Source organism: Oenanthe melanoleuca, chromosome Z (assembly GCF_029582105.1).
Source record: "Oenanthe melanoleuca isolate GR-GAL-2019-014 chromosome Z, OMel1.0, whole genome shotgun sequence".
Classification (NCBI taxonomy): Eukaryota; Metazoa; Chordata; class Aves; order Passeriformes; family Muscicapidae; genus Oenanthe; species Oenanthe melanoleuca.
The window spans coordinates 60,256,392-60,400,570 of NC_079362.1; the positions used below are offsets into that span (position 1 = coordinate 60,256,392).

General features: G+C 38.4%; 2 protein-coding genes and 1 long non-coding RNA gene across 3 annotated transcripts; 1 reads left to right on the forward strand and 2 right to left on the reverse strand.

Annotated features, from left to right (window-relative positions):
• Positions 1–11,396: 11,396 nt before the first annotated feature.
• On the reverse strand, positions 11,397–58,335 carry NDUFS4 (NADH:ubiquinone oxidoreductase subunit S4). The gene is made up of 5 exons (XM_056513833.1): positions 57,649–58,335; positions 37,982–38,060; positions 19,384–19,556; positions 15,931–16,004; positions 11,397–11,605 (listed from the first exon to the last, which is right to left on the reverse strand). The coding sequence occupies exons 1-5, from the start codon at positions 58,107–58,109 to the stop codon at positions 11,502–11,504; spliced, it is 891 nt and encodes a 296-aa protein (XP_056369808.1). The 5' UTR covers positions 58,110–58,335; the 3' UTR covers positions 11,397–11,501.
• LOC130265060 (uncharacterized) lies at positions 57,706–68,367 on the forward strand. Its single transcript, XR_008842546.1, has 3 exons — positions 57,706–57,809; positions 59,271–59,339; positions 64,345–68,367. It is a non-coding gene; the product is annotated as an uncharacterized LOC130265060 (long non-coding RNA).
• Positions 68,368–84,220: 15,853 nt separating this feature from the next.
• FST (follistatin) lies at positions 84,221–91,223 on the reverse strand. Its single transcript, XM_056514370.1, has 6 exons — positions 90,765–91,223; positions 88,506–88,697; positions 87,896–88,114; positions 87,332–87,556; positions 86,061–86,291; positions 84,221–85,340 (listed from the first exon to the last, which is right to left on the reverse strand). Exons 1-6 carry the CDS (start codon positions 90,844–90,846, stop codon positions 85,258–85,260), a joined length of 1,032 nt encoding a protein of 343 aa, XP_056370345.1. The 5' UTR covers positions 90,847–91,223; the 3' UTR covers positions 84,221–85,257.
• Positions 91,224–144,179: the final 52,956 nt, after the last annotated feature.

Here is a 144,179-nt window from a genome sequence, read left to right on the forward strand (position 1 = left end):
TAAGATGTCATTCATCACCTCCTATACTCCACCTTGACACTTGGAGAGTATAGGCCACTTCTTTTATTGCTTCCAGATGTATAAAGTCAACCTTTAGTTCTACAATTAGATTTATGATGAGCGAGATATTTTTTGGAGGTCACTTCTAGTAACCCAGCTCATTCTATGTGTTCATCAGCACCTTGATGATGCTGCCACACACAGAGCAACGGGAAACCCTATTTTCCCTTGAACATAAGAAATTCCAGAGCTAAAAATGCTTTGCAATATATATGAATTTTCTGATATTAAAACACACTGACTAACCAGAACATTTATTCAAGGAAGGATCAGTCTTGGAAAACCACTCTAAACCACCCTGCTGGAGCTAATATGATGTCCATTCACTGAACAGAATTGTGAGTATCCAAGAAAGGAAGAATAATTTATGTATCCTTAGTTATTATTGAGTAAGTAGCATCTTGGAATTACAGCTCAGCTGTGGATAAAATGGGATGGAATGTAGATAAATACCAATACCATACTGGCTAACAGTATGCAGACATCAAACCAGTCAGGACACCCTTAGGGAAACATTTGAACATAAGCTTATTTGATTAAACAGCACTTCAATCTTTAGCTGGATGGTAAGCAACACTTCCTATCACTGGATCAGCATCTGCAAGGTACCAAGTGAAGTACATAAACACTTGCTCAAAGAAGATTCCACTGTTGCTCCTCTGATGATCACTGTTTTATAACACCAATTTGTGCAGTGACTCTTCACCTGTTGCACACATTCCATAAATGCAGTGAGAATACTTCGTCTTGAGTTGTTAGATGGTCTTCAACTGAGTCCTAGATATCTCCTTCATTTATAAATCTGTTAAAAGCTTTGAAATAGCAGAGTACTGCCTACATGTACACAACCAAACAAGCAGCTAATTTGGGAAAACTGAAATGAGAGAGAAAAAGTATAATATATTTCACTTCTGGACATAACATCATTGGCAGGAGGTAATTACTTAGTGTCTGAAGATTAAAGTAGTGCTTTATCAAAATAAGCATACAACCCAGACGTGTCCCGCAGGGAGCAGTGTTTCATAAATACATAAACAGGTGGCATAGTGCATACTCCAAAGATGGGAATATTTCCAAAAGAAGTTGCAGAAGCTTTTATGAAGTAAATCTTTATCTGACTGGGGAGAAGGTTCTCATTTAGCTATCTGTTAACATAGAGTATTTGAGTTAGCAATCCATATGGGTTCATTTTGGGAGAAAATCTGCCGTACTGCTTGCAAAATGGTTTGTTCTTTCTCTCTTTTAACAAAGCCAGTCACCTCAATCAAGGTTGGAAATGTTTTAGTAAGATCCAACTAACTGTAAAGTTCTAACCACAGAATGGTTTGGGTTGGAAGGGACTTTCAAGATCACCTAGCTCCAACCCTGCCAGTACACCTTTCACTAGACCAGGTTGCTTAAAGTCCCATCCAGTTTGCTATTTAACACCTCCAGGAATGGGGCATCCACACCCTCTCTGGGCAACCCTCACAGTAAAGAATTTCTTCCTAATACTCAATGTAAGCCTACTCTTTGTCTGTTTGAAGTAATTTCCCTTTGTCCTATCATTACACACCCATGTGAGAAGTCCCTCACCAGCTTTCCTGCAGGCCCCCTTTAGGTACTGAAAGGCTGTTTTAAGGTCTCACCAAAGTATTATCTTCTCCGGGCTGTGCAGCCCTGATGCTCTCAGCTTGTCTTCAGAGGAGAGATTTTCTTAACAGCAATGAAGTTACTAACATGGAAAGCTACAACCACTTTAAGGAGAAATTTTGCTTTGAAATTAAGGCAAGGTGGACTTCTATTGGCTTTTAAGAAGCAGAACCAAAATGCTCATAAAGAATCCTATATTCACACAAAGACATAAGAAACAGAGTTAAAAAACAGTTCTTGTGCATTTCACCTATAATGCTAAGAATGAAGGGCTCAATAACTACAGAGTATACCCACAGTAATGCCTTTGAATCTATAAGAAGCTGGACTAATTGCTGCTAAATTAAGTACAAAGAAACCTTGAAACTACTCAGACTACCCAGGTCTCAGGGAAACAGCAGGAGAGCTTATTTGGATGAACACAAGATTGCAAATCTTTTTATCAGCATCACTGCAGGTGAAGGTTGTGAGAACAGCCTTATATATACTGCAAGAGGATTGTTCCACCTGATATGCTAGAATGTTTTAGTCTCTGAACCAGGGTGCCAGGCCAGAAATGCTTGCACATAACAAAGTTTGGCTTCAAGAGAAACGAATGCACCCCATGTCACATGACGAAGTATTCTCAGATTCAGATTATTATTGCCCAGGGACTCCTTTAAAATTGAAGCAAGTTTTAATGATTCCTATTGATTTCCTATTCTGAAAGTTAAAGTTTGCAAATTCCCTTCAGTAAGATGGCATTAGAAATTTGATTTATTTTTCTTTCTAAGCCAAGATTTAGGCAGAGAATTGTGAGGCAGCATATTCAGTCTGTGATCTGGCAAAGAAAATACTCTAAATTAATTAGAAGTGGGTGGGGAAATATTATCCCTGAGGACCTTGCCTGGAAATAAAACCTGGAGCTTTTGAAGTTCCTTGTAAAGAAGAACAGAAAAATAGTAAGATAGAAATAAACCACAGCAATTAACAGTCACAGAAGCTTCCTAAGAGACATAAGATCCAGAATTGAAGTTCTGGCTTCAAATCAGACCTAGTCATTCCTACACAAGATGAATATCCTATCAATCTATTGAGTATCTATTGTCTGCTTCAGTCACTTTTCTAGAACAGTCCTATTTCCTATAAATAACTGGATATTAGTTGCATTAGTAAAAAAAAGAATTCCTTAGCCTAACAGTTAGGGAATTCACCTGGGCTGCAGCAGCAGCATCTGCCACACCCTTAACTGCACTTTCCCAGAAGTTGTACTTTCCTACTACTGGCTATTCTCATGCAAGTTCAGTGGTTTTGATGTGAAATCATTCCCAGGCTGCAAAATATTTCAAAACTAATGTTACTTCAGCCAGAATTTTTCCACAAATCACAATGATTTCAACAACTCAACATTTCCCAATATTACCTAATTTTTTACAGAATATTTCCAAGCTGCCAAGACTCAGAGAACTTTTTACATTGTTGACAACTCAAACAGCAGGGCTGCAATAGGTAAGAAAAAAAAATCAAAATGAAGCCTAAAAATAAAACTTTTTTTATTTAGCTGGCTACTAGTTTAGTGATATGCTACAGAAAAGAAGAATTAAGCACCTAGACACAACTAGCAATTCTAACCACAGATGAGACAGCTGGCTACACTCTGCCATTATGCCCTCAGGAGACATGAAGGTCATTTAAGTGCACCAATGTGGGATGCTAAGCCTACCGGCCAAAAAAGAAATTCCAAACTCCAGAAAACACAGCAGCAGAATAGAGCACACACAACCACATCACTCAAAGACTGACTGTGAATCTTTAGGGCAATGCCTATGGAGAAGAATAAAAGGCCCAAGAGGCGCCAGTAAGAACTGGATTTTTCTTTCTGTGACACCATTTGTTTTCTGTTACGGGTATTTGCATCTTAGGTTAACATTCCTCTGAGATAAGGCCTCCTACTTGATAACAGTCACCCCAGCCCAGGCCACGGATCTGTGTCCCTGGCACCACATTACTGTTTCTGTATGAAACCCAAAATACTTCCAAGAACCACATCACTTTGAGTAGTTTTTTGTAGAGAGAACTGGTCAGAAAAAAGGTCTAGTGAGAGAAAAATAAATTGCGATCCTGGAAAGAGACCCTGAGCACGTATGAAAGACCATATGGTAATGATCAAAGCTGAGGAAAAACAAAAAGCTGCTTTCCACCTGCAAAACAGAATTGTCTGAAGATAGTGAAATGGGAATGCTTTGAAGATAAGCCATCATATAGTGTGGGAAAAGGAGGCAAGAAGTGAAACCTGGTATTGAGACAATTTCCTAAGGTGCATTCTGTGATTGGTGGGTGGTGGAGCCAGGTGTTGATTATTTTCTACCTTGTTCTAACATGTAAAAATCAGCAAAAGAAGTTGTAATTGTATTTGTTTCCCACTTTTCCTCATAGCCTGCCTTCCAGTGTATAGAAAGCAGGCATGGGTGGATCTAAAAATTATCTTGGCTCTTTTTTTACAAATAATTTCAGGTTGTAAAGTAAATCATCTACCTTTCCTGAAATGAAATTCCTGTATTATCTTCCTTTTGGTCTTCTGGCCCTCTTCAGGAAAATAAAAGGTTTAATTTAAAATATTTGGCATGTAGTTTCTCTCTCCTGTGCTTCTTAATCAGCCTGATATCTGAAGATGTGAAGTGAGGATGCTATTTTTGAGGGCACATTAAGAGAACTGAGTACATCAAACTTTTTCCATGCCTCTGTTGCACTGACTGGTAGCATCTATGCCTCGTTCAGAAGGCATATGGAATTTCGAGACATAGGTAGGACTCTGACACCAAACAAAACTACTCGTCTGAAGTAAAAAAAAAAGCAAAAATTTTCTTAGCCATTCTTAGTAACAGCAGAGGATGCTTCAGCCATCATTTTTAAAGCAGGCAGGATAAAAAAACTGAAGTAACTAGAGACAATAAAAAAATATAAAAATATGTATGTAATTCAACCCTAAGCTGTGCAAAGCAAGGAGTTTCAGATATAGAGATATAAATCCAACAGTTTCATCATCACTCAGATGATATTTAATTCAACAGACATTAATTATCTCTCAGACATGAAGAGTGGTATTGATGACTGAACTTCAGGTGTTTACACCTGAGATGACAGTCACTAAACTGGTCTCTGTTTACAGTCATGTGAGCAGTTGTAAGAACAAAAGGTGCTTATGGTGCATCCGTCTAGCCCAGGTCCTGTTTCTGAAGGGGAGCAAATGTAGACAGCCGTCTAGCTTTGCAGGGATGCCTGCTGAGTCGTGTTCCTTTTCTTATTCTGACAGCCTTCAGCCATTTGTGCTCTAGGGAATTCTATGCTGAAGGTGGCTGTTGTGTGTTTAAAAACCCTTAAGGGCTTTTTTCCCCCCAAATAACTTGTTTAGTCTCTCTTTTGAGACATGCACTTTTAACATACATTCACATCACACCCACAGCAATAGACAAGAAGGCATTTCTAAAGCTCTGTGCATCTCACCTCTTCAGATTTCTGCACTAGCTAAATTAATCTAAATTCACCAGCTACTAAAGGAATCCAGCTTAAGTGCAAATATCCACATACTGTGAATAGATGGGCAATTTTCACTTCACCTCATTTTAAAACAGATACTGTAACATACTGGATTTGAAATTTTATTCCAAGTTACAGTGATGGGCTGCAGAAAAGTTGTTTCCAATTTACTGCTATTTTAATTATATTAATTATATTTAAATTAATTATATTATATTAAATTATATTAAAATTTTTATTATATTAAAAATCGCAAATGTTGCTTTTTAATAGCCTAGTTATTTTGATTATTTTTTTTAAAAAATCCTTTTACTTAGGTAGTTATTACACCTGTGCAAGTGCAGCCTGTGGAATTTAGTCACTGTGCATTCTCAGTGATGTGGTTCAGTATTCTGGGTTGAGGCAAACATCTTTTGCTCCAAAGTTTTATTTTATGCATAACTGCAAATAGCAGTTGCAGACTAAAGAAAATAAGAAACTGGAAATTACTCCCCCCACCCACCCCTCCCTATTTAGTAGTTTATTTTGTAATGTCTCTCTGAAGCTCCTTCAATTGTGATAAATGAGATTTTATGTCTGTTCTAGAAATTGGGTATTTTACATGTCTTAAGGCTATACTTTGGGGTGTTGATTGGTAAAGGAACTTCGCTATCATATTCCAATAATAAACAGGAAAGACAGAAAATGCACTATCGAAAAGCTAAAACCTGAATCTTTCATTGCAACAGAGTAATGAAAAAAACACTCTGAAATGTAAAGGGAACTGTAACTCTAGCATTTTTCCAGTCATACTCAAAAATATTTTCTCAAGCACTGTGCAGACATCCTAAATGAAGCAATAAAAGTGGTCAGGTGGGGGAAAGGGTAAGAAAGCAAAAAATAAATTTCATTTATAAGCAGACTGTAATTTTGACAAAGCTATTTGGCAGCAACACTGGATCATGTAAACAGAAATAGTGAAGAATCCAAGAACTGATCAAAAAAGGTGCTGGAATAAGCACAGAATTTATTAGAGACTGTTTGTAATAAGCAGTGTGTTCTGGTTTTAAATTTACAGTACTTCTCAATCTGATGTTTGACTTCCCTTAGCTGGTTAAGGAAGAAGGCAGCAATGACAAGCTTGCATTCAATTACAGAAATCTCAGTAGACTGACTACAACTTTGCATACATATTCCTGTAACAGACAACCAAGGCATGCCAGAAGACAACTGCTTTACTTGATAGACATGATAAGAATTTTCTCATTTTCTCTACCTAATAACTGAGAAATTAAAATATCTTCCAGTATTTATAGGCACAGTACCAGAATAAACAGTCTTCTTCACTTCTTCTTAGTGATATATTTTTAAGAATAATTGTAGTTATTTATCTAGACTAGCCATTTTTTCACCAGAATGTTTCAGGAAGAAATTGGTACATGTACGTTCACTTAAGTCCTAGAGAATACTCCTAAAACAGTGGAATTTGGTCACATGTAGGTATCTGAGTATAATAACCTGTTTTAAGACACCTGATGATCACTGAAGATCATGATGGTCAACAGTGAATGTCCTTCAGCTTCAAAGTGGAAACTGTGGTTACTTCTTCACTATAAAGGATGTATTTAATTATCACAAAAAACTGACAAAACACGATAACATTTCTTGGAATGCCATACTGGCAAATAGTACAAAGAACCAGATCAGGATAGACACCTGAACAAACCCAGCTTTGCCAGTGGCTGGTAAAAAACAGGGATACTCCAAGGATACCTTTCCTAGCTGTCAGCAGCTTTTAGCTCAGGGACTTTACTCAACAGGATACTATTTTATATTTAATGCAGATTTTTATCACATGCATTTCTTTTACTGAATTTAGTGTAAAGCTAGTTTTGGAAGTCAAAAAATTGCCAATGAATTTCAGTACCTGCTATGTGAAAATGTACTTACTCTCATGAGTTTGTTGATGTGCCTGCTCAAAAGCCAATGAATTATAGTCTTCGCAAGACTAGCTGTGATTTTAGAGGCCACCCATACTAATCCTCAATTGTCTCTCCTCCATGCTAGAGATTTGCTCCTCAAAAAAACAAAGATACTTACATCTTCAGGTGCGCTGTTGCCTTTCTCTGTAACTTTGTAAGAAACCTTTTTAAAGCCCTCTGTAAATTCAAGTTAACTACTCAAATCACCCTGTCCTCATAATCATGAACTCTGAAGAATGTGAAAATAAGTAATATCTAAAATAGCCAAACTGTCACATAATTTTTGTATCATATTTGTTCACAACATTAGTTACAGAGATCTTCAAGGTGTAGGGAGGAATGAAAGAAAACACAATAAATAAAAAACCCCAAAACCTGTCACCTGTTACTCAGATGACAGTTTTAAGAAAAAAAACACAAGTAACAGCTACACAGATTCAAATTTCAGTTACTTCAAGACTATGGTCTTATTCTAATCGACTTATTTGTACTTGCTCTAATCAACTTGTCCTAAAAGTGTTAAATTCACTTTTTCTGTGCAGGAGGAATTCATGACAGGAACATTTTTGCTTTCTCTCATGAACACGGACGTGACGAATCAGTATTCTACATCCACTGAAATCAACATTTTAATACCAATTCAAAATTATTTTGCACCCCTTTTTTAAAAGTTGCTGTAAGCACAATCTTGTGAAGTTGGTGATATACTCCAGCATTAATGAAGTACCAACCAAATGTAAATCTCTCTCAGAACACAGGAATGAGAAAAAGGAATTATCAAAGCAAGTTGCCTTACATGCCATAACTTACTATACAACTGTCTAAAATTATTTTCTTAGGTTATTTCAAGTTTCTCTATTGGCACATTTTTTCTTTTGGAATAACAAAATATTGACCTCCCCAGTAACTAGAGAGAGTCAGATAACTGCATTTAGCAAAAACAAACTACACAACTGTGACAATACAAAAGCTGGTAATTGTCCAAATTAGCTCCTCCTTTTCTATCACATGACAAAACTTTACATAAATGGGTAAATATTTTTTCCATTTCATTTGCATAAATGGGTAAATATATTTTCCATTTCATAGTATCCATAGTCTAATCTGTTTTAAATTATGCATCAAATGGCACAATTAAAGAATACTCTGCTAGAAATCTGAAAATGTGCTTTTAATTTCCTGACACTCTTTAAACTCCATTATAACATCATGATTTTAAGAATTGCAAGACCTTTATTATTAATATTTTAAAAAGTTAATTTGAATTATGAATGATGCCAATATTCCTGGCACCTGCAGGATGCACACTTTGTATCAGCTGTCAGGAAGGTGGAAACACAAATGTGTGATAAAATAAAGAAACTAGTTTATTAGAGAAGCTAAAATTTCACCAAAATATTCTTAGTTTTACCAACCTTTCAAAACTCATGTATGAACATTTTAACTGGACAATAGACACTAAAAGTCCCACAAAACTACATACTACATACCTTGTAGAGCTGACGGGAGTAAAAAGTAGTAGCATATAGGAGGAAAGATATTATGATGCTGCTTGTTTCTTCGAAGAAGGAACTTTCACCAAGACTTGACAGGAATAATCCAAAACTTATTAGGATATGCTGGCTGAGACAGCAATGACAGATAATAAGCCTTTTTCAGAAAACTGGTGGTCCTTTGGAACAATTTGCTAGAAATGGGAAAGGACTTTGTCTCTCGCAGCAGCATGCTGCTTCCAGTACTTCACACAACATAACAACTGAAGCCAAAGTGCAATTACTTCAGATCAGCCCATTCTTTGCACAGGGCTTCCCACAATAATGGTAGCTAAAAAACTGGAAAGAAAACACCTCAATTCTAACACAGGTCAGTGAAAGAATGTAAACGTAACATCTGTGGTACATTACTCTGCAACACTGCAACTGTGTAGTAATTCTTTAACATTCTTTTGCTATTGCCATGTAATGTGGCAAGACATATGAGATGCAAACAAATCCCACTGGGTAAAGAATATATTGTTTACTTGTGATCTTCACACTTTTTCTTTACCCAGTAATGATTTTGTTACTTTCAGAGGTCTCAAATACTCCTCCTAATAAAAGTTTAGATAAGTTGGATGCAGCACAGCTAAATCTACCACCAAAATGAATTTGTAATTCTAATTCTCCTTCTAAAGAACTGCTAATCTCATTCATCTCAAATGACCAATTATGCTGGTTTACTTGTTGTGCTTTTTGACATATTCAAGGTTCAGGAACAATTTTACTTAGCCCAACACATTGCTGAATAGATAGAAGTTAGAGTTCATCTATGAAACATTGACTTCTGAAGACACTTAACTAAAGATAGCCAGATCATCTTGCACATTTCAGTTCCAGCTGAAAAAACTTCCAGAGTTGTAATAATTTGGTAAATTAATGAAAAGGTAAAGAAGTTTAGTATCTAATAGAACTCCTGATCTCTAAAATATATTCTTGCTGCAACTGATCCTTTCCAAGCTCATGCCCTCAGTACTACTTCTAAGGTTTGAAGACTGGTGTGACTACAATCAATTCTATTCCCACTGTCACCATGGTCATTCTTAAACCATGCAATAGGATCAAAAATCCAAGTCCTAAGAAAATGATCAAAGGAAAAGAAGATTGGGGCTCAAACACAACTTAAAGACTTCAAGATGGCATGAATAATACACAATCATAAACAAAGAAACAAACAAAAAGCTTTCTTCTTTGGAAACAGAAGGGGATTTATCAAATTCTTCTTTTAAGTATTTCCATTATCTTTTTAAGGAGAAACAAAAAAACGAGAAACTGCGTTTTACGTGAAACTGGTTCTAGTTATAAGAAGTATAGATTAACAGACAGCAATTTCATGAATTTGGCATCCAAAGATAATGTTAAGACTAATCAGTCTTCCATGGACCATGTCAGTTCAAAAACCAAGCTGTGTCTCCTGCATTAGGATACCACGGATTTCTCATTTTAATAATCTGATGAAGCTTAAAGATCATTAAATTAAGAACTTGCCTCTCTTTACTTGGAAAAAAACCAGCAGAAAAAAGCTCCCACAAATGGCTTTTCTTTTTACTGTCTTCTTAGTAAGATAAGCATATTAAGCTGAACTGGAATACAAAGAGATGCAGTAGATTCTGGCTGTTAAGATTCCAGTTTGGTGCACTTTGGAGTTTTGTGGGACTTCAGGCTCCACTGCAAAATGCAGCATTCAAAATTCAAGAGAAGATTAATTGGAATAACAGTTTTTGTCTATGATAGGAAAATAGCAACATCATCCAACTGGTTGATTATGTTGGGTCAGAACCAACGCCTTACATGAATGCTAGCCAGCATATAGGGAGCTGGTTAAAACTGAAACAAGAATATATGCCATAGAGTAATAAAACCTGGGCAATACAAGATAATTTCATGCCTTCTTTCAGTTAAACTAACACAGCACTCACACCATTACTTAGGTCTATGTGGAGAGAGCCATTTCCACTGTAACTTTTGTGACAGCTGGGATGAAACTCTCAGTTGCATAGGAAAAAGGTGTATATCCCCCCATTTGTAATATGTTTTACTGATCATGTGTCAGTATCATAAATTGTTAAATTAAAGCAAATAAAGCAACAGCCAAATATACATAAACAAAAATTTCAAATATAACATTATGCATTTTTAAAACTAATAACACCTTTTAAAACAAATTGAGTTTAGTATATGTACTTGCTGTTAAGGCTGAGATGCTATCACCACATGTCCTGTTAAGCAACAGGAAACCTCAATACAGATAAACATGTAACCAGCAATAAAAGACCCAGAACTGTAATTATGTAATTAGTATATGCTGATACTGTGTGACGCACCCAAGTATTCTGACTTCATCTGTGAACGTTTAACTGGCTTAGTTTCACTTTAAAAGAACATATCATTTATACGGAACAGTCTTGAGTTACACCCATTCTTTGCTCTTCAACTGCCAATACTGTTTTGTACAGAAAGGAAAAAAAAAATCAGCTTTTACTAAAAGACTTTGTATATGCAAAGCTTACTGAACTTATTCAACTTCAGAAGTTTGAACAGCAGATATAAAATTGCCATTAAAGATCAATCATAACCCCTAAAGTTGCAGCTGATTTCAAACACTTCAAATCTCCTCTATTTTTAGGGAAGTTTGTAATAGATTCAATTGGAGACATGAAAACCATTTTAAATAGACATCACAAGATGCATCTGTAGTTTAAAGGTCAAATTTATTAGGAGATTAAGAGATGTATTATACATGAACTATAAATACAGCACAGCTGACTTTATTCACAGTCACACAGCCAATGCCAACCTATTTTGTAGACACTCTTGTTCTTTTGTTCCAAGAAAAATTTGCACCATAAGACTTGGATTTAGGTTTTGGCATCTTCTTCTCTTCAACATCATAACTCCAGCCTAGAGGTTATGGGGTAATGGCAGGGTGAGACAAGAAACAATGAGAATTATATTCCCAGCATACAATATACAGCAAACGCAATTAAAAGGTTTTAACTTTGTTTTTCAATGTAGGCACCCACTAATCTGTTTCCTTCTAGTTGGCAAAGGAAAATAACGAAATGCCATAAATGTGGCAAATGACCATTGCGTGAGATGGCAAGACCTGACCATAGTACAGACCTCCATGCAAAAAAATTGACAGTCATTAATGAAAAGCTCAACAGGGAAGACTGACTGTCCTGTAAGTTCATGGCTTCATAATTCCATAGCACAAAGAAGCACTAAGGCTCTGTGTATGCTGGCACAGGAAATGAAGAAGGTAAGAAAAAACATGGCGTAAAATAACATACATAGATTAATCTCAAAGGCCGGGAGACAATGGAGACCTTCGAAAGCTAATAAAAAAAGAAGGGCATGAGGACCAAAAAAAAAACAAAAAGCAAAGAAAAAACTTCAACATTAGAAAGGAGTTTAATATTTAACATTTTTATCAGAACATAAAAAATTAGGAGTAAAAAGAAAAGGGAATGAAGTGATAGAAGACAAGTAAATTATGTGATAGTTAAGCAAGAGAAATGTTTAAAAATGTCAGAAAAGAGGAGGTGGAGACATTAGTGTTTATGTAAATCAAAATGCAAATTGATTGCAGCCTCCAGGTGCCTGGAAAGTTGCCAGGACAGCACTCAGTATTCCGAAGTTTGGTCTCTTTAACTGCAATATTTCACTCAAAGTTGAGATACTTCAGTTGAAGCCAGAAGTGGTTAAATATGTAGTTTTAAGTGATACTCATAAGAAAGTACTTTTCTTCCTTAGTTTTAAGAAAGTTGCAAGCCCCAAAATGCTTAACTTATATCTGAATTTTTATACTTAAGGTGCTCACAGTAAACACTCCATACACCTACATCAAAATGTTCTGTAAGATACACAAGTTGTCATGTCACTGCCTCAGTTTCGCGCGTTCACAAACATCACACAAACGTTTTCTTCATGTTTATTAGTCTCGACTTGTGTTAATTTCCAAGTTAACTACTCTCTGTAAGAAACACTGAATAGAGATTTTAAAAACATATTCTTTCCATCTGTGAGAACACTGGCTTTTGCCTCCTCTTCTGATTAAAAATATAAGTTGAGTAAACAGCCAGAACTAGATCCAGAGACAGACTTCAGTATTGCAACATTCAGCATTGTAACACCTAACATTGAGACACTTGGCTGCTGGAATGGAATCTACAGCCCCAAGGTATTGCTTCATCTTTTTATATACTAGATGGAGAGGGGCCGAGCGCCTCTAGAAGAGATTTGCAACTGCCAGCACAATGACTTGCACCACCACAGATATCCAAAATGCTTAAGGTTAGTTACACCTAACTAATGATTGCAAGAGGCCACCATATGTGATTAGGTTCCACACTTTGGAACAGACTCTTTCTGACTGGCACTTTGAGGTGCTCACAACAGAGAGCAGAGGTCACTTTCATAAAAAAACCAGACGCTGAGTGAAGTTACTCTTGCCCAGAGCCCTGCCATACAAGCCAAGTAGAGAGAAAGCAGATTTCACCTTCTCTGGAAGAACACTCTCATCACCTGACTAAAGGCTGTTGTGGAATAGAAAAACTCTCCATCCTTGTTACTTAAGCTGCATGTTTTTAAACAACTGCTTCAGTGATGTCAGGACAAAAAAAAGTAGGTCAACAGTCAGAATTTTTAATTTCTTCCAGTTAAAAATATTTCCTCCTTGCCTAGAACTCAGACCATCCTCAGCTGTAATATTTGGACAGCAATGTCCTCTGTTACTGTAACCAGAGCTGCTACACTGACATTAGAAAACACATCAGATAGGGCAGGCAGAAAGACAGCTTATCTCCTTAAGTTCTTAAGGTGAGAAAGATCTCTTAAGTTTACCAGCTGTACCAAAATAACGTGCAATACCTAGAAGTTGCAGAAATTACACTCCAAGTTCTTAAGGAATTCGGTCATGGAAAATTTGTGTGGTTCACACAGGAGGAACAGAGAGAGGTAAGTTAGTGTTCCTAGACTTAGATACGGCTCAATACTATTTTGGTTAAGAAGCTAACTTCCTAATTTCTACAGTCTTTTAAAAGCAGAACTAAATAATGTAAAATTTGAATTTCTAGTTAGACATGATATTGAAGCTATCATTATGGAAAATATTATGCATATATTATATGCATAAATAGAAAGGAAATAACAATTTAGGTAAGCCAGTATCTACAGAAAAGCTTGGTGCAGTCTCAATATGGTAAAATTAAGAGTACAAGCTAAATGAAGATTCAACTACTAATACTAACACCAAGTCATAGCCTTAGTTTAGATGATTTCATAAACAATGGAGTAATTTCTAGACCAGTGAAGGCATCAACTTCCTACACTGAACAAATGCATTTTACTCGCATCTGTATTTTGAAAAGAAAAAATATAACATATATAAAGAGATTATACAAGCAGGTCATTACATTACTTTTTTCTCCTGTATACTGAATTGTTCAAGAATTAACATGAACAATACAGAAGCATAAATGCAACTGTACCAAAATCTCCCAAATTTAATTTGTTCATAAACAGTAAAATACACTAATAAAATTGCACAGATTATCCAATGTGATCCTATTAATTTCTTAGAAAACAGAACTTACTTTTCAACAAAATTAGCATTACTAAGCCAAAAAAATTTACATTCACTGAGGAACAGACAAATTAGATTCTAGCCTTTACTATTAAAAAGTGAAAATTAATTGCACACCAAAAATTAAATAAATTGCACATTAATTTCCAAGGTCTCCACTGTCTCCCAGCCTTTGAGATTGATCTTTTGTTATTTTATGCCATTTAATGTGCAGTACATCTAAACCACGTTTCTTAGATGTACAGGTTAGTGGAAATGCTTAATGGACCATGTTTGTGGTACACAATATCAACCATCTAAGAACTTTGCATAATTTGGTCTGATCAAGGAACTTTACTATTTAGCCTGAACTAAATGTAATTGAAAGCTGCAGACCACAGGGAAGACTTCTGAAGAAACTTACACTTCATGTGCATTATTCCTGGCTTTATCTCAATGTAATTAATCTTCTTCACATCCATAAGAACTAAGGACCAAGCTTAACTTTTAAAGGAAAACACATTTGATTTAAAAGGAAAAAAAAAAAAAAAAAAAAAAAGAAAAAGAAAAGAGGGCAGCAAAAAAATTCATGCTGACACTAAAAAGGACCACTAAATATTCAAAAGGCTGAGATTATAGATACTGTTTGTGGTACCATCAATCTGTTAGGAAATACAAGCCTAACTAAGTTTACAGATACATTATCTTTGATATAATATTGGCTTAAAATTATTAAGTGATGATACTGACTTTTCTACTGTCTGCTTCACAAGTAAGAATAATCATCAAGTGCATGTGTTTAGACTCAAATGCTGGGCAGTTAGACATAATATCCTAAGACTACAGATTCCTCATGGGGAGCAGTGAGGGGATGTGCTGATCTACCCTCTAGTGACCAGTGACAGGACACAAAGAATGGAATGAAACTGTGCCTGGGGAAGTCCAGACTCAACAACAGGAAAAGTCTATTCACTGAGAGAGCATGGTCATGGGAACAGGCTCCCCAGGGAAATGACCAGGACACCTAGCCTCTCAGACTTCAGTGAGTGGGTGATGCTTTTAGTCACATGGTTTGCTTTTAGATAGTCCCGCGAGGAGCAGTGAGTTGGACTTGATGATTCTCTTGGGTTCCTTTTACAATAAATCTATGCGTCAACATAGCCAAAAATGAAGTCCAACATGCTTGCTTGGCAGTCAATTTTAGATTTTCTGATTACTCAGACAGTTTTCCTCAGTAAGAACTGAGATGCTCATGTTAAGCATTCAGACAAAGATCACACTGCGATGCATCTGGAACACCAAGCCTGGGATACACCTGAACCATTAACTTTCCTCCAAGACCTGAGCAAGGTCTCATTCAGCTCTCATTGAAAACAGAGATACTTGCAAAAGCATTTTAATATTACTATCACATTTTAATAATATTAATGGCTGAAACATCTTTCTATAAAGTGGAAAGTCTAGATTCAATGCCTTCAGCACCCCTGGAAATATCCCCCATTCCCATTTTCCTCCTCCTCATGTAGAACACTAGCGGTCTACCAATCCTGCAGAACAGAGGGAAGGTATTTATCCTGCACTTATTCTGTCGTTAATATTTTGAGATCAAGATTGCCTACGGAAGGATGAATCCCTCATAGCCCACATATACAATACGTACCATTTTTTTCAGCAAAAGCAATGGCATCTTCTTTAGTAGAGAAAGTAAGAACCATGTTGGATAAAGGATCAGCTCTGTAAGTAATAAGATAATAATTTTTAGGCATTTTGAAAATAAAAAAAAATTATATCCGCATCTCAAATGTTGAATCAAAGGCTGTATTACACAGCTCACTGTGGTACGCCAACTCACAAACATTCAAAAGACTTTCTAAAATTATTTTCAGGGTCAACACTTTCTACAAAGTTGTTTTACTCTTTCCCCTCACAACTACTTGGAAAAATTAACTGGGTTGTTAGACAAACATGTCTAACCACTTCCTAAGGTTATAGTAAAATGCTATAAGTCTGTAAAATCCCTCTCTTTTTGTAAGATCGGGGGTTTAAGGTAATTCTGAACATTTCAAGAAGACAAAGAGACTGTAGAGCAGCTAGAGGAAGAATGATCTCAAACAGAAAAGAGCAGAATACTGAAGTGAAGGAATTAACCAGAAACTAAAAAGTACAAAAAAAATATTGAGAATTCTGCTTTGGCTGAGGTCACATGACCAGCACAATTTATTCCTACACAGCAAGATCACAGGCCACAGCTGAAAACGAAGCTCCAAAATGCAAACCGCTGGTTAACTAATTACATAGTGGTTAGTTTTAGATGACCAGCTATTCCTCAAATGCATGAATGAAATACCATAAAGGTTTTTGAAACAAATTTAATTTTCAGTTAAAATACAAAATTGCCTTATTTGTTGCTATAAAAGCTCAATTTAAGAACAATGATAAAGGATGGGGGAAAACGGGAGTTCTAACTGTTAAAGAAATAAGATACTGGTTGTAGCAACACAAAGATAGATAAAACCTCCCTGAGACAACACTGCCTATGAGCCTGGGAGACAACTGGAATGACAAGACCAAATTGCAAAAACTATTGAAGGAGCTGCCTCTCAACTGTTCTCTCTTTGAAGCTAGAAGGATAAATGAAGAGAAAAGACTGAAGATACACTGAACTCTCTACAATAAAGGGCAAAGCCTGTGCCTGGAGAAGGGGGAGGGGAAAAGGGGAAATCTTGCTTCCAGCAAAGACAACAGTGTAATTTTATCTCACGTACACATGGAAAAATGGAGTTCACTATATATCCAATATATTCCACAATAAAAAAAAAAAAAAAACCGAAACAAACAAAAACAACACAACAAACAAACAAACAACCAGGATAAAGACAGAAATTATACTTTTGCAAGCCACTGTGATAGGCTCTCTTAAAGATGTTTAAAGAGTTCTCTTATAACAACAGTTAAGTGAATTAGGAGCTAAGAGTTAGTTAGGACATGACCAGTGGAGAATCAAGTGGCCTCAGTGTACTGCAATATTGTGACAAGTTTTACTTATCGTTATTCTCTTCCATTATCAGGGTTAGAAAAATCTTTTCAACACTGCTAAAAACAAGCAAAGAAACTTTAGGTCTGAAGTGTAGTGAGGGACCAGTGCCTGTTCAGACCGGCAAATATGGCAAAAGCCTCCCACGACAGAGGCAGTTGGGAAATGAGAACTGTGCAGAAATTATTAATTCTGTTTTATGTGGAATTACCTTTCACTCAATCTAAATACATTTCTGATTTATTTCCATAAATGAGCTATCCATGTAAGAAAACTGGATTTCATGATGTTTAGCATGATGTCCTGATAGTGCCAGTAGTACCAGTGCTGAAGAATTTCCTATGCCTACTCCCAACTGTTCTATCAGTCACTGAAAACTAGGATTCCATGTTTTGCTCTTTTATGAGATCTCACATAGTGAAAACTTTGCACTTCCCACATTTCTTTGTTTACAGCTTCATATTAAAAGATGTACTCAAAACCATCTAATAACAAAATCTCCCAAATACAAATAAATGCCATGGGTTTACTTTACTTAGATCTGTAACTGGATAGTTTTCACTGAAAAGAAATCCCAACAAGTGTAAAAAACCCCCAACCCCAAATAAGACTGTAAAATGACAGAAATATAGGAAAGACCTACAGGTAAGTAAGTATAGTGAGTTCAGAGAAAAGAGGGCTTTAATATGTAGACTCTAAGGAGCTCTAACTCATGAATCTCATTACATTTTTCAAAAGTATATGCACAACTGACTAAGGAATTTTCTTTACAGAAATTAAATCTCAAGAGAAGAAACTCTTAGATATTTTTGGGCATTGAATGGTAACTACACCAACAGTTTTTACAAGAATATCTTAAAAATGAAGAGATACAATCTAATTTACAACACCTTTAACCTAGCAGTGCCAATTCTCAACAGAGTGCGCTTTTTTATCCTACCTGGAGCTTGCTTATCCATGAGATATTCCTTTTCCTACTCCAAAATAAAAATATATGTAGAGCCTTGTTAAAATTTTGAGCAATCAATGCAACAGGAAGACTTGATTTCAGAGTTACTTTGAACTAAATTTCAGACTTACTTTGAGTTAAATTTCTGGATACATTTACGTTACATATATAAAAAAATAATTTCTGTGATTTGATTTAGAATGTTAATACATCTCAAAAAATGCATCCTGAAATTATTTCATGTTTAAGATTTTAAAGTTGTTTTTTTTTTTTCATAGAATTTTGTATTCTTTGATGATAAATGCTAGTGTGATTGTAGCCAGATATTTTCAGTACACATTGTGCTCTTTCTGAAGGTTGAAAAAGAATCTCTAGCAGTTGATTTTGGTTTATGGTTAATAATTAACTATTCTGAATATGCCTCAAAGGAGACAGCTCCAAATCAAAATTACAATATTTTCAGATGAATTGCTGGCATAGTTCTCAGAGTTTACAGGAATTCTAACCACAATGTGAAATGTAGGTACTGTATTCATATATGAAAAAAAAAGATTTAAAAATTAGATGCATAAAAGTTGTAATTACATCTCCAAATTACAGTATATTTAGCTAAGAGCAGTACCTTTCTAGATTTCCTGTGTTTTTAAGAGGTTTTAATGTTAATATTGACAATATTTTAAAAAACAGAGTAATATTTTAAACAACTGGGCTTGTTGTGGTTTTTTGTTAGTTATGACTTGTCATTTTAGATCCATAGGATAAAAAAAAATTGAAGCATTGCTGTTTTTGTTTAAAAGATGCCACTGAGAGCTGAGAATGATTTACTACTTTATGTAACTAATGACATTCTGGCCCTGATGCTGCCACACAATAACATCAGCACAGTGTAATCATTGAAAAGTCTAGTTGTTAACATCTTTCTCAAACTCTCCCAGATGATGTCGTGAGCTTTAAGAATCTGCTTTTAAAGTTAACAGATCATAAATCATACAACAAACAAACCCAACCACTTACTGTAAAGACTGTTATAATACAATCAGATTTAAAGGTAGAACGGCTATTTCAAATTGAGATTACTAGTGAGAGCCAAATATAGAAGAAAAGTATTTTTAAATTCAGTAAGTACTCACGTAGATGCCCAGCCCATTAAAGGGTTCTCCCAGCGCTCCCTGTTATCAAATTCCATCTTCCATTTCTTCGTATTGTTAGCTCCTGACTGCATTGCATTACGTGCTGGAACAAAAATGTGAACTTTTCTGGTTTTGATGTGCTCATCTGGAACACCAGTTAAAGTAGTGATATCCTAAAAAAAAACCATAATGTGACTTGTTAAAAAAGGGTTTGTAAGAGACTTGTAAAATATATTGCTTATGCTTTTTACATAATTTCATGCTTTATTTTTAAAGCTACAAGAGCTAAAAAAAATTTAGAAAAATACATTATGATTTCAGCCAAACACAACTGAAGGCAATACATGTTAGGGCTGCTATAATTCTGCTTCCCCTGGCTAAGTTAGGTTTTGCTTGGATCCGTTACCTGAGCTTGCTTATTTCCCATCTACAAAACAGCTAGAGCCAGAGGAGGGACAGGACATTTCCCCCCATCCTTCTCTGTCCACAGCTGCTGAGTCACGACTGCTTCAATTTACACCAGCTAAAGCAAATGTGGAAAAGTGCAAACACTTTCTTCCTTCAGGAAAATATTAGAGTGGAGACCGAAACACTGACAAATTTCAAAATTTTACCTTAGCGTTAGGAGCCTGAACCTCACATGAACAGGACTATTTACCAAAATACTTGCCAGCAGTACGTGCTGCAGTGTAAGTGCTTGCCCTTGGGCTTAACTCTGTATATTGTTAAGAGACACCAACACCTATGCCGGCTCAAGAAGCTATCCTTAGCATTAAGGAAGAGGCAGAAGGTAGTATCTTTTGCACAGTATGCTACTGATTCTTTGAGACTGCAGAGAAGGTACTAGAATTCAGCTCTTGTCTGTCTAGCCATTAGTTATTAAATAAAGTTGACCCTTTCTTCATGTTTCAAGTTATTACTCAGCATTTGACAGTTCTGTGGATGTTCAAGATCAAGAGAGGAATATTTGATGCTTGGTAACATTCCCCAGTGTATTTGTGAAGGACAAAATTATTTAGGAGATTTCAACCTTCAAAGAAAAAAAATATTTGTAACGTATATAACCAATAGTATGATGCCCTCCTCTACTAGGGAGGAATAAGCCTTCCAAATAAACCTAAGAAAGATAAATCCTTCAAACCAGCCTAAAAACATCAACTGACTTTAACAAAGCATAAGATAGGGAAAAACCTCACAAGAATTGCTGTGAAAAATTACCCTCAGCAGCATCTGATATAATTAAAGTGAACATTCTTGCTAAAAACTAAACAGTAATTATGCAAAATTAACCTGTCAGTTCACCCTAGTAAAGACTGAAATCAAACATCAAATCCATCTCTAAGGAGGTTAAACTACTCCTGCTCCTTACATACTTAAAACACCAGTGGGAGCTCCTCAGTCTCCCTCCTTTGCCCTTCCCTCCCCTCCCCTCCTCTGCCTCCCTTCCCTCTCTCCTGGAACAAGTAGTAAACTGGTAGAAGACCAGAAAACTGCAGTAAAACTTTGGGCATATTGAACTCACCCTGACAGTATTGCCATGACTTGAACGAAAAGAGAAGTTTTGAACAGAACACTGTCGTTTCACATAACATGTACCTACTAACTTAATGGGATTTTGCTTTGTGACAAACTTGAAACTTCCTGATGCAGTCACTAGACCATCCTTTGAAATGCAGCAGTTCTCATTTTCAATTTTACTTTAGAAAATTTGGGAGATCAGCCCCTTAAAACTGTAAAAGGGAGGAAGTTTAAAGCATTTGACTTGCATTTGCAATGAGGACAGCAGGGACAACAAACAAAAATCCACACTAATTTTCCAACTTCTGACATTTCTATTCAAACTCCTACAACAAACTGCAGAAGTATCTTAAAAATTCCATTATAAATGCTTTCATTAGGACCAAGTCACGCTTATTTTTAACATGAATCTAGCCATGATATGAAAGAGAAGCAGGACCAGCTACTGGAATGTTGCAACATCTATGTAAAAATACCTTCCAACAGATTGGCATTTCTCACTGCTGAAGCTTAAACTGCAATTTAGGAGGGAATTTGCTTAAATTTTTCTGACTTGAATTGGCAAAGTGCTTTGTTTAACGAAAGAGTTTTTACTTGCAGTAAAGTTTGGTGGGGACAGAACATTTCAATTTGCTTATTTATACAAATAGGCTGAAATATTAGCCTTTATTTATTTAACAAACATGAGAAAAATACAGTAATATTCACAAAAAATTTATTTTTCTGCTTTTAAACAATGGTATATGCAAAAATGCTGGGGTTGTTATCATCAAATACTTTCAGATAGGTAAACTTCAAAATAACTCAAATTTATTTTCTTTTTACTATTATTACATTCAGCAACTCATAAGTTCATTATGAATTGTATGCTTCAGATTTAGAAGTTTTTGAATTCTTCCAGAATAATCCGGAACTGCTAAAATAAAGATACTATGTTAAATAACATTATGGACATACACTATTTTTACTTTTGAAGACTTAACATCAGAAAATCATAAAAATATTACACAGTGCATACAGAACACAATCTAAAAGGAGGATTAAAATCAGCAAATGCTGTATTTATGAGATAACCATAGTAAAGAAATGCCTAGACTTGTTTATCTGGATGAAAGTAAAACCAAAACCCCAGACAAACCCTTCAAGCTATGTTTTTTGGGTACTCAGCTGGCTCTAAATCAAGGTTATTTCACTAATAATATAGGATTAATCCCATAAAAATATTTTCAAACAGAAAATTAAAAATCAAAACCTGCCTGCTTTCCAAAACTGAAATATCTACATGGTGTTGCTAGCTCTCCAAACTTACATTCATTATAGCTAGAGTTTTCAAGCCTTCTGGGAATCAAGCAATTATTTATTGATATCTTCCCCATTTTAAAAGCTGGCAATTGAACAGACAGTTGTTAGGACAATGAGTTTCTGGTTGCTGAAGCTCAAGTTGTCCTGACATAAAATCACTGATTTTGCTTGCTGTAGACATGTAAGGTACTGTAGCATAGCCGAGCTGTTGCCAAAGATATGGAATAAAAAGGCTTGGCATCTATCACATACTTGACACCTAAAGAGCACAGAAGCTCTAAGATTCCTATTCCCTGTAGGCGCACTCTTAGTCTAGACAAACTGATTTCTCACACTTTTAAAATGCATTACAACACTCTATTGTGATCATTTCATCCACACAGCTCCAGCTAGTGACAGAAGAACCTGTCCTTTAAGCGACATTTCAATGGGCTAAAGCTCCCGCTCCAAGATGCCATTAAAACAATATAATACTTGAAAAGAACTATGCTGCATTGGGTTGAACTCTTTACTGGGTCTTCAGTGCTTTGTTCTGAGTTTAAGTTCTCATTGAAACTACCTGTGAACCAACTTTCCAAAACAAAGATATTTTTGACAGCTGGTTTCACAACTTTTTTTTAAAGTATTCCTTAATGAATTTTGCTGTATTAGCATATTAAAATACTAGTGAGGTGTTCAGCATTCAAAATGTTAAACACATTAGATGACAATATAAAAGACTTGAGATTTCAACTGTAAAATTAACAAAAAATTAATGACATTTTTAAAACAGGCACCTAAAATTTTGTTTTCTTAATATATATATATTATATGAATAGTAAACTCTGATTTTATATTTTTTTGTAAAATTTTAATACTAATTTTGAGGCATTTTGTCTCTCCTTGGAATAAGCTCAAAGGAACAAACCACTTTTTTTTAAACAGCAGAAATCACATAAAATTTCTAACAAACATAGTGGTTTTTCTTTATTACAACTTACATTATTTAAGAATATTCGTTCATGGTGGAAAGCCTGCTAAAGATGTTATTGGAAGGGTAGTAACAAATGAAATGTGCTATGCAGCAATAAGAAAAACTGATTCACAGAGGCAGTGTCAATGAAAGCACTATTCAGCATGAAGATGACTTTTAAAGGAAATGAGAATATCCCTTTTTTAAGTACTCCACTAATAGCAGAAATTCCAAAGGAGACAAGAAATGGAACTCTCTAATTAAAGGAGAGAGACAAAATGATTGAAAGTAGCTCTGAAAACAAATGGTTTTGAATAGATGGGTCAGGTGTGCATAAAGGTGTCATGTTTCTTCTATGGCATTTCCTTTGCCATGAAGACAGAAACTGTACATAGCCACTATTAACTACCTACAGTTTAGCATTCCCCCTTGCCCCGCTTTTTTTTTTTTTTTTTTTTTTTTTAAATAAAGGAAACAGGGAACAAGCAATGGGAAGTTGATGTCAAAACACAGAAAAACCTCCCAGCAAGCTTCCAGCAACCACCCAGGATTTAGAGTCTTGCTAGCCGCTCTCTTTTCAATACCAGAATTTCACACATTTCAATGACCATTATGACTTCAAAGAATCAAATTTTCATCATTGTCCGTCATCTGCCGGTCGATTTGTATAAAGGAGTTCTTCTGCATGCATTCCAGACAAAGGGCTCCTTACTTTCGTGGCTATATATCAAGTTTAAAAGTTCTATTTGTGACAGTTGTGTCTGTGGTAAATTAGAGTAACACTGAAGGAGTGCAGCTGCTCCACAGGAACCTCCTTTTTGGCATCATTTCACTTAAATAAAAACTGAATAATTAGCTTCTGCCTTTATGAAACCACAAAAATGCCACTGGCCTTAGCAATTACTTCCGGTTGCCCCACCTACTTAACCTCAATAGTTTTACACTTGTTGGAATGGAAAGAAAGTAGAAGTTTTTTGTACTTTATAGGAGTTTACAACAGCTTGCTCTCTTCCCCTCCCCAACATGTTTCACCAGACTAACTACGTAAAGTTTTGCTATAAATTCATGTCGCAATTCACTTTATTTAGAAGTTGTTATATCAAAGCACAGAACATCTTGCATAATACCCAAAAGTAGCTGCTGTGAAAAAGGTTTTTTACTTAATGCACTCAGCTGCTTAACTGTAAGTCAGGATCAGAACATTTATGTTTCCACATTTCAGTGCAATATTTTTGAAGGAAACACAAGAGAACAGAATCTGCTATGTAAACTACAAATGGAAAAATGGAGCAGAATGAACTAAACATGGTCAGACAACATTTATCTAATAGCTACAGACAAAATAAGGGGAAGAAGCATATTTGCCCTTAGGAAACTTTGTATCACACAGGATACAGTTTTCTTTCAGGCTTCACAATCATTTTGCATTATCACAGTAAATGGTGAACAACATGGTATTACTCATAACATATTCTCCCATGTAGCCATCCTGCAGAATGATTAATAAAGAAGCTGAAAAAAGCACCTAAAGAACTGTATTTTTAAAAGGAAAACCAAATATTGTAAACAGGATATAGAATTTGACAATAACTAAGATTTCATGAAAGCTTCCATTTAAAGAAAATCTTTTTTCACAAGCAGTTTTGAAAATGGAGAAAAGTAGGTCTAACAGAAGCAGAAACCATCAAATTATTGAAACCAAGCTAAGTCCACTATAATACTTTTTAGATTGCTGACTGCCATTATGCAAAGGAAGTGTCAGCATCCAAAACAAGCACTGGTAGCCTCAGCATTTTTATTCATCAGTTTGTTTTTCACAGCTGATGCAATACTACAGCAACCATGATGTCAGAGCATTCACTGCAGTTGCAAGAGCTGCTTGAGAACTTCCCTGTAGTCCTGCTCTAACGGCTCATTATACTTTCCCAATATTTTATATGCTTAATATTATTCTATACTTGCTTGTATGAGATACTAGAAATAAAATGGTGTAATACATTCCACACATCATTAACCCAGCATCTCCTTGAATCTGTGATTTGAGAAAAACACTAGGAAATAGCAAATAGGAATAACAACTGGAACATGACTTCACAGTAATAGGTAGAAAACATCCTTCCCACCAGTCCTTCTCTTGCGTCTTTAAAACACTTCACTAGAAGTCCGCAGTACATCTCCAAATCTTCTAGTTACATCTCCCTCAAAAGTCACAGAAAATTGGTATTTATAAAAGTGATTACTGGCAAGTTATGGGAAAAGCTGCTGAGTTGTGCTTTTGTTAGTTTAAACTACAACACCAAAAAGAAGAACAAAAATCTATGATTTTGCATGTCTCAGTACCCGGACAAGACTCAAAACAGAGAGGCATTTTTTCTTGACACACTTGCAAAAAATACCAACCATTTAGCCTGCATTCTGATGGACAAGTAAACAACATATTACAAACTTAAAAATGAAACAGTTGAAACACCTAAGTCCCACTTTCAGTACTGGCAGGTTTTTTCTTATTCAGTATCATTCTTCAGCCAAGAAATAATCACAAGTAACAAAAATGTATTAATACTGTACTTTTTTCCTATAGCAGTATGTCTTAGCTGTGTAGATGTCTGGGTAAATAAAAAGATGTTAAAAAGAAAGGAAATCAAAGCTGGGTTCACACTTTGGTTTCTCTATATATCTATATTAAGAAAATCATTATTAATTAGAGGAAAGCTGAAGCAGTCAGGGGCAAAGAGTATATTTTATAAAAATAGATTGATGTTGCAACTAGTACTCATAAGAGACTTCATAGTAGATGCAATATTCTCCAAATTGACAACATGACAAACAGCTTGATTATCTTGAACAAGATGGAAAAAGTCTGAATTACAGAAGATCTTCCAAACTATTTTTTCTTTTAACCCAACAATATTTAGGAAAAGCATACTTTCTAGCTTATCCAAGCATATGTAAGAAAATTGTGCTTGTACACAAAGACAAGTTGCCTTTTTGTGAGGCTTTTCAAAAATAGTTTTCTACAGTGTATGTATTTCGATCACTTTACTAGAAATTCACAATGCTCAGATTAAAAAACATGCAAGAAAATCAATTAGTGAAGAATAAGACTACAGCCACATTTTTAGGGGACAGACCTTCAAATCAAAGAAGAGGCAGTCTTACTTTACCTGCATTTAGAAAATGAGAGGGTAACCAGACAAGTGAAACAATCTGATTTATTTTAAAATAATCTATATTATGATAACACATCCCTAATTTACCACCATAAGCAAGTGCTCTTGCAGACACTATTTCTCAGTGGAAAACAAGAGAACAGGCAGGAAAGAGCTTGGAAAGAAAGCAGACAGAAGTACTAGCCAATAGACACTACCTAGGATAAAGAACTTTGTAGTTATTACCCCAGTTAGTTCAATTTTGTATATATTATTAAATAACTAGCATATGGAAGTTTACTTATAGTTCAGTGATGGCATGTTTTTTAAACATAGTTCATTCAGTTTGCAGTTCTGATTATTTAGAATACAGTCCTAGAATAAGTCACAGTAAAGAAGATTGTCTTGCAAAGCTAAACACAGTATTCAATATTATCTTGGTAAATTATTCATTACCAATGATTTATAGTCTGTACAATCCAGTTTTGATCATGGACACCAAGAGCCTTAACCAGAAGTTCAGGATGAGGCCTTCATATCTGAAGTGAAAGCCAAAATTCAGGCTACTTGTGCACTGGAAATAATTTCTGTATTTTTTTTGTGTTTCTGATGTCATTTTAATAAAGTAGTTTGTTCTAACATTCACTAAAAGTTATGTGTATTTACAAAGTAAACCAGAAGCATATTACTTAAATGAATTTTTAAGGTTACTATTTTTCAGGAAGAAGCAAATTTAAAATTAGGATCTACTTTATGCCCATCTGAAAACCTTACAAAGCTTTTTTTAAAGTACCAATTAAGAAAATTTCCAAATAAGGCCCCAGTAGAGTTCTCAAATTCAGATACCACTCATTTCATAATCTTCAGCTTTTGGAAATGGTCTCAATTGATGTTAAATATGTGGCTTTTTCTCAAAGCTCCCTTATCCGTTGAAGCTGCAGAAGACCCAAGGGAGCAGAACAGGGAAGGACCTGCAGGGAACCAGGAAACTATACAAACACAGGTAGTGGAATTGTTGCTCTGAGACAGAAATACCTTGGGCAATTTCTAATCTAACCTAGACAGCAAATACTCTAAGGTCTGACCTGTTGAGTACCCATTTGGATGTACAGCAACACCTTAGGAACTGAAAATTCTGGTAAGATGTTTTTATTATGAAATCATAAGAAAAATTGTCACTTAAGTGTATGAAACACTAACAGTGAGTTCTTTTTTAACTAAGTAACAATGTCCCAGGGCTGGAAACTAGACCAAAAATGCTAAAATTTAAATCCCATTATCATGCCTTTTCTAGTGTTCTTTTCCTTTCACCTCACAACTACCAATTAATTAATTCCCTACTGAATAGCAGCTATGGAGCAGCATTTAACTTTAAGGTTTAAAATTTAGCAAACTATTTAGGTTTCAGTTTATTCATCAAAGATGAGGGCAAAAAAAAGGCAAAAAGTACCGTTTTAAAGTTTAACTTGACAACTCTGTCACACTACTGTATGGTCTGCTACTAAGAACAGTATCAAGAAATTCAACCGATGCCTGCCTTCATTGTGATGTATGTTCTCTATTCTTCACATGTCCTTTTCAGAGAAAATTATTTCTGTAACAGATCTCTTCCCATACAGTTACAAGTGGGGTGAGACACAGGAGAGAAAAACAGAAGCAAATCCCCAATCAAGAAATGCAAATTTAGAGCAAAATCCCTGTTAGTGCATGCTTTTTAGAAGAAGAAAAGTAGCACTTAAGAAGCTACAAGGAAATCAGACCTGTTAAAAGCTGCCCCTTACCCTAAAGCAGGATGTAATGCTTCTATGTAATATGCATGCACTTTAGAAGTTGAAAGAAAGTGCTAAATAGTGTACATAATTTCCATACACAGCAGGTAGTGAAGCAAGAAAAGAACTGACACAGTTACCCTCATTAAAGAGATGCACAATAGAGAGCTGTTATGCAGTGTTAGCATATTGAAGTTCTGTGCATCAGGGATGTTTCGGCTATTAACAGCTTAAATGTTCACTGTATTTTGTTAATTAGTGCATATAGCTTTTAAACCTTAACTGTGTTTTAGAAGGTTCTTTTCTAACAGTAGCGCAGTCATTACTGTGGAGATGGAAAGGGTTGATGGGGCTTCAGCTGTTTCAATGTTATCAATAAAATATACCTTAGTACCACTGGACAAAATAGGTTTATTTTCATTTATCTATATAGCTAGTTAAAAATGACGGTTCCAAAAATCTCTCTCTAAAAAAGCTGAAATCATAACTAGAACATATTTGTATTACTTCACAACTGTTTTTAGCTTGTTATCTCAAGAATTACTGTAAATAGTGCTTTGGCCTTTATATGCTGGGCCTTTACTTACAGGACAGAAATCATGGTCATATACTTTCCAATAAAATAGGGAAAAATCCATCATCAAATAAATTCAACTTGACACACTACATGTTTCCTTTCAGTTTTCTATTACTGTAGAGAAAAAAATCAAAGGAGAGAATAATGAACAATTGTTTTTACTAAATTATGATTAAAAAGTAAGAATTTGTATTGGAACCAGACATTAGAAGAGAAGATATTCAACTTCTGACTCAACAGATGCAGAATGAGTTGACTCAAGAATGCTTTCAAATATAGTCAATGCAGCAAAAAAAATGTGGTCCTAAGAAAAAATACAAACCAGCAGAATAAAAAATAAAGTATTAATGCAAGCTAAAATATTTGTTTTAAAACAGCTTCTGCCTGATTAATATGATACTCAGTAAAAACTTCAAATACATGATTTACACAGATGTTGGCCTACGTAGGAAAACAATTACTTATTTTTATATGTGAATTTATGTGCACATCCAGAAAATGAACTGATAAGTAAAACCAACAACTTTTGCAAAAATTCTAATCCAAATTACTAACCAGTCGTAATTTTTCAGAAATCGCTGCAATATAATTAAAACATCTTTTAAAAAATACTGTCTTTAGTTTGTCCTACCAGCATTTTATAGAAACTCCTTATTGCTCCGCTCCTTCTCACTTGTTAACTAAGTTTTCCGGGTAGTGCATAATAGGATAAAAGTTATTTTCCCACCTGCAAAGATTTTCTTTTGCTTTAAAACTGAGTATGCCAAAAAAGATATATAAGAAACTAAGCAATTTCCCTACAGTGCGTACTTCACAACACAAGAGCTAAATGGCATACTAAAACTCTGGATCTGAGCATCAGATGTTCCCTCCATAGTCCATGTCTCCACAAAATACAGGTTAGCTTTGCCAGTGTGAAAGTACTTCAAAGATACTTCACAAACATGCCATCAAGAATTTGAAAGCATCTGATTCCATCATTGATGATCTGAGTAGAAAGCACTGAAGAAGCCCCAAGCTCTGTCTTGCAGCACGATGATTCCCATTAAATTACCAGGCTTTCCAGACAAGGAAAGCTTTTCCTTTTTGACTTGATAAAATGATTCAGCTAGAACTTCATGACTAGAAAGAGATTTCATGTCTGTACAAGGAACTTTCTTAGGATTTGTGGTTTTCTACCATTTCTTAGGCTAGAAGTTGTGGTCTAAGTCTACAACTTAGTACTACAGAAATGCAGAAAGACACACATGAATGCGAAAAACAAGTAATGTACAGGGAATTTATTCACTATTCCTGACAAGACAAGAAGAATTCATGCCATCTACAGGAATATAACATGGGACACTAAGTTGGGTGTTTTAGAAAAGGTTCAGATAATGGAACTTTTTTATGAGAACATGGAAATACCACCCTTTAAAAAGAAAAACCAATGAACAAAATAGCTCCAAAAAATGAAGTTACCTCTTACTCCTCTTGATTACTTGGTTGTTTCAATTACTTACTTTTATTCTTTCTAGCAGATTAGAAACATATTTTGCATATTCAGACTTCCAAAACCAAGTAAGTATTTGCATGTTGAATAACCCTTTGGAATCCAAACTAAAAACAGCACAATGACACCCTTTTAATTTGTTCTGAGCAGCCATCACAGTAAGGTCATCAAAAACTTTATTCTTTGACAGAAAATTAAATACTTTGTAATGAAATAAAAGAAAACCCTACATACTTTTCAAAAAGACATATTTTAACCAAGTGCTCTAGACTGAAGCCTCGAAATTTTTGTACAATAATGCCGTATGAAGGAAGTGCAGACAAAACAGACACTCAAAAGGGTTGTGTAGCCTAAACCGCACATTCCTCCTTCCAATAGCCAGCAGAGAGCACTACTATGTACCGAAAGAAAAGACCTTCAGACCAAAGAAATCAAATCTTTTATCCCAGCCTAAGCCCAAAATAAGCCTACACAGGGATGAGAGCGAAATTGCCCTCATGGATACAACAATCAATCATTTTATACAGGGTTCTGAGCTACCTGCAAAATGTACAGTTTTCTAAACTGAGCACCAGAAGTATTTACAACTGAACTTTAGTAACATAGCAATATTTACTGCTCTTGGAAGACAGATAAAGGTGATGGAAATTTCTTTACTTGGACTGTCAGAGTTATAAAAAGTTTCTTTATCACAGGGAGTAACTTGTTGCCTACAGACATTCTTACAGAAATCACTTTATCAGCCAACTGGGTTTTCCAACCAAGCTTCATCAAACTACAGCTGCTTACAAAAACAAGTTGTAGCAAGTACTACAGACTGAATTGAGCTACGATAGTCCACCTGAGGAGGGATTTAAAAACAGCAAAATATAGTAAATATGCAGTACTGAAAGTATGTACATAACTAGATAAACCGGTAACTGCACCTGAACTTGTAGTGTAACTAAGCCCAAATGCAACTACCAACAATAACTATAAAGAAGGATACATTAAATTATTTCAATTAGAAACAAAAAAAATAATGTGAAGAAACAAATATATACCCTGGCAGAAAAGAATGATGTACATGAAAAAAGAAAGATTATCACCATTTCCAGAGTCATTAAACCCTTCATATATTACATTTCATTTAATTTGCTTTTTTAAGTTAAACAAGGTGTTTTTCTCCCAAAAGTAGTATTTCTTAGTCTTCTCTGGGTGTGAGGGGTTAGGAAATGGGTGAGTGTGGGCAGGGTAAAACAGAGAATAGAAAAATAATTTTTTAAAAGATTATGTTTTGCAGCAAAAATGCAGTTTCACACAAACTACTGGTGACCGCAGAGTAAAGGCCCTAAGCATTTAACCCTATATAAGTCCAGTCTTTAATTAGTTTTATTAGATGTGCATGTGTTTTCACTTCCTAATGGTCTTCTCTTTTGAATATTTTATTTTTTCTGAAATAACTGATTTTGAAATAATTCTAGAATGCTGTTTTATACCTTGTTAACACCGTGCAAGTATGCTGATCACCTGCTTACTTGACACAACCAGGATGGAAGTACTTCTCCAAATCACGGGCTTCATTTGCAAAGCCCCATTGCACAAAACTAGAAACTGTTTCTCAGTATATTTGCAAAGTAAAGGATGGGAAAGAATCTTTATTAGCCTGATTTTACATAAGAGCTTCATTATTTTTTATTCATTTTTCACTATTCTGAAGAAAAATGTAAGCTGCTGATCTAATTTAGAGGAAAAAATAAATAGAAGGAAGACAAGCCACAAGAGGAAAATTTGAGGCTAGGGGGAGGGAATGAGTTACACTAAACTCCCAGCGAAATTACCATCATGGTCCTGTGTATGCTTATGACAAGTTCTTATCAGAGCTATACATATAAAGTACAGAAAAACTTGTAAATTAGACTCCTCATCTACAGAGGAACACAGTCCTGAATTGAATCCTTCATGGTAGCCACTTGAATAAATACTGCAGCTAGAGTGGATTAAATTAAAGATTATTGCAAATTCTTTTCATCCCATTAAGGTAATTTAGAAACAGCTTCACCTCACCCTTAAGGAATTAACCCACAACAGCATCTTGAAAACCAAAACATAGAACATGCACTATATCCTTTTATTTAGCACAGGGGTAATGCTTGGAGAATTCTTGGCTGAAATAGTCGTTTCAATAAAAGAAAATCTAGTAAGCCTGTCCTTAATAAATGCATACTTTGCCAAGTGTTCCTCTTCACTGATTTGCAAAAACAGCTTCTACACACAGTCTTCAATGCAATGTCATACTGTCTTACACATAATTTTATGACACATTTCTTCTTTGGTTTTCAGAGTAAAGCGCATTATATACTCTCAGTTCTTGGGAAAGCAAAGATTACACTTTCAAATGCATGTTAAAGCATGATTTGATATGTCCTTTGTTTCATAGCACTGCAGACCATCATACTGAGTTTTGAAGAAGTTTTTCATCATTCCAGACTATTTTTCACTTGTTTGTATATTTTACTTTGAGCTGTAGTATTATCACTGTTTATTATAGTAAAGTCTATGGTTCTTTAATCAAACAAAGATTATACAATTTCACTAATTTTTAATCCTAGCCAAAATTGGGATTTGGATAGTGAACAAACTATGACTCAATCCTGAAAACACCGTGTGATGTTTGCTAATAACACAGTCTTCTAGAAAAAATGGACCGTTGTTTCCACAACTTTTTTGTGGAAAAGGTTCATATTCCGAGAATCCTATTAATACATTGTTACTCCTGGATTATCTAGTAGTAAAGATTTAAAACAGACACTAAATGATACTTCTATGCAGCCAAAAGGAAGCTACTAAGATTCCTGACACAGATTTCACAATAGTAATTAGAATCACAGAAATCACTGCAAAGGCCCGTAAGATAATTGAATCCAATTGTTAACTCAGTACAGCCAAGCCCATCACTAAACTATGTCCTCAAGTACCACATATACACATCTTTTATACATCACCAGGAATGGTGACTCCCACATCCTGAGGCAGCCTGTTCCAATGCTTTACACCCTTTCCTGGGAAGAAATTTTTCCTAATATCCAACCCATTTCCTCTTCTCCTATGAACTGCTACTTGGGAGGAGAGATCAATCCCATCTGGCTATATCCTCTCTTCAAGTAAGGAACTTGTTCCTTTTTAGGGAACAATGACGTGTGCTCTGAGCTTCCTTTTCTCCAAGCTAAACACCCCCAGCCCCCTCAGCTGCTCCTCACAGCACTGGTGCTCCAGACCCTGCCCCAGCTCCACTGCCCTTCTCTGCACTCACTCCAGCCCCTCAGTGCCTTTCTTGCACTCAGGGCCCAGAGCTGGACACAGCACTCGAGGTGTGGCCTCAGCAGTGCCCAGGACAGGGGGACAATCCCTGCCCTGCTCCTGCTGCCCACACCATTGCTGATCCAGGCCAGGATGCCATTGGCCTTCTTGGCCCCCTGGGCACACCCTGGCTCATGTTCAGCTGCTGGCACCAGCACCCCCAGGTCCTTTTCCACTCACTCTTCCTCAGCCTGTGGCATTGCCTGGGGTTTTTGTGACCGAATAGCAGGACTTAATCTGTTGAACCTCACACCATTGGCCCACCGATCAGCCTGTCCAGATGCCCCTACAAAAGCCTCCTACCTTCCAGCAGATGTATACTCCTGTCCAAGTTGGTGGCTCCTACAAACTGACTGAGGGTGTGCTTGATCCCCTTGAACAGATCACCAGTATGGACATCATACAAGACTAGCTCTGATACTGAGCCCTGCGGAACACCACTTATGATCAGTACCAACTGGTTTTAACTTCATCCACCACTACTCTCTGGACTTGGCCTTTCAGTATTTAAACCTTGGCCACTAAGGCTTCCGTCAAGTGAAAAATACACCCAATCTAGGCCATGAGCAGATTTTTTTTTTTCAGGTGGAAGATGTGGAAAATGATTTCTTAAAATTCAGGTAGACAACATCATAGCCTGTCCTTCACCCACAGTGACTTACATCACTGGCCTAGGCTGCTGCAGTATATGACATTTTCAGCTCATCTTGAGTGCCCTCATAAATGCCATGAATGGCTCATCCTCAAATAAAGGTTCGGATTTTCTGTGCCTGTTTTGGTTTATGCAAGTTATCATCAGTGAGTTACAGAGTTTGTCTACAGTCTGATGGAAAATAGTCCTTTAATGAGGTTCAGTGCTAAGACTTATGAACTGTTCTTAGGAAAGGTTAACTAGCAGTATATATAAAACAACTTCAGGACATGTCACGAAATGTTAATAGCATCATTCTATTTAGCCTTTCATGCTTGTAATAGTCTGCCCCTAGATGTTCTCACCATGCTGAAAACTATTTTAGTACCATTTAAACTGCATTGTGTAGCACTGGCCTGGAATACTTAACTCACAGCAGCAACTCATCTTATTTCATCTTGGCCTGATACAGAATAAAAACATCTGTGAGGTAACTACCACTCCCCAAGCCTTATAACTGCTCTTGCAATATTTTTTGCATTGAGCTACAGAATATATATTGTTAGTTGAATATTTTGCTTTAGCAATGCAACGGATAATTTCAGACAGTAGTTCTAATTTTGAAACATTCTTGAAATATCATCATTTAACCAGTAAAAAAGTCCTTTTATTGGCAAATATTTGTGGGAGCCTTTCAGCTGCAAAGAGCAACCTCCACCAAAGTGCCTAACTCCAGGCTAATATCCACAACACAACCTTACCAGCACTGACTGGGAAGCCTGCTTAAAGCATGCATGCTGAACTGGATGACTTTTAGCTACACACAGTATTGATGCACCATACTCACAACAACTGAAACAAACCAAAGGAATCAGAACAGCTCAAATCTGTATTTCAGGCAAAGCCACTTCTAATGACAATCTAATGATATATGTTATGCCATACACACAAACAGTTAAATAATTTGGAACATTACCTGAGTGAGACTTGCAGCTGACAGCCTTTGCCCTCCATAGCCCAAATTTCCTAAAGCAAGCAGGACCTTGAGAGACTACTTTTCACACAGCTATTTGGAATATGACCTAATTGGCGGCCAGAGAACCAAAATGTGATGCAAGAACCGTATTTCTGTTGAGCTTTGTTCATTTTGTATGTTATTTTCTTCAGGTTTTACTGTTCATTAAAAGGTATTTTATTCAGTATTCACTGAAAACAGCTAATAACTGATACAGAAATATAATTTCTTGGATGTGTTCTACACAAGCTGAGTGTAGCTTCTTTTACATTGAAGAGACACACTTTTTTTCTACTGTGATGAACGTGGTTTGAACCACTAGTTTTCGTACTATTTCATTAGAACTCATTTTTCTGTTGCATTCAACAGAGCAGAGTCTAGGCTGCAGTAAGGAAGTGACTGACTACCGCCTAATTATTCAATGTCAGGATGCTCATACCTCTTCTATTTAATTTGTGTTTCCCAAAACAAGGAACAGTTTAGCACTCCTAGAATCAAATTACTCTGTTGAACAAGCTCTAGCATATGCACGTACACATAAGAACACAAGGTCTATAAGAGCACTGGAAATACAGATTAACTCCACTACAGTATGCAATTAAACGTTTTCAACAACCTTAGCATTACTCAGCTTTGTAAATATCAAGTCATAGAAGAGTTTAGTTTCAAAATAAGTTAAAAAATGAGAGTGACAAGCAAGGATGACCATATACCCTCTTCCACCTGTTCTTGCTCCTTCTGAAATGGAAGCAAAAGCACATATAAGGGGAGGTCCAGCTTTTTAAAAAAAAAATTAAAATATGACAAAGATGGCAAATCCATCAAAATAAGATTTAATGTTTTCTAACAATCTGTAATAGAAAAGAAGGTAAATGTTAAGCATCAATTTCCAGAGCACAGTTTAAACACAATTCACAAGAAATAATGACATGCTTTGTAACATTAATTAACAGAAAACACCTGTAATATGCTAAATTAGTCTCAATTGGTTGCAATTAATCATACTTAAAAATAGGAAATATATTGCAGCAACCTAAAATAAGGTAAGCTAGTACTCTAACATGAGATTTAACAGGTGTCTAGAGAATTTCTCCTAAGGTTGAAACAGTTGAAAACCACATCAAACCGTGAGACAATTTTCCTTGCTAATGGAATATAATTTTTGCCCATTAAAAGAACATTAATTTAGAACATTATGGAAACTATTCACAAAATTTAATGAAACCCACAAAGGAAGTTTCTAATTTTCTGTCATTTTGTTTTTGTTTTACAATAATCTAAAAAGGAAAAAAAAGACTTTTGTGTTTAGAATATGGACCTACATGCACAACACTGTAAGAAAACAATATTAGTCTGACATCAAACCTAACTCCACGAAATAAAGATATAATTTTGATTCATTATATGTATTCAAATAAATAAATGGCTGATAATACAAGATCTCAGAAAACCTCAGCAAATATGATATGAGAGCTTTCAACTTGGTGACTACATATAATGACTACACACTCCATGTAAAGTGTATTTACAATAACACTAAGCTGTATTTCCAACTAGTTTTACCTTAACTCAAATGAAAGTATAAACTCTAATAGCTAGACAGGGTAATGTACAACACTAACTTTGGATAATGCACATTTAAATTCAATATGGAAGATGGAACAGTGTTTTTTTTTGTGAGTCTGTCTTTGCATTGTAGTCTTTTCAGACATATGTACCCATCACCCAAGGCCACAACAGGGAAATGTGATATTTTTAAGCATTATAGAAAATGTATTCAAATATATATATGTATCTTTTAACATTAAAAAACAGTGCATTTGGAATTAATTTCAGAAAATGTAGGTCTACTGTTATTTCTTAAATTCAGAAAGAAGTTTATGAAGTCACTAGTTATTTTTTTCACTTGTAAGTAGATTATTACTGCTACATCTATATACAAAGCACAAGAGAAAAAAAGCCCCAAAAAGTTGATTAAGTGTGGGGTTTTTCCAACAGCCTGTTAAACTTCAGCTGTCTCAACTTGTACATATCATTACAAAAGTACAATTTATAAATATAAATTCTAAATATTTCTTAGGTAGTTAGTATAGCTTCAGGGATACAAAGAAGATACCTACAGTGTGAACTGTCTGATACATATGATAGGAACACTGTTTTCCTGGAGATTCAAAAGCAGTATGAAAACCAATGAAAGGCATGCTTCTACTGTGATGCATTCCCCCCAGAAGTCTTACAAAAATTATACTATTGAATAATGTAAACATAAGTGTCAGGTTGCATCTAGAGTAACAGACCACACATTATGGAAGAAGTTACAAGAAAAGATTGCCAAATTTCTGATCTGCTACTGATTAGCAGAAGAATGTTATGCATTTGTTTCCAGTTGTAATCTAACCTTCATACATATTCAAAAGCTAGAGTGTATGTGCATAGTAACAATAATCTTCCATGATATATCTTTACACAGTATCTTTAGTAATATGGATACCAATGAAGAAAACTTCAGGAAGCTGGCAAATTCCACATAATTTCACTACACAGAAAATACACATAAATTTCAAAAAGAGCAAACTTGTTATTAATTACAGTTCACACTGGTCTCTGACTAAAATATAACAATAATAAATAAGGTACTCATCATTTTTCATTGCTTAACACTTTGAATGCCATATTAGTTCACATACTTATGTTTTACTGATGTTCCACTTTTAAAAGTGTATAAAGGACTGTTGCTTTGTAGTTCACATTTATATGGCTTTTTCCTAGAAGAACGCAGAATACCATACTGAATGCCTATTGTGCAGAAATAACCCTGAAGGCTGTATCATAGTATTCAGTAGAAAACCCTTACCAATTTTTCATCAACTGTGATGAGTTGCGTGTCTCGAGTTTGGTCCTGTGCCAGCCGCCATGTGGAAGTGCTCAGTGACCTGCAGTGCAAGACTTGAAGTTAAAAAATGATTCATGCAATGAGAAAATAGAGGCAGACAAATCTTACATAAACAAGTTACTTTAACAATATCCGTCTTGTAAAAAAAATTGAAGAGGGAGAGATGAGGGCACAAAAATCCTTTTTCTCCCCAATTAGTTCTGTCTGCTGAGTTTTTGGCAGACTCCCACTTAGCAGTTCACAACAGGCTGCACTTTATGTCAGCCTACAGGCTCTCTGTCACAGAGAGACTGCCAGTGGCAAGGACTGTACTGCTCTATATGAATGTACAGTAGCTGGTTTGTCACGAACAGACAGAAAAATACAAGGCTGCTGCAAGCATTCTGGAATTCTGATCCTTAAACTGATGGCATCAGAGGAAAAAATCCTAAATCTATTTGTAATGGTAAAGCTCCAATTCTACACTTCAATAACAGGACATTAACAAATCCAAAAAACCCAAATCAAACCAAAAAATTGACAAAACAAACTCTTAAGCCGATACCACAAACAGTTTTCTTTTGTAAGTGGGCAAAACTCACAATTATTTTGCTTCATTTCTAAATAATTTTGGGTTAGCTTATTCATTTCCAAGAAATACAATTTATATTTTTGCATAATTGCTAAATCTGTAAGATACATATGGAAACAGAGAACCCAATCTGACATCACTGAATTAACAAATCAAATTTGCCCTTAGCTTACATTATGTCACAATGAAAGGATTAGGCCCCTTGAGAACAAATCATCTTTTGGCAAAACAATGCAACAACAGGTGAAACAAGCCAAGAAACCTAATTCTCTGACCTCATGATAGAATACCAGGTTGGAAGAAAAGAGAATCTCAAAGACCATCTGTTCCAATCTTTCTTGGCAAAAGCACGGTCTAGACAAGATGGCCCAGCACCCTGGACAAGATAGGCCAGCTGAATCTTTGAATTGCCCAACACTAAGGAACCCATCACTTTCCTGGAGAGATTGTTCCAATAGCTGACTGACTCTACCACATTCTGAAAAATTTTCCTTGTGTCTAACCAAGATCTCCAAAGGAGTAACTTGTACCATTAGTTCCTTCTGCATGCAACTCACTGTAAAAAAGGAGTGTCCACCTTATGTGTAACCACCTTTCAAAATACTGTAACATGGTGATAAGGTCTCCTCTAAGTCTTCTCAAGACTAACTCAACCCAATTCGTTCAGCATTTCCTTGCCTGGCAGGCTTCCCAGTGCTTTGATATGGACTGAGAAGTGCTGAGAACAGTGGTATCATAACTTCTTCATCTCTTCTGGTTATGCTTTTGTTGATGCAACCCAGCAATCTGTTGCCTCTCTTTGCTCAGAAGCAACTGTCCATACAGACTGAGACTGTTCTCCTCCAGGACCCCCAGGTCCCTTACCCCAGAGCTAGTTCCCAGTCAGGTAAATCCCAGACTAAACTGCAGTTTTGGATTATGATTTCCCAGGCTGAGCAACTGCAACTTGCTCTCGTTGAACTCGTAAGAATCTTGTTAGCCCACTCTTGCAGCCTGTCTAGGTATTCCTGCAGGGTGAATTTCCTTTCCAAAGTGTCCACTTTCCCACTCAGTTTGGTATCACCAGCAAACTTTTATCAGGGTTTATCAGGATCTCACCACACACAAATCAAACAGTGCTGGGCCCAAAGCTGATCCCTGGGGACCCTGTTGTGACAGGTTGCCAAGTGAGACACCACCACCCTCAGAGTGTTGCCTGACAGCCAGTTCCTCCCCCACTGCATGGACCACTTCACTAGACTGTAACACACCAGTTTTTCTGGGAGAAGGCTCTGACAGAGTGTACTAGAACCCTTGGAGAAATCCAGGTAGACAATAGTGTGCTCCATATTTAATTAAGGCCATTTTAAGGAAATAAGGAGCAAAAATGCAGGAATTCAGTTTTATCACAAGAACTCTCTGAAATTAAGCAACTGGAACAAAGTTCAGTTCCAAAACATTTAATATAAATCTATACTTTTAAGACAGATTACCTTTTACTAAATTATCTTCTCTCTGCCATTAACAACTTCAAAACATCTTAAAGTTCACAGAATCACCTAACTCTGTGGCATGGACAGACACATCTACTGCTATCTAAAGTGACAAAATCTGTCAGGAAAATTACTTTGTTTCAAAACCCACAAGTTTTCAAGTGCAAGGAAGCACAATAATTCCATAAAAATTCAAGGTAATGACTCTGTACCAGAGATTTCTGGCTCAACATGGCTGCTGTTTTTTAATTTGCACATGTAAAATAATACATCATAAAAACAGACTAGAGAGATACTGCGGTACTAGGAGAACAGGCTGCTACTTGGTCCTCATTCAATTACACACCAAGTTAAGAGCGTCCTGAACAGCAGCATTACACTTGTGCTCCAGACCTAAGTAGCTAAAGCCACAACATATCCAACCTTAAATAAGGAAGAAAACATTATAATAGGATAATTAGTTTCCTCCCCACTACAGTAGCCTTAGTATGAAAGTAATATTCTGCAGGTATTCCAGAACTTCATGTGATATAGTGTTCATAACATTACTTGATGTATGTCCAAAGAAGTGCGGTAGATTATACAATTTTGTTCTCTAAAGAAAACTCATTTAGACTATAAATCAAGAAGTTCTCTGAAGCTTGCTCTGTTGAGAGATCTGATAAATATGTAAAGATTCAAGTAGGCAAGGGTTGTAAAAAGGGTGATCAGGATGATACTTTTTCTTGTAACACAAATTCAATTATAAACAAAATTTAGCACAACTTAGTTTAAATAGGGTTGAGAGTGGGTTGTTTTTCTTTAAACTGAAGAAGCACTAATCAGCTTTGAACAGTACAAATGCCATGCGCCTGAAAATTATTTCCACTCAGCTTTATGTCATTTGACATTGTTTTTACTAAGGCCATGATCAAGAGCAGTGTAAAAATCCCACCAGATTAAAGGTGGGCAGGATCTCCTTCTGAGATGCCTCCACATTTTACACAGAGGGAGATGGGTTTTTTGCACGAGATGACTCTGTCAGCTAGGTAACTTCCAAGCCATCATACCTTATAAGCTCTCCATGATTACTTTAGCTATTCTTCACAAGCAGATGGACAGCGTACTAACCTAAGTCAACTTCTCATCTTCATAATTTTTAATTTCTTTTCACTACACAATTCTGAAATATACTTAACTGTTACTGGAATTTGCAACTTTGTACACTACTTGACTAACCTGTCTTCTGTCCTTCCCTGGACTGCAATGAGTTGGACAGAACATACTTTCCCTAAGAACTTCGTAACTGAAGAGTGTTTGAAAACTGGTTTTTGGACCAGACTAGGAAAGTGAATCTCACGTCAGCAGAGGAGAGACCTCCATGTGAAAATACATAAAACACCAGCTGTGCTTTAAAGATGCAGGCTGACAATATTTCCATTTGTTGCATCTCTCATAGGAAAGTAATCTGAAGTTTGGGAAAACCAGCAACTCTGAAATGTAATATGAACTAAATACTACTATTCGAAAGTTAATAGAAAGTATAGCTTGATTCCCAGAATGCCTGTTTAATTTTCAACAGGCTTCATCACAAGTTTGTAGCTAATGTCAGGCTCTAATCCAAGGACAGAACTACAAAAAGCACCTCTTTCACACAATCTTCTCTTCTCAAAACTCCCACAATGGCAAGTATAATTTCATCACTCAGGCTTCACCTTCAAAATAGTATAAACTTTATAATATCTATTCTACCTTCAAGTTAAATGAATTTGCAATCTAAATCACTAAAGTGAACACTTGATTTAAACCTTGTATTTCATCCTCAACCATACAGTAGTTCTCACAAAATTCTCCATTAATATTTGCCCACATCCACCCTGACTTTTAGGTAGCTTTTCTGATGGATAATCTTGCAGAAGTATAAGACATACATTTTACAATTCCATCCTCACAATTTCCTACTGCTTTTTTTCTATTACTAACCTCTGGAAAGGTAATCTGCTTTCTTCCTTTCTCTCTGTAACAATATGGGTATACATTACTCCATTTTGCTTATTTTTCTCTGCTTGTGCATTTTTTTTCTTGTTGAAATATTTTGGGATGAGGCCTTAAGAGCAGGAAGTTCTACTTCTACCCTATTCCAAGTCTAATCAAACTCTGATTTAGAATTATTGTACACAGAATACTTAGAATAATAACAAATAGACTGTTAAAATAATTCAGAACTTCAGAAACTATAAAGTTTTACATGAGGCTAGCACCAATAAACCTTGCTATCTTCTAGGCTCATTTATGACCTATTCAAAACATGTACCAAACGAACTTCCTTCGTGGTTACTATCTAATAAACAAAGGCTCCAAACTGGCCACAGTTCTGTTGTGAATCTGCCCAAATGTTTTCCTTATAGAGAGCTTGTTACTGGTCAACAAACAGGTGTTTAAATGCAAAAACCTAGGTTTAATTGTAAAAGCTTGCCTTTTAAAACAAAAACTCTTCAAAATTACGTAAAACAAAAATTAAGGTTTACTAAAAAAGTCACCTCTCCTTTATGACTTTCCATATACTTTCCCACACTATAGTAGCTCCTTTATCTTCTGAGTCCACCATTTAAACATCATTCAATTTATATTCACAAAAGGATTTTCTCCCTGCCCCATGCCATTGTGTTGAAAATCTCAATTCCTTAATCTCATTCAAACTACTTATTATGTGACGCCACTGTAAGTTAAGATTTTTTATAGTTTATAATAATTTCATCACACTAACTTCTGAGGTTCATTTAAACTGTAACATTGTATACCAAGATTTTGTCTTTACCACCAATCTGATTACTTCAGCATAGACTTTATTATATATATGCTACAAAACAATATAATTTAATGATATATCTGGTCTCAGGAATTTTAAAAAGGTCCAAGTAACTTCTTCTTCCACTGTGCTTAGTTCTTAAGAGAGGTGTTATAGAACTGAACATTGAATCTAGAAATAATTATGGCTACCGTTTGTTATTTTACAGTCTCAAAATAAGCCTATGTATGTAAAATGCCTTTTACACTGTATAGAGAAGACAGGAATAGATACTTGGCAAAGACTAAATTACATGGTCTTCTTATTAATTACTTGTAACTCTTACATCAGCTCAGTAACACAGAATTAATTAATGAGAATTACCAGCAAAAATATGTGTTTGTAGAATTCAAAACTTGCTGTAGGTACCATGTGTCCTGAAAAAACAAATGCTGTGATCACCTAACCATGTCTTCCATGATAAGTGTGTATTCCCTTTCCACCGTCATCTGCAGTTACAAGGAAGTCACAAATGGTTCAACATCCCTGCTATACAAAAAAAGGAGTCCAGAGAGAAGCCATTGAAGTTCTTCAGTCTACTGGAAAACTACAATATTCATAACAGTATCAGGTCTCTCAAACATCTTTTCCCACTGTGAGATAAGGACATAGCAGATCCTTGTTGCAGGGAAGATTCTTAGGTCTTCAATTCCCTTCTTAAGTTGTTGGCCCCCACTCTGCTGAAGCCATTAACTTCCGTTGAACAGAAGAAAGCAAACACTAAAAAAATGGTCAGTGGATGTCTTTTGTCCTTTGAATTAAAGCATCTGACTTGAATGTATTACTTCGTAGTTCTGGGTATCTGTATTCAACTGCTAAACAAATTTGACCACTGTAAATATCTGCTAAGTAACCCGTGCTTAATCCCTACATGGTAAGAAACTGCCATATTTACATGGCATCAATCTGTCTTCCACTGAGAGCAGTGCTGTGATCGAAATGCTAACAAAATCCAGACGTGAAAACTTGTATTTTCCTGACACAATTCAGTAGCTGGGACTTAAGCCATTGCACAAAACCTTTTCCTTAACCTCTTTATGCAACACATCTGACTGTTTGATCTATTAGCACCCCCTTTTGGTCAGCTGTTGGAGATATGGTTTTAAAAATCCAGGTATCACAGAACAGGTAATAAGTTCATAATGTATAGGTAAAACAAAGTCTAGAAGAAAGCCCCATGTGCCATGTGAAAAATGACGACAGTCATTAAGAAGTAAATCTAAAGTATTCTGACACTGAAAGACCAGGGCACCAGTGGATGTAAATATACATATATGCAGAAGCCGTGAAAAACCATTCAATACACTGAATATTGTTAATTTTTAGAAAACCAACCTTTTTAATATTATTGCATTTAAAATTATTGCATGGCTAATAATATAAGCTTCAAAACGTAGAGCCACCATAAAAACATTAAATTCTGAACAAAAAGAACAAAAAGAAACACTATCAGCTAACAACTTCCACAGCACCAAGCCATATACTGTGATTAAACAGACTAAATACAAATCAGTATGAAGTTCTGGCACATAAAACACAAGTAATAATGATACAATGTCAAATGCAACACAAACCACAGTTTTCAGCCCAATATAATATATTTTTATTTAGCCCCAAAATAATGCATTTTTATAAAGACAGCTTGGAAAGTTAAACTTCTGAGAGATTAATTTAAACACAGTGGGATAATGCTTTCTTGGTGTTAAACTCACTACTGTAGTTGAAGTAATAACGACTTAAAGTCAATGGTATTTTATTTTTACTCAGTTTCACTTACTAGTCTACTACTTTCCAACAGAAGCAAATTACAAATATAGTGCCAAACACTGCCTATGGTGACACGTAATTCTATTTTGTAGTATGAACTGCAAGAATAACTTTCATGTTTGGAGGAAAACAAAGCTCCTTATTAATAAATAGTACTTTCATACTCTGGCAAAGTTGGCTAATCGTACTTTTTCCTTTGCCTACAAAATGATGTTAAACAGAGTAAATTATATTTCTAAATGGATGAACGCAGTATTAATTTATTTCTCTAAACTACTAAAATTTCTGTAGTAAGTTGCTGAAATAATTGAAATTGAAATATAAATACAAAGACACTGCTTTTACTTGCTAATAAGTTAATATGCAATAATTTTTTTTTCCAGTCATCTGTTTGGAAAACAGGGCAAGAATTGACTATGCTTTTCTGACAGGCAAAACTTATAAAAAGAAGCAACGGTTATACAAACGTACAAAATGAACAAGGAAATAAACATTTGACATGTGGTTAAGAAGTTAAAAGTATGCATCTTTGAAGCTAAATGTTAAGTTAACCTGCCTTTACAAATACTGAACTACAGGCCTGTCAGTCTCACTTCAGTGCCTGGTAAAGTTTTGGAGAAGATAATTCTGAGAATTACTGAAAAACACCTGAAGGGCAATGCAGCTATGAGTCACACCAGCACAGCTTCATGAGGGAACAGTCCTGCTTGTCAATATCCTTTTATGACAAAGTAACACAGCTAGTTGCTCAAGGGAAGACAGCTGTAGTGATCTTTCTGGATTTCAGCAAAGCTTTCAATACTGCCTCTCACAGGATCCTTCTGGACAAAATGTCCAGCTCACAGCTGGACAAACATATTATGAGAACTGGCTCATGGGCTGCCAGGCACAAAGGGTTACAGTGAAGGGGGTGACATCAGTCTGGTGACCTGTCACTAGGAGGGTTCCACAGAACTTCATCTTAGGCCCTGAGACCTTCAACATCTTCCTTAACAACCTGGATGCAGGACTGGAAGGAATACTAAGCAAGTTCAACAATCATACAAAACTGGGAGGAGCTGTTGAAGGCAAAGAGGCTGCACAGAGAGATCTTGAGAAACAGAAGGACTGACAATCACAAACCAGATGAAATTTAACATGGGCAAGTCCTGGATTCTGCACATGGGATGGAGCAGCCCTGGATGTACAGACAGACTGGGGAATGAAAGGCTGCTGAGCAGTGCCATGGAAAGGGCCCTGGGGTTCTGGTCCATGGCAAGCTGAACATGAGCCAGCAGTGCCCTGGCAGCCAGGAGGGCCAAGTGTCCTGGGGGCATCAGGGACAGCATCACCAGCCAGGCAAGGGAGGGGATTGTCCTGCTCTGCTCTGCACTGGGGCAGCCTCACCTCCAGTGCTGGGGGCACTTTTGGGCACCCCCCATACAAGAAGGTCATAAAGCTATTAGAGAATGCCCACAGGAGGGCCAAGGAGGCGCTGAAGGGTCTTAAGGGGAAGCCACATGAAAAGCACCTTGGTCTGTTGAGTCTAGAGGAGACTGAAGAGACCACATCACAGTCTGCAACTTTCCTGTGAGGGGAGGTGGTGGGCAGGCACTGATCTCTTCTCTGTGGTGACAGTACTTGAGGGAACATCATGAAGTTGTGTTGGGGAGGTTATTAGGAAAAAGAGGATTAAGAAAATGTTCTTCACACAGAGGGTGGTTGGGCACCGGAACAGGCTCTCCATGGAAGTGGTCACAGAATCAAGCTGGACAGATCTCAAGAGGTGCTTGGACAATGCACTCAAGCACCTGGTGTGACCCCTCCTGTGCAGGGCCAGGAGCTGACTCACTGATACAGAATAACACAAAATATTCTAAAATTCTTTCAAATTAGTCTAATTTTCAAGTAGTGAATACTTCATTAAACAGCAAATAACCTAATTTTAGTTATTTTAGATTCTACTTAAATTATCCCACGTGTGAGAAAATGCTGTTGACCTACTATATTCAAACAATTATCAGCTGAACCACTGCACAATGTAAAGACAGACGTGGTCCTTCCTGAACTACCACAGGACCAGAGCACTATATCCACCCCTGCATTGCAGTGAATTCCTCAGGACACAAGTAATTTCTGTGAAGACATGAGTTGTCCACCACCAGTTTTGCTCACTTAATCAGCTTTCTAGGAGTCAAGACATAATAAAGGAGGTTAGCTCTGACATAGTACCAAGCCCGCACTTTTCTGACTCAAACAGGGCCCATTTGAGCAGCCAGCTAACTGAGGTGGCATGACTGGATGCACAACAAAGATCAGTCCTTCAGAAGGCTCCACATCAGGCAGACAGTATGCCCAGGCCATCTCAACCTACTCCTGCAGAACTATACAGGTGTCTTTTAAGCTTTTCAGTATAAGCATATGCATAACGCAAACAGCTTGAGATGAGGAAAAGTTCAGCCAAAAATCCACAGAGCTAGCCTGGAGGTTCAAATCAGCACACAGGCAAGCAACAGCTGCACATCCTCAAACAGTTCTCTGCAAGTTCCAGGCTCGTATCAAAACATTTCTTTAAGTGCTTGGATGCAAACATAGGCATTATTTGCAACTAAACTTCTAAAAATGTCATGTCAGTGCTCCTTGACCCTCATATGCACATGACTCAGAGAATACCAGTAGCCTCTGACCGATTACACAAAACAGATTAGAAACGCTTTTGAGAGAGGGGCTTAACATGTTAAGAATAAAATTATTCAATTATTTAAACATTTTTGTTGTAGAAATCAAAGAACGCATTATGAATACCTGATATACTACATTTACAGCAATATAATACATAATTTGTAAGATGTCCAACTGCTATCAGGTCACAGGAGCTCTGAATTACTGCCACCTGTACAGCTGCTAATAAACCATTTCATTACGCACAACTCTCCAAACTGGAACACCTACTCTTGGGAATTAACCTCAGTTCACAATCTGAAAGTAGCGAGTTGCCAAGCAGAAACCTCTTCTAGGCAAGTTAGTTGTTAGACAAATACTAGAAATGTTCCACAGTCATAACAACTATCAACTCGATTTACATTCTCTAGTTAGAAAGCCTAATTAAGTTTAAAAAAAAAAAAAAGAAAGTTGTGTAGGGTGTTAAGATAAAATACCTAGGTGACACATTTGCTTTGTTTGTACTTTCTAAATGTCAAACGCCCCACACATATACATTCAGGCATTCATACAACTTGACAAAACTAAAAACTGTGCTCTCTTTATAGAAGGAACAACAAAAGCCAAAGGGTTTTATTTCAAAACTGTGAGGAATGAAACTAATGTTCCACAACCCACCTCTGTCTTATTTTGTGCATTTTGAAAAAGAGCCTTTGAATCATGTAACATTAAACAGAAAAAGAGTAAAGATTCCTCTGTGTTTGCAAACTGTTTATGGCATAGCATGGTCCTGTATTTCATCCCTATCTATTCCTATTGATTTAGCCTTCAATCTGAATGCATTTACCAGCTTAACTAATTCTTATTCTAATAATCTAAGGCCTTTAAAACATGGCGCATATATATATATTTCTGTAATATAAATATAAATATAAATATAAATATAAATATAAATATAAATATAAATATAAATATAAATATAAATATAAATATAAATATAAATATAAATATAAATATAATACAAATATAAATAAATTTCTTTCTAATTTAATGCTCTCTAACACTTTAATTGTATACTACAACACAAAAAAGAATCCTTTAAAGTGTTACTGCAAAACCACATCTTGGTTTGTAATAGTTTAAGAGAGTAAAATGAGCTATTTGGCTAGTAAGCCTTAGCTATTGGGCAGCTATGACAAACTGTATTTGAAAGCTATATACTAATGTTTGTAGTACAAGCCACTTACAGAAAGCCAAATGCTTTACAAATGGAACATGACATGCAGGTTTCTTTTCAAAACTGTATGCTCTTAGCAGTTGTTCTAGATGAGAATGGGATAATCTAGGTAATATTATTTTGTATTACTTAATTTCACACTTGCTTTGTGAACTTCGCCTTGTCTCAGGTACCTTTCTCTTCAATTTCCTTTCTGACACTAAGCTTTTGTCCTCAGTTCCCCTTTGAACTGTTGCCATTAACCAGTTATTATGTACCTTAGCTACCCTACATGTCACACACCCTAATTACACTATTGATCTATCTGCCCACATGGTTCTTATACACCTCTGAGGAGAACAACCTCCACGATACTTCAGTAAATTTTTCAGTACTGAGTCACATGCAGAGAAGATAAATCAATGGTGCTGTCTTATGTGCAAGAATATAGTCTGTGTTTTCAAGTGCTCTAATACTGACAGTCTGAAGACAAACTCTCAGACCATGCATCAGGACACCAAGGGGCACTAGCAGGTCTTAATGGCCATGACCAGCCTCACACAGGGCCTCCATGAACATGTCTTACCTGTGGCTCTGGAGTTTAAATGGAGTTCCATTTAAAAGCTCAACTCTGGGTCTCCAGCCCTTGCTTAAGTGGCATCATTAGGTTTACTCACCTCGAGGCCTGGTTCTGGCTCTTGCCCTGGTCATTAATGCTGCTGTGCCTGCTGGGGTCACCCTCACTTTCTAGCTTGTCTTACCTAGTAGACAGCCTTTGATGTTCCTTGACACTCTGCTTGGCATTAATTCCTATCAAATACAATACTGTGTTTTTCCAGTGTATGCAATTCACCTGCATTTGGTTTTCAGTCTCATACTGCAGCCAAAGCAAAGGACTTAATTTTTATGTAGTCTCTCTATAATGACTGATTTTAAATCTTATCTTGTTTTCAAAAGATACTAACCACACAAGCTTTTAGCTTTGGGTACAGCATGATTAAATACCTTCTACAATATACATCTGTCTTGAGAGGAAAACAAATGGTTGGCTGTAACGTAAGCAGCCTATGTAAGTGTCTTCCATGGGAGTTCTAAAAAAAAATTACCACATCAAAACCTTAACTGCAATTCTACACACAAGTGCAAACAACAATTACATGGTGCTAGCTAGGAAAATAAACCCCTTCCTTTCTTTTGCATATTGCATCAGCATCTGCAATCTTGGAACAACAATTCTTTAAACTGATGAAGGACAAATTATTGTGTACTTCAAAAGAAATACAATAGAACTACCAAGCTACATAAATTAAGTCTGCATTCAAAGAAAGCTTGAGTGCTCTGTTTTTACATAATTATCTGATTTTTCTAATTTCTTAATTTCTAATTTTTTAATTTGTCATTATTTATTAATGTAAACACATCTCAGAACAACTCCTGGGAACTCACCTTTAAGAACAAAAACAACCTCATCAGCTCACCTATTTGTGTGTTTGCTATCCTCTTCCATGTACATAGATCCTCTCCTCCTCCACCAGTACTATTCTTACTTCTTTTTCATATTCTTACTATCTAATCAGCTGCTAGCTCTCTAGCTCTAAAAGGAGACTGCAAGCATTTATATTGCTCACACTTTTATAACGCCTTAAGGCTACACTGGTGTTTTAAATGCAAACCTTATTCTTGAATTCCAGTTCAGACAACATGTAGATATATCAAATTATATCAAATACATAAAGTCTGACTAAAAAGTGAACAGGGCTTGTTTATGAACTCTTTCATGTTAAGACCCCAGAAATAAGCAGCTGCAAGAACTGTTTTCCCACACACATTCTGGAACTGCCTACAGTCTCTTTTGTTGAGTCAAAAGTTACTTTACTTCTTCAACATCAGTCACGGGTCAAGGAAATATTCAGACAGAAACTACTGCAGCTAGAAAGAGCTAAGTAAATAGTACCTAATTACACTGCCAGGACAGAACAACTGCCCTTTGAAACTCAGACAGAAATAATGCCATTAATTTCTTAGGAAATATGAAAATACACATTATAAAGATGGCAATGCAGCTTGCCTCCTTCTACTTTAGAGATTTCTTTTATTAGAAACAAAAAAGGATAAGATCTTAAGACAGTTAGGAGGTATATTTTTTAATACACTCAAAATCAAATGGTTATAAAAAATTTTTAGAACTTAGCAAAATCCACTGTATCATAAGAATAAAAACCTGCACATGGGTAGAAACATATAAAAGATTTAGCTATTAAGGATCATACAAATTTACTGAAATTATTAGTATAAAAAAAGAGTTTTTAAACTTGGGTTTTTTAAAAACTATTTGTGAGCAGGTTCATGATTCCCTGCTAACTATAAAAGCCTCTCAGCATTTCAGCTTCTTAAAACAGTCAATTTCATCCACAACAAGGTTAATAGAGTCAAAATGCTCAAACCTACACTAAGGCAAAATCAAGGTAATTTTTAAAATCCAAATAGCAGTACTTTTCCGCTATGAGTTAAATCTGTTGAACATGATGTATTAAACCTGCATCAACAAAGCAAATTTTATTATTCTGCTAACAGAGATTTGAAACACTGTCCATTGACAACTTTATTATTCTCCTTCTCCATATATCCATCTGGTATTCCATAATCTTACTATTGACTAATTAATTTGATAAGAAATGTGGTTCAACTTAGTCCAACAAGTTCTACAAATAAATGTCTCAAACTCTGAGGTATCAAATATTCGGTATTAGGATATACCAACATGAAAGTCTTTTCCATAAGAATGTTTGGGGGATTGTCTTGAAAGCCAAGGGACATTTTTCAAATGCACTGTTAGATTCTGTTTCAAATTGTTTAATCCCTGAAGGAAAGTATTATGTCCTTCTGTTTTAGGATACTATTGCCAACAAACTTCACCTTTACCCTCTAAAGCTTTTTTGAGTGCTTGTTTGTTTGATTTGTTTTGGTGCAGTTTTTGGGTTTTATTTATATCTCCACTCATCTTCAAATCTTCTAAGTAGAAAGAAGATTATTAGGTTCTCAAATCAGTAAGTTTTTGAAAAAGTTATTATCACATGTAACAATTCTTTTTTTAAAGTATGCCAAACTTTACATAAGCAACCTACAGTTACCACAGAATTGGTTAGAAGAGCATTCAGCTGTTTTAGTGGAGAAGCAAGCACATTGCTCATTCACTAGTTATCTTCCAACACAAATACACCTTAAACATTGGTCTGCTTGTCTCTGTTTAAACTTTACTTTCTGAAAAGAGTATCATTCCTCCCCTCTGGGCTTCCAATTCCAAAAGCAAAGGAACTGAATGTAATTAAAGTAAGTGACCCCAACTTATATGACCAATGAGAAACAGCATCTAAGAATCAGGAACAGTTTGCTGTCATGATGCCTGCTCTACTTACTTCTCCATAAGTACATTACAAAACCATCTCTTTCCAGAACAATATATCTCCTCCTTGCCCTATTCTCAAACTTTGGCTCTCCCAAACTTTTTTTCCTATCTGCCCCTCGGAATTGCACATCTTTCTATCCATCCTCTTCCTCCTATAGATGAATACTAAAAGTACATAAACTTTCACAAACATTACAAGGAATCCCACACACTTCAAGAACTCAAATGAGCTTGATCTGAGCTCACCACTAAACCATACACAATATATGGTATTTTTCACTTTTTCATTGTGATGGACTTGTTCACACTGACAGCAACATCCTACTACTGCCATGTTTCATTACATATAACATCTTCATTGCTCCATGGGAGCTTTCAGAAGCTTACTCTTTCCACTCCAAAGGAGCACTCCTACACCCTACTTCCAATAATGCCAAACAGAAGGCAAAAGCAGGAAATCTAAGACACCATTCTGGTTCACCATAGTCACTTTAATATCTTAATAATGGTGCATACGCATGAACACAACAGACATGAGTAAGTTATCCTGTTGCAACACTCAAGTAATGATGGATTAGCAGCTTTGACATAATACATAAAATACTGCAGAGGGACTGAGGTAATCCTACTTATCAGAAATTTTCCCCTCTTTTCCTCAAAGCATGCAAAATTGTTGCAGAAAGAGGACAGCAAGAGCCAGACATAGCCTGTCGTCAAAGAATCTGTGACTGTAACAAATAACCACTGATACTGCTTTCAGTCACAATGAACAGGCAAGATTTGACTTCTAGATGCTCTCTTAACCACATAATCACTATTTGAACAGTGTGGACAGAGCCAAAAGGAGTTGGTTTTAAATGAATTAGGGACTCCAGACATACGAAATATCGACTCCCAAACTACTGCTTCAGGGTGTCTGCAAGACCAGACAAACACTCACTGCTGCCTGGAGTTTTGCTTTTAAACTCATGCTCTCTTAGTGTATGAACTGTACTGGATTTCATCTTTTCCCCCCTTTCCATGCCCATTTGTCTTCCACCTTGAGTCTTCTCCGACACTCCTTGTCATCACAATCTCACAAGCAAAAAACTGATGGAGTTTTATTCCAGATTTCAGATTACCCTAGTGATATTATGCTGTAAGATATTGTGACTCACTGTACTTGTTCTGCTACAAATTAAAACCAAAATACATACCTAAGATAAAATTGTAAAATTCCAGCCAGATATGTATTTTAAAAGCCAAATGCCTCTTTTTTCTGGTGAATGACCAAAATGAAACTATCTAGAAACATCTCTTATAGAGCTAGGGCAAGACTGCAAAAAAGACTGCTTTTCCTCCTGATCTTATCTTTAAATTTTCTATGGTTCTCTATGCAGATTATATCAGTCACCAGAAATAATTTTAACAAAGATAAATGCTACAGAACTATGTATATATTAATGAAAACCAAAGCTTCTGATGTGTCTGAGCTTAACAACATCACACATACTTTTATATATTGTGTGGAATAAAGTAAGCAGCAGACACGTATTACAGGGGATGAAATAACAAATAATACAATTTCTGCAACATGGCACCTATTTCAGATTTGACAAAAATCTCAATGGCTAGCACTAACACCGGCAAAATTGTGTTTCTAGTAACCAGATTCAGTCAGGGCTTTGTGCACCTTTAAACAGCTCTCTACTCTATGCAGCTCCAGACCTAGCTCCACTAAGTCTACTAAGCTGTATTTTAACACATGCTTTGGCATTGATGTGAAACAAAAACATCACTATTATCCCATAAAAGAAGAAAAAACAAACCCAACCAAACAATAATACAAAAGAGTAAGCTAGTTAGCTTGCAGAATTGGTTTGGTTTTTTTGGGTTTTTGGTTTTTTTTTTGTTTGTTTGTTTGTTTGTTTGTTTTAAGTTAATAGGCATTTTCTCTACTTTTCATGGAAGGACAGGATAAAAAAATCAAAACAGGAGGTTTTTTTCTGTTTTAGAAGTCCTTTATTTTGCCACAAAAATGGCTTCTCCCTCATTTTCCTGAGAGGGAAGCCTGCTTATAAAGACAGTAACTGAAAACTGAAATGTAAATAGCATCCCAAATTTCTCCAGTTTCTTGAGTATTAATTGAATAACAGGCTTCATACTACACAAGTGTCCATAATTCTTCACTTTCATAACCTCAGATATCCATTTATGATTGTGTCAGGGACAGAAGAAAGGTCTAAGGCCTGCCATACTTGTCCAGTGTTGTACAAGCCGACAGAATAATGTAAAAGACCTTACAGTTAGTTGGCAAGACTAACCTTCAGTCACCTGGTAGGATTCACCCTGTGAAAGGGGAGTAACACACAATAACTCCCTTGCTGGCATGGAGGTGTGATCATGGGCCGTTATGACCTCATCCCATGTGCTGGCCCTGCACGAGATGATGCTGAAACTGGCCACCCCTGAGGAGGTGATATAAGGTGTGGTTCTGGGGTGGAGGGGAGAGGAGGACATGATGCATGCCATTTTCATACAGAAGATGTCCTGAAGGTGCACAGCCTACCTGCTGCTCCTCCTGCCTAGCACCATGCTCCATCTCTTTCTCCTGCTCAGCAGCTTCTCCAACATCCAGGGGTTGGTATGTATTTATGCAAAAGTGACTAATAAAATAGATTTGCTTTGCAATTCCTACTGTGTCCTGAGTTTTTTGTGCATGAGCATCCTCCTGAACCTGCAACAATGATGATGAACCAGCAAAACATTTGATGTCATACTCAGAGTTTTTACAGCAGCTTTACAAGAGGAAGGTAACATATTTTGAAAAACCACAGAAAAGTGACATGAAAAATTCATTATCATGAAATGTACAGAGCATGTGGCAACACTACACCTACACACAAAACATTCTGCTACAGCAACAGAAATTAATTCTGACTTCAATATATTGTTATAGAAAGCTTTTCAGGAACACTCTAAAGTGATTTTGAAACAAATATCTGAAATTCGAAACAAGTATCCCAGTTCAGCAGGAATTTATTTGAAGTGTTCTTTCCCCAGCTTCAACTGTCCATATTTGTAATGGAAGGAAACACTACAATTTTTAGGCCAAGCTAGGGAGAGCACGTTCAACATAATTTCAAGCCTCTTGAAAACTTCACAGATCAAACAACCAAACTATTCCAAATCTAAGTAAACAAAAGCACAGTCCTGTAGTGATATAAGAGTCATTCAAATGCTCTCACAGTTAACAGTTCCAGAATCTTCTTCAGTCATCTCCTAACACCATCAATAATTTTTATTGTTAGTAATTATAACATCTCTATTTACCTAAAGACACACATCTAGCATACTGGTATAACACAACCTTTCTACAGTGTGACAGAGATTACTAATAAATTAGACAGACAAATACTTCAAACATACTTCAAAATAAAGAGTCTACTTGTACCAAATCTGTCAAAATACTTTTCTGAAAGGAAACTAGTATTGCAGGATTTATATATCCAATTGCAAGATACTGGCTTCTCAAAGAAGTAATCTTTTGGACCGTAGCTTATCACTGCAACTTGAAAACAACCTTAAGTGGTCTTTGGTAAAAGGTTCAGGTCTATGAGGTCAGGACATGTGAGACACTAAAGCTAAAAATGGGACTTGTACACTGTCAAACCTTGAGGCATCTATTTGTATACTGAAATTTATCTGGGTTTCTGATGAAATACAAAGTATTGCATGCTCTGCATGAAAGATTATATGCTACGTAACAAAGGAAAACAGTTGCATACAAGAAGCAATACAAAGTAAATAAAGTAACGGATACACCTCCTGTCTACTTCAGATTCATCACCTCACTATGAGCTCCAGGAAGATGTCTTGAATTTAAAACACAGAACCCTAAATCCTTCTCAGTAATTATGTATGTTAATTCTCACTCCCAAGTAGGGAAGACTACAGAGGCTGATTAAGAATAAAATCGCATATAAATATTTTTCATATACAGACACTTTTGTATAAAACAGTTCTTCTCTACTGAGAGGAGATTTACATTTCACTGCCCACCCAACCAGGAAATAAATACCTTGCAAAACTTATGCAATAAATTACAACCTTAAGCATTCCCTCATACTGCCAAAACTATCTTAAGCTGAAGTGTCTTTTCCTTATTCCATGGAAAATTTTATTCTCATTCTAAATACAAGCAGTGATCACAAAGCTGTGCGCAAAACTTTAAGACAAATTCAAAATGCTCTCCCTCTTCTAAAAGAAACTTGCTGTCCAGATCTATGATCAGGTCACTGTCATACAGAATGTGGAGTGTAAGTTTCAGTCCCACTCAGGCAAATGTCCTCAGCATCCCTCTTACTGAAAACACTAAGGCACCCTAATTTTAACTCACCCTCTGTGGCAAGCAAGGAATCTAATGCACTGTTTCAAAGAAATACCAACTGAAGTGTACCTACCTCATATTTCCATGCTTCTCATAGCCAGCCCTGCTACATCCTACCATTTTTTCTGAAATAATTACTTGAAATGTAGTAAGACTTTAAAACAAACAAACAAAATTATTTTCAGTCTGAATCACTTGACTGACCCAATTTACCACATGGGACAGGCAACACTTCTGTCAACACCACAGAAGAGCAGAAGAAGGGCAGAAAGAAGCAGCTGAACATGAAGAGTAAGTTTCTGCATTAGCATAGAGAAACTCCTAAATTCATAGTCAAAGATTTTAAAGCATTTTTAGGAGACTAACAATTAACCTTCAACACCATAAAAGAGGTGCCAGTTTAGGAGGGAGAAGGCAGCAGTAGCCAAAGGGACAATCAAGAAGATAAAAATATGAAAGAATAGTAGGCCTATAGTTCTTTCTCTGCATATATAGTTTTCTCTGTGTTTCTCTAGTTTCTATATGCACACATACATATTTATATATACATGCACATTTAAAAACCCCCATAGATTTAAAAGAAATTACTGGAACTAATCTGTATCTGTTAATATGTAAAGACTTACAGAGCATAGAAAGCAAACCCTCCAAATCACAACTAAAGGCACTGAGCTACATTATTTCTCCTGACTCGGACCTGTGAGATGCACAAAAGTAAACACATGAATACATCTTCAACACTTGGCTGAGTCATGCACTGGACTTCTAACACAGGTCTCTGCATAAAACAAACAAATAACAAAGTTCCACCTGAGATTATGAAGATATTTCCAACAGTATTTTTAGGAAATCGGCGAAAAAGCAGATATTCACTCTCTGAAAAAGGAAACGTGTTTCGAAAAAGGGGAGGAGAGGAAAGGCAACACGATACAAAAGAATCCAGTGGGGTGCAAATCTCTGGGAACACTGCTGGCGAGGTAACGCTCCCCGGCAGCGAGGCCATGACGACCAGAACTCGACCTCCAGGCACCACAAGGACATCGGGCGGGCGGCCACCGCCAGGCAGACAGCAAGGACGGGCAAGGACACGCACCGACAGACAAGAACAGGCAAGGACACGCACGGACAGACGGGGACGGGCAAGTGCACGCATGGACTGACACGGAGGAAGCCTCGGCCCAGCTCCTGCTGCCATTCTGCCCCCCCACCCGCATCGGGGCCCTACGCGGCTCCCCCGGCCCAGCTCCCGGAGAGGCCGCGGCGGAGGCCCAGGCTCTGGACGGCCTCCTCGGGCCCCCGCAGGCGCCAGGATGCGGCGGTGCCCCCCGGGCGGCCGGCGGGGAGCCCGCGGTGCCGTTACCTGGGCGGCGGCGGGCGGACCGCGGCCGCACCGCTCCTGGCGACGAGGGCCCTCAGCGCCGCTGACATTGAGAGAGACGCCGCCATGATGCTCAGCACAGCCACTGGGAGACGGCGGCGCCGCTGGGCCAAACCTCCTCCGCTCGGACAGGAAACGCGAAGGTGAGGGCGGAAAAAGGCGGCGGAAAAGGCGGGCGGGGAAGGGGACTGGGGTAGGGACTGGGATGGGGGATAGGGGATAGGGGATAGGGGATAGGGGATAGGGGATAGGGGATAGGGGATAGGGGATAGGGGATAGGGGATAGGGGATAGGGGATAGGGGATAGGGAACAGGGACAGGAACAGGGACAAGGACAGGGACAGGGAGCGGTGGGGTGAGGACTTGGTAGAGGCCGGAGCGAAAGGCACTGCTAGCGTGGAGAGAAGGCAGAGCTGATGCCCAGAGCTCCGTGGAGGAGCCATTCAAGTGTTTAGGGTGCTCCTTTTCCCCAGCTACATGTTTGGCCCAGAAACATTTTCTGGCACCGTTGGTTGTGACACCACCTTCTTTATGGGTACAAACTGAAAGAGAGGAAATTTAGTTTAGCTGTTAGAAAGAAGCTCTTTTCTGTGAGAGTGATGAGACGCTGGAACAGGTTGCCCAAAGAGGCTGTGGATTCTCCAATCCCTGCAGTGTTCAAAGCCAGGTTGGACAAAGCTTTGACAAACTTGGACTATGCCCCGTGGCAGGGAGATTGGAAGTAGGTGATCTTTGAGATCTGTTTGAACCCTTAGCGCTTTCTGGCTCCTTGACTCTCGACAAGCCCAAGGGAGGGCAGGCGTCTGGGCTGGCTGGGCCCCTGCGCCTGGAGGCTCCTTCCTGGGCACAGGAGCTGTGGGGACAGGTATTTTTGGCCCCGTTCTTTCCCTTTATGCTTTGCAGGCAAAATGGTTCACTCTGTGCGAAGACATGAAAGTGTTGGTACATCTTCTTTGCCTGTATTTTAGCATACTTCTTAGTTTCCCTGTATGAAATGGATTCACATTCTTAGTTTGCTGAGAGAAGGAAGCCTCTAACATACTGTGGCACTTTCAAGAGTTCTGTTCTATTTTTAAACCTGTTCCAGCCTTACCTCCTATATTCAAGCAAGGAAGACTGACATGACCCCCTACTCTCTTAAAGTGGAGTTGTAATTATAATACATTAACTGTACACTGGATGTAATTAACCGTACTCACGCCCTACAATAATTTGGGTGCTGTGTACACGGTTAAGGAAGACAGATTGCTATAAATCAGAAGTCAAGCATGATTCCGTTCAGTGCCAAAAGCTCAAATGACATTGTTTCCAAAAACACATGGCGCAAAAGCAGTTCTACAGTAGGATCTGCAACATTGTGAAGAACAGGAAAGTTTTTGATTCTGATGGTGAAAGTAGATGGTATTCTTGAAATTACTCTAATTATTTTTATATTAAAAATCAGATTACATTTATGGAAAAAAAAGAGAAAAGCTTAAATGAAATTTCAGCTTTGATTTTACATTAAAAAAAAAAGAGAAAATATTTAGATTTTTTTTTTAAAGCTATTAAATTCCTAGAGGAGGGGAAGTTGGTTTTGACTAACTGTTTCTGCTTTGCTCCAGGAGAAGCAAGCCTTGTGCTTGATTTTAACAGCAGAATTTGACTGAATCAGATACAAAAATTCTGCGCAAGTGAGTAAATTCAGCATTTTCTTGCCCTAAATGAAGGAAGACTGAAAAATAGTTATAATGGAAAGCTAAACAAACTTTCAGCAAATGTCTTCTGCAGTATCAAATAAACAGAACATTAATTTTCAAAGCAACACCCATCTATTATATAGTCCTAATGAAATGTCAGACCTAGAGCTATTATTTCATAGTCCTTGTATCAGGCAGTTGCAAGTCATCCTATCCAAACTTTCCACTGTAAATATGTAATTTTCTATTCTTTCTTCCTATTGAATATTTCTGATTTATGGGGAAATGAAAATGTATGTAGGTTTTTCCCTTTCAAAGCAGGAACAATGCTACAGAAAAAGGAGGAAGTGAAAAACCTATCTGGGCAGCAAAATAGAGAGACACAGTAACAACAGCAATTTATAAATTTGGTGGGTTTACAGATGTATTTAAAATTAATTTTTCAATTATTAGTATGTTCAAAGTCAGATGTAGTAAGACAGATAACAGGAGTCATTTTGTAGCAGTGATGGATTGGAATGGTTTATACGGAGTAGTGGTGTCTTTCATTAAACACAGGTGGGAAAATAACCCAAACTTTTGAACTTAGCCATTTTGTCCAGTGGCTTTGAGAAGAAGACTTGAAAAACTGCTTCCCACATTTTTTTGGATTTTTTTTCATAGCTGTACTAGTTACAAGCCTAATAAAGCATGTCTCTTACATCAAAACTGCCGAAAAGACATAGCAAGAATATCTGCATCTCAAAAAATTTGTTAGTTTTTCTCTCTTCCAAAGTCTTTGTCCAGTGCATGAGTGATGACAGCATTCACACCAACTCAGATTTGCTTCATTTAATCTGAACTTTTCTCTTTTGGGTGCTTTAGCTAGTAGGAGTTTTCTGTCATTTATGTAAGCAGGGGAAGATTTTATCACTTTTCAAAGGCACCAGTGGTTTGGTGAAGCCAGTTGTCTTTGAGGGCTCCATTGTGAACTGAGGTAAATTGTCTGTCTATCAGCTGACAGATTATCATAGCTCAGATGAAGATCTTTTGGGCAGATCCAGCTTTGTGTCTTCTCTCCCTGCCAGAGAGGAAGCCAGTGCTTTGGGCAGCATGTGAAGGCTCCTGTGTTTCATGTGACCCAGCTCTTCAAACTCCTGCCCTCCCTGCTGCCTCTCTTTTGGGTGGGGAAAGGACAGAGGTAGCACATGGCAGCTGGAATTTGAAGTTGCCGCTTTATTAACTGAATCTGCCAAAGTAGGGTGCCAAATTCAGGAGCTGCCTTTGGCAGCTGCAGGGACAGGATGGTCCTGTGTTAGATCACAACTGATGGGTTTGAGCATGTGTGCAAGTGAACGTGCTGCTAATTGCTTGCACAGCCCCTGGAACCATTTTGACCCTGACTAATTAGCACCATCCCAAACAATGTCTGAGCACAGTCTGGGAATAAGCATGGGCCTGGGACTGTTCCTAATAAGCCGTGTGGATGAGGCCTTTCTGGGTTTTGGGTTGTTTTTTCTGAGTAGAGGAGAAAAGGAGAAAAAGTTTAGCTTCATGGATGTGAGCTGTGCCATGTAAGCTGAGCTGCCTCAGAGATACAAAAGGATCCTTAGATTGTTTATTTACTAATTTAAATGTAACCATAGCATTTATTGATTAAGTATTTTTGTATAATAGTCACAAAAGGGTGAGAGACCATTTCAAGACAAATAACCACAGCTCTCCAGAGACAGCATTTGTGGCAATTCCAAGCACACAGTTCACCGTGAAATTAATATGCACCAACAGTCCCTTGCAGTCTGGTGCCTGATAAAGGGAGAGATGAATTTTTCTGTCTCCCACTACTTGCCCAGGTTTATAAGTAGACCTGTAATATACTCCTACACAGGTTGAATGCTTACTATTTTATCTGATCAGCTTAAATTTGTGTAAATGTATTCACACATATAATACAACACCTTTTTTAATCATCATGTTTTAGGTTAAACTAATGAATTTTTGTGCCTGGCAATCTTAGAAAATGGAGTATTAAAAGCCACAATCCTCAAAATAGTTCAGTGCATCAATTTTTGAGGTGACTGCAGAACTACCATTTGAAGTCAATACTTTCATGAAGGCTTAAACTTTTCATTCATAATTCTGGCTGCAAGCTGATCTTCTGTCACTGATATACTGTGAAACACTGTCCCTCAAGACTGAAACAGTTCATGTGCCAGCACTTGTTGTGCTGTACAGTATGCTCACAGTTCCTATTGTCTCACTCTCTGAGGAAGCTTATTAGCTTAACTGTGCAGAGTTAGAGTCATATTTTCTCTTCACATATGTGAGCTGCACACATTGTAAAAATTGGAGAACAAAATTTAACCTTTTACATTTTTCCTGCTAGACTGAGGTTGCACAGCCTTACTTCATGCCCAAACAAATCAGTTCTGGTGGAAATAGTTTTATAGTCTAAAGTAAACTACAGTTAGCAGTGACCAGCATAATTCTTGAGCTATTCCTTTATGTATTGTTGCTTTGAATTAGTTTGTTTTCTTCTGGGTGGCAGAGAGGAACTATGTAGGAAACAATAGCATCAGTCTCGACCTCGACAGTCTAATGGGGCAAAGAACTGGTGGAAAAGGGATACAAAATGCAAGAAAACTGATTATATTGTCCAAAGCTGCATGAATTCCCAGTTTTATTTAATTTATTGGTTGCATTGATTTTATATACAGAAGCTATGATTTTAGGATATCTCTCAGATTCTGACCCTTCAGACAGCTAAGCATGCCAGTTTAAAACAGACTAAATAACATTCATTTACTTTCATAGGACTAGAGTTTAGTTTTTAAAATTCTAAGTTTTAGTTTGAGAATGTTATTTTGAAAATTTTATCATTGTAAAGAGCTTTCTCTTTAAGTAGTGAATCTTATGGCTTCATTCTGTCCCAAATAATTTACTTTGCTGATGAAATATCATCTGCACTTATGCTTGTAGGGTTTTTTAAGTATTTGCAGTGGGACAGAGACTATTCCTATATAATCCTTTGCAAACCTTACAATGCTTTAAGTGTCAGGGTAAATTGAATGGGAGAACTTGTCCCAAATGTCAGTTTCTGCATTACAAGATGAGTTAGCATAAGAACATGGTGTTTTGGGATTTTAGTGTTTATTTACATTCTCTATATGGCAGGCAGGTTGGTAAAAAAGCTGATGGTATTCTCAAAGTCTGTTTTATTGCATATGAAATGTAAAGTGCAGTTGGAGCTGTCTGGATTTAATTTTTCCCCCCCTTTGGTATGGGGGAATAAAATATCTCAGCTCATGCAGGAGAAAAAAATTAAAACCAGGCAGAGCCAGCCCCATTGTAAGCTTCACATGCAATCAGACGTCCTTGCAGAGAAACTCCCCTTCCTGGCTGCACTGCTGCCACTAGTGAAGCACAATTTAAAAAAAAAAAAAAAAAAAAAAAAAAAAAAAAAAAAAAAAAGAAAAAGAAATCACTTTTTATACTCGCTGCTTTCAAGTTAGACATTGACATGTGAACCAAAATCTTCTTTTTAACTATTGCCCGGGAGGCCACCAAAGAATCCCAGCTGACCCCCTGCCATCAGAGTGAGTGATGGTCGGCTGCTGGTGTTGCAGCTCACTTCCCCCAGGCTGCCACCCTGAGAGATCCCACCATCCACCGTCGGTGTGAGTGACATTAGCCCACTGGGCTTTGAAAACACTTTTCAGGTCAGTCACTGCGGAGAGATAGCTTCCTTCACACACACCATCAGGGTGAGTGACGTCAGGCCACTGGGGTTTAAAATACAGACCCTCAGGCTTGCTAAGTTGACACTGCTGAGAAAACTGCTTTTATTGTTGTACATCAGCAGGGACCTCTTTGTCTTTTTTTGCATTGTTTACTTAGAAGCCAGCCTTCCCATTCCCCGACTCCCACCCCAGACAATTATTAACATCTGTAGGGTAATTTCTATGTCTTCTTTCTTTCTTTTTTTTTTTTCCTTCTTTTCTTTTCTTTTCTTTTCTTTTCTTTTCTTTTCTTTTCTTTTCTTTTCTTTTCTTTTCTTTTTTTTTTTTTTTTTTTTTTTTTTTTTTTTTTTTTTTTTAACTGGAGGTAAAACAGATTTCAGTCTTTGAATTTTTATAGCCATCTGCCTTCTCATATGATTTTTGAAAGATCCTAGGTATACTGGAGTATTTGTTAGTGGAAGAGTCTTAGAATAATAGAAGTAAAACAATTGTTAGAGCTTCTAGTCCTTTTAGCTGTCCAGATCAGACACTCCTTCACTGATAATGATAGTCATTCTTCCTTCTTAGATTTTTGGGAGGTTCCTGGAAAATTAAGTCTTCAGGAAATATTCCCTTCAGTCTTGACATAGTATGACTTCCATCATCCTTATAGTTCATTCTGCAAAAGGATTTCTGTGTTGCCAACTGTTATAGAAGTCTTTACGTGACATTTTGCATAGTTTTTGAACCCTGAGTTCAGATGATCAGATTTTAGACACTTTCTGAAATGCTACATGGTATTTAGTATTAAAAAAAAAATTACCTAAACTGGTTAATGTGGAATAAAATATTTTAAAATCATCATTCTGTAATATTGCTGTAAACACTATATGATATAATAATATGTAATTCAGCATAAGTACCATTTTTCTGAACTCTATTTCCCTTTCATGCAAAATTAGGAAATGTTTCTTGATATGTTGGTGAAAAGTAGTGATTTATTTATGTCTGTGAGATATATATATTCTATTAATACATAATAAAGAGCTTTATTTTATGTATATTTCATATATCCCATGTATCTATAAGATTTATATTTATATGTAAAGGATTTTAATTCCTTATGAAAACCGGAATCATAAGTAAATTAAATAAGTACACATGTTTGAAAATTCAGGAAAATAAATTATGAGAAAGATTGCTTTGTTAATTATTAATTTATTTAAAGGTACAGAATTGTATTGAAACCAAAATTTTTTTCTAATTTGTGGCTTTATTTTCCTTTCCTTTACTCTGTGCAGTTTGAAGATCTTCTCTCACTGATCACTTCATTTGGATGCACAAACTCATTTTATACTCAATGTTTCACAAGAGTAGTATTAAGAGTACCACTGTTCTGTGAGAAATTTGATCACTGCAAATAGTCTCTCACTTCAAGTTACCTATTTATTGAATGGCATCAGCTACAGGTATATACTGAATAACTCCAGCTGCTTTGAAGAAATAGGCTTTTGAATGGTTTTGAGAGATTAGGGGAAATTATTGAGAATATGTGATATAAATGTATCTAATGGAGCAATTGTGCTGTCCAGTAAAATACATTTGAAAACAATTTCCTTTAGCCTTCTAAAAACTGAAATATAGAGCAGGAATATATTAACAGTGCAATGCTAGATCAGACTGAAGTCCTGAAGTTAGCATGAAAATGGATCTCAGTTTAATTACCACTGCAAGATATTTCTGAGGACACTGGAGGCAAGGATGGCATTTAATCTTCCACACTGAAGTTCCCATTTAGGTGATACCCATTATTAAAGTTTTCTTACTTGTAGAAGTAGTTTTAAAGATGGAGTTTGAATTAACTTGATTATATTCTCTGGCAGTAAGACCCACAAGCTGGGTAAGTGTTGTGTGGGATACTTTAAACAATTTTCCTAAGTTTTGAATAAGCCCCACCTCACTCTCTATACACAAGATTTTCAAGGCCAACTGCTTGTTCATACTCTACAAACTGAAAGAAGGATTGGACCCTGGACTTCTGCAGAACCACAGACAAGACTGGGAATCAAACTTCTGTTCTATAAAATTTGTAAGACATTTTAAAAACGCTTTTGCATTTTTCTCTTGGCTGCAGCAATCTGTGTGTGATTTGCAATTGTGCACCTGTCTTGTTGACCAGATGGAAGAAAGTGTTACTTCCAGCTCTCTTTGTGCTGCTCACAGGAGTTCCTGTGTTGCTCTGAGCATGCTGGTGTTCAGGCGTTGCTGCCACCACCATACTCCAGCAAGCTCCCTGTCTAACAAGATCTGGCAAAGGGCAGTGTATATTCAGCACTGTGCAGTTCTGGGATTCCCCTGCTGTGGAAATCCCCAGGTCAAAAGACAGGCTATGCTATTCCTTGTGTGAAGATTGATTCATTTGTCACATACCTAGCATTGTGAATCACCCTGTTCAGAAGTTAGAGGGGGCCCTAAAATATAATGAGTTTGCTAAATAAAAATAAAAACATAGTTTGCCTCAAGACTTGTAGGCCTTTCTGATTTTCTCACTTTTCATATTCAAAATATCCTGTAGAGCCATGGGCATTATTTTGGATCTTTGTTGTAAAATAAAAATTAAGTTTTGTCTTAAGGTTTGAGTTTCAGAATCTTGAAATACACAAGAGCTGCCAAAAAGTTCAACATCTGTAACTGTCCGTATAGAAATGAATATGGATATTCTGATAACAGCTCGAACCTGAAATTGAGGTTGCAAAAAAGAGGACAACAACCCATTTGCATTATACTTTCTTTGGCTGTGAGTACTTTGGATAAGGAAATATGAATTTTGTATTTGACTGCCTTGTGCACTGGCATGTTGTGAGAGACCACATCTGTATTTCCACACCTTCTGCATTTGGATTAAAGGCATAAAAATCTTCTACTGTTATGAAGCATGCTATACAGTACTTTAAATTTTTATTGTGTCCATCACTGTATTATTTGCACCAGGAATGGTTTGGTGACACAATTAGTTTCTGCAAAAAGGATCGTGATGCCAGAAAAACAGTATTATTTCTGTAAAACAGCTCTTGCCTTTTTTAAGGATTAATGATTCTGTTTCCATAGAAGTAAGTGTATGAAATATATATTAGCAGAATATTTACTAAATAGAATATTTAGAAAATGTTCTGAAAAGAAAAATCTGAGTGATTTATAAGAGAATATGTTGAAGAATGTGTGATTTTACTCAATACACTGGTGAAGGAACACTATGCCTTCTTTAAAAAAACCCCAGTCAAAGCAAAAGTGACATTAATTCTCTGTCAAATGAAAATGAACTACAATTTTGCAATTAAAAAATTAAATTAAAACAGTCTTCCAAGCATAAAATTATAATAGAAAATAGTTTATGTGGTCCTTTTTTATTTTGGGGTCACTTTTTTCTTTTCTTGACAAAATTGTTGCTGATTTGGTCATGTATCAGATTTAGTTTTCACCAAAAATGGTTGTATTGCAACACAAGGAAAACCCACTTTCATACAAATAATATGATCATTACTTTTCCTTTTCCTACTCTCCAATGAAACAGTTAAGGATTTGCTTGTGAAATTACCTCTCACTAGTTCTTTTCTAATCTTATAAATTTATTTATTATCACTTTCCTTACCTTTCTTCCCATGTTTTTTCTGGCCTATAAGTCTTACACTAACAACTACCTTTCTTTGGGTAATTTTCTTTTTACATTCATTTCAGAGAGATGATCCCATTCCACGAGGAAAGCAGAAACAAGTTTAAATGAGAGACAGTTCATCAAAAAGACTTGTAATCCCTGTTGTGTCTGTGTATTCTTCATGTCAATTTGGAAAGTATCATTAAAACTATCCTTCTTTCAGACTATTTTTCTCATATATTTTCCATTTTATATCAATGAAGTACCGTGAAAAACGGGCAGAAAACTGTCATTTTAAGTATTTTTAAATTGTAATTTAAGTTACATTTTCTTCCCATCTGATAAACAACAGGCTAAATACTACTGTAGCTCTCCTATTTCTTTCTTTGTACTTTATTTGCCATGTCACACAGTGGAGACTTTTCCTTATTTTCTGTTTTCCTCATAATAAGGTAAAGGGTAGTGGTATTACAAGAGAGTAATAAAATCCCTGTTCACAAGTATATATCAGTGATCACAGAAATTGTGACTAAAATAACAGATACAGTAAGTGTTCTTCAGGGTCTTTTGTTACTTTAGATTTAGGTCACAAAGTGTATTTCCCAGGCTGTTGTTCTAAGAGGAGCCCATCTGACAACATAAACATTGTTTTACTTTTTCAGAACACTGGCTTTGTAGCAGCCTTGAATTAAGAGTTTTCAGAACTTTTGCAATGTTCGTAATAATTCCTTTTAAATCATGAAGATTAATTTTTAAACAGTACTTTTCCTGCTCAAATCCTCTGCCTGTGTTTCCATATGGTTTCATTTTAATGCTTGTTAATCCATACTATTATTGCTTGCCTCCTTTTGCTGGAATTCACTGGAGGAAAGTGCTATTAGGGTTTTCCTTTTTGAAGAGGAGGGTAGTTGTTCTGAAAAGAGAGCACAAGATGAAATAAAAGAGTACATTTATGAACAAAATGGGCATAATAATAAAGGTTTTCAATTGAATCTCTCTGGTCTAGAGGGGATCACTAGCGTTCTAAATGAGAACAAAGACTCCCAGAAAAAAAATTAAGACATTAGCAATATTTTCTGGAGGCTTAAATTTCTTCTTATGTCTCATATCTCTAAGTCAGATGAATCTTAGAAATGGCAAAAAATTATATCTGCTCACAAAGATTATTTTAGTTAATATATGTAACAAATGTTTAAGTAGTATCTGACAGGATCAGACAATTTCAAGGAAGTACTTAGCTTCATATTTGGTTATTCAATGTATTCCTAATTTATATTACCTTTTTTTATACTAACTTATTCAAAACCAAATGCATTTTAACAGATATGAACATAAAATAATTTATAATATTGCCTCATATATGTTTAAAATCCAGGTCTGTTTTTGACATCGATATTATAGAGAGTCCTTCATGCATACAATTGAGATATTCATAGCCGTAAAGAAACTTGGAATGTGCTAATATATTTCACTGAATTGAGGCCTCTAATTCCAATGACCTAAAAAACCCCTTCAAAAAACAAGGAAGCAACTGGAAAAAAAAAAGTACATTTTTTCAGAAGAAGATTTAAATAAAACTTGCTATATTTTATATCTAGTAAAAAAGCAAATGCAAACTTTTGCAGTCCTTTGAAATATCCCCTTTATTGACAAAGTTGCAATTTGCACTTTAGAAAACAGCTAGATTCCCAAAGTGCAGTGAAAATAAAGAAGGAATTTTCCCTTTTCTTAGTCATCTGTCTTAGGAACACAGACAACAATCTTGGAACACATTTTTACATGTTCTTGAATTTCAATTTTGGGGGATATTTCTTGAAAAATCGTCCAAGTTATGAAGTCCATATACCACATTACATTCTGTAGTTTTATAAATGATCAATGTTCGATTTGCCAGCAGGAAAACGATATATCCGGTAAACCCTAGATCATCCTATATTGGTCCTAAACTTTGTTTTATTGTTGCTGATTTGCTACAAAAGTGTGGGGGGACGGATTTCAGGAATGCTTATGCAAATCATTTTGAATTTTGCATTGATTAATTATCTTTGTGACCTTCATCACCACACCTTTCAGCCTTTAAGGTCTCCCTACAAAGGCAAAGCCCACAGTTTCTTTCGTGTATTTATTCTGTTTTGGCTGTTGTCTCCTCAGGTTAAAAAGCTTTTATCACCACTTTGATTTCTGTGTTCAAATTCTTTCCTGGAATGCTTTAAAAGTTTTGCAGTGAGAGTTTCTCAACTTGAGAAACTGTACCAAGAAAATAAATTTTAATAGAAAGCTGTTAAATGCAGGTTATTGTTGTTGTAAATCACATTTCTAGAAATAGTGGGAAAATGCTTTGGTCTTTTTAACCAAGGATATATAGGATTTAGAAGAATATTTTGGCACTCCCAATCTCCTCCTAATTTAGGCAACTATATCATATAACCTTTTTTGATAAAGTTCTGTCTTAAGATGATCTGGATTAATTTTGTCACATTGCTTCTTAGAGAAGTCTGTTCAAGAATTCCATTTCTCTTTGTATCCTATCCTGGGGTTGTGTTTGACTTGAAGTTTGTTCATATCACACTATTGTGTTGTATCACTTTTAGTTGTTCCTCACCTGCAGTCTCATTCTTTTTTCTGTTTTCACTAGGCAGTTAATCATGGTCATATGATTATTTCTGAGTTGTATCTACATCTTTATGTGTACTACTAGCGTGTATCCTAATGTTTGCTGACAACATCTGTATACTTGGATCTTTTTCAAGGTAAAATTGACAAATACAATAACCAAGATGGTTTAGAAGCACTCAGGTGGGGTACTCTATTCTTGGGATCACTTGTGATTATCTCTCTCTTTTTTTTTTTTTTTTGTTTTGTTTTGTTTTGTTTTGTTTTGTTTTGTTTTTTCCTTACCTGCATTATCATCTTTCCTGTAATCCCCACCTTCTTCTAGGATAACTAAGAATTTCCCTTATGGTGTCATGGCATGATTTTTGCTGATGCCCAAGCAGATTATCTCTGTTTCATTTCCTTTGTGTGAACATACGTTGTTTATTTTTAAATGTGTGTAATGCTGTATCTGATCAGAGGTTGTCATTATAAATAATAATCTTATCTATATGGAAGCTTCATGAAACCTGAAGCTTTTTCTCCCACGTCTTAAACAGCAAAAATTGCAAGGTAAAGTTTTCCCAGAATGTCATTAACTTCTTCTCTTTGCCATGTCAACCAGCTGAAAGCTGTAAGTCAGAAACTAAAATTTGCTTATTAATGGAAAAATACGACATTGGGATGTCTGAAACTGTAAATATCAGCAAAAGTTTAAATACTTTGGTGTAAAAATAAACACCACACTCAGACTTTCTAGGGAGTGTTTATATTGGAAGTTGATTCTAGCCTAATCAAATTTCTTGGGTGTGTATTACTCATTCCCTTTTTGACAAGTCACCAAGTCGTGCTTTTTTCTGGCATAGGTCATCCTCCTTTTTAAGCAAAAGTAGGTGGAGAGGTTTCAGTAGAAAGGAATCACAAAAGGTCCTTTTTATTTCCATATTATCCCCTGTAAATATTTGGAGGAAATTTATATTTCTTTGTAGTACCCTAGGTACTTGATGTTCCTTTCACCAATTCCTCATATTAGGTTTCCAGAATGAGAATACATTTACCATGTAACCTGTCCAAGAAAGACTTGAAGACCTCTTGAAAATTATACAGCAGCTAAAACACTACAGAATTATGGATTTTGAGTGCAAACTACAACCAAAAAAGGGTCCCTGTTAGCTAGCAGGATGTTATAGCAAGCTTTCGGAACTTCCATCTATTTAGTCTTATTTTTTTATGTATTTTTAAAAATATGTGTGCTTTTTTTTTAAATTTAAAGGTCATAATTTCTAGAGATGTCATTTCCATAGCAAAGCACTTCTTGATGGTATCTTTTAAACGTATACAAGCAGTTTAGACACCTTGATGTAAATAGAGATGATGTAAAAATTAGGAAACTGACCCACAAGTCCTTGTGTCTACAGGAAAATAGAACAGTCTTCTCTTCCTCCATGCATGGACCAAGTAAGTTAGATCAAAACTTAAAGTGATAACAAGAAAAATTCTTGACAGATGTCTTTAGTTGCTATTGGATCTGCTAGATTAATGAATGAATCTTAACAAACTCCTAAAATTAGCCTCAGAAATGCAACTATTTTGCAAGTCACTATTCTGTAGTTTTCTTGTGCCTTTCTAACTGGTTGCCTTTATATCTCTAAAGTTGGGATTTCACCGTTGCCAAGGCTCATTGCCCATTTCCTTTGTAGTAGAAATCTTATGTTAAAGTCATTAAAGTGCTGGTGGCTGTCTGAGACTCTCAAACAGTTCTACCCGAGTCAGAATGTTCTTCCAATAGGAAAATTAGAGGGCTTATCTTATTGCAAGAGAGTGGATTTTCAGAAGAACATCAGGCTTTGCACATATGAAGGGACTACAGCTCTGACAAGTGGAGGACTAATACTGCACGGAGCTCCTGGGCTGACTTGGGTGCTCAGATCAGGTGCAGATTTCTCCAGCTGTCATTGAAGTGAGGGCTCAGAAGCCATAACTTCACTAATTTCTATTTTGTTTGGGTTCCTTTCACCTCAGTGAATCAACTAGCTCTTTCTAACTAAGCCTGCAAAATCCTAATGAAGACAATGCAATTATCATACTCCTCTGAAGTAGCAAGGCAATAGCCTTGACTTTGCTTAGTTACTTCTGGAAAACTAGAGTGCTTTTTTTCCACAAGGATGCTCCAAACAGGTGACTTTTAATCAATTCCATGCCAGAATAAATGTCTGTGATTTAGCTCCTCTTATTTGCATCCTAGGATTAGTAGTCCATTTGGCTATTTTAATATGCTTTGTCATGAATTCTTACTTTCCCCTCTGCTTCTTTTTCTATTTTGATATTTGCTTTAACTTTGCAAAAATTTCTGTGATCTTTTCTAACAGAGCTTCATTATTTATTTCTATTCAGAAGGTTTGATAACCTGTTCTCATGCAGACAGATCAGTGACATACAAGAAAGGAAATGTGAATTATCTGCCCACATCCCACAGTGTAGATAGCATCTCAGACTGAGTTATGTACCTGGAATATTCCTAGTAATATCAAGAACCCATGAGGTGTGTCCAATAGCACTTCATTCTTTCTCATTCCTTGTTTTAGTCTGCCTAGCTATGTTTGTGCAGACAGCAGTTCTTTAATTTAAGGATGAAAGAAATTATTCTAAGCAATTTTTTACTAAAGTGTCTTTGCTCTTGAAGTAACATGTTGATTCCACATACCATTGAGACTGTATTATGTAGTTCATTACTCAGAATATCAAGACAGAATTGCCTAATAAGAGGAACATAAGACAAGATGATTTGCATAGCTCAGTTGAACTTCAGAGTTTGCATTTCTGAGCAGGAGAAAAAGCCAAGATTCCATAAGGCAACTACTTATTCCAAATCTGGCATTTCTCCTATTCAGAAACACAGATTGTGAAGTTCACTGAAGTGACTGAAATCAATCATTTTTTTTTCCTGAGTATTTTAATAACAAACACATTTTCTGTTTATTAGTGTTTTTCTTATATACTTTTTACATATTAAGATATTAATTGAGTATATTCACTTAACTGCTGTCTCTTTCCTGATTCTCCAAGAAAAATCTCTGTGATACATTTAAAGGAGTAAGGAACATAGTCAGGTTGATACATGCTTGACTTTGCTGGAAAATTAAGATGAATATCATGCACAGCTCATTTGTGGCTTTGTCTTATGTCATTCCATCAGTTGCAAGTTATACAAGTAGTTTCCAGAACCATAGAAATAAGGTGTTTCACACAGACAGTGTGTAAACCTGACCTGAAGATTGCGTTTGTGTGAATAAATTAAATGGACTCCTCTTTGAAGCCTCCTCTTTGTCTATATGGCTTTTCCTTCTGACTGTATTAACTGTATTCTTATTGGGGACTATCCTTGGCCTGTGCAGATCCTGGAAATACAGTTTTGAGTTGTAGAAGAGAGGTAGTTGGCCTGAGCCAGAAGTATACCGGGAACCTTGATAACAAATTCACGCTATGCTTGCACACCCATGCTGTGACGCTGACAAGCTTATCGATACAGCATTGCCAGATTTTGGTGTATCCCTGCCTGCCTTAGCATACTATCCAGGGTCCCTTTCTGGCTCTTAAGCCCCAGCCCAGCTCTCTGTGCTGAACTTGGTGGCTTCAGAACACGTGCCTTAGCATAAGTGGTGGAAGGGCAAAAACACCTCCTTCCTCAGCCTAGATTTATTTAGCGGCAGCAGTGCTGCTTTGCAACCTGGGGAGAGGAAAAAATAAATGCTATGGTGGATCTGTCAGACCTTCCTCATGAGCAACAGTTGTTACACGCCCTCTACTTTGTTGAGCCACTTGTTCCCCCATTGGAGGCTTTAGACAAAGATCTCATCCGTGATTTGCAGGTTTTGAGAAACCCACAAAACCTCTGAGGATTCAGTGCACAGTCTGCCTGAGATAAGACAGCACTGCAAGTGATTGTATGTGCAAATAATAACATTCATTAGTTTTCAATATCCAGATAATTTGTGCAAGCATTTTTCCATGAGTGGTTGAAAAACTGACTTTAAATATTTTGCTTTTCTTTAGTAAAGATGAAGATTTCACAGTGACAAACATATTCAACTCTTCTTCTGGGGATCACAAATGTCAAAATATTATGTTGTTTGAGGGGCTTTTTTGTTATTAACATCATCAGAACAAAGAGTAAGAACATAGGTTCTGGGCTTGATGCATGCTGTTGAGTATTTCACAAGACTATAATAAAAGATTATTTGATATGTTCTTATATGATTTGCTACTGCAGTGAAAAACAACTATTAAAACTTTATAAGCAGCTGTGGCTTACTTGCTCCTGCAAATAATCAAATTCTAAATAACAATTTGGTTTCTATGGTGCTTCAGAAAATGGTGTATTCTAGTCTGGTCTATACTTGATACACTTTACTGACATAATTATGTTTCCTAGCAATACAATTTTTTTTTTTTGTCATGATAACTATCCTTCACACTACCCTTTTAAAGATGTAGGCATGCTGACATTCTTGCTGATGATATGACTCTTGTTTCACTGCCAGAGAAAGAATATACCTTTAAAACATATTTACATAGATTAAGATAGAATTACCATTTCTAGATGAAGAGAATGATTTGCCCTATGTGGGACTAAGTGGAAGAGGTGTTCTTAAATGCAGATAAGACTTCAGTTTCATAGGACTGAACAGTTCTGAATAAAGTCCTCTCTGCTTGACAACAGCCTTGCTGACTCTAAATGGCTTTATCATGTTTTTCAATGTTTGTTTCTGTTTTGTTTCTTAAAATCCCCAAGTTCTTGCATAACATGATTGCTTCATAGAAGCCATATATTTCTAGTATTCATAGTTCTGGAGAAAAAACATGAAAATGGTTATACAGTTCCCACTTCTAACAGAGGAAATGGAAGGATCTGAAATATGCAGTTTTTAAAAATATGGTAAGCTTTAAATGAAGTTCCTTCTTTTGAAACCTAAAATTTTTAGTTTTTATTATAATAGCTTCTATAAATGTTATTTGCCTCAGTTAATTTTACGTGTTTGGATCTCAGTTGCCAAAATACTCAGACCAAAATTTAAGAACGTAATTTTTGATGGGGCAGTGTATATTAGAAGAGTGTGTTTTTCAGCTTTGGAGACTTCTGCTCAAAATTGTAGCTGATTTCAATAAGTATGCTTGTCTTTTTAAGATGTGTTTTGTGAATTAAAACTAGGGAGTTGTACTCTGTGCAGATACTGGTTAGTAACATTCCAAGACATGTAGATTTTGAATAAATTTCACAAGAATAAGATACCCCACCATTTTGTTAAAATAAACAGTGTCCATGAGCCTTCTCAGATGTAGTATCAAGAAGGGGCTTTCTGCCCATGTGTGACTGTACACATCTGCTAATTCAGAGATTTAAATGTGAAATCCAGCATTCAGGGACACCAGGTGGATATCTGATACTCTCTGAGGAATTTGTCCTTCATAAACCATTCTATGGATTATTCACAGCCATGCCTTTTTCCCTGATTGTGACATAAAAAATATGGATTAAGTATTTGTATCAATAATTAATCCTGGTATAAATCAATACAAGTTACTAATAAATGAGAAACAGAGACATATTGCTGCCAAAAATCAGCTGTTCATGCCTCTTCACTTACTGAAATGGCCTGCCACATATCATAATTTTTGTTACTGACTACAAAATATTTCTCTAGGTGAAAGTCAGAAATAATGTCCAGCTCCACAGTAAAAGCTGCAGTTGTGGCACAGTATCATTTTAGATTGAAATAAATATGCACAGAGCATATGAAATAAGGTGTAACTCTTTATGTCTACTTTCCATGACTCTTCAAAAGTGCTTACATGTTTAAGTGCCTAAGGGCTCAATTCACTTGTCCCCACATAGGGATCTTTTTCTATCTAGAATTCATTGGCTTATCAAAGCTCCCTTGGGGAGTGTCAGAAATTACACCCGAGCTATGGAAAAACTGTATCATTTGGGTACTGCAGCTGAAGACCAACAAGGATATTCTACAGCGCCTGAAGTGGCACTAAATTAATGTGTCCTGGCAACTAAACCTTCAAACCTTCACCAGTTTGGGCTGGATTCAATCTTAGGATCTGTTCTTGCAGAAGGTTTCTGTGCCACTTCTTCTAAGGAACGTCAGACTTCAGAGCGGTTATCCCTTTCTGTTGAGTATTTTTCTCAACACAGTAGCTCTTTTCTTAGCCAACACACTTGTTCCTTGCCCAAAGATTATATAAGTGGTGAAGGACAGCCCCCGTGCTCCCCAGTAACAAAGCAGAGTTCAAAAAAAGCCAAAGACTTTGCTCTATGCCACAATGATGATCTGGTGTTTTGATCATACTTACAAAGAATGGCGAAAGTGGGAGTGGTATTTTCTGGCCAAGGATTGTGAGGGAAGTAGTAACTTCTAGCTACTAATGGGTATTTTAAAGAAAATAGTGGGTGTGTCTTCACTGCGTTATGGGTTTTATCTTTTCAAGATGTAATACTCAAAATTATGAATTTAATTCTCAAATATCTCTTCATGTATCTGACGCATTTACTTGAATCTGTCAATAAATCAGTCAGAAATGAGACTTACCTCTGATAAATATAGGCACTGGTAAAACCATTGTCCCTCAGCAGTGATTAAACATACTGTCCACATAGGGGTCTCACCTAGTAGCATAACATCAGTGCTTCCCGAATTTTTTCCTTAGCAACCCTACTTCCAGGGTCACAACCCCACTTTCGTTTTCACTTCCAGGCTTGTGGGCCCCAAGTGGGGTCATGACCCTAACTTGGGAACTGTTCTATAACACATTGAAAAAATTAACATACCAGCCAGTAAATACATCAGCAAAACAAGCCTATCCAGTCTGCCCAAGACCCTGGTTGTCTGCCATCCCTACAGGCCTTACCTATTAAACATGGGGTTTCAAAACCATGTATCTACTTGCAAGCTCGCATCCTGCTTTGTGCATGTGTTACCATTGTCTTGTAGTCTTCCCCTGTGCTATTAGCTAAGTTTGGTGTTGACAAATATGTGCTAACACTTTTGAAAATATGACCTCCTTTTTCTTACTCATTCATATATTGAAGGTGCTGCTTAGATTTATTATTTGCACATAATAGAGTTCACAGTTATTGTGTGTCAGAAACAAGATCTGGAGAGTCTACTGCTCCCACAGCTGGAGCAGCACATATACATCTGGTAAAACTGCAGCATGAATTGTATTGTCCTTAGCAATTAATCACTTACACTGTATTCTATCGATTCTCCTCCTCCTTAACTCCTACTGGTCTTTACCTTCTTTTCTATTTCCTCATCTGCTTTCTGTTCTCCATTTCTTATGAGTCTCACATTCCATTTTTTAGCATCTTGTCCAGAAGTGCTGAGTCTGGATGTTGACATGCAAAAGTTTCTACTTGTCTTGTAGAGCATTCTAACACTACACTTCAAAGAGCTTTGCGTCAGTTGTGAAAGCACAAAGGTTAGCTGAAATCTCAGTATCTGCCTTTTACAGTGGAGAGATTATAACACAAGTTCCATTACCCACAGTCACCAAAAAGTCAGCGGCAAAGAAAAAAATGGATCTCCCATTCCATGTGGAGTATCATGGTGGACTCCAAGCAACATGGTTAGCATGATATACCAGTAGATGGCACCTCAGCATACATGGCCTTGCTCATGCATCTGAGGGTCTGATACAGCTGGCCTTCTGGTGTGTAGTTCTTCACATGCAAATTATACCACAATTTTCTTTCTTTTTTGTACATGTGGTCTTTGCACTTGTAGCTTTACTCCACCATTGTCTTTTTTTATTATTATTTTTATTTACCTTGCTGTAACACTTTCCTGTTACTTCTTCATTCCTCTCAATTTTAAATTTGCTATGTCTCATTTGAAAAAGAATAAAAAAAAATAAATAAACACTGCCCACCTAAAACAAAAACAAAACCGAAGAAAGAAAAACAAATCTACTAAGAGAAATATCACTCACTGCTTTTTTCAGAAAAAATATTGTGTAAATCCTGACTAGTTTGTTACGAAGGAGATCTGGTGGTGGTGAGTGGAAGCAACAAGGTTAATTCTCAAATGTTAAAGCCTCACCATGTTTTTTTTGCCACGTGAGGCGAAGAGTTCTCTGCTAACTTCCAGTGTGTCTGTGAAGCACACTGTATGTATTCAATTGTGTATGTTAGACTACACTTGCTGCACACAGGCTGTGGCTACACACTTCAGGTTCTGGGGTTTTTTTCCAGATAGGAAATCAGGATTTTGTTTTGGGCTTCTGTTGTGAGCCATGACTGGGTTTTGCCCCATCAACCCATGTGTTGCTGCTTGCCATGTTGCTGACAGTGACAGGTGCCTTTCAATTAAGGCTGAAGTTCCATCAGAGCCTGCAAGTGGAGAATGCTGGGGAGATTAATAAATGAATTGTCACAGCTTCCAGGCTTGCTGGGTTGAGAAGTACATGAACTCTCAATTTTGTGCGCTGTGTAAATTTGGAGCTCCAGCTCTGTATATTTAGAGGGATGGGCTCAATCTCTTTTCTCTTTCTCTTAAAAAGAAAGAAAAGCCTTAAGGTTGAGGTCCAAACATGGAAATACTCATTATTTGTATATATTCAATGTAACTAATTTTAGGCTTTTTGCAGTTTGGCTGGAGTCACCTTTTGAAACAAGGATTTTAATTGATCTGACTAAAACACTGTAGGTGGGAAAAGATTATGGAAAACATCCCTGAAGGGCTTTATTTACTTGCTCCAGTGGGCATTATCTATTATATTTCCAAGTGTCTTGTCTTGGACTTGGTTTTTTTTTGGTTTTTCTTGCTGTCTTGACCAATCTAGCTGGTACTAGTTATTGTCTCTTTGAGAATTATTGCCACTACTTAAAAAAAAAAAATTGCAAATCTGAACAATAGCATCATTTTAAGCTGCATTTTAACTGTTTGTCTCTTTCATTTTAATTACTTGTTTTCACTTAAAAATATAGAAATTTCATGCATTTTCTTACATTTTGTCTACTACACATTCTATGCACAGAGTAAATATTCTAAGTATAGGTGCCACTTTGCTTGAACAGTAAACTCACTAAACTCTGTGGGAAAATAGCATTTATTGGAAATGTTAGAGTCACTTAATATAATGGAAAGACATATTAGAGAAGCAACATTCTACATTCCTACTGGTAGTTGCATCCTAGATCTGTTGTGATGTGGTTCCTCCTTCAAGGTTTCTTGAGGGAATTATTTCTTTTAACTGGACATTCCTTGCTGATTTTGGAGTCTGTATGAGTTGGGGGTAGGTGGGCATGCCTTTTCATAGTATCATAGGATAATCCAACCTGGAAAGGTTGTCAGAAGATCATCTTCTGGATTATGCTAATGGGGAAATTTTCTTTTCCTTAAACCTTGTGTGAACTTCTCTTGCTTCAGGTTATGCACACCTTGTCCTGCTACACATGCTGCTACAGAAAGCCTGGAACTTTCCACACAATGACCTGATTGTAGGTGGAAAAGGCTGATCTGAGGTGCTTCTTTTCTCCAGGCAGAAGCAGTTCCATAACTCAGGGCCAGTGATCCTTGCAGAACTCCATTGTCATCCGAGCAACCTGTCTCCTTTATCCAATGACTTGCATTATTACCTATCTCTCTTTTCTATGGGCCTATGACCTTTTTTTAGCAATTCTTCTAAATCAGAAATGAGATTCAAGCACATTTTAGTACCTTTGGTTGCCATCCACCAACATCAACCTCATAGTTTCAGGTGCCTCTTAAAATATGAAGGTACTTTGAAATTAAAACAAGTATATTACATGAAGATCTGCAAAAGATTATAGAAACACTGTTACCTGAGTAAGAATATTTCAAATTGCTTGAAAAATTGCTTGGAAAATTTATTAAAACTGTATCTAAACTGTATGTAAACTTCTTATGTAAAACTTTTTGCATATAACCATGATACGCTTGGTAGCAATGTTCTTTTTTTAAAAATAATACTTTTGCTGTGGATCTCTAAAATGCTATTACATTTACCAATTAATTAATAATTAATTTTTAAATAATTCAAAGTTTTAACATATTCAGTTTTCTGTTTTTAATAGTTCAAAAATCTTTCAAAACAGATGGCTAAAATTTGGGTCTGGAATATGCATACTATGGTTTCATTTTAAGAAGTTCTGAGTATCTGTAGAACTCCCTGATACAGTAGGAGGTTCAGGTATTACTGAGTGGCACTGACGGAAATTCAGGAGCCTTTATGCATTCAAATCTACTTCAGTACCTTGATAGACCATTGTCCTGTAGCATCTAGGACATCTGATGGGCTGTTACCAAAGTCCATACTTCTTTCTCAGTTTTCTGACACATTAGCATCCTTCAATCCCATGGTGAAATTGACCAAGTCCATGTCAAGATTAGAGGATTAAAATAATGTAGTTGTGAGTGACAGAACATGAGCCAGACCTGTGGGTTTAACTCCAAATCAGTCTCTGAACCGAACACTATGGCTTGCACCTCTTATTTTTCTCCACACTGTCATAATTTCATTGGCCAGACTGTTTAGAAGTAACAAATGCATGTGAATTATACAGATATCCCAAATGATTATGACAAAAATCCAGCCACAGTTTCTATTATGCATTTATGTCTATCAGGACAAAGAAAAAGTAAAAAAATATTAAAGAGTTAACTTGTGAAAATTGTTCTTCATATACTACCTGCAAAACTCATGCTGCCACAGAGGGTCAGGCAGGCCTTGGAATTATACTAACATCAAACAAAAAATGTAATTGTTTTATATTCAGGGAGTTAAGAATTTCACATCTGATGCCATGTGAATGCCTTGGTCTATGTGCAAATGCTATGCTTCACCAGAAAGCATGGAATCCTAATTCTTCAAAGAGATAAGATACAGATGTTTCTGTGCTGGTGATTCATCGTGTAGTAAAATGTCACTGGAGAATGGCATGGCATACTGAAATTTAATTTCACCTGATTTGCATTTGGAGGGAAAGGAAATATTTTCATGAAAGAAAAAAAAAGGAAAGAAAGAAAGTGATGGAAAAAGGAAATGAAAGAAATAACAGCTGTTTAAAATTTATAGTGAGACTTGGAATGTAGCCTTATTTGATGTGTATTGCAGGGAGAAGGCAAGCAAAGAGGTAAAGGTGCAAAAGAGGTCTGTAGTACTATTCTTAAGGCTGTCAGAAGAATGCAGCTATCAGAAATGCATTCGAGTGTGACTGAAATTGAGTATACTCTTTTGCCTGTGTTGCACAGACAAATACATTTGGGAACCAGGGCTTTATAGGCAATATTTGTATTGTTCAAATACCTCAAGCTAAGTCTCTTAGAATTAAGGTGAATTTTTTTAGTGCCAGAATGTGGGGTTCTGTTTTCAAACACATGCATTCTGCTCCAAGTTACTTTGTCTGCATTTGTGGATGGAGTTCACAGACCTGGGATTCAGTAAAAAAGTATGCTCCATGGTGATCCAGGAGTTTCAGAAATGTGATTTATTGCAAGGGGAATATGTATGCCAGACAATACAAAACACTGAAGAGAAAGATGTTTCTGAAAATTTATTTCTCTTCTGGCTTTAGGAGCTTTTCCACATAGCTTCAGAGTCTTATAGCTTTCTGTACTTTAACATCCTGACATCTTTCTTTCTTCATTTAAACAACAGCCAGGTAGCCTGTGCATTAAGAGAAGTAGCAAAACAAAACATAACAAAACAAATACACACACATGCATGTGCATACTCAACTCCCATTCTTTAGACTGAGGGAATAAAAATCACATTTCCACTTTGCAAAAAGTTCCCCATATAGAAGCCTCAAAGACATGAAGATAAAAGTAAAGCCTCTCACTCTTGTTTTAACTATGACTCAATGTAGAAAAAGATTTGAGATTTGAAATCTTGATTTGAGATTTGTAATCTTAAAGCAGAGAGTTAAGCATGATTTCATAGCTCAAGGATGGAAGCACTTACCTGCTGGGGAAAGGAGGAAGGGAAGCAACCTGGATTCTGGCTCCTGCTTCAAGCACTATTTATGCATGTTACTTAATCACAAATGCAAAATGTGTAGGCAGCCCCTGGGGCAATGACCCAGGACTTCCTCTTCAAAAGGAGCACCTATTAGGGTTGCAAATTATCCTCTCTCGTTGAATCTTGCTTCCTGTCCAATACAGAAGCATGGCTTCAGCTGGCATGACAGGCAGTTCTCCAGCCTGAACCTCACCTTGAGTTGGTGCTGGATGCACTCTTGGGAGATGTGGGAAAGATCTCCTCAGAAACAGACTGGCAGTGAACCTGCATCTCCCAATTTGAGAACAAGTACCTTATCTACAAGTATGATATTATGTAAAATGTTGGCTGTTGTGCTTCCACAACCTCTGGATGTGTTTCTGGGAGAAAGTCTCGGGGCCTGTTGTGATTCATGACGAGGTTGGTCTATGGTAGGCATGCTCAGAAGATGCTTACTCCCAAGCCTCTCAGGATATGCCACACCTGTACATCACAATCAGGCTTTGGTGCAAGGTAGGTTTCAAGATTTTCAGCTGTATGGAAATAGCAGTAGCAATGAGAGATGCGGTATCAGAACTTTTAAATAATTTTATCAGCAAAAACCTGATGAAGATTTTTGTGGCCATTTAGCATACATGTGCTTGTGTAAATATATCTTCTTGGAATTTTTGTTTCTCTTTTGAATTTGTCCATTGGTGGTTCTCTCAAAGTTATTTTATGAACCAACAGCAGAACATAAAACTAGAACCCAGAAATCCTGCTCTGCTACAGTCTCTCTATAAGACATGTAAATATATTTACAATTAAAACCAGTATTTTAATGTTGTTGTTTTTTTGGAAATGAAGTTGCTGGCACCTAATTGAATATAAGAAAAATCTTCTCTCATGGTCGCTATATCTATTAAACAGGTTGTTTCTCTGTTACTGAAATGTATTTATGAGTTCCTTGAGAGACTTTCGAATAGATTATTTTTCCAGAGCTTTGTTCTCCTGGCCCCTGTTCTCTTTTATTCTGGGTTCCATATCCTCAGGAGACCAAAATCCTACATGCCTTGCTCTACTCACCATATACTTCCTTCCAAAGAGACTATTTTCTAAATGAGGTAACAGGAGGTAATGTGAGGTAACAGAAAGGTAATATTTTTGCTATTACTGTGGATAAAATATTATAAATCCATGCTTGTAGTTTTTTATATTCAGATTTTTGCTTTGGAAAATGCTAAACAATCAATAACAGATTAGAATTTTATATATAGTAAAAAATATACAGAAGACTATAGAAGGAAAAATCTTCAAATATTTGTATGTAAACAAAAAGGGTAACTTAACTTTACTCAGACCTCAGTTCAGAAAAGTACTTTGATTATCACTGAGTAACATGCATATGTACATTTTTAAGTTTTATGTAATATAATAGAGAATTTTTTGTATGTAGGACCTTATTTGTGATAACACCATGACCGGTAGCACTGAATGGGATTTTGATTCCTGTTGTGCTTATGCAGGTTACCTTTACTCAATTCACTGTATTAGAAGCCAGTCTCAAATAATGTCCAGCCTTAATACAGGTTGACCAAAAAGAACTTCTAAATTAGACATCCTTTTGGGAGAAAAATAATATCCATGTGATAGGGTACTCTTTGATTGTTTGTTGGATTTCTTTTTTTTTCTTCGCTATTTATTACGCATCTTGAGTTTGAGCGAGTAGATCCTGTTTTGTTTTTTTGTATTGGTCATCTAAATGGATCCAAAGCATAGCAAAAATTCAAATGTATATTAAAATTCTCCTAGAAATATGAAAGCAAAAGATGTCTAAAAAAAGTGTGGGGCAGCAGAGAGAAGGGTTGTCATCCACTGGGATATGGACAGACTTGAGAGGTGGGACCATGCAAACCCCAGGGATTTCAGCAAGGCCAAGTGCAGGTCCTGCACCTGTGCTGGGGCCATCCCAGACACACCCACAGGCTGGGCACAGAAGTGATTGAGAGCAGCCCTGTGGGGAAGGACTTGGGGGTGGTGGCTGATGGAAAACTCACCATGAGCCAGCAGTGAGTGCTCCCAGCCCAGAAAGCCAAGGGAATCCTGGCTGCATCCAAAGCAGCATTGGCCAGCAGATTGAGGGAGGGGATTGTGCTGCTCTGCTCTGCTGAGATCCCACCTGGAGCACTGCATCCAGCCCTGGGGTCCTCAACATAGGAGAGACACAGAACTACTGGAGCAAGTCCAGAGGAGGGTCATGGGGTTTATAAGATGACTGGACGATGTCTCCTATGAAAACAGGCTGCAAAAGTTGGGGCTGTTCAGCCTGGAGAAGAGAAGGTTGTGTGGGGGCCTCAGACACAGTGTCTGAAGGGGCCTACAGGGAAACTGGAGAGGGATTCTCTGACAGGAGCTGGAGTGACAGGGCAAGGAGGAATGGGAACACACTGAAAGAGGAGAAGTTAAGACTAGGTATTAGGAAGAAATTCTTTACTATGAGGGTGGTGGAATATTGGAACTATTGCCCAGAGAAGCCGTGGATGCCCAATCACTGGCAGTGTTCATGGCCAGATTGGATGGGGCAATGAGCAACTTGGTCTAGTGGAAGATGTCCCTGCCCATCTTCCAGGAGAAGGGGAGTTGAAATGAGGTGATCTTAAGGTCTCTTCTAACCCCAAACATTTTGTGATTCTATGAAATTACAAACTTCTTACTGAGAGGATTGAGAGTGGAACAAAAATGGCAAATCTATTCTCTTGTATCACTGTACTTAAACAGTAATGAACTGGAAACATTGTCCATATCTGAAAAGAGGGTTTCTTATATCAATATAAGCTGAGAGCTTTGGCCTTAACTGGTGTTGCATGGTGCAAAAGAATCCAGAGGACCAAAACCATTCTGAATGAAGGACAGAGGACTGCCTCTAGGGAAAATTCCACTTTTTATTTTTTTTTTCACTCATCATTTATTTACAAATACACATTATAACTTTTTATATACATTGCACATTTACATGGTAGAAAAGTACAAAACTATATATTTAAATGAATTTATATTTAACTCGCCATGTTTGAAAATATAAAATTGCATCAGAAAAAAAGTATTATGAAAAGCAAGAAACTTGAACTGATAAAGCTTTGATATAACTTTTAGCAACACACTGATTGAGAAAGAAAACTTTGAAAGTGGTACTGCAAGACCATCTTAAAGGAAACACCTGATAAAACTCTTATGCATGTTACAAAGAAAAAAAACAATAAAAATAAAATAAAATCTTTACTCCTACTACAGTTAGGCCTGTAGCTGTTATCAAACTTCACAATCCAATTTCTTTGGGTTCAAAATTTGTATAATACAGTATAAACTCTCAGTACACTGAGATAATTTCAGTACACAATGTAATCAGAACTAGAGAAAATGAAGTGTAAGTAGTTTCCTTAAAGATTGCCTCACTGCACCTTGAAAGTATACTTAAGTCAGTTACAACGCCTTTTGGTCAGTCAAGATTCCTTGTAAACAAAAACACAGGGATCTTTTATGCACAGAACTGGTGATAAGAAAATCCAATAAATAAACATAACAGAAGTTGACATGCAAGTTTTTTAAAGTGGAAAAGAGTTAACATCAGTGAAACAAAGAAATGAGATCATGTGGGTAGGCTCTAAGGAATGGACTTTCATAGTTCACAAGATAAAAGAAAAGCTTTACTTTACAAGCAAGAGACCTCACAATAAATAACACTGCTCTTCCCGTAACGAATAAATTTCTTCAAAAAACAAGGTGTACGGTCAACCAGACATTTTATGTATAAATTATAAAACATGACACAGTATAAATAAATGTCTACGAGACTCAACTATATGTATTCTTTTTTTTCTCCCCAAAATAAATAAGCATACACTTATTTACAGTACGGACATTGATTTTGTGCCCAATGGCTGTTCCAATAGTGATGGAGGTTTTACCACTCTAGAATGGAAGATATAGGAAAGCTGTAGTCCTGGTCTTCATCTTCCTCTTCATCCTCTGGGTCTTCATTAATTGCTATATGGGGGAATACAGGGGAGCTGTTGTTTAAATAAGGACAACAACAGCGCAGAAGCAGCTCAGTGCATGTTTTGAAAGCCCTCTGAACAGCCATAATACAGCGTTGCATTTTATGCGACTTGTAGTGAGATGCTCTTTGGCATCATCTGTTATGCAATAAAGTTTTTTACACATAATCTATGAAGTCATAACTGCAGAAAGTTCTGAAGAATCAATGGCTCAGGTTTTATTGGCAGATTCCTGAAATCAAATAAAAAGCGCTCTGGTGTTTTAGTTTAGTTGCTTTGTGTCCTTCATTCAGAGTTAGTAGAGGCAACTGTGCTAAACCAGGTGCCATGTGCTACCTTTAAGCTTGTTGTTTTGGACCGAGTTAAGAGTTTATCCAGGTGTTAATAAAGCAATCAGCAAAGCACACAAGAGCAGACAAAGTACAAAAAAAGTCACTAGAATTACACTCCTCGGGCAACCCCTTTCTGATAGAATGGCTTGTCCTTGGAACATCCCCAAAAAAACTCCAACTTGAAGGCCAGCTCGTTGTTGGAGATCTATTGCATTTTATCAGCAACCAAAGTGTGTGCGTGAAAGATAGATACTTATATTCTACTGTACCTTGAATCAATAAATCAAGCTTTCTTATGTTTAAAGATGTAAGTCTTCATTACCTACGTATCGCCTTCAGAAGCCTTAAGTGTCTGCAGAGTTAAAAATCTCACTTACAGTTGCAAGATCCAGAGTGCTTAACTTCTAGAAGCACACCCATGGAGCAAGCTGCCTCTTTCATGGCACACTCGCTTGGGTAAGTTGTGTTATCGCTGGCACACACTGCTTCTTCTGACTTGCTTTCAGGGCATAGCTCATCACAGAGGGCACACCGACCTCTGCCAACCTTAAAATCCCACAGGCATTTCTTCCCAGCACTGCATTGAATGTCTTCACAGGATTTGGCTTCTAAAAATGCACACAGAATACTAGAGGTAAGTGAAAAGACAAAGCAAAAAAGCAACACAAAGACAAGCACCCCTCAAAAGCTCCCTTTCCCCTTGTGAACTGTGAAGAAAGAAAGCTCAGATGTAGTAGATGTGATGATACTTGCTGATTTTGCTCAAGCAAGTATTCCCTTGGACAGCAGTGCCTGTCTATATGTGGGGGAGGAAAGATAGCTATGCCAGCAAAGCTTGGCCCTGGGAATACAGAATTACATTTGCCTATTGTACATGACTTTGCTGCTCCATTTCATGTCAGTGGAAATTTGGCTCTCCAAATTAGCAGTAAATGCAGGATTTGTCAACAGGTCTAGCATTTCTAAATCTATTATTTTTAAACTAACCCACAGAGAGCAGTTGTCTACAAGATTTGAAAGGGAATTCACCACAACCTATGCCAACTGAAAGCAACCTGAGATTCCCCCAGATTCCCCCAGCAGTTTTGGGGAGCAGAGGCTGCCCTGCAGGTGCTTCATTGTAATACACTGCACTATCAGTCCTTTCTGGAATCACTCACAACACAGAATGTCAGGTTGCACAGAAATTATTTGCCTGTCTTCACCTACTCACTGTCTCCAAATCCCACAATTATTTCTAAAGAGGAAAAAGTGATCAGATGTTTTCAATTAAGTTAACATACTTTGCCAGGACCATTTGAAGACAATTGTTTCCAGGAATACAGACCCACTGAATATGGTGACCTTCTTACATTGTAACCATCTCATCATCTATTTCAGGGAGGTTACTTCTCCACTAGGTGCTAATGTCAGCACCCGGAGCCCTAGCAGGATCAGGCCTCCTTCTCCCTCATCCCTACTCCAGTCTTTCCCAGGACTAAGTTCACCCTGACTCTCCTTTTCTGGGACGGGAGTACTAACCCAAGCTGCTGAAGTCTCTCTGCCTCTCCAGCACTAATTACATCCATCCAGTTACACACGCTGGATACTCTGAAAAAGGTAATTGAGGAAGCTCCCCCCACACTCAGTTTCCTCCAAAGATACTTACTGACGCATTTTCCTTCATAGGCTAATCCAATGGATCTTCCCAGGAGGCAGGTGGCTTTCCTGAGGTGGCAGGCACTGGCGTAGGTTATGCCGTCATTCCCGCAGAGGTACTGCTCAGGAGAGGTAGGCTCTGGACAAATTCGATTACATGTCACACAGTAGGCATTGTTGGTTTGGTCAACCACGCATGTGGAGCTGCCTGGGCACAAGACATCCCTGCAGGTCTCTGAAATACAGACAGAATCACAGGGATTAGTAGAAGATACCAGGATCCCAGTGAGGAGCATATAGGTGACAAGAGCAAATGCTCAGATAAAAGCCTCCAGAGGCTCTTGCCGTTTAAGGGGTGCTGGAGGGTGCCTTCCAATGGCAGGGCAGCTGTGTGAACACACGTGCTGCAAGACTATGGGGAGCTCTCAGTTCAGCTACATCCTTCTCTACTGAGCATGGTCTAGCTCTCTCCCAACCTTGTTCCTGTCAGGAAGTGCAACCAACATCTCCTCCCTACTCTTAGACAGACACCCTTTGGCATTTGAGGGAGATTGGATTAGATTTGCAAACCTACTTTTGCATTTGCCCTGATACTGGACTTCAAGTTCGGGCTGTTCTTTACATCTGGCTTTGAGAAGGGCGCACTCGTTCCTGTAGGTTTTCCCATCTAAGCCACACACGGGGCCTTTCCAAGTGATATTAGAGCAATCCGGAGCACAAACACACCGAGGTTTATTCTTCTTGTTCATTTTACATTTCTTCCCGGGTCCACAGTCCACATTCTCGCATGTTTCTGATGGAAGGAAAGAGGCACCACTTTAGTACCAAGTGTGCAGAACAGACCTGGTGTCAAAACTGCTTGAAGAAAAAAAAGACACTGTGAACCCAGAGCACAGATCAAAACCACCGTCCCCTCCCATTCCAGGACACACCGCTCGAGGTAAATTCCCTCCGCCAGTGAGGGCAGGGGGGAGAGAGGGTGTCTCCCCTCCTCGTGATGTGCAGAGCAGAAATGGGTGTCCCCTCCGCGATCCCTGGTACGAGACACCCCTCAAAACCCCGACGAGGAAAGAAGCGAGAGGAAGAGCTGCCCCCTTCCAATCCCCTCCCTGCTCCTCCTTCCCCAGACCAGCCCCTGCCGGAGCCGCTCCTCAGCAGAGAGCAGCTCGCCAGCACCCCCTCACCTTTGCACGGGATGCAGTTTGGGGCTCCCCCATTAAAAATCATCCACTTAAAAAGCGTGTTGTCGTTGACGTCCTCCGCCGTCCACGACGTGGTCAGGCGGCCGCTCTTGCAGCACTCCTCCTTGCTGAGGTCGGTTTTGTAGAGGACCTGGCAGCGCCCGTTCCGCGCCTGCCGGAGCCAGCAGTTCCCAGCTGTGGGGCGGGGGGCGGGGGGGACACCCAGACGGATCAGTGGCGGCCACCAGTGACCCAGACACAGCACGTGCGCCTTGCCGTGACTTTTACTAGACTGTTTCCTTTTATTAGTCCCGTTTCATAACCCGCAGCTACTACGGCCCATTTGGAAACGCAGTTTAAAAAACAAACAAACCCTCCCCCCTACCAAAACCCAACCAAACAAAAAAAATCCCCCCCAAAACCGCAAAAGAACTAAAAAACCTAAACCAAGAAAACAACAAAACAAAATCCAAAGCAAAACAAAACAAAACAAAATGAAAAGAAAGAAGAAACCCAACCAAAACAGAACGAGAGTTTTTGGAGGTATTTATTCCATATGTAGAGCAGAAGGAGCACTGCCGACACGTGACAGAGGCTTGAAAAGGATGTGCATTTAAAAGGGAATAAAAGAAAATCGCGCTTGCAAATTCCTTCCTCCTCCCCCTGCCCTCTCCTCCTCACCGCGGCAGCACAGCAGCATTGTTTTAGTGCCGCACAGTTTCACTCCCAGCCCATTTTGCAATCTGCACGAATTGGGAACATTTGCTGTTCGTGAAGTCTTTCGAAATCTCCAAGTTTTGCTGTTTCTATTAACAAATGACTCCTTCACTAAAATAATTCAGCAGAGTTCCAAAAAAAAGTGAGCAAAGTACATAAAATACAAGGACACTTTGTGTAGGAGGTCCCTATAGAGTTTTAAAAATCGATCAAGCTGGAAAAGTTATAGGTGCCATATCTCCTACAAACATTTCAGAGGAAAGTACACTGTCCTTACACCGGATAGAGTGGGTTTTCTTGGGGTTATTTTTTGCCTTTTTTACCCCTCTAGTATCCCTGTTTTTTGTGGAGTAAAGCCAAGAACATTAGTCCAAGCAACTCCCCCTGTTTCAGCTGAAGCATTTTGGTTGGGATGAGTCTCTCGTGAATAACCAATGTGACTTCTCCAGCAACTCAATACCAATTGATTCTGCTGCTAATCCAGCCAGGGCTCGATCCTGCCTCCTTACTCCGATGGGAATGTACCGCAGCGACGGGTCAGGATCGGCCAGCGGAGATGTCGCTGGACGCGGGGGAAGATTGCCCCCCCCCCACCCCCCCGCTAAAAGTCATTGAACAAACAATGCCCTTAAAAAAACCAAAAAATTTAAATAAAAAAATTAAAAAAAAAAAAAAAAATTTAAAAAAAAAAAAAAAAAAAAAAAAGAAGAAGAAAGTTTTGCATCTTACCGCTGCCTACGTTAGATTAATTTATACTCTATATCAGTACTGGGGTGGGAAAAAGAAAATAATTAATTATAAAAGAAGCAATGGCAAGACCTCCAGGTTGTGGCTGGAACATGGTCAAGAAAAGGGAAAAAGCTCCCAAACTAAAAATCAATATTCCCTTGTGTCGAAAGAGGGCTCTTAAGAGTTGTCAGTATCAGGTACGGGTTTGTTTTGTTCGCACGAGGAAGAAAAAAAACAAACCAGCCACCAACTTATTTAAGCATACTCTTCAGTGCAGGAGAATTTACAACGCTGATATTTACTTAGCACACCAGGAAAAAAAAAAAAAAAAAAAAAAAAAAAAAAGTCTAGGAAGGAGGAGAGGAGGAAATCCCAATATTAAAGTCAGTAAAATGACCACTTATTGGTTTCTAAAATGTCAGCTGTAATCGTGGGGTTCTCCATCACCATCTCTCCTTCAGTCATTCAGGACAGATAAAAATCTGAACTAAATTACCAACAAACTTTGAGCATTCATTCGTGAGCCGAGACTGGGAAAGTTCACTCACGATGCTGTTCATCATTCATGCTGCATGATAACAATAAAAAACAAGAAACATCCTATCTGTCCTCTGTGCCTTTGCAGAGCAGTGCGAAGAACCGATCAAAAAGGGATCTAAATGACACCTCTGCAGTTCACTACAAAGCCCACAGTTAACTTCTGTTCTGGTGGACCTTGGAGAGAGGCGTTTAACACCGCAAGCAAACTAAACCGAAAGACAGAAAACTATAGTAATAATAAAGAAACATATCTGCGAATAAACAGTCTGGTCTTACCCTGCACTGTGTGATCTTCCATGAAGTGGCACAGAAACATCAGGATTAAGAGCATGCCCGGGTGGATTCTCTGATTTAACATCCTCAGTATAGCAGGGAGTGAGAGAGACGCAGAGACAGCGTGAGGGGGAGTAGGGAGAGGGAGCGAGCACTAGCCAGCCTGCTTATGATCGCTCTATTGAATGAACGTCAGGCTCTGAATGCAGTCTCTCTTTAAATCTATACGGGGGTCCTAGCTGTCTGCGGTGGGCGGTCTCCTAATGTGTGTGTGTGTCTGCTCGGGGGTGGGGAGATTTAAAAAGTTCAGTGTGAATCAGGTGACATTTTCCACCTTCTGGAAACCCTCTCCAATTATCCGCTCTAGGTGCACGCACACACAGGCGCGCACCCGCGCAGCGCTGAGCGGCGGAGCCGCCGGCGGCGGCAGCGGCGGGAGCGGCCCCGGCCCCGGCCCCGCAAGCGCCACGGGGGGCTGGGGACCCGCGGGGGGTCGCGGCCGCCCCAGGGACGCCCCGGCCCCGTCGCTGGCTGCGGTGCTGCCGGGGCGCGGCGCGGAGCGGCGCCCGCCCGCCCGCCCGCAGTCGGCTCCGCGGGCGCGGTCCCGCGCGGGGCGGCTGCGGACGATACATCCCACTCCCCGCAGCTCCGGCGGGCGGGCGGACGGACCGCTCGGCCCAAGGAAACCCCAAACCCCGATCGACCAGCCCCAGACCTGAAAAAAAACAAAATCCCCAAAAGACAGAACCGGCTAAAAGTTTAATACCTAGGGCCGTTCCCGGGTGATAGGCTTTTCACTGGGAGAGCCCGGGAGGACGAGACGGGAACGGGGGCGACGTAGGCGGTCTCCTTTCAGAATCAGAGAGATTGCAACATCGATAATGAACTTCTAGGGCACTAGTTTATTAAGCACAGTCTGGCATTATTCTCCCCTTAGAAAAGTTGGCGGTCTCTCATTTATAACATTTTTTGGCACCGCTGAATGAAACTGAGTAGGCGATATTTCCTTTTATACAAAACGATTACTTAACGGAAAATGGTATTGTTTATTCAAAAGCTGCCTTTTAAATTTCGATTCTTTCGCTTTTCTGAGCCACCAAAGCACAACAGACTGCGAAGTATGCAGACAGGAATGCCCGGACAGTGCCGGGTCAGGGGCCGGTGCGCCGCAGCCGCCCGCGCCCTCCGCCCGGCCCTCCCCACACCCCTCCTCCCGCTCCCGCCCCCCGCCACCCCCTCCCGACTGCCCCCTCCCCACAACTGCAAATAACTCAGTGATAACAGATTTTTTTCCACCAACTGCAGGAGATAGTGCTAATCTTTTAATAAAAGATCCCATTACAATGGGATCTGTCTGGACAGACTATAATAGATCCAGAAATACAGCCGTGCTAATATTAGAAGACAGTTGTTTGGGTGCCTCAGGCCGGGCCCTGGTCCCGCTTTGAAAGTGGGCATGAATCACAATGTCCCTCGGTACCACCTGCGGTCACACGCATTAAGGAGCAGACTGGTAAATGATTGACCTCGCTGCATTTTTTTTGTTGTTGTTGTTGGTTTTTTTTTTTTTTGTTTGTTTGTTTGTTTGTTTTTTCTTGTTTGTTGGGTTTTTAAAAATTACTGTTATGATCCTCGTCCTGAGCATCGAGCGGGAATTTTGAGCGCTTCAGAAGCTGCGGGCTTCAGAAACTCCACATCCTATTTAATCTTTTCCCAAATTGGTGCCACTCTCCCCTGCCCCCCGCCCCTGCTGCCGGAGCCGCGCTCATGCGGGGGTGCGTAGTGCCCTCTAACGGCGGCGGCGCGCAGCGGCAGCGCCGAGCGCCCCTGCCCCGAGAGCCTTCTCTACCTCGAGAGACGCCCCTGCCCCGAGAGCCCCTGCCCCGAAAGCCCCTGCCCCGAGAGCCTTCTCTACCTCGAGAGACGCCCCTGCCCCGAGAGCCCCTGCCCCGAAAGCCTTCTCTACCTCGAGAGCCGCCCCTGCCCCGAGAGCCGCCCCTGCCCCGAGCGCCCCTGCCCGAGAGCCTTCTCTACCTCGAGAGACGCCCCTGCCCCGAGAGCCCCTGCCCCGAGAGCCTTCTCTACCTCGAGAGACGCCCCTGCCCCGAGAGCCTTCTCTACCCCGAGAGCCGCCCCTGCCCCGAGCGCCGTCTCTACCTCGAGAGACGCCCCTACTCCGAGAGCCGCCCCTGCCCCCGAGCCGCCCCTACCCCCGAGCGCCCCTAACCCCGAGCCGCCCCTGCCCCCGAGCGCCCCTTCCCCGAGCCGCCCCTACCCCCGAGCGCCCCTTCCCCGAGCCGCCCCTGCCCCCGCGTCCCTGCCCCCGAGCCGCCCCTGCCGCGCCGGGGCCGGGGCCGGGGCCGGGGCCGGGCTGAGCCGGAGCCCGCCCGCAAGGTGCTCCGGGGTCTGCTCAGGGGCCGCTGTCCCCGGGGGCTCCGGCCACAGCCGCTGCACGGCTCGGGAGGCAGCACGGTCCCCGCAGGGGCAGCGCCGGGCCGGGGCCGGAGCCTGGGCCGGTCCGGGAGGCGTCCCGGGGGACAGAGCGGGGCCCGCAGGCGGCTGCCTCTGAACGAGGGGGCCGAACTCGGCTCGGCTCGGCCCGGTCCGGCTCTGCACGGCTCGGCCCGGTCCGGCCCGGTCCGGCACTGCACAGCCCGGCACAGCCCAGCACTGCACGGCTGCCGGGAGGGCCGCGGGGTCAGGCTCACCTTCCCGGGTTCCGTTTGTGTCTGTTGTTTTAGTAATTGGCCAATACAGTGTTTATTCTGATAATGTTTTCAGTTATAGAGGGGCGTTTTCAGGCCGTGTTCCTGGAAATGAAACGCAGAATGGGTCGATAAGGTTTGCACATGTGTTTCATGCATGCATCATCGCGAGATCAATATGATTGCGCTGGTGTGGAGATTTGTATCACACCTGTTCTCTGACATCACTTAGAAACAGCTGCTGTTTCTTTCATTGTTTTCCTCTTTTTAAAATTTTTTCTTTTTTTTAAATGCTAGATACTGGGTTTGTGAGTAAGAACATGTCAGGAATATATTATGTAATCAGAAATGCTTTCTTCTTTCTTACTGTGTGCCACTCTTTACGACTCCCCCACCCTTTCTGCTTTGCCAACAGTCATATTTAAATTTCCAAAAAACAATGGGGTCAATCTGTAACTGAACTGTCAGGCAGCACAAGAAAAGAGTGTTGTTTTCAGTCTGACAGGTTTCACAACTTCTTTCTACCAAGAAACGTATGCATTTTAATATAGGCTTTTGGATGTGAATCCAATCTTTGCAGCTGGTCCTGATCTTGGGATAATAGAGCCTTTAAAAAAACCCTTATACACTTACATCTCAGACTTTCAGAAAGTTCAGATTTGTTCTCAATTTGCATGTTTCTGTGTCCTATTTCTAATATAGCTATAGCTACAGCAAACCCCATAATAAAAAACACTAAATGGCTGGCCTCTGAATAAAATAGCAGCAAAACACAGAGAAGGAGGAAAAATAAAATGCAAGCTACCTCATCAACATGGGCTATTAACATACCAACAGAAATAGATACACTCATACGTTCATACACGTACGTGGAATATTTACTTTGTGATAAGTCAGTATTCACTGAACTAGTATAAAATTACCTTTTACGCCTTTCCCCTCACTCTGTTACCTAACAGAAGAGTGGTTGCTTGTATCAGGAATGGACCAGCTTGGAATCCCCTCTTTGCTAAGGAACATGTCTGCAATAAAATTTTTTGAGGTTGTGGATGGGACTCCAGGCCAAAGCTGAATATTTGAAAGGGATCTGGATTTTGATCAAGTGAAAATGGGAAGGCCTATCCTGGCAATCTAACATTCAAGGGAGCAGAAAAAGACTCAGACACCCTCCTGTGGTCCTGGATGTATGTATGCATCATCCCATGCAGTTTCTCACACAAGTGGCCTCTCCCACAGTCAAGTACTCAAATAACGATAGAACGTCCTCTTCTGGTAGGAGAGAAAACTTGTTACATTGCTTTGTTCCCATCTAATTGCACTGATTATCACAAAAAGAAGGGCCTTTCCTGGAAAACTGCAATTTTATGTAGGCTTCCCTCATTTGCATATCAGATATTAGATATAAGGACTTTTCTGAGTACCATTGCATTGTTCTGTTTGAAAAGGTTTCCCTCCACTTTTTTTGTGAAGTATAGGAGAAGAAATAGAGTCTTTCAGAAACATTTTCTGTAGAAATTTAATGTGCTGTTTCTGAGCAAAAAGCATTAAAAATTATATTACCAAATTTAATTTCTTGATTTAACCAAGGTCTTTTGCACAAAACAAGTAAAATAGTTCAAAATAAAACTAAGCTCAAAAATACAAGCTGAATTCTAATATCAGGTATTGGCTATGTGTGCTATTGCACTGAAATAATTCCTGCAGATCAGTGAGACTATTAAACACAGACCTTGCAGTGCATCTTATTGGGGAGCATTGTGCTTATTGGATGAATACAGGTATGTTGAACAGTTGTGTTCTCTTTTTTGTTAAGTTGACCTAAGAAGTGACCTAAGTTGTCGGTTGGTGGGCAATGGACTAGATAAAGAGGTAGTAGGAATCTTACCTAATAAATAACACTAGTGAAACTGGTTCATTCTGGTTCATACTGCAGAAAGGTCGTGTAGACAGGTGCCATTCATGTTTTAGGTCAGATAAAATTGACATGTATGTGAGCTAAACTGACCCTTTCCTCACCTTCTTTTGGTGATTCAGGAAGTAAAAACATAATTGTGTATCCCCCTGCAGTTTGGAGGATATCTACCTCTTAGTGGAAGTCCAAACAGGACAAGCTGTCTTAGACACTCCAAAAACATTCTCCTGTCTTGTGCTGCCAGGACCACCACTGAAGAACTGCAGCAAGCCTTATTATTCAGCACCCATTGCAAACGGGATGTGATGTGGCAAGACAAGGTTTAATGTGAGAATGGAATGAAAACAGGTTATTTAACAAGTTGCAAAATCTTACTGTTTATTGAGAACTTGGACAAAAGTGCAAAATTCCAGTAGAAAATTGTATTGGAAAAAACTGTAAGAAAACTCTTACAAATATTAACTATCTGAGGTAGCGAAATAAAAATTATAAAGGAGTCTACTGGTCTGTTGCTTTTCTGATTTGTTGATGAGATGCTCCTCTGTATATTTTCAGACAATATTAAACAACCAGAAATGTGCAACAGACCATGGAATTTCCAGGGCAGAAGAAGTCTTTCATCTTGTTGGGATGGCAGTGTTTTCAACACCAACGGGAATTCTGATGTAGATTCTAAATGAATTTTTGAAAACTTGAAAAAATTTTTAAAAAGGAAAGAAAATATAATTATTGTGGGAAACCTGCTCTTCGCAGTTCTTATGATGCTGCTATAGTAAAGAAATGCCAGAAGGATGCCACTAGTTCTAGACAGCCTATTTTCACATGAAGGCTTAAGAAGTGGCACGGTAGGAGGAGCATGGAGATAGCAAAGCTGTCAGGCAGAACAGCCCCTGGAAGGCCAGTTCAACCTCTGGCTGTCTTAAGTCCTGTGTTAAGTGCAGAATGGCTCTTGCACAGCTTCCTACCAGGCAAATTGCCTTTTCTGCTTCTACAACTCTGCCAGGTGAAGCTATGTCATTCTTGGTGACAAAACTTCAAAATTTTAGGTTGTAATTATAGATGAGGAGCATAGTGCTTTAGGAATGGCAGGGTTATGTGTGGGTAATGTGCTTTCAAGGTCTGGAGCATTTTGTATGGCAGACTTCAAGACATGTTGGTTGGCAAGCAGTTGCAGCTAAACCAGGACTGGAGACTAAACCAAAGATAAAGTGAGGACAAACATAATTTGTAAACAGCTACTGTAAAAATTAAGTAAATTTTTGCCATTACTTTTTGCTTCTTCTTGTTATTTTCATTCTATTAGAGTTAATGTGAAGGGCATATCCGATTATTCAGAAGTGTGGTCACATAAGTCTCTAATAAAAAAAAAACCTGTGTTTAACTGTAGGTCCTGAATTGGGGCTTAACGGAAAAAAAAAAACTCTATTAAGCATGATAGTCAACTGTAACAAGCTGAATGTAGCAAGGCAAACAGGGTAATAAATGGACGATTTCCAGCTGAATGCATGTATCTGGTGATGTACTGGATCTTGTTTCCAGACTAAGAGAGTAAGTACTTGAGTGCATCAAAGTCACAACCTTGTTAGGGACAGATCATTAACATGTTGTGAGACTTATGTTTATGCTATTGCCTATCTAGGAAGAGGATCAACTTTAATGGTTTACTTTCTGATATTAATGGAACCAAATGGATTTTAGACTGCTGTTTAGTCAGTGCCACCTTGCTGGAATGATATAAAAATTGTCCAACGTGGTACCTCTTGGTAAAGTCCAAATGCACCAAATCTCACCTTCTAGTATGGCCTTAAACATGCTGGTCAGATGAGAAATTAACTAGTTATCAGTAAAAATGATGATCTAAATAGGACTAACTGTGACAAGGAATTTTAGAGAATTTAAGATCATGGCTATGATGGAAGCAAAAAAAACTTTTATCCCAGTTGTGGTGAGCTGCTTTATTTTTATAAACAGAAAAGGAGAGTATTTCAGGATCTGGAGCATCATCACACTTGTATCACATCCCTTTGCAGGTCATCAAAATTTTTGGTCCATTAAAATGCACATTTTTGCTATGGCAAAAACAACAGTGAATTTCCAAAATTATTTTTAAATACAAATTGAAATTATTGTGCTATATTAAGTACATGTGCATGTGCATCTGTAGACTTGTCCTATGGCAGTGCTAGATAGAGGTATATGTAGACCACCTAAAGTCTTATTTGAAGTTAGAATTTTATGGAATAAATACAAATATCAGTTAGCAGTATTGGAAGGATGAAGACCCCAGGGTAATTTATACTTTGTTTTGAGACTTATTGCATAAATTTCTTTGCAGTGAAGGCCCTGCATGGATCACTTAGAGTTTGTTGGCTTCCCAGTGTGTTCTGTGGGAATTGTCTCCCTTGAGTAGTGCTAGAATTGGCTTATGCCCTCCTAAAACTTCCCTGAGAGGATTCCTGTGGCTCCTGTTCTGTCCACTAATGTGGTTAGTCTGCATATACTTTCTTGTATGCTTGATCTTGAAATTATTAGAGTAGCCAGGAGTTATGGACAGAAAGATGTATCTCCAGACTGCTACTACTTACATTTCTCCCTGGGTGTCTGGGAGAAGAGTTGCATCTTCTGTACACCAGGTATCAGGTTTAGTTACAGGTTTGCAGGGCAGTCCAGAATGCGTGGGTTTGAGCTTCTGCTTTCTTGCCTCTGCCCTGACCCTTGCCTGTTCTCACGACCAGCCTAATCAACTTTGGCTTCTGCTGGTCGTCAGTGGGAGGGATATCTGCAGGGCCTGAGAACCTGCTGATCCTTAACAGGTCTTGTTGCTGTGCAGCACTATTGTGGGAGCAGGAGGAGATCATCTACATCTCACATGAGAAGGTTTGAGAGGTACAGGCAGGAAAAATGCTTTAGTCATTTTTATAGATGATATACCTATTCTCTGTAATTCCACCTGCTGCTCCAGAAGCACATGGTAACATATCTAGTAGCTTTGTACAAGTAACCTGTGTACACTTGGACTTGACAAACAACGTTAAATATCTTGGCTCAGGTACAAAACAGCATGCCTGTGGGACAGAAGGAATAAGCCCCAAATCTTAACTAAATCTGTCTCCATTGGCCGTTCTTTCTTGCTGCTCTTACCTTATCCCATTTACCATGCAAAAATCCTTGGATTGGCCTCATGTCTTACAATGTGAAATAATGAAGAAAAGTTGATTATTAAAGGAAAAGTTGTTTAATTAATGCCTCATAAATGCAGACATTGAGGATTTGGTCTATATTAGGTGTCTTCTTTTTATTTGTGTTTATTAAATTGTCCATTGATTCTCTTTTCTTTTTCTGATGATGTAAGAATCATGAGGTTTGGTCATTAAGTTTGTCCTACTTTCTTTCAATACAAGCAGTAGAAGGTGACATTAGTGTGGCCCACAGTCCAAGTATTCCTTGTGCCTAGTACCTTAATTCCATCCTAATTGTACAATCTTGAAAATCCCTATTTTTAAGACAAAAGTCAGTCTCAAGTCTTTCACTCACTGATCATGTGCTGCAGAGCTCTTGGAACTTTATTGCCATCCTTCATGGTATCCAGAAGGAAGATGAAATTCTGTGGGGGTGATGGTGAGAAGGCAGCATAGTGTCCTTTCCAGCTTTGTATGTGAAGGCCATGTCTGCAAATGTAAAAAGTCACAGAAATGTTCCGTCAGAGCACTCAAATATCTTCTAATCTGAATGCTAAAATAGTGCTATATACTGTCTAAGGTCATAAGCAGGAAATCTGGGAGGCTTGGCAGATTCCTGCTTCTCTGTAATGATGACAATAATGTTAAATTGAGGATGCTTAGGCCCCACACTTCTGACCAGAAGTTCTCACCAGTCTTTGTTTTTCATGGTTATTCACCTCAGTGAGCTGCAGAATTTCCAAGGTCAAGTGTTCTGAAGGTACATGTGTCACAAGGCTTGATTCAACCAAATCAGCTTAAAAGTTTTAAATTCCGTTATCTTTCTTTCCTGCTTTCTGGTTTCTGAGATGGCAATCACGTTTTTAAGTCTTTCAGCAGAGCAATGATATTTCCAAGTAATTTAAAAAAAAAAATTAAAGCGTACACCCTAATATGATTTCAGGATTACAATATCTAGCTAGGATCTACACTGGCTTTTCCAACGAGGAAGTTTTGGCCTGCAAGGTGTGGGACCATGCTGTCCCTAAAAGGTGTGAAAGCACAGTAGCAAAGGCAGCCTACTTTGTGGAAATGTGATTGTCAGGGAAAGACACTTCCTCATGTTCATTTACAGAAACTCACGAGCTTTTGATGGAGAACCGTGGGAGAGAGAAGGGAAGGGGTAGCATGGGGTAAATAATGTAATAACTAGAACCTTAAAGAGGACTGAAAAGTAAAGAATCAAATTATGCTATTAGATTTCATTTGGTGTTCATGATATTTTAGCAGAGAAAAAAAATCTAAAAGGGTTCTTAGCAGCAAATACATATAAGGGAGGTTTTGAGTAACAGTTGAAAATCTGAAACTGTAGTATTTGAAACAATGTTCACTCCTCCAAACAGACTTATAGCTACAAAGAATTCACAAAATAAGAGAGACCTCTTGAGGTCTAAGAATGAATTCCAATAGCTTGGTTCTTCTTAGAGGTTCTTGATGCATGTGTAGTTTACCTATTGATAAAATGAAAGGGAAAGAGAATTTAAGAGCAACATTCCTGAGAAGGCCAAAGTCAAAACTGATTTCACATCCTGTTAGGTGGAAATAAAGTCTATACCCCAGTTAGTGCTTTACACACAAAATTTTGAAGCATGCTTTAGTAGCCTGCTACTAGTAAAACACAAATCCCTGAAAGAATTCATTCTGAAGTATCTCAAAGATGAAGACATAACAAATCTAGACAGTGGGAGAGTAATTTAAGCATCAAACTCTGTGCACTATTTGGCCCAAACCACAATATCCCAAAATTCAATAGTATAAGTGAAGTAACTGACTCTTTTGAGGAAAATAACAGCATACCAACAGTGTAACTTGCTGTGTCTGGAACCACTTAAAAATGAAATAAATATACTATTTTTATCCTATCTTGTTTAAAGATATACATAATTTTTAAGATCTTTAAGCCTCCTAAAAACTTTGCTTTATCCTGAAGCAGGGCATTAGCAGGTAATTCTTGTCTTATTCTATGATATTATCAGAGTACAGTATGAGAGTGTTGATTCTATTCAACTTACTAAAAAAAAAAAAAAAAAAAAAAAGAAAAAAGGAAAAAGAAATAAAAGAAAAAAAAATGAAAGCAGAAAATATTCGAAGTGTACTTGGAGCTTCTCAGAATTAAAATCATATTATTTTCACAGAAAAATGAGATTAAATTCTGGTCAAGTTTCAGCCGCAAACTAAAAAAAGTAACAACTTGACACATTGATGAATGATAAAATATAAATTATGCCTGAATGTAGGGAGAGAAGCTAAATAGTAGGAATTTATTTGCAATTAATTTTGTATCTTTATAGTTTTAATATTTTATTCAAAGTGATAGAACATTTGTGATTCAATTACAGCAATGTTCTTTCAGATGCAGAAATAAGATTGTCTTCAAATCTGATCTCTCTTTTCACAGCATTCCTGTTCAGACAAGATGCACATGTAGAGGTGATGCATGTTACTAAATGAGGACCCATCACTTTCTCACTTACATGGTTATTATACATGGCCTTATATTTAAGTTATACTTTTCTACAATAGTTCCTTTTGTATATGTAAATACGTTTTTCTCTTATATGGCTCTTTTATTTGTCAGAGAAGGGACATTTTTCAGCACTTTAATTTGTTTAAATATCTTAGAATCAGTCAAGTTTTCATGTTCTCTAGTCAGCAAATTCAGGCTAAGAAAGATTTGTAGGGGAAGATTTGAAGGCTCAGAGACACAGACAGAGAAAAGGATAAGATTTGGGGGGTGGTTATGCTTCTTAAATTGCTCCTACAAGAAAAAATAGTGGTGTAAATGGGAGACTGTACCCCTGTATTTGGAGAAGGACAATTAGCACTGCAGTGAGGCAAAGCACACTGCCTGTTTCTGCTGCTGCTCAGGCTTGTCTTTTCAGCATAACCCTCTAGTGGAACTGGTTGGGATTTCAGTCACTTGTGGAAATGCCTCCAATGTTCCCTGAGCCGTGTGCCACCTGAAACCGCTCTGATAGCATCTGAGCTCTGGCACCCCAAAAGGCTTTCCAGAAAGAAGGTGCTTAACATGCAGCAGTCCAGTTCTGCTGCGTCCCTTGAGGAGTGCTCCCATCAAGTCCATGGGAATTCCAGGTCTATCACGTGTGCTGTCCTCTCCCATGTCCTACCTCAGCCCAGCTAGCTCATGTCACAAAACAGGTGGTTGGTCTGCATTCCCTCGTGAAGCCTCACCTGTTTGCTGTTAGTTTTTGAGGTTTGGTGGCCATTTTCTTTTTGTGGAGATAGCAGAAAATAGAAAATGTCAATTCAATTGAATTCCTTGTAAATAAGTAAATAAAAATCACCTGCAGAGATCCCAAGAACAAGGAAAAATGGAAATTCTAGAGCATTTCTTAAGGGCAATGTGTGGTGGGGCATTTTCATGACAATTCAGATTGTCAGTACTTATTTTGATTCCCTTCTCCATGAATCTTACAGAATCACATTTTCACACTATGATAACACCTTGTATTGTTCAGGAGTGCCTTCCTTTCCCCAGGTACCTGCTCTAAGGAGAACTGGAGTTTGATGTACACAGATCAATTGCTTTTCAGGAAATAATTGTTTCCTCTCACTGGACATGTTAGCTACTACCAGAGTTAAAGGGTTTATTCATCCCATTAGAAATAGCTGGGAAACAAAGTAAGGGGTTTTTATTTCTCCTGGGCCTCAGGCAGTTAAGGATTTTGCAAAAAAACTTTGAGGGATCCACTGCTAAGCAATAACGTGTTGGATATAAATGGACTAACATTGTATACATAATGTCAATTTGCAAAGAAGACAGATGGATTTGGGGTTAAAATAGAACATAACAGTTGGAAAATCCCTACTGGTTGTTCTTGTGTCATTCTAAGAAAGTAGTTTAGATTGTTTTGTTCTAGGTTACTGTAAATTTAGGGTAATGGTAACATACCTTCACGTCGTAATCTGAACGTGATCATGGATTAAATATTTGGTCCTGGTCTATATTGAAGCACTGCTGTCTAATACAGAACGTGCACCAGGTAGCTGCAGGGAAAATGCAATCACTGAGAGCATGGTAACCCAGATGAGGGAGGATGTGCCTTGTGCTGTGCTGGTGGTGGGAAGGGAGCCTGCTGCTGGGGGGTGGATGCTGTCACATCCCAGCGCCACCCAGCTCTGGCAGCGCGTGCTGAGAGACGGCACAAACAGCTTTCGCCTTGTGACTGTTTTCCTCAGTTGCTTGCCAACAGTGGGGAAGAAGGGAATTGGAGAAGTATGAGTATCTGTGCAGGTGAGAGTCCAAACCATGTAGGTGGGGGTAGCTTTTCTATTCTACCCTGAGGCGAGGCTTTAGAAGAAGCTGCCCCTCTGCTGCTGGTGCTTTTACTCCTTGGCACGTTAGTGCTAGATTGTTCTAAAAACATTGGTTGTTTTCTGTCCCAAGCTGCTGATGCCCAGAGCTCTTTTCCCTCTTCCAGCGAGATACTCATTCCAAGGCTGTTCAGAGTTTTGCTTCTCAGTCTAACTTTAGCCAGGATTTTTAGATTTCAAGGAATCCTTGCAAGGTAGCTATGCAGTTTCTTCAGGGATGAAGAATGACAGGCTTGGAGTATCTATGCTGTCATCTGTTGAGGTGAACAATGAAGCTTCTGGCATAAATCACTCATTTTACAGGTGGGTCAGCAATTAAGAAAATGCAAGAAGTTTGGTCAATGAACAGACTTTACAGATGCCATGCAGAGCCAGTCATGACAGTTGTAATTAACATTTCAGCATGACCTAGCCACTCATATATTTCATTACACAGAACTTGTAAAGGGCTTTGGGGAAGCACCATCTGCTGATTCCCAATAAAACTACAAATACTGTGGAAACTTTCTGCTGCTGTTTCTGTGTTGAAATGGGTTAAGTGCTACATACTAAGCTTCCAGCTTGGATTGAGATTTGAGTTGAAATGAGTTGTTTATGTTGCTCTGTGTTTCATGGAGTACTTTTCTTTCCTATACAAACTACTGGAGGAAAACTACTAGTCTGAAGTTCTCTGTGCTTTCCAGACCATCCCATAATCTATCTGATACTTTTAACAGTGACTCTCTGTGATATTTATAAACATCCTTGGAGACTTCAGTTCCTGATTACTTACATGATTTTTATCCAAAACCAAACAACCTAGATTTAGTACAAGGCCAAGATGCAGTATGCCAGCTGACTACACTAGAGTCAAAAAGCAGTGACTCATTTACAGACCTATTCTCCATAGTCATTAATAAACCAAAGGAAAAAAAAATTGTCAAAGAAACAGTGGTTGAATGCATTTTCATAATCCTTTCTATGTGGAGTGACATGGAATACATTAAACCCAGAAATAGTGGAGGGGATGTGATATTTTCCTGCACTGAATCATGTTTGAGAAGAACCAGGGCATCTTGACTGCATTATCAGATTTCTTTGTATGTATGAGCAACTATGCTTCATCTTACAGGATTTCATCTGAAGAGCTCAAGAGAGCAACCTGCATTGTGCTTCAAAATTAATGAGAATATCCTTAAGTAGTGGTGAGAGCCACTTCAAAACACTGCAGAATAATTTTACAGGATAGGTAAAACATGACCATTTTCCTCAGACTAGTTGTATAAATAAAGTTTGTGGGACTATTCATGGGAGTAGAGTGAGAAATATTTGACCCATGGTCTTACATATCAAATATCTTTATGTATTATTAACAATCTATAAAGCTGGACATAAAAATGTGACTTGTTAATGCCAAACTTATGTCATGTGGAAAAGCAAGAGAAAGAACAGAGTCTTTAATATATGGTTTGACAAGATCTTTTTCAATAAACTTGTAAGTGTCCCATGGCCGTAGGTGCAGATTATAAATTAACTTGGAGGCAGGTGTTTCCATGGCTGCAGGGAAACTTGTGCCAACATGTATTCACAGACTGTGTCCACAATATCCACACTAAATGTATGTGCCAATGCTTGCAATAGCTGCAAATGGAAGCAAACTTGAAATGCTGAAATAAGCTTGCTTTTCACTGAAACAAAAACTGGAACCATAAATACTATAGCAGGAAGATAATATTTGATCTTTGCCATCTCAGATGTTCTGCTTCTATAGTCCTGTTTCAATATGTAAAACACAAAAGGTAGCATTTTTTTTCCCCTGTCTTTTTGTTCCTCTCTGTGTCTTTTATGCACATGAAGATAAAGGTGAAAAGAAGGGAAAAAATCCAGTTCTTTGACTGGGACACAGAAATTATGATTCTGACTCTTGTCAGAAAATTATGATTCTGTCTGGTCTGGTGCCTGCAGTACAATATCTCTGACAGAGATCAACTCTACCAGAAGTTTCTAAAAGGGAACAAGAGGCCCCAGTGCAGACAAATATGGAATAATGTGACCACAGAGAAGATTGTCCATTGGGGTAGTCAGTCAGTGATGAGCTGTCTGTGTCTGAACCATGCATCAATGCCCTCCCTCTTACAGAGGGGTCTGTCTGCCACATGTAACTGTGGTGGCTTTGACTTGTCACAGGGTCTAAGCCTTTTGAATCCTCCTAAATTCTTTACCTCATTTTTTACCTTGTCATAATGAGGTTAGCACTTAAATAAGCACGTCTTTTCATCACTCCTAAAAATAACTCCTATTTTTGATGTAAATGTGAATTAGAAACATGTAATCTGGGACCACTGCCATTTAGACTCTTATCTCTGATCTTTTCCAACATTGAATTCTCCAGAAAGGAGTGTGGAGAAAGCTATGATGTATGGCACAAAACGTTTGGAGTATTAGTTAGAAACATTTGGAGCTCTGTGCTTCAGTGACGCTTGCTTGTCACTGTGAGCTGCCCAGGGTGGATGTGTTCTGGGGGGGAACAGGGGAGTCTTCAGCCCTTCCTACTGCACCAGTAACCAGGACTGCAGTGGCAAGGGAAAAAGTCCTTTCCAAAGACAGCAGTGTGGTCCTCCTTGCCCGCCCTTGCTTGTGTCAGAGTGATGTCTGAACCTGGCAGAGGCTGGGTGAGCCAGCTGTGGGAGGGCAACTTGCTCACAGATCTCTTGCCTTCCTGAGCAAGCAGAATTTGCTTCCCAGGGATGCATGAGCTCTGGAAAACCACACTTAGGGCTATGTTATAGGAGTATTTTCTTTTGAAATGGGTTGCCTTTTAAATGTAATGGTCTCCTTGTTGTTTTATGAGGACAAAGGGTAAATAAGATTATTTTTGTTTGTTATGGAATTGCCTAGTGACCATCTGTGAGCCTCATTATGGCAGCCATGGTTCAAATTTAGAGTAATAGATATCTCCTAATGCTCACATCGCAGCATCTAAATAGACCAGACATATGAAGGGTAAGAAAAGTGGCAGAAAATGCAAGCAAATAGTAGTATTCAATTTATACCCTTAATAATGTTTTATTTTATGGTGTACCCTTGCACTGTGACTGCTGGTTTTATTTATTTCCAGGCTAAATAATCCTAACGTATTAAGGCTATAGAATCCTTCTTGTGGCTGTAACATTCTTTGGAGTTGTCTCCAGTCACTCTCTATTTCTGTTAAATGTTTCATTAGGTGGAGTAATCAGAACAAAACATAATATGCAACATGAAGACATACCTATTATTTGCATAAAAACATTCAGATATTTTCAGTAATATGCCTTATTACTTGCTGACCAAGGCAGTTGGAACAGATGTTTCCCCTGAGCTATACACAATGACATCTAGCTGTTTTTCTTGAGTGTATGAGCAATGCAGAAGTGGTTCAAATTATTCTTGCCATTGTGTATTGCTTCCTGAATTAGTGTAGTAATTTTATTTATTGTCTGCTCACGCTCTGTTAAAAAACCTCATGTTTTCCACAATGCCCCACGTTAATGGGGATGGTGGAAAGCTTCCCCCCCTTAAGACTGCAAAAATGGTGCCTTTTAAAAGCATATTTTATTATTTTAATAGATAGCTTTTATTATTATAAGCAGTATTTATTATTAAATTTTTATTAAAATTTTCTTTGCTGCTTTTTTTGGACATGGAGAAGTTTCCAATAGGAATGGCTATTGAGAGCCAAGACTTGGGAGGTTGTGTAATTATTACACACTCCTCATCTTTCAAAAGACAAGCTTATCTACAGACTGCCATTCTGCATGAAAAGAACATTTGGGCTTGGTAAGGAACTTCTACTTCCCTTTCCCTCTTCTGGGTCTTTGCCTGGGGGATCATCAGCCACACTTTCTCTGGTGATTGCTAAGGGTGACTTTCTTCTGGCCCTTTTTCAACAGACATTTTGGGCAATATAAACGTAAATAATTTAATAGACTCCAGCCAGCAGTTCCTAAAGCTAATACAATCATGGTATAGTGTTTGTAAAATAACAACAAAGCCAAATGCATTCAGTCCTGAAGCTTTTGTCACTATTTACAGATGTGATTTAAGCCTACCCTCACCAACTCCCAAACGATTCAGCAAATCAATGGCTCACATGTATTTGTGGGATAGTTGATCTGCCGAGAATACACTATAGCACACATCATTTGTTGTCACACTATCTGCACTTCTAATTTCTTGAAAAGAATTTTTCTTGTGGAAATGATTTATCAAGAAAATGAGTATTGTTGTGGTGTGTCTTAGGCCTTTTTGTCAAGTAACAAGTCAACTTCTGCACCTGCACATACACTTCATTTTATGTTTTGAGGCACAATGAAAAGAAACAATGCTGCGGTGTCCCATATTGAGACGCATGGAGCTGGCTTCAAGGCAGTACAGACCTGTATGAAATAAGAAAGTTTGAGGGCTTTGTGAACTTTTATAGAGGACCAGAAGAAAGCTGTTTGGCACAGGTGTTTCTGTAATTGTGATACATTGGAAAATTTCAGCATGTACAAGGGCACTTATGCTGTGGCCACAGCTGTTCTAACTCACTGCAAGGATGATGTGGTGTTTTAGTGCTAGCACACTTGGTTGTGTAATATAAAACAAGTAGGAAAGGAAATATTAGTTAAACTAAGGTGGGGCTCTTTTTTTGCCTTCTTTTTCCATCTTTTTTTTCCCCCCTTTTAGTTTTACGAGTTTTTTTAATCCTTCACATAGAAAAGCCACAGGCAGAAACAGTGTCATGACAAAGAGACTGGGGTGGAGAATAGCCAGACATCCTCTAACAACTCTGCTTCTTCCTGCTGTTCATCTTCATGTGCACTTAGTTTCCCTAGGAAACTTCCCTAAGAGCTAGGAAGGCTAAAGCACAAATGCAGATAGTCCAAGGTGGGAACATATTGAATCTCTTCCACAACATTGGAATATGGCAGTATAAGTTGGTCTGCTGCTGCCTGGTTTGCAGTTTGTTCCTGTGCTTTTAAAGGATGTCTTGAACTGCAAGGTGATTGGGTTGCAGAGAACTAGTTTGAAATCTGTTGAGGTTGTACTGTGTGCATCTGGTGATCTGAATTAATTTATCAACAGGCCATGGCATTAACATTGCTATTGTCTAACCTTTCTATATATAAAGCAACAGATTTGTGTTACATGGAAAATGAAGACGTGGTGCTTGCCTACATGAGAGTCCAGCCTGTACTGGAAAAGATACATATGCAGACTGTACTCTGAGCTTTAAGTCTGCTGATGTGGGTGCTGGCTCAAGACCTCTCTGAGTGGCCAGTCTGATCCTCTATCTGGCTGACTTCTTAGAAGACAGTGGGTTATTTTGCAGTGTGTTTATTCTAAATGAGGTTGTGCATCTGTAGTCACTTAGGCATTTCCACAGCAGTTCAAGAGAAATTTAACAGCAGGTGCTAGACTTTATTCGTAGTAGGGCAATGAACAGTGAAGCTACTGAAGTACATTTTTTGAGGTTAGATTCCAAAGTGTCTAATAAGTATGAGACTCATTCACAATCTTTCCAGGGACAGTGATAGGAGTTATTTTCTCATTCCAGCTATATGTTTTCATGAAGCTCATAAACACTTAAGATCTCTGAAAGTGACTCTGCTCTGCCTTGTGACTTAATTAAGTGAGATAATGGCTTCAAAAGCTTTGAAGGATGGCCAGAGTTAGTGAGAGAAAAATACACAAATGCATGAGCACATGTGGAGACACACATATACAGAACACTGTGTGTGTAATGCACACCACAGGCTAGTAAGTCTGAAAAAAAGGAAGCCAAAATATAAGAAAAGTGAATGAGGAACAAATCTGGTGAAACTAAATCCTGTAGCATAAGCAAAAACTTTAGTCTGGTGTCATTTACCTGATGCTTATGTTTTAGGTTTACTTGTTGATTTAATTATCCTGATGTGTCTATAATAATTTCTGTGTCATTCATTATCTTATTCACAGTGGTGTAGGTGAACAGTCAGTCAAAATCACCAGGATGAAGAGAATGTCTCTTGGAAAGGGATTTTTCTGTAGCCATCAGTGGTGTAACACACAGGAAGGGTACATTTATGGACAGTTTTTTATAAAATCCACAATCATTTTGGAAGCCAAGATTTTTGGAGGAACTTCAGAGGAATGATGCTAATTTATGCAAGACACCAAGCAAAAGAAGAGCATTAGCTTTCTGATTCTAAGATTTATGCTACTTTCTTATACTTTTCATTATTCCTAGAGTGACCCTTGACAGATTTCATATAATGTTTGGAATTAGGATCACCTGGCTTTTATTTCAAAAAGTTGAGCTTTTAGCATGCATTAATTAGCTAGCCTCCTGAGGGAGAGAAAGATAAAGAGGATAATCATTTTAGTGATGGTTTCAGGGTATAACAAATTTGGAGGTACTTTTGTAGTTAGCCTAGACTAGTAGCTAAAACAAGATACACTGAATTTGAATTTGAATGTGAGGAAAGATCAATATCACCTACAGCCTCACCAGCTGTGTCAAAAAGGTCTTTCCCAGAGATTGTTATGTTTCATTGGGCTTGAAAGTTCTTACTGCTTACAAAGTGCCTATAAGTTATCATGTGCTTGGAGATTTTATTCCTTTTCAGACGTTTGCAAAGCGCTGGTGAAGAATTCTTGTTGTTGATGTTGGTTTCACTAGGATAAGGTTCATGCTGCTAGCATGTTCTGCTTGCTGTGTAGCTACACAATGCCTTTAGCAGTCACACATCACAAGATATTCACAGTACCCTAGTGTTTGTAGGGTTCTATTATATGCTATTATGGGCACGAATAACTTGGTAGTACTTCCCCCAAAGAAGAGTTCTGAAGTGAGGAAACTGAGAGACTGGTTTTTGTCACAGTATTGTCTGTCCTTTAAACAGTGTTTCATATTAGATGGTTCCATAAATCTTCTTAGAGGAGAGTGATAATATCTTAACACACCACACAGAAGGTAACATCCATCTTACATTTCTGTCGTATGATTCATACCATTTGTTTGTGAAGTTTCAGTGTGGTTAGACGCTGACACATAAAATTGGACTTTTCCTAAAAAGTGAGATCTATTAGTTACTCAAATCAGACAGAATAATAGTGTGTTTATTTAATAGGCATTTATTTTATAAAATTTTCTATATTTTCTATTAAAAGATCATCACAAGTAAAATTGAAACACCACCTAATGCATAATATAAAATAACTAAACTTAATAACAGTAGCATATCACTTATTAAGCCTGTAAAAAACAGCAGACTGGTAATCTTACCACTGATGATAAATTGAATTTTTCCATTTCTACTACTTCACTAATAAAGAAGAAGAGTTAAAGACCAGCCATTCCATATGGGTTGAATATTCTACCCTTTCCTGGATGGGAAAGATGTTATTTTCTATTCTTATTCCTTCAGTAGACATATATACGAAAAGGTTCCATCTTATTTTATGAAGGCTGGTGCACACATCTGTTCATTTAACTGTACTGTACTGTTGTCCTACAGTTGTCTTCAAGGTACTACATTAAAGCAAAATCAGTCCTGCAAAACCAACTTACTCCATTTGCTTATTTCGTCTCCCTGAGTTTTCTTCACTCCTCTATCCATCTTCTAGATTTACTGGTTTATTTAAATTCACTCAAAATTGAACTTTATTTTTTGATATTTTTGGGCTCTCCATGATAAAAGTACCCTGGTGTATTCTGCATCCAGAATATAGAAAATTAACACTTTATTTAGTCTTGTGAAGTTACATATTACCCTGGCTGTAATAACCATTTCCTAAAAAGAAAGAAAAAAGAAAAAGAAAATCAGAAAGGGAACTTAATATCTTATCAGCCAGTAAAATCAACGTTAACTGGACTGTAAGTGTGTTCGTGACCATTTGGAGATCTATGATGTAAGATTCCAACCTAGTAGACAGTTGCAATAGTACTAAGATATTTGCCCATGGGCCTTTAAAACACATGCAAGTGTAGCTGGCGCTCTTGTCTCTTCTTGTATGACCTGACATACAAGGAATATTCTGAAAGAATCATTGAACAGTAGTAAAACCAGAGAGCAGAAACCTGACCTCAAAGATGATAACCATATTGGGAATGCTTTGATAGAAAGACTTGAGGCAGATAGAGTTAACATATAAAGCGTTTCATGGGAAGAAGGTCGCAGGAAAAATTAAAAAGATAGTCTGGAAAAGGTAATTAGGAAGAAATATCAGCATTCACAGTGAAGCAGGAGAGAAGGGAGAAGGAACTATATATATGGGAAAAAGAAAGCTCACTAAATGTCATGTGTGCAGGGTTCAAATGAGACTGAACTGTGAGTTGAGCATAAAATAGAGCTTGGATTTTCTGGAGTCCTGGCAATACAGCAGAGGTTGGAAATGCTGGCTGTTTTGCCAATGGTGTGTAAACAAGAAGAATGAAATGAAGGAAGACAGGAATGAGGAAATTCAGCTATTGGTGTGATTTTTTAATGAGGAAAGGGTGATTTTTTTCTTCAGGTAAGCTATTGGTAAAACAAAAGGCAAAAATGACTGTTTGAAGACAGCTGGCAAAAGAGGAGATGAAGACATTGTTGTTCAAAAAGCCAGATGATGGGAGAGCAAGTGATGCAATATTACAAACCTCTTACTCATCCATGAAAGAGCAAAGGTGAAGGAAGATCCGGAAGGAACAAGGCATGGCTGAAATAAATGTTTCTAAAAGAACAATGAGGGGACAAATGATGCTTTCCCCTTATTAGCAGAATGTACTGCAATACGTGATGTGAATTGAGGTCTGAGGAGGAATGCTGTCTAACAGGCAGCAAATTTCCTTCCATACATGAATTTATCTCAAGCTGCTGGATCTCAAGTTGTACTGAGACATCCAGGTTATCTTAATTAAACATGGGTGGGAAGTGTATGTAGGAATGCCAAATATCTGTTCTAAGTTCAGGAACTTGCATTCTCTTTTCAGTCAAACGAATTGAGAGATTACAGTTAAAGTCAATGGTTTAGGTACAGAATCTCAGGTCTACATGGAAGTGGTACAGACAAGCTTGAGATTGTTCATCTACCTGTCACACTTTGAGACAGGTGTTGAGGTTTAGATGTATCTCGTAGTGTAGTTTTGCAGTAATAATTGAGTTACATGCTTTGCTGTCACAAATTTGGAATCTATAATTGATTAGAAATTACCAAATAGTATTGTGTCACTTCCCAAGTTGCAAAAGGCTTTTTGTATTTCCAATGGGAAAATATTTTGAGTTAAAATTAGCAAAAAGAAAGGAGAAGCAGGAGAAAATATTCAGAAGTCGTAAAGAGGTACGAGGAAATCTGTCCGTAGCAGATTATCAGGGCCCTGTCTTGTTTTTGAAGGCAAAGAAGAACAATATTACACAACATATTTGTTTTCACATTTTTAATAAAATTTTGTAGAAATGGAAAAATAATTTGTTTTTGTGGAACTACTATCAGTTTGTTGCCCAAAACTTCTTTCAATATTTAAATGTTTTAATATAAACCATTCATTCTGGACTAAGTAAAAAAATATGTTCAAAATGGAAATAATCCAGATAATATGGTCTGCTTTCTTTTACAAGCCTCAAATAGCTTCCATTTTGCTAACAGTTTTATATCTGTATAAATGTAGGTAGGAAATGTTTGTAACATAAAGATGTATGGCCACTTTTTACACTACTGAATGAATTGTATGCCAGCAGTGTGTTAGGTGTATTATACTTCAGTTTGACTGACTGTGGCGTTTATTTCATTGTAGAGTCATCAGAGAGTTACAAAAAACCATCTTCTGAAAGCCATTGAGGACTACTTTGTCATCAGACCAGTTGGATCTCATTTGGACTGCTTGTCATCAGCTCTCTGCAATAGTTTAATTTGTTGTTACAAGCACAGGCAACCTTTTCTGAGGTTTGGCCTTTAACTGATTGTGTAGGATTCTCTGTCAATCCAGTAGAGGATTGTGAGAGTGCTGATCTGAATGGGTGAGCTAATAAAGACTTGTATTGAAGGGAACATCAAAAGTTAAGGACGTGCTAAACACAATTTTGCAAAACTTTTAAATGGCATTCTTTAGAACATCTCAAATCATGAGTGAACATTTAAAAAAAAAAAAATCAACCCACACAACATTGTCTTATTCTGCATTTAGTTCCACTGAAACGCACAATATTGTTTGTATAGCAAATTGAAAGTGCTGTAGATCTGGCTGGTGGGTAGTGTGCAATCATCTGTACATAATCTCGTAAGGTCTTTCAATTGGCTCCCACAGCTCCTGTGGGTGACACATTTGTAAATAAATCCACGTGGATTCATACTGTGGATTCACAAATGCCTGGAGTCCTGAATATATTGTTTCCTGTTTCAGAAAGAGGGCTTCCTTCTCTAAGCCCAAACAGTACTTCTGTATTTTAAATTACATACTTGACTTTCTGGTCAGACGTGGTGAAACTAACAAATGAATAGTTGAAATAGGCACTTTTTATTTAAGAGAGCAGCTATTGTCTACTCATCCATTTCCTGGGCACATGCAAGGCTTGACAGTGCTCAGTGCTGTCCCAAAATGTTATTTTCTTGTCTGTTTGGATTGTCTTGATTATCTGTATACCTACACTGGATATTTAGATCATCTTCAAAAAAATAAATTTTTCAGCAATTGTTAGAACCAATGCTTCTCCATGGTGCAAAATATCACACTACATAAGGGACTCTCCATGAAAAACTGCACATTGCTAGGTAGGTGAAGCTAAGGAAGGTGTTTGGATACATGAGAAGAAAAAGGTGTTTAAAATTTCTCCACAGAGAGATCATTCTGACTGCAGCCTTGACTAACTCTGGAGTCTCAGAGAATGATCGCCACCAGACAGAATCTCCACCAGGTGTGGCTTGGCCCAAGAGGACTACTGTAGCCCACACAAGTCCATACAAGTCGCACACAAGTCCGAACAGGAGCAGGAAGGCCACCTACACCGATCAAGGGCTGTGACGGATGCTTTTCTGTGATGCTAAATAGCCCTGAGACCTGGATGAGTTCAGCTGTTAGTACTGTCTTCCACCCATTTCCCTTGCTCTTCAAACACTTTATTTAGTGCAAAACCTGAATGCATCCAATCACAAATGGTAAACCACCTCTCTGTGGTCTATTCCTAACGTACTTTAAGGGCAGGGAAAGGGTAACTTCCTCTTCTATCTGATTGGAACAGAATGTGTGAGAGCAACAGGCAAGCTGGGTGGATACAGGTTATGTTCTATCCCACACCTTTGTTAAAATCAGTTTAGAGACACAACCCCTCCACAGGAAACAATTTTCTACTGTTTAACTTACAGTTGCAACATTTTCTGAAAACTCCAGCAAAAATTTCTATTATAAATAATTTAATGTGTAAATCATAATATTATGAAATTCCTGTGTTTGAAATACACCAGTTGTTTAGGGACATCTGTTTAGGAACACCTTTTATCTTTAAATTTCAATGATTTTTGTCAAACATACATCTTTAACTGCTCTATTATCTTCAGAAGGTTTTGTTTTTCCTTGTCCATGTTTTCAGTGAGGGAGGGCAGGAAGTCAGAAATGATTCATACCATTTTGGGATGTGCTGCTTTTCCTGACAACATTGATTACAAAGCTGAGCCCACTTGTTAGCAAGAGCAACACAGAGGACATTTTCACATCCATCCTATTATTAATCACTTCTTAGTTCTTGTAAATAATCTGAGCAAGTACATCCTTGGTACGTCATTTGCATTCTAGAGTGCAGCAGGGTCTGCTCAGCTTTGAGAAATATAGCCCAGAAATTTTTATGTGTGTTTTCTCACCATTGTGGCCCTTTTTATTTCCATTCTATTTAATTTGTCTGAGGCAATATTTTTGAATTTTAGAGCCTTGATTCCAAACACTTATTTTTTGGAGCTATTTTAAAATATATTTCCACCTCCTCCCACACTCCAAAAGGACTTATTCAGAGAAGCAGGCTTCTAAAAATCAGGAAACATGTATAAAAAGGAAACTATTAAACAATGTGTGTCTGGGTTTCCGTTGATATTTTTACTGCAATTGTAGAAAATACTGGTATTTTAATGTGATTTTTTCCATCCATTTGCTTCTTCAGCTTGATTTTTTAAGTAAAGATATAAATCCTGCATTTATGACATCAGATTTTTTGCCATGGAATGTAATGTGCTATACTATCACAAGCACACTTTTATGATTATATGATAATTTCAAATCAGAGGATAAAATGCATTCCAAGTGAGAAGACATGCCTTTAAATAAAGAATACATAAATAGGAGAAAAAAATAATTCTTCTCAACTGCTGAGCACCAGTGTGATGTTACACAAACATATAGTGAGGCATGTTTTAACTTTACAGAGCTCCCAACCTGGGGCAGATAGAGGCCTCATAAAGGACAGCTGTAATATACCTGCTGGGGATATAGACTGGAACCAGTGGTGAGACTGACAGTTATCCCAGGTGTGTTGGGAAGAAGGGGCTGGTGAAAATAGACAAAAGAGATTTTGGAGAGCTACTGGACTTAGAGGTACTCTTATGCACTTCAGAAGCAAGATGAGCTAGGATAAAATAAGGTTAGTTCATATTTACAAAGCTGCTCCTTCAACATGATCTGGCAGCTGGACTATGGAATGTACTTCAAGGGAGTTAGGGAGTGCAGCAAAGCAATCGGAGGAGTCTGGGCAGGGCAGAAAGCACAGAGGGAGAATCAGTGGATATTATTGTAGGGGTGTAACCACAGCTCTATTGTGCAAATTTTGAAGGGCTGACTGTACCCTGGCACAAAAAGGATAGTGAGGAATTCAAAGGAATGAGCATTGTTTTCTTGTATAGTGAGGATAGCAACTGAGTCTGAGCAAATGAGAACAAAGAGAAAGAGGCAAAGGTAAAATATTATGGAAGCAGGTATAATGAGTGACTAAGGAACAAGTCAGACTTTTTGTAGGAGAAATGAGAAACAAAGGTTAAGTGCTGGGAGAATACAAAAGAAAAACAACAAGGATTTTCCAGAAGTTAGATTATGAAGATGTTTCAGGTAGAGACACAGAGAACATGAAAACTCTCATTCAAATACAAACAGAGCTACAAATCTATAAGCTTGCTGAAAGCTTGGAATCCTGTCTGGGAATGCAAAAGAGAGGAAGGATACTGAGATGTGTGAAAACAGTGGATGGAAAACAAAGACAGGCTGCATTTAGATAGTAACCAGGAAATAATAGGGAAGTATCAGTGTGATAATGTAGAAAAATGGAAATGCTGGAAAACTGGTGAAGGAGATACCTAAACATCAGGAAGATGAGCTGTGGGCGTAGCCACCCTCCCACAGATAGATCCTGATGTCTGTATTGTTTTCTATGCTGTGCTTTTTCTATTGTAGAGAGTCCCACAACTCCCCTGGCGAGCAGAGTTCTGAACTAATGAGTTAAAAATTTGGTGAGGACGTACATAACTGAAAATAGAAAGTGTCAGGACAGTGCTGTACACATACACTGCACAAACATTACCCATACATGCACATGCCAGGGAATGGGTTCTTTCTTCCCTTCTTTTCCCAAGTAGGTTATAACCAGGTTTTCTTTGTGGCAAACATTTTCCACCTTGGTGCCAGGCAACTCCCATTAGTGCAGAATGATGAAAATATTAGCTAATACTTTTTAAGCAGACAACCTAGAAATGTGTAGCCATTTAGCAGGAATACACCAGACTATTCTCGATTGAAACTCCAACTTGGTTCAAAGCATACAGCCCACTTTATATTGCCAGCCTTTCCCTAGATTCACATGGCAATGGCACTGCCATGGACATATAGGGACAGCTTCTTGCTGCCATGAACTATTGATTCACCAAATTTAGCTGAAGCTCTGCTAAGTCAAAACAGGACAGAATTGAGATTTGCCCTAACTATCCATTTATGGATTTGTCTGGTGGGAGATTGTATGTGCTGCCTCCAGATGGGAGTTCTTGCTGTGGGTTCAGCACAGACAGTGTTCAGGTCTTGTAACTCAGCCTGAGAGTTAGCCTCAAAATTTACTGGAAAAGATGCTCAAAATGAACTTGCTTGTCCTTTTCCCCAAGAAAAATGCATCCCCAAGAATGGTAATGCATGAAAAAAGTTATCTGCTTTATCAATAAAAAAAAAAATGCAGACATAAAATTTTGTAAGGCTAATTTGACACCTCTGTAATAACTTTTAAAATTTTTTTAAGAAGCATTCATTGTACTTGATCTCATGTTAGCAACATGTTCAAATGCTAGCAGAAATTGTTATTAATTCCTTTGGTGTTTTTCTAACAATGTAAACCATGATGAATTAATTTGGTACCAATATGGATGTCATAAGTACTTTATCAGATTTCTAACTCAGTTCATGACTAATTATCTTACCATTATTTTAAGGAGTTACCCAGATGTGCTTATGATAGAATTAAGGTAAACAATGACTGATGCTCAGACGTTATGATTAGAGCAGCTCTACACAATTTGACAAAACCTCATGTGCCTTTCAATATAAAGCACCTGCCAAGCCACATGTGCACCAGATTTCTCAAATTCCTTGTCACTCATTAATACAGATGTAGACCATATTTTAAAAGCCAATGTGTAGAATGGAGACTTTTTTTCAAAAGGCAGGCAGGTTTTCTCTCCAAAACCCACAAACTCTGTAACTGAAATTTTTAGTGACCAACTTGTCTGCTAGTTAAAATACTGTTATCACATGGTCTACAGTTTTTCTACGCCCCATTCAGTATACTATGTCAACATAGAAATAGAATGCCTAAAAATGTATTTTTACAAAATTGTACAATTTACTCTTGAGAAAACTTTTTACTTCAATCTTCCCAACTTCTTACATTTGTCAGGTTGTTTCCCACTTCAAGGTAAGCAGGTTTTAATAGTAAGTAGGTTTTAATAGTTTATTTCACTAACCTAACTACTTCTCTATCCCAAAATCTAATATGTCAAAAAATCAGTACATAATTCAACCTAATTACTGCATATTTGGTGTTTAGATATTTGGATATTTGAAGTCATTTAGCATGGTTGTTCCGCTTCATATTTCTGCAGAGTGGGTCAGAATTTTAATAAATTATTTAATAAATACTGGAGAGCTTGGCCTGCAAGTTATCTGGGTAGTATCTGATGCCTTTTGTTAACTACTTATTTGGCTTCTGTGATGGAGGAATGTCGGGTCAGCACAGAAAGACTTACAAGGGGGTGGTGGAATGGCTGATTTGCTACATTTGAAAGAGTGTATCCAGTTAATTTAAGGTTGAAGAGGACAAAAATCTTCTTTGTTTACTTCGGCCTTGGTCTTGGATTTCAAAGGTGCAGAAGGGTGCATATTGCAGACTGTCTGCCTTGAAAGGACTGAATACTGAATACAGCCGTATAGAAACCTGGCCACAGTTATCATTTTGAGCTGTACTGCAACTTCTATTCTGAGTTAGAGATGAGGAAGTAAGCAATGAATTTAAGAAATAAAAGTGGGATAAGAAAAGTTCCTCTTGCTAATAGAGACACTGGTACTGATCAGTAGTCTGTGGGAGCTCATGGGGATCCAGACAAAATTCAATTTCAACATGTATTATTTTTGCTTACAAAATTAATTCATATAATTTCTTGTTCCTGAAATCTTTAGGTGCATATTCTATCTACGCTCATAATACCTGTAAGTCACTTTTCCTCTTTAACTACATCTTCTATAGAACCACAGAACTACATAATTGTTTGGCATAATGTTTACTGAGTGTGCAGAGTTGAGAGCACTACAAATGAAGCTGGTATAAACTTCAGTGTTCTATTTTATTCTTTTAGCAATATCTAGGACTTATGTGGCACTCATACCAAAGTTTCAGTTGGACCTATGTGCTTTGATGCTTTGAAACCCCTTTGTCTGCACTTTTAAAGACCTAAAAAATTTAGAAAAACAAATCACGACTTAATTAAAGTTAATTGTATTTTTTTGCATATTAATATGTTTTGATTTCTTTCACAGACAGTTTTTTATTTTTCTCTGTCTCAGTCTTTATACAGGCAAAGGCAAACTGAAATAAGCACATCTGATAGGATTCAAGATTATTCTGGCATTCTTGCTTCATGTGTCCTTTCCTGTTAAAGTGCTGCTGCAGCATCAAAGTCTTTTGAATGAAGCAGGTAAATATTTATGTAGACCTAAGGGATCCATAAGATAATTCTTTATATTTCAGCTTTTTAATGGAACAATTTAGTTTATTTGATGTAAAAATGTTATTAAAACTTTGAAAGTGCAGTAATTTTCTAATTATTGTGTAACTATACCATGGGAAGGCAATTGTAATTTAATGTTGCTACACTATTTTCAGAAACATGGATCTGCTGCCAAAAGTATTTCTAAACAATGACTCTTTCAGCAAATTGTCCTCCAAACCAGACCTCTATAGGCAGATTGGAAACAGGAATATAAAACCAAGAGTGTTATACCATACCATGAAACTGGATTCTATTTTATAAGAAGTTTCATGACCTAGAAAGAACTTTACTAAAAATACAACCAAAAAGTACAACCAAATATCCTGAAAAACAGAATCCTTTTTCACTGTGAGTACTGACAGTTAGGGATTGACAGTTTATTTTTTATTTACTGTGTCTTTTATTCAACTACTCAATGTTAAAAGATAAGGAAATTCTCTAATGGGAGTTATGTCAGTGTTGCTCCTTCTACACTTAATGCTCCTCTCACAGCCTTGCGTATTCTACTTCTGTGCAGCCATTGCTGGGACCTTTACCTGAGTAAGCATGAAGAGGATTGAGCTATTGGCTTTCAGTAACATTGTAAACACAGAACATTGAATTTTGCCTCTTGTATTTGTCTCTGGTGTTTGACTGTGGTCCTGGGGAGTTGTTTTCTCCTTGTTCGTTTCTCAGACCTTTCTACAGATAATTTTAGAGTCTGTCCTTGGACTGAATTGATAAAATGTGGTTTGAGGTCTAGAACGGTCGCTGCTTGTGGTTGTCCTCCTGTACTGCCCCATTTCCTCATGATCCTGATACCCACTTGGCCTATGGACTTCTGAGCAATTGTAGTGCCTGGATACTTGAAGGACTACTGGGATCTGGCTGTATGCTTGCCACTGCTCCTTTGAGCAGGATTACACAAACCTGATACCCTTGGTTTTTGTACTGCCTCTGCTGCCTCGGGGGAACAGGCAAGGTGGCCAGGTTTTATAGTTCTTTTATATGATGTATCTCTCTTCTCAGTCATTTTCTTAGTCTGTCCCTACTTTGTAATAAGCAAATGCTGTAAACTTCTTTAAAACTGGAGATTGTACATTTCTAATTAATACAAATGGTCCTAATGCTTTTTTCCATTCCAGCAGTTCCCACTGCAGCTGCTCCTTAGCTTGTAATCAAAGTTTGGAAGGGTTGGAGTTTATTTTATGCCCTAATGGAATGTGGTGCTAATAAACCACCAAGGAATGGGATCTGCTGGTAAATTGCCCCACTCTTTATGTTTTAAATGCTACCCAGCTTTTGAGACCATTCACTGCCCCATCTGACTCAGAGTTGGTCTTAGAACATTTTATTGATCCCTTGGCTCTTGAAAATCCTGATTAGCTGGAATCAAGAAAAAAATAATCCTGACTGGATTTCCAGATAATAATTCAAAAAACTTAAATCTAGTCACTTGTTAGGAATTCTGGTACTATTATATCATACTGCTTTCTTATCAGGCACCTTTCAAGCCAGTCCAGGAGGAAGACCATCATGATGTCCTCAAAGGTCAGCACTCAAGTTTGTGATGAGGTGTGGAAAGTTAAGGCAAATAGAAGCATCTGACAATCCAAATTCTCCCCTCTGAGGGTTACAGATGTACTAGAAAGATAAGAATTACTCTGTCTTACTACAGCCTCTGCCTGGATCAGTGCCACTTGAGGTGGCTGTCTGCCAGTGAGGTCTGTGATCTTTCGATTTTCTTCTCAGTGTGAACCATCTGCTCTCTGAGTACTTGCTTCAACTCAACTTTTTTAGCAAGTTCAAAGTTGGCTACACTTTTCTCAGCCTCCCTTAATTTCCAGGAAACCCTAATACACAAACTCAGATTGCTGATTACCTCTTGATTTCTCTTCACTACTGAATGATGGAACCATTTGTTATTGATTTTCCTCATGAACACAGACATTTTGTCACTGATGAATGGAGGTATTTTTCCTCCTTCTTTTAAGGAAAAAGAAAAGCTTTTTCCAAGCTCTTCCTGGGAAATTTCCAGATGCTGCTATTATTCCTTTCGTGAAGTTTCAACCTCTGACTTGAAAGCATCTTTGGCTATCTTGGACCTCAGCATGCTCAAAAGGAATGTCAGTTCACAATTTCTTCCTCTGGAGAAATCCTTGATTTTCTCTTCCAAAAGGATCTCACTACTAACACAATTCTTACTGTTTTTATAGAGTACATAGCCATCATTCATAGTTGTTTAAACTGGTTCTGTTTTAAGAGCAGATATGTAATATAGCCATGCACTTTTTAATGTGATGTTCTTTATTTACAAGGTGTACAAAAAAAAGACCTTTCAGATTCCAGAAAAGGTCATGAAAGAGAAAGCTTTTTCAGTCCACAGATACAAGTGTTTTTTCAGCCAGTGCTCTGTCCCCCAGATTCCATGAGTTGGCTTTGTTTCAAAGCCTCAAGTACTTGTCTTGATGTCTCTTTGGCTTCTTTGCTTGCATCTGGCTATTCCTGTCCATGAACATCCAAATTTTTACTAAACAGCATATTAATTGAATTTATAGACGTTTTCCAGCCAAAGTTTTTCACCATCTAACTCAGTTTCTTATTCAACTTGCATATGGCTGGAGGTTTGAGTAGCAACTCATAAGCTTCAGCTGTTTTGTATGCATTACACTAAGAAGAATTATGACAGCTTCTTCTGTTTCTGTATTTGAGGGAAACACCACCAGTGTTGTCTCACTCAGCCTTCAGCATTATAGTAAGTTCATGTCTAAGGAGGGCTGCAATAGAACACAGCTGTATAGTTTGCCATAGAACTGCAACACAACTTAGTTTATGCCTTAATGCATTATTGTCCTAGTGGTTTTCTCAATTGCAGTCCTCAGAAAAGAAATTCTGTGGCATCTAGTGAGTTAAAGTTCACCTATTATTTGTTCTGCAAGACATGGGTTAATGGACACAACTGTTTCCTGTTCAGCCAATTCTTTGATCAGTCAATGAAACATGAGATTACCAATAAATGCAGCTATGTTTTCATCACTTCCTGTGCTAGTAAGGTATTGTGTTGGCTGTGGTTGGAGGAGTCTTGAGAGAAATAGACTTCAGAATGTGTCCTCTGTAGCAGGAAAGCAGGGGCTGCCCTGTGCCCAACTGGTTCAAACTGGTGGGACCTCTGGGAAACAGAACCAGTACGTGAGTAGAAGAGGAATAAACAAAAGAGTGAGAAACAGTAGGTGCAGAAAACACATTTCTCCTGTGTGTGAAGACAAATAATTACTGTGGGAGAGTCCTGGTCGGGACACAGGATCTATCTGCTGCCAGACTGTGGAAATAGAGACATACAGACATCATTATCCTCTTCTAACTTATCTTGTAGTTACAATCAGTACAAATGAATTCAGAATGCTGCATGCCAAAGGTTTAGATATGACACAGAATAGACTGAATTTACCACATATTTAAGTTAAAAATAAATTCTAGAATAAAAATGCTATTTATCAATCAATAGTCATGTGAAATGATCCCTTCCAAATAAGATTATATTTTAACTGAATTTTTAAATAAAAGTTGTATTATTAAGTGTTTGTTAGTGTATGAAAGCATTCATACTATTTTCCAAAGAAGCTATATGGGTTGTCCTTGAAGCTTTATTAAAACTGCCTTCCTGCTTTCTTTTCCTGAAAACACACACAGACACACACACACTTATTTGTGATGTTTACCTCCAATCCCAATATGACTTGGCTCTCGCTACAAAGAATTAAATTGCACAAATTCAGTGGGAACATAAATGAACTCTCCCTGCAGATGAAATAGTTCTGAGAATTGTCTTTATCCTTGAGCTGGGACACCATGTAATTTTTTTTTATTTAAATCTGTTTACTTTTGCCTTAACTATTCTGGAACTTTTGTTCTGGCCAAAAGCAAATCAACACCATTTAGTCTTTTTTATTTTTTATTTCATTTTCTGATGGACTTGTGATAATACAGAAAAGGCTTTTCAAAAATCTGTTTGTTATTATAACTTCACTCTAATTCCTCCCATACAGGAGATGGATCTTAATGTCTCAAAACACAAAGAAGTTCCTAAAGACCTCAGGGATTTAAAGGAATTAACACTGCTTTTGAAAATACCTAGCCAGCCTTTCTATACAAAGAAAACAAAAGTAAACAAAGTGCTTTAGGAAGCCTATAATAAGAAAAACTTACCATTTATTTGTTTTTCCTTTATACAGACTTTGCCCTATTTCTTCTTTCTAAAAAAATGCTGAAAGAATAACATGGAAAATATTTTTTGTTACCTTAGCAAACTCCAAACTTCTGCAGAGCATAGCACAATGTAAGGCACAGGGGAGCAGTTCAGTTCTGCCCTTTTGCTGTGCTAGGCTGCTTCTTGACTCTGTTTTCCTCAACTCACCTTTCATGTTCTGGGCACTAATAGAATGTGTTATGTTAATTCAAGAAACAGAACAAATGAATGTTCAGAAATTCTAATAACACTGGGCATCTGTGATACCACAATTGCTTGTCCATGTAGTACACCTATCAAGCATGGTTCAGACTTCACAGTGTGCCAGACAAACATAACCAAATAATGGCAGACCATTTAGAGGGTCACTTCAGTGATGAGACAGAAATAAGTTGCTACATCTTTCATTATCAAGATTTGTGGTTAGAGCAATGATGAAACTGCTGGTTTTTCAGTTTCATGATGGATTGAGCTAAATATTTTCATTTGTATTATACAAGTTTTGAGTTAAAGAAGAATCTTAGAGTGAAACAAATTTTAGTAGAATTTTACTATTAATTTAATTAATAGTATTAATTATTACTATTTAATTTAATTAAAATCCTCATGACCAATTAATGTAATGATAGTTTCTAGGAAAAAATTAAGAGCACTTATCAGACAAACAGATTTAAAGACTTTATTATTTTTGTATTAAAGAGCCTCTGAATTCTGTGCATATAGTGCAGAAAAGCTTATCCTTTTAGCCTGCAGTTTTTGTGAGCATTTTACAGATTTTGCAGATTTTGACAAGGAAATTACAGCTGCACCACTTAGTTTGCTAGGATAATTTTAAATATGATTTCAATATAAGTTGCACCAGGGTATCAAGATCTTTGAAAAGGAATGATCTGACCTATTATTGTTTAGAATTGTTGTATGGTCCTCAGGCAAATTCACAGCAACTGTGTGATTTATTTTCATTAAAAATTTCAGGGCAGAATTTTTATATTTCTCACATTTAGTTGTTCATTACTCCTAAAGCGTCTCTAATGGTCATGGAGTATGGTGATTTTCAACACAAGAAATGGCAAAATAATCAGCATTGAAAACAGAAATAAAATGCAGACCTAATTAATAGAATGCTAGAGATATATGAACACAATGTTAAATACCATTTTAATAAAGAGGAAGGAAGTGGATAATGCCATAAACTTCCAATGTATCCTAGCTAAGCATCTTATGCTAAAGATGTTTTCTGTAAAAAAGAAATAAAATGTTCAACATTTAAAAAGACTTTGAGAATAATTCACCCTCAAGTTAAACAAAAAGCTTACCCAAAGTAAGTGTTTGCTCAGAGTTTACCAAGAGAGTGTTTTCATCTCTGATGTGCAATTAATGTACATTAATTAATGCAGTTAATTAATGCAATTAAGAAATGCAATTAATTAATAACCATATAGAAATTAACTAAATGGGGTTTTTTCATATACATAAAAGAACCCAAGCAGGTAGTACACAAAATCCTTTCGTAACTGGAACACACATGAAAAATCTGACTACATTGCAGGTAATATAACAACAGTTTTTCCATCACTGTTATATATATATTAATATATTCCCTAACTGATCTTCAAACTCCCAAGTGTCTGACCTCGTTTGTCTACATCTTCTCACAGACTTGCTAAGGACCTTGGTGCCCATGGCTTGCTCTGACACCACTGCTGTGTTGGCTCCAGTGAAGGAGGCTGCCTACAGTTTTCCTAAGTAATTGAAGGAGTCTGGTAAGTTTGTATGACTTTGATTTCTAAAAGCATCTTTATAAAGTTACTGTGGGAAACTGAACTGCTAAGGGATAAAGACTCTAAACCTTTCCCCCATTTGTGGAGACACCAGGATGCTTTGCTGAGGTGAAGGGGGTGAGCTTTTGGGTGTGCAGTGGCTAAACCTCTGATCTGGAAAGACAGAAGGTGAAGGATGGGTTATGAGTGAGGTAGGAGAGGGTCCTGAGGAGTTCAGCAGGTGCCTCTTGCCATGCTAGGCTGTCCTGCCTTGCACAAAGCACTGGGTTATGAGGCTCCCTCTCCTCCCCACCCTGGGGAAGTCCTGGGACGTGGATGGTGGCCTGGGAGTGCCACAGTCATTCACCTCTGTCAGTGGCCATAATGGGCCCTCATGGACTCGGCTGTGCTGGTGTGATGGCAGCTGTGTTGTCTTAGAAGGTCAGGGACCCCAAAAATCTCCCCACACCAGGGGAGGTACCTGGGCATTCTTGCCCAAATCTGAGTGCTTATAACCCCAGAAGATTTTGTGTTTCATAGATCTTCCTGTGGATTTCTTCCCACCATTTCTTTGGGACTCTGCCCATGACCCACCAGCCTGTGACCACCACTTCAACCAAGGCTGTGAAGCATCCAAGTCTTGTTGTGAAGCCTACAGAGGTGAGATCTTCACACTCTCATCCTTCCTCTTTCCTTTCCCCTGTGCAAATTCTTGGGTAGTGCTGCAGCTCTTTCATATTTCAATGCTTTCACATTTTTATAGTACTACTGATAATAATAAATGAAACAACTACCTACCTCCTCTGCTCCGCAATTTTTTGTGTAATAAATTTACATGTGTATATTTATAAACACCAATTACTCAGGCTCATTCACTCTAATCCACCCCAAGAGATCTATTAACAAGAATCTGACTGGGACTCATCTTTGGTGGCTTGTAACATTTTATTGTCATTTTGGCACAGGATCTCCCTGGATGCAATGGAGTGACTGGTATCACTAATCCTAAAAGATACTTTAGTATTTTCTCCTGGTAATTACTCTTACCAATCCCCAGGGGATGGCAGAGAATGGACATGGACCCTCTGTGGACTGCTGAAAGGTATTCTTGCTGAGGATGAGTCAGGTGGTGGCTGTCACCTCATTGTGAAATTATAGTAATAATTTTTCTCCTCTTGCTGTTACCTGGGTACATCAGGGCTACTGAAAGGTTTTCTGTAATAATCTGGTCCTGTTGAAAAGTTCTCCCCAGGAGAGAGTCAAGCCTAGTCTCAGAGGGTTAACTGGGAGAAAGACATTGTCTTTAGGCAGGATAATGACTGATTCGAAAGGAATGATTGCCCAGGGTGAGTCAAATGGGCATTTCCCCCTCCAAATATCAGTCCTTGGCTCAGAATTACTTGTACACTTGTACAGTTGCCTTTAAGTCAGCATGGAAAGAGAGATTGGCTATTCAAAAATCCACATATGATAAGAACTTCATGAAAGTCAAAGAAAGCATTGCAGGAGCAATTAGAAAAGGAATATTTACAGTTAGTTAGGGAGCATGAAACAGTTTGTGCAGAAATGAAAATTAATCTACTTCTTCATCTGGCTCTCCAGGACGCAGAAAAGCTAGAAATAAAAAATAGTGAACTACAGGACTTAAATTTAAGGTGCTCTGGATTAGTGGGTGTTAATAAATTCTTGTACCCTGCTGGCAAATTAGGAGAGCTGAGGCAAAGATATCAGGAGGACCAAGGAATACATATGTGTCCCTTCATTAAAACTGAAACTACCCATGGTGGCTGAGGGAAGCTCAGCAGACTACCACGTGGACTATTCTGTACAAGGGAGAAGCTCTGGTTAAGCTTCAGGAAAAATACAGCTGAAGGGCTGATGAATCAGACTTAATATGTGTGAAGGGTGTCCCTGACTGAAAATCAGATTCTCTAGAGTGAGGCTGAAGCAAGAGGTTGCTGGGGGACCAAGGGCCTTCCTGACTGTGAACTGTAGCCAAGCACAGACCCTGTATAAAGGGGAGATCCTCACACCATTAAAACCCTCATGACTGGCACATTGCAGTCATTTCAGAAAATGTGCAAAGGACTGTATGTCTCCAATTAATGCATGCACAATTATTGGACCTGCAATGACATTTGTCTATGGAATTTAAGGCAAATCCACAGAGGTTTCCTGTCTTGATCTGAGGCTTGCCTGGTGCATGAAGAGTCCATGATAAACAGTTACAAGAGTGCATTGGGCTTGGAAGAAGGGGTGCACCACGAGGAGTAACCTGGTCACAGGCTGTCCAAGAATTAGTAACTACTGGTCAACAACTGGGGGTCTCTAGAACAGGTGGTCCTATACCAAAGATAAATTAGAGGAGGCTGGAGCCAGTCCAGAAACCTCCCTTGACAGGTAATTACAGACAAAATATGTCAGCTAATGGGCAGAGATACAGTTGGTGGGTGGAGGGTGCTGCAAAGGGAATTCCTCGAGAAGTAATGGACAAAGTACCCACCACTATTCTGTAAGGCTTGATAAAGAATTGGGATAAGATCAAAGAACGTCCCATAAGTGATTCTCCTCAATAGTCCAACACTGTGGTCCCCTCAGCCTCTCCAGAAACTGAACTAACCAATTTAACCAATTTAAGCCAGCAAACTGGTCTCTTTGGTCTCAGTGCATGAGCTGAGGACTGCTTGGTGGATTTATATGAGAGGGCTCACAGAAAACAGCCAGAGATATATGGTAATCATGTTTCCCCTAGGCTCTTTTAAAACCCTGGCTAGTTTGGTAGTAGATACTAAAGCACAAATGTCAGCTCTTGCAATTGAAGTTGCCACTCATTGTGGCAATTAACCAGACAAGAAAAAGATATGGGTAACTAATGCTTCTGGTAAATCCCAACTCCAATGAACAGCTGAGTTGAAATGCTGGCTATCAGGGGATGACTCAGCCACAGAAGCTGTCAGGACTGTGGAGCCACTACTGGCTAATATCTTGGAGATGAATCTATTAAAGGGACATGCCTGGGCCCATGTCAGAGGGAGAGAATGGGTGTTTGGCCTCCCATCTCCCTCTGTTCCTCTGTTGGTAGAATGCTGTGGATCTGCCTCCTTCCATAATAACAAATGTGAAACACTGCCCCACTCGCTTTAGGAATGTGAGAAGAAATTGCTCCAGTAATTGCAGAATTGCAGAAGGAAGGAGTAGTTGTCCCCATACACTCACCATATTACTCTCCTATATGGCCTGTCCATAAACCTAATGGGAAGTTGTGGCTGAAGCCATTACTGACAACCCAGTGCTAACACTGGCACTTTAAGAGCTGCTGTACCTAACATGGCCAATTTGATTTCCACAAGTCAGGAATTCAATCCTTGATACTAGTTATGTCAAAGACATGTTTTTTATGGCTCCTTTGCCAGAGGCAGACAGGGATTATTTTGCTTTTCCCTGGGAGGAGAATCAGTATCCCTTTACACAGCTCCCTCAAGGATACTGACATTCCCCTACTTTGGTCCATCACACCAGCATAGGAGTTGGCACAGACTGCCCATGAAGGAGGAACTAAAGTATACCAGTACATTGATGATATACTGGTGGGTGGCTCTGATGTCACCACAGAGGGCCAGACTCGGACAATTATCACCCACATGGAGAATCTGGGAATCCAAATTTGCAGAGAAAAGGTACAACTTCATTCCTCTGGGATTAAATTCCTAGTTATACGATGAAAAGGAGGAGCAGTTGTATTCTCTTTGAAACCTTGACCACTCTACAGCAAGTAAAGATGTCTGTGAATAAAAAAGAGCTCTAGCATGTTTTGGGTTTATTTTCTTTTCAGAGAAAACATATTCCAGATCTCTCCATTATTGCTTGCTCCCTCTATGATCTAACATAGAAAAGAGTAATTTGGGACTGGACCCCCCATGCATGAGGAAGCTCCAAAACTACTAATTTGAAGACAGTGTACAAAAAATTTTGGGGCCAATACATCCCCCAGATCTACAGCAAATTGAATGGGGATTTGCAATCCTTTGTCTACCCATACATATGTGGCAGGGAGGACCTGAAGGTCCCACCCATCCCATCGGGTTTTATTATTTAGCTGTAAAGATGCTGAGAAGCCATATTCTGCATGGGAAAAGGGCCTGTTTGTGGTTTGCTTAGCCCTGCAGGAAGCAAAAACCCCAATTTGACAACAGTTGATCATTTTGTGAGGGCCTTTTAAAGTTTTCAAACCAGTGTTGTCTGGAACTTCTCCCTCCCCTCCTGAGGGATAACTGAGAGGGACACAGTCTGGAAACATTATGCATAAATTGATCATTATTGTCACTCTCACAAAGTAATTGAGGGAGCCCCAAAAACATTGCAAATACAAGAAAAATCTGCAAAACAACTTGACTTGGCCTCTTCTCTTTCCTGCATAAAACCTGCTCTCTATTTTTAAGCTTATCTAAAGAATATTTGATTACAGATGTATTCATCAGACGAGAGAGGAAAGTGTGAAAATACTGAGCAGTGGCTCTACAAGTTGGTATGGGGAGCAGGGCGGTGACAGAGAAGGGAGTGCCCAGATGGGGGAATTATAGCAGTATAGAGTGTATTTACCAGAGAATCAGACACTGAGGAAGACATGTACATTTACACAGATTCTTATGCTTTATTCAGAGGATGTACAGAGTGGGTCCCCTTTTTGGGAGCAGAATCATTGTGAAGTAAATTAAGTATAATTGCTGCAGTGAGAAAAATTGGAAGAAATATTAAATATTGCCAAACAAAAAAACCTTCTGTGGGGTAGGTTCCTGCACACCCAACATGGAATAATCCTGCATACCTGTTGAACAATCAGGTAGATTTACTGACATGATTAACTGGGGTAGCAACAGGGGGAGAAAAGCAAAAATGTGGGCATCTGTTGGAATGGTTACATGTAAAAAAAGGCCATTCAGGAAAGCAAAATCTGTTTAAAGAAGCAATCACTAGAGGGTGGCCGGTGACTAGGGAACTATGCAACACTGTGATCTCTGCTTGTAGCCAGTGCCACACTCTGCTGAGATCATGATCCACTGAAAAATCCACCACTGCACCTGACATAAAAGAAGAGCTTGGCAGGTAGACTACATTGGTTCTTTCCAAACTGCCAATGGAAAACCATGCATGCTGTTTGGGGTCGAGATAACATCAGGACTAATTCTGGCTGAAGCTGTGCAACAAGCACAGATGAAAAAACACTGCAAAACTGCTAAAGTTAAGGTTCAGTTGGCTGCCCAAACCAAAGTCTATCCAATCAGATGATGGAAACCATTTCACTGCTGGAGTGGTACAGGAGTTGGACTGAGAGGAAAGAATTCAGTGGCCCCTTCCACACTCCATATTATCCACAAGCAACATGTGTTGTGGAAGTTATCAATGTGTTCCTAAAGCAAACTAAAAAGCCTCATAATTCTGTATGGACCTTCAGAGTTTCCAGTGCAGTAAACAAAATTACAGTTGATGAATGGTTGCTCCTTAACTACAGCATTCTGCCCTGAATCTCTCAATATTATACTGGGCTAAAGGGAAAATAAATGTCCTGTAAACCCACTTCATTATCCAGGACAACCTGTATTAGTGAACATGCCCTCTGTGTGATTGGTGCCACACACTGAAAAGCTCTAAAATTCCTAGTCAATCATTATGCATGGGTTGATGCACATGGAAAGAACAAGCACATCAACACTTGACAGATTGTTTCTTTTTATTATTTCTTTTGGGACCCAGGTTTTCTTAATTGATTTTATGGGAGTGTGGGAAGTTTTTCTAGAAGGATAGGATCATCCCTCCTGGAACTGAGTGATGAAGATGTAGGCAATTCCTAAGTCAGGCACATATCACTGAATCCCACCCAGTTCTAAGAACATTAATAGAACGGGAAGCAAACACTGCTTTTGTGGTATTTCAGTATGACACATTGCATCATTATGACTGAGTCACAAATGGGAAATGTTTAATTGTGCCTTGAAAAAATCTGATTTCCAGTTTAGTACTGGTTTAGATAATTTTCTGAATTATTTATTTCATTATTTGCTGCTTAATTTTCTGAATGAGTAAAGCAGAGGTGGAAGTCACTCAGCTGATTTCAGCAGTGACACTTAATGAGCTATTAAACTTAAAATGCGCAGTGCATGTGCTACAAATGGCATGTTTTCCCAACCCCTCTCTTTAAGATAAGGTGGTGACTGGATGATGGGCACAGCACCACAAGGTGTCTGATGGTGACAGCCCTTCCCTGTGCTGTACAGCACGCAATGTGTTGTCATACTGTCTGCTGCCTTTGATCTGCCCTGGAACACAAAATTCTTTATGGAGAACAACCAGATGCATCATCCAGCCTCCAGATCTGGATCTGTAAAATTCTTAATTAGGGCAAAATATTCCTTTGTATTCACCCTGTGTGATGCATCACTCACTGACGTAGATAGGTGCTGCATATTTTGAATGCCTGTATCCAGTGAGGACTGAAGGCAGAACCCCTTTACCCTGGATACTTTCTTTAGGAGGCTGCTGTATGACACAAATTGACTGACTCAGCTACTGTTTGCCTTTCTATTGACCATTTAGTTCTTAGTCTGAAGAAAATAGTTAATAACTAAAACATAGATGAAGCGTGTTTGCTATTATTTTGCCTGATCTTACAGTACTTAGAAGCTTAAAGAGAGGGACACAATTATGCAATTTAAACTAGTAGTGAAAGGTCCTTCTTTCACAACCTGTATAAGCTTTTTCCCTGCTCTTGAGTGAAACTGAAACCAGAATAAATTGCTTTCCTGTGGTTTTTCTTTAGATTTCTTATGTGAATTTTTGTAGTTTCTTCCTGTTGAAATAAAGCATTTTGAATGGAGAGATGAGGGCACTAGATACTAGTTCTTTTGCCTGCGTGGGAATTGAGGTGGCAGGTTAAGAGCATCCCACACTGTCACATGAATGGGAAGGGGTGAACTGGTTTTGTCAGACAACTAGACAAGAGGGTAATTATCACATGAGGGAAATCATATCTCTTAGCATCAATGAGTAGCACATAACGGGATCCATCTGTCTCAAAGGGAAAAAAGATCTTAGTTCAGGAGTTATTAGACCTGTCGAAAGAACTTTAAACGATGTTTTAAGGGAGATGGAGACATAACCAGGCTTGACAGAGAAAAGGTGTGGGAAGGGGAGGAATACTGTGACCCTAGCAGCAAAAAGAGACTTATGATGGAATACCTCAAGCAAGCACAAGCAGACAAAGGTGTAAGAACAAGACAGAACCATAGAACATCTCTTTAGATCCCTGCTAAGATACTGGCACTATCAAATATCTCTGTAAAGCACTTGTACCACATGTGCAGTATGAGAAACAGACAAGATGAACTAGAGGTCTGTGCACAGTCACAGGATTTTGATCTCATTGCAGTTACAGAGATGTGGTGGGATAGCTCACATGACTGGAATGCTGTCAGGAAGGGCTACGCCCTATTTAGGAGAGACAACCAGGAAGGCGTGGTGATGGAGTTACCCTTAATATGAAGCAACACTTGGAATGTCTTGGGGTGGCTGATGAGTGCATCAAGAACTTATGGGCTAAAATAAAAGGGAAGACTCATAAACACCCACTGTTGTGGGTGTTTGCTGCAGGCTACCTGATCAGGGGAGGGAAGTGGATGAGGCCTTCTACAGGCAACTAGAAGGAGCCTACAAATCACAGACCCTGGTTTTTGTGAGGGACTTTAACTATCCTGACATCATCCTGAGGATGTCTGTGTGTCCTTTCCAACTCAGAATATTGTGTGGTTCTGTGACATCTGCTGGAGTAACAACACAGTGAAACACAAACAGTTCTGGAAAGCGCTGATGGCAGCTTCCCACCACAAGCAGTGGAGGGTCTCACAAGGAATGGTGTGTTCTTTGACTTTATGCTAAGAAGCAGGGAAGGCCTTTTTGCAGATGTGAAGCCTTGGCTGGAGAGATCATGAGATTGTGGAGTTCAGTACTGAGTCAGGAGGGAGCAGGGCAGCAAGTAAGGTCATAACTGTGGACTTCAGAAGAACTACATTTTACCTCTTCAGGGATCTTCTTGGAACAATCCCATGGAAACAGGCCCCTGCAAGGGAGAAGAGTACAGGAGTGGCAATCTGCCACTGAGATTAGCTCAGCTGACTAGAGCATGGTGTTAATAATGCCAGGGTTGTCAGTTCAATCCCATATGGGCCATTCATTTAAGAGTTGGACTCGATGATCCTTGTGGGTCCCTTCCAACTCAGAAGATTCTGTGATTCTATGATATTCAAGGATTACTTCCTCCAGGCTCAAGAACAATGCATTCCAATGAGAAAGAAGTTGGGCCAAAGAGGCAGGAAACTTCCATGGATGAATAGACAACTCCAGTCATTACTCAAGTATAAGCAAAAAATACAAAGAAGATGGAATCAGGATCAGGCCACTCGAATGAATATAGGAGATCATGTCAGAGTAAGTAGAAATGAGACAAGGCCAAAACCCATTAGGAATAAATCTGTCCAATGATGTCAAGGACAAGAAGAAGGACTACTTCAAATATATCAATCAAAAGGGAAAACTAAAAGATAATGTGGGCTCATTACTAAATGGAGGGGGGACCATGGTAACAGAGGATGAAGAGAAGGCAGAATTGCTGAATACCTTCTTTGCATCAGTCACCACTGACAAGCCCTGGTCAGGAATCAGCGAGAGATCAGTGATCCCTGAGTCTAAGGTAAAGGAATATTGGAGTGAAGACTGTCCCTGGGTCCAGGAGGATGGAGTTAAAGAACATGTGGGCAAATTTGACGTAAGTCTGTGGGTGCTAACCAGATACATCCACAAGTGCTGAGAGAGCTGGTGGACACCACAGCAGGGCCATTCATGATCATCTTTCAGAGGCTGTGGCAATCAGGAGATGTTCTTGAGGATGGGAAGAAAGCAAACCTTGCCTAAGTCTTCAGAAAGGTCAAGGAGGAGGACCCAAAGAGCAACCAGCCATTCAATCTCACCCCAATCCCTGGTGAGAGGATGAGCATGTGATTCTGGAGGCCATCTCTATCTACGTGGAAGACAAGAAGCTGATCAGTCGTCAGCATGGATTCACTAAATGTAAGTCATGTTTGACTGACCTTATCGCCTTCTACAATGAAACAACTACTTGAATAGATGACAGGAGAGCAGTGGATGTTGTCTGCTTTGATTTCAGCAAGGTTTGACACTGTCTCTTGCATTCTCATAGGAAAACTCAGAAGGTGTGGACTGGGTGAGAAGATGGTGCAATGAACTGAGAGCTTCCTCAACAGCAGATCCCAGAGGGCTGTAACCACAGACATAGACTCTAGTTAGGCCTGGCATTAATGGTGCCCCATGAAGTTTAGTACTGGGCCCAGAATTGTTTGACTTGTTCATCCATGGCTTGAAGGAAGGGGCAGGTGCCTCTCCAGCAGGTTTGCTAATAATACAAAGCTGGGAGAGCTGGCCAGTACCACACAGTGCTGTGCAACCCTTTGGAAAGACTGATAGATTGAAGAGTCGGGCTGAGAAGAACAATCTGAAATTCAGCACAAGCAAACACAGGGTCCTGCATCTGAGTAATCCCCTGCACCAGTACAGACTGGGGGCTGGTCGGTTGGGAAGCAGCTCTGCAGAGAAGGACCTGGGGCTACTGGTGGACAAGGGGCTGTCCATGAGCCAGACTTGTTTCACTGTGGCCAAGAAGGAATTCTGGAGTACAGGTCAAGAGAGCTGATCCTGCCCATCTGCTTAGGCCAAGTGAGGCTGCAGTCTGGAATACTCTGTCCAGTTCTGAGCTCCTCAGCACAACAGAGATGTGGAGTTCCTAGAGTGAGCCCAGATGAGAGCAACAGAGATGATCAAGGGACTGGAGCATTGTGCTCATGAGGAAAGGCTGAGAGAGTTATGCCTGTTCAACCTCGAGAAGTGGTGGCTGCACAGGGACCTCATCAAGGTCTGTCACTGAAGGGAAAGTGGATAATGGATAACAGCTCAGGATAATGGAGCCAGGCCTTTTTTGGTGGTATTAGCCACTAGGACAAGAGACAATGTGCAGAAACAGATGCATAGGACTTTCCACCTGAACATGAAAAGGAACTGGTTTACCGTGTGGATGATTAAACACTAGAACAGACTGCCCATAAAAATTGTGGAGTCTCCCTCACTAGAGATACTCAAGAACCATCCAGATGCAGTCCTGTGCCATGTGGTGTGGGATGGCCCTGCTTGAGCAGGAAGGTTGAACAAGCCGACTCACTGTGGTCCTTTTCAACCTTATCCATTCTGTGGTTCCTATGTTAACTTCTCCTGAAGCAAGAATTGCCCATATCTGTAGGATTATGGATTTTCCTTTAGCAAAGACAAAATACACAGTGATACTGTCTTTCCATCAGTAAACTCACCCAAAGCAATATCAATAGTTGCATCTTTGAAGTCTTTAGCTGACTGACTATTAAAGGTCTTATGGCTGCTGCTCTGGACTCTTGATAAAAAATACATTTTCTGTGTACTGACACACTCAAACTGTAGGATGCAAATCCTTCCATACTTTCCTCACCAGAGACTTGACTTGAAGGAGCCAGACCTAGGGGTTACCTCATTCAATCTATGCCCTCCATAGATTGAGGAGCCTGTGGTGTGGCATCTACACTGAAACTGAACAAATGCACAACTAGCTATGTGAATCATATCAGCGTGACTGAAAAAGGTGTATTCTTGTTCTATCAGCAAATGGATGACTTTGTAATGTGGTCATATGTAGGCTTAGATTGCCAATTTAGTTAATAAAATGCAACAGTGATCTATATTCATCATCCAAAATCTGCAGAATCTTATGTGAATATGTTGATAGAAGTGCAGTTGCCAAACACCCATAAGTCCCCATGGCTGCCTTGACTGCTGTACAGGCTACTGCAAACCACTTGATATCAGCTGGCACTCCACAGCATGTATGAGACAGAGACAGCCTCAGTGGGAAAGGTGCTAAGGATCCCATCTCAGGGGTAGAAAAGGTTAATTTTTAACCTGTATGGGCTCCTACCCACTTGCCTGAGTACTTGTCCTCATTGATTTCTAAAGAAATTAGGTGCTTAGGCATCTGTTTGTGTTTTAGCAGCTAAAATATTGAAGCAGAAGGCAGAAGTTTCTCATCCTGAAGTGATGAGCAGGTTGCCTAGCTTCCTAGGAAAGATCTTCAGATAACAGCAAAACTTCATGTAAATGAGAGGACCTTCTTGCTGAATATGTCTACAAAATCAGGGCCTCTGAGGGGGAAGAGCTGCAGGAAAGCACTGGACGCAGTACAGACAGGGAATCCTACTCTCAGCTGCCAAAACTGCAAATCTGGAAGTATTATTCATGACTCAGAATTGCTCATTATCCAGACATTCTTCACATGTGCTGCATATACTCCTAGGGTGGAGGTTTTAAAGTGGGGAGAGGGAGAAAACATTTCCTGGGGTTTGTTGGAAATAAAAGGTTATTACAGTTTTTATTTATTACTCTTGAATAATACATATTTAGCAAAAAGTTAGCCCTGAAAACATGTTAAATGCAAGCAAGATATTAAAAAAAAAAAAAAAAGGAGAAGGAACAGCTGAAAACAGGGTAGGTCGTTGCAGCTGTGTTGGAATCAGAATGGTTCTGTCATGGACTAATGAAAGATATGTGAATAATTCATTTCATATTTATCTACTTTAAGGTCATGTACAACATCTATTATCATAACATTTGAGTGTCTCACAGTCTCTGTTGTTATCTTCACATTTCCCTTGTCAGATCCTATTATTTCCATTGTACAGCTGAGCAATCAAATCAGCCAGCAACCCAGGGAGGATTTGCTCTGCTTTTATGCCCTTTACAGCATCTAAATCAGACATTCAGCCCTTGTGAGGAATGCCTGTACTCATGAGGGAATGTCAGGTCTTGCCAGAAGGTGTCTGAGATGCACCTGACTTTTATCAAGACACAGGAGGACTCTAATTGCTACCAATTGGATGAGATGAAAGTGAATCTCCAGGGTTTGCCCACAATCTGACAAGATGCTTGAAGCAGGCCATGAAAACATGCAGCCTCCTAGTTCCATATCACTGGCCTAGCTGCTTCTGCTAGTTGTTTTTCTGAGAAAACTTTATGTTGTTTTATAAAGCTTAGGACAATCTATGTGTATTACCAACTTGCCCAGATGCATTTGAGTTGGCACTGATACATGGTTAGAAGATAATAAACTGTTCTCCAGCCAGCAGACTGTATGCTGTAATATGTTATCCAGCACACTCCAGCATCTCACTACAGCTGGAAGTCTATTACTGGCTTGCTTACAGTGTGTCTTTTTAAAGGCAGATAAACTGTAGGCTGCTCAGATTTTATAAACATGTTTTCTTCTTCCCAGCTGAAATAAAAGCTTGCCAAAAATCAGGCGTACAGAGACACCAATTTAAGTCCAAAGTAAGTCTTTAAGTTATGTTATTTAAGATTTGCATTCATGTAGTCAGGAGCAGAATTTAGATTGTTGTGTTTAATCTAGCTTGACTTCTTTTAATTCTTTCCTGGTGGGAGGATATTAAAGCTTTCAAGAGTCAGTCTTTGTTCACGTTTGTTGGTGTACCCATGGCAGGTTTATAATTTTTATATTTCATCAAATCAGAACGACAACCACATGCTGTAGGATTTTTCCCCTCATTACACAAAACTTCACTATGTACTCTGCTGAGCAAATATCTAGATAATCTTGTATCAGGTGAGTAAGACTTCATGAGTTTAAGTCCCAGCTCTCTTAGACTGATTCAAACCCCACTTGTCCAGTTCATTCATTCAGGCTCAATATTGCTTGAGGCTCTAAAATTCTTATGAATCTTGCAAGGCTGGACTTCTTCTCCTTACTGCTTCTATTGATGATTTTTGACATATTAAAAATTTTATTTTTTAAGATAAAAATACTTTGTATTTATATAGCTCTTAAATTTTTACTATTCTTGGTTTAGGTTTTAAGTGACTTGCCCAAGGCAACAGAAGGAGCTAGAGACAAGACTGGATTAGACTCAAAGTCTTTCTGGCTCATTGGCTTAAGTTCACACCTTTAGATGAAGCTTTTTTTTCCAGGACAGTAAAATTCCTCACTCAGGAATTTTTAATGCTCTTTCAGTATTAGGAAATAAATCCAGTAGGTAAACTTCTAAAAACTGTGAGTTGAGCTCATTGGGATTTGATTTAGGATTTCCCAAGTGGAAGTAGATATCAGCATCATTTTTTCCTGCCCAGCACTTGGTTCTAATTTAATTTGTGTCTTTTTCCATTGTATCCTTGTTTTATGTGATGCAGAAAGATGTGACATTAGTGTTTGATTAACGTTGCAAAATTGTTGCCATTTTAATTATCATCACTGTTGAGACTGTATTACTTATTTCTGTTCCGAGTTCCTTCTGTCTCCTAATGCAGCCTTTTCGACTAGTATCTATTTAACTGAGAATCTAATGGTTGGTGGCATGTTATAGATATGATTATATTGATTCTTAATTTTCTTCTGGTTAAGATGAACAGTTAAGCAGGGTTCCTACACTTCCTCAATGTAAAGTAAATTTCCAAATTATCTATTCATTCTCAAGATTCTTTCTCCAATCTTATGCGAAATGTCCACCTATTTTCATGATTATGTACACTGGAAAAGACAAGAGTGGGTGGGAGGAAATTGACCAAAGGTGAACTACTAACTCAAGAGCCCTATATGTCACTGATGAGACAGTTGCTTTGATGACAGAATTAATTTTGCAGATTTCAGAAGTCTGCCCTAAATTAATCACACCATAAAAAAAGCCCATTTCTCACTCATTACTATAAGGAAACCCATGGAGAGCAATTCTGCGTGGAAGATCTGATTTAGGTGGTATTAATCCTACTTAATATTCCAAAAATTGGACAGACTCTTTTCAGCAGAAATAAAACAATTTCCTTGTGGAGATTCCTTTGGGGATTTCCTTGTGGAGATTTTCAGTAAGAAGTACAATGGTTAATTTACTATTCTTTGGTATGGTGGGGAAGCTCAGCCCATGGTTTATGAGGTGTTTTCAGCCTTGGGGGGTAAGTTCAGTTTGTGGCCATTCAATACATTCTCTGGGGCAACTTCAGAGCTCCTGTGCTGGCAGGAGGGCAGCGTGGTACCCAGTGCCACATCTCTGGGCAGCCCAGAAGCCATGTAGCCCTTTGGCACAAGACATACCAAGTGATACCTGGCATACCTGGCCAGATTTAACCAGGGAGACATAGAAGCTGAATGCTGCCATGTGTGAGTGCCTCCCAGCTCTGCTGCACAGTTGGCCAGTACTCCAAATTCTCATGTGTGCTTGTCTCAGCCTACTTGCTGTGCACATGCATGCTCATCCCAGACATTTGGCAGGTAAGCCAGATGTAGTACTGGGTTTTTTTTTCCTGTCATCCTCAAAAGGTATGCAGCCTGTCTGGGCAGATAACTTGGATGCTGTTGTCTATCCTAACAGCTGATTTTCTTCCAAGACCACAGAGTATATTTTCTAAGTTGCTGCTTACCAAACTGAGCCTTCATTCTCTTTAAATAATGACCTATGTTCTTCTCATATGTGCTTGATTTTGTATTTGTATAGATACAGTTTCTTAGCCCATGAAATACCAGATAACTCAAAATTTGCTTGCATCAGTGGCTTCTCTCTTTTCTATCTTCTATTACTGCTCCAATATTTGCATGGGCTGTAAATTTTAATGGTAGGAATTTTATGTTTCACTTCAGGTTATGGATAGAAGTCCAAATAGAGAGGAGCAAAGAATAGGCTGTACAGCAACTTTAGAAGGAGCAGTGATTCTCTGATTATAGATGTAGGTTAAGGCTTATCAGCCAGGCTATTTTAACCTGAATAGATGGCATTTTCTTGGAATCATAGAATCATTAAGGCTGGGAAAGATCTCTAAAATTATCGACTCCAACCATTAACTCAGCATTGCCAAGTTCACCAGTAAATCATGGCTCTTAACACCAAAGCCTGTGGAGACCAAAGGCATTCCCAATTAGGGAAAGCAACTCCTGTTCTGTTTCCTGGCTCAGCCCTGTGTCCTCTCCCTGTCCATCAGCCTTTTGGTCACTCCCACCCTGTTTCCCTGTTGGCCCTTAGCCCTAACCCCACCCTTGTGATGTCCCTATGTCCCCTGATAATTAGTTCCTGATGTTCTCCCTGCCCTGATCATCCCATGTATTTAACCTCAGCCCTTACAAAGTACCTGGCCTTTGTTCTTTGAACTATGAGCGATGCACATGAGTGGCTGAAATAAACATCTCTGTAAAACCCCTGCAAAGGCCCTTCCTGCTTTCTTACTTGCTTTCACCCCAGCAACACCAGATGCAGCAAAAGCCACAAGTTTTTGAACATTGGCTGGGATGGTGATTTTACCACTTCCCTGGGAAATCTGGTCCAATGTCTTTCTGTGAAGAAATTTTTCCTAATATTCAATTTATACTTCCCCTAGTGCAAGTGAGGCCATTTCCTCTTGTCCTCGTTCTCGTTACTTGGGAGAGGAGGTCAATGCCCACCTGGCCACAGCCTCCTATTAGGGCAGCTGTAGAGTGACAAGGTCACCCTCAGCCTCCTTTTCTGCAGGATAAACACCCCCAGCCCCCTCAGCTGCTCCTCACAGCACTGGTGCTCCAGACCCTGCCCCAGCTCCATTGCCCTTCTCTGCACTCACTCCAGCCCCTCAGTGCCTTTCTTGCACTCAGGGCCCAGAGCTGGACACAGCACTCGAGGTGTGGCCTCAGCAGTGCCCAGGACAGGGGGACAATCCCTGCCCTGCTCCTGCTGCCCACACCATTGCTGATCCAGGCCAGGATGCCACTGGCCTTCTTGGGCCCCTGGGCACACCCTGGCTCATGTTCAGCTGCTGGCACCAGCACCCCCAGGTCCTTTCCAGCCTCTCTGTCCCAGCCTGTGGCACTGCCTGGGGTTGTTGTGACCCAAGGGCAGGACCCAGCACTGGGCCTTGTTGAACCTCACCCCATTGGCCTCAGCCATGATCCAGCCTGTGCAGATCCCTCTGCAGAGCCTTCCTGCCCAACAGCAGATCAACACTCCCACACAGTTTGGTTTCACCTATGAACTGACTGAGGGTGCACTCCATCCCCTCATCCAGTTCATTAATAAAGATATTAGACAGAACTGTCCTAAATACTGAGCCCCAAAGAGCCCCAGTGGTGAATGGCCACCAACTGGATATAACCCCACTCACCCCCACTCCCTGGGGCAGCTGTTCAGGCACTTTTTACCCTGTGAACAGTGCACCTGTCCAGCCACGAGAAACTAGTTTCTCCCAGAAAATGCTGTGGGAAATTAAGGTTTTACTGAAGTAAAGATAGATAATATTCATAGGGAACAGCCTTTCCTTCATCCACTTTTCCACATACCATCCCATTCCATAAATGATTCAGCTCGTCACAGAAGGAGATCAGGTTGGTTAGGCAGGAGCTGCCTTTCCTAGGCCTGATTCCCTGGCTGTCCTGACATGCTGTGTGATGGCTCTTATGATGATTTGCTCTATAATTTTTCCCTGCACTGAGGCTAGACTGACTGGTTTGAAGTTTCCCAGACCCTCCTTCCAAACTGTCTTCCAGATGTATTTATTTTCTCAATCAGAAGTTTATGTAGCAGACTATCAAACCTCTTTCAGAAGGATCACACAGAGCTCCTAAGTTTTAAACAATTGCTTGTGAAAGGAAAGTAGGCAGACACATTAAATGTTCACATTTTCTTATAATTACTTTGATTTGGAAGAAAAAGATTTTCTGTGACTTTTAGTAGACAAAATATCTTTTTTCTTAACAATCAACTTAATAGCATTCAATTATATAAAATAAAAAAATGGTGTAGACTGTAGAGCAGACAAAATCCAAGTAATGGTAATGCTGGTTGGATTTCCACAGTCTGGCTGGCACAGTCATTAAAAAGCAAGGAGTAAAATTTTAGTGGTAAACACAACTTTACTTCATCTGTGATAACTTGAATTTTCTGGTTTACTGAGACTATATATTTGAACCCTTCCATCTGTACTATTTTACCTTCTGGTTGCATTAACAGAGCTGCTGAATGCAATTAACATCTGAAACTACTTGGCTAGCCAGACATTACACAAATGCTTTTAGTGAGAATCTTAAGTCTTCAAACAAATTTCAGTTCAGACTTGCTCTTCCTAAAATGCAACAAACTGTGTTCCATGACTCTAATTTCCATTTGCTACAGCATGGGTAAATCAAAATCCTCAAAGCCTTTCAGATAGTGCTAAAACTTTCCTGAACCAGGAAAGCTGTAAAGTGTCCTGTAGGTCTGTCTCCCATCTGACTTGAAAACTGAGCAGGTGAGTTGAGGACTCACAGACATCTTTATTTTTCTAGAGGTTCAAATCTTTATAAACATTCTTTCCCACTCTTTTGCCTTCCCTGCTGATAGTTGCTCATTTTATAAAGTTAATGCATCTGGAAAATTATATAGTCTACATGTAGAAGCACAGCCCTATCATTCCTAATGATATTGGAACTAATCAGAGTTATTTCCCAAAAATCTCTGAGCATGATTAAACAGAGCACACCAAGGAATTTTTCATGCAGAATGGGAGACTGTTCAAAGCACTGTCAAAGTAAAGATACTACTTCAAAGAGAACAGATGGGAAATGTATATTTGATTTCCACATGGAATGGAATGAGGAACTGAATGGTCCCTAGACCAGCCCTAAGCTGGAGGCAGGATCGATAGCACACACTTCCAGGTATGTCTGTCTGACCCACTTATGGTTTCCCTATCTTTTCTCTATCTGTAGTGAGAGTGCTAAGGAGTCTGGTGTTATTTACAAGATGTTTGCTACACCTGTCATAGATTCAGTGGAGATGTAATTCTAATACAAGCCAGCACAAGTAGAATGTAAACAGGAGAGAAACATTACAACTGGTTCTTGTTGACAGACAGCCTCCAAGTGAATTTGGATTGCTGTCCTAACCAAAGCCTCATCCACTCAAATCAGAAGCTCAGTAGCAACACATAAGCAACATGTGAAAAGAAAGAATGAAAAAGGATGTAGTGAATTCTGGCTTTTTTTTTTTTTTTTTTTTTTTTTTTTGCCACTGTGCTCATTACATCAATGAAAATTACATGATTTTCATTACAATGAAAATCATAGAATTGTTTGGGTTGGAAGGGGCCTTAAAGGTTACCTGGTTCCAAGCCCCCTTTCATTAGTTCAGGTCGCTCAAAGCTCCATCCAACCACGCCTTGAAACTTCCAGAACTTCTCTGGGCAACCTGTTCCAGTGTCTCATCACTCACAGTAAAGAATTTTTCCCCAGTATCTATTCTAAACCTTCCCTCTTTTGGTTTGAAGCTATTCCCACTTGAATCAAAAGCTCCCAGTGCAGGAGAGATGGATATAAAGATGATTTAGACTTTTGGTCATTCATATAGTGACAACTCCCTCTCTCCTCTTATTCCTCATTCCCTAATTGTGCTTCCCTGGAGGTTCCACAAGTATATCCATCACAGAGCTAATTTTGCATCTTTTGGCAGGATCTTGCATGATGCAGTCTACATTCCAGAAAAAGAAAAACACTGGTATTCATAATTGCAATTTTGATGAGCTGTGTGGCAGCTAAAATCATTATGGGTGAAATCTGATCTTAGCTTCCAGACCACAAAAATAACATGTCCACATTTAAGTAGGGAGGGGAACACTGATTCACATAAAATACAGCTTGAATCATACAAGAATAAATGCTTCTTGAAGGCTTACAAAGTTAGGTTAATTATTTGCTTTTAGTGTGCATTTTGATTTCCCATGAGGCTAGGAAAATGTAGAAATACTGTCCTAACCACAATAATACTTGTCTTCACCATGTGTTTAGACCACAGAAATGCAAGAGGTCTCCTTGAGAATCCTTATCCCAACAGACTTCCAGCCTTGTTTCCAGAGAGTAGAGGGCAGGTAGGTCTGCTTAACTTTCAAAGTT

Excerpts from the sequence above, each read along its gene's own strand:
- NDUFS4 (XM_056513833.1), bottom strand. The coding sequence starts at position 58,109 with ATGGCTCCTCCACGGAGCTCTGGGCATCAGCTCTGCCTTCTCTCCACG. Across the intron at positions 16,005-19,383 it reads TTAATGGGCTGGGCATCTAC|AGCTGATCCTTTATCCAACA; the intron begins GTGAGTACTTAC and ends TATTACTTACAG. Across the intron at positions 11,606-15,930 it reads TGCTTTTGCTGAAAAAAATG|GCTGGAGTTATGATGTTGAA; the intron begins GTACGTATTGTA and ends CATAACCTCTAG.
- FST (XM_056514370.1), bottom strand. The coding sequence starts at position 90,846 with ATGTTAAATCAGAGAATCCACCCGGGCATGCTCTTAATCCTGATGTTT. Across the intron at positions 88,115-88,505 it reads AAACTGCATCCCGTGCAAAG|AAACATGCGAGAATGTGGAC; the intron begins GTGAGGGGGTGC and ends TCCTTCCATCAG. Across the intron at positions 87,557-87,895 it reads GTATCAGGGCAAATGCAAAA|AGACCTGCAGGGATGTCTTG; the intron begins GTAGGTTTGCAA and ends TCTGTATTTCAG.